The sequence below is a fragment of the Marmota monax genome, unplaced genomic scaffold, assembly GCF_021218885.2.
Source record: "Marmota monax isolate L192 unplaced genomic scaffold, Marmota_monax_Labrador192_F-V1.1 WCK01_AAM20220418_F8-fsc00011, whole genome shotgun sequence".
NCBI lineage: Eukaryota > Metazoa > Chordata > Mammalia > Rodentia > Sciuridae > Marmota > Marmota monax.
The window spans coordinates 22,316,951-22,440,880 of NW_026693082.1; the positions used below are offsets into that span (position 1 = coordinate 22,316,951).

Below are 123,930 nucleotides of genomic sequence, written 5' to 3' on the forward strand. Positions count from 1 at the left end.
TTATCAGGGGATTAATTCACTGATTAGGCTAAGGCTTTAACCCAATCATTTCTCCTCCAAACCTTCTTGCATTGACTCACACAATTTTTTGGGGGGGGACCCCTCACATCCAATCTGTAACAGGGCTGTGGTTCTTCTCACCATGTAAAGCTGTGGAGGGCACTGAGTCTACCCTCAGGCTCATCTTTCAGGACCCCTGTGTTGGCCAGTTCAAGTCCACTGTCCTGTCAGGCTGTCGGTCAACTGTTCCCGTTCAGCACTTCCCTCGCTTCTCTGCCAAGTCCACAACCTGGAGTGGGATGAGAGGAGGCCTGGCGGGGAAGGAAATTGAAATCCCCTGTGACTCCTTTTCTTGGTGTAGGTCAGGAGCTACCCTTTTATCACACCTAAGCTTCTTCCATGTCTTGCTATGTACAATCAGCTGAGAAAGGTTTGGGTCTTCATACATTACAATATTAGAAGAAGGAGGAGGAGGAGGAGGAGAAGAAATGGGAATCCTATCTAATTCTTCTTTCTTTTTAAAAATTAATTAATTAATTATTATTTATATATGACAGCGGAATGCATTACAATTCTTATTACATATATAGAGCACAGTTTTTCATATCTCTGGTTGTACATACAGTATATTCACAACAATTCATGTCTTTATACATGTACTTTGTATAATAATGAACATCACATTTCACCGTCATTAATAACCCCTTGCCCCCTCCCTTCCCCTCCAACCCCTCTGCCCTATCTAGAGTTTGTCTATTCCTCCCATTCTCCCTCTCCCTATCCCAAGGTCTGTTTGTTCTTTAGAGTGCAGTACATTTTGACATTCACAGCACAGGGACAGTGACTTTTCTCCAGCTAGCATATTCCCTTCGGGGGCTATAAGTCTCAGCAGCGTTGTCTAGTTTTAATGGAAGACAAGTTGTGGAGTAATGGCAATAAATGGTCCCTGGGAAAGCACCAAGGGCAATTGTGTGAAGCGTCCCTCAATATATGTGAACTTGAGTGTGTCCCATCTGTAAGTGACCACCATCTTCGCTGACCTTGGCCTGAGTGGCACTGTCTTCCACGTGATCTGGAGAAGTTGCCTTTCTCCTCCTACTGGGTCTTGAGTTAGGTGATTGCTTTGAAGATCAAAACTTAAACTTCTGAGCTGGGAATCCCTTCCTGTGGCCCCAAAATGAAAGTGCACAGGGCTGAACTCAACTGTCATACCTTATCATCTCTCTCCCACTGTCCCTGGGCAATTTAGCTTTCCATCCAGAGGCTCCAGGGTGTCACCATCTGTCAGGCCAGCAATCATTGGAAGCCTCTCCAGTGGGGGTCCTTCCACTTGCAATGCCAGGATTTTAACTGGTGTCCAGTGTAAGCCCCCTCTCCAGACTTAGGCACCTTGATGATTATTTGTGGCTAATCCTGCAGACAACCAGGCTGCCTCAAGGGAAATTTGGGTTGTGTCCCTGACTTGTAACTGAGACCTGTTTTTTGTGTCTGACATTATGGAACTCCTCTGAGCCATTTTGAAGGAAGAGACTAACCATGCCTTTATGGGAAGCACTTCCTAAGTATCTTGTCATTCCAGCCTGAGGTTTTAAACATTCCGTTCTTGCCTCTATGTTTTTGTATGCAGTCACCCATTGCTTAAACACAGGGTAACTTCTGAGAACTGAGCTGTTAGGCATTTTCATCTGCGCAAACGTCACAGAGTATACTTATCCAAACTAAGATGGCTGCAATGTCACTGGGCAATCCAATCATATGGGACCACCATATCTGGTCCCTTATTGACTGAAATGTTATGTGGCACACGAGTATACTTTATTTCTTCTTAATATCCATTCAACGCCCAGTCCTTAATGCCACAAGCATTCTGTGAACTAGCTGGGCACTTCTCTGGGTATTCAATCTAGTCTATGCCTACTTGTCATCCCTCCTCCGCCTTTTGACTAAGATCACGTGTAATCCTGCTTGTCCCCGGGGTCAGCATTCAGTTCTGTCTCTTGGCGTATTACCTTGATGACCTTCTCTCATTTTAATTCTTTCCCCTTTCCTCCCACCCCACCTTGGCTCACTTGGAACCTTCCATGAACCACAGTGTTTATCCTGACTATCCTGATGGCTTTCTTGGTCAGCTCCTTTCTGACCTAATAATTCCTGAAAGTGCAAAGCTGCCATCTCGTTGGTCTTTACATTCAGCACTAGGTACTCTATCTGCACATGGTAGGCCCTCAATAAAATGTACTAAATAAGAAGATAAATGTGTGGATTTTTTTTCTTTTTTCTTTTCTTTGTCTTTCTTTTTTTGTATTGCTGGGGATTGAACCCAGGCATGCTAGGCAAGTGCTGTCCCACTGAGCTATACCCCTAGACCCTGAATGATCACTGTTAAGGTATTTTGTAAATCCTGGTGAAGGATTGGTTAAGAAAATATTTCTGAGACCGAGAAGACAAACCAGAGCAGTTAAGTTTGATTTTCATTTGAACTTGACCTTGAGGGTCTAGACTGGATAAACAGAACATAAAAGAGAAAATATTGGATTTAGGAAATGGCAATTTTCTCAGTGTTTAAAATTTCAAAAATCCCATGCAATTTTACCCACACATAGAGAGAGGAGTGTGTGTGGGGGGGAAAGAACGTTGCTACGAGAGAGCTGTGCATTCTATCTTGTCTCCGGGGCAACAAAAGGAATAATTTTTTCAGAGGGAAGAAGAGAGAGAGTGAGACAGAGTATTACAGAGTGGATCTGGTGTTCCAACCAAAAGTCATTTAAAAAACAAAACAAACTTTCCAAAACAGGAGGGGAGGTAGCAAAACCAAAACAAAAGGAAATGAGGTGGATTCCCTGTGCATAATCTTCCTGGGTGGAGATCGGGAAGAAGATGGTGAAACCAAGAAAATTTTATGAGAGTCCACTGGATTGAGTGAGACCCAGCGGGGCAGTTTTTTCTGGTGTTTACAGCAAGGGAGGAACATCCAGGTGGAGTGGGATGTCATCTAGGCTGTCCCCAAGGCTGATTGTGAAGCAATCAGCCCTATGTGGGTGCATAAAGAAATGTGGTCTCAGGTGCTCCCGAAGGGCACTGGCAGGGAAGACCTGCCCCTTGCCTCTCACCTGTTGTCTGGCCTGGAGTCTTCTTGTTGCTGTTCCATTAAGAACACATTTCAGGTCTGCATTTTGGCATGGTTGTTTGCCTCCTAATTCTGGCATTCTTCAGATTGGTCCGTTGTCATGGGGACAACCGTGGGGACATCCAAATGGGGCCTTGTGAAGTGGGCAGAACAGGACTCAAGGAAGTCTCTATTTTAGTACATGAGAGCCTCCCATGGTGGATGGCATCAATTGTGAGATCTCTGGCTGCCTTGGGCCTTCTGAGTAGTCCCAGCTCAGAAGCACCCACAGTGCCAAGCCTAGCAGTTGGAGACCAGCACCCCAGGACATGGGGGTGGTGAACAGTTGCAAACCTTGAGTAGAAAGAGCCATTGGGGAAGAATAGATAACCCCAAAGGGCCTGTGTGCCCAAGTGATGTGAAGCCATTCTCAGGGCCTCACCCTCAACACTAATGTGCAATAAACATCACACAGCCCAGACAGCAACATCTAATAATAAGACAGCAGTCTGAGCTGTTTAGCAGCCCCCAAATGATACTGGAGGCCAAAAATACTGTATCCCTCAATGAACGACTTGCTCTGTTTCCTAGAGGTACAAATATTGATGTTGACGGTGACACCAACATGCTATCAAGAAAACCTAAATATGAGCACCATCATGAGCTCCATGGCTCATGATGGAGTTATGTCCCAATACACTCATCATAAATTGAAAATATTGTAAGTCAAACATGAATTTAAACCTCCTAACATACCCAACATCACAGCTTAGCTGCACAGTCCATGGTACAGGATCAGTGGGTGTCCCTCTAGGTCACGTGGCTGACTGGGAGCTGTGGCTCACTGCTGTTGCCCAGCATGGCAAGAGGGTGTGGTGCTGTGTGTCACTAACCCAGGAAAAGATCAAATTCAAAACTTGAAGTAGTGTTTCTGCTGAATGTGTCTCATTTTTGCACCACTGTAAGGTTGGAAAATGATAAGTTGAACCATCTAAGTCAGGGATCATCTATATACATATAAATACACACATGTACATATATGTATGTAGATATATATATGTACATATATATGTATATGTGTATATATATGTATACCTAATGTATCTATATCTTTTTCTTTTTTTTTTTTTTTTTGGCATTGGGATTGAACCCAGGAGTATTTAATCACTAAGCTACATCCTTAGCCCTTTTTATTTTTTTGTTTTGAGACAGGATCTTGCTAAGTAGCTTAGGGCCTCTCTAAATTCCTGAGGCTGGCTTTGAACTTGCCATCCTCCTGCCTCAACTCCTGAATCATTGGAATTACAGATGTGTTCCACTGCACCCGGCCACACATTTATTTTTTTAAAACCTTTAGTATATTTCAGGAAGATTTCCTACCAAATTGATGATATAAGAAAAGGGAAAATATCAGCTCTGTGGAAAATTAATTTATGTGGACCACTGCTTTCTCTTACAATGCCAGTTGAATCAGGAGTTCTTATACATGGATTTCACAGAAATTTCCTCCCCTAGTAGAGTGGGAGGAATCTTCTCAATTATCGATTACAATGATTTTTAATATTAGGAATTCATCCTGCAACGGAATCTTATGCAGGAACTCATCTTGTCATGTGGGGAGGAGCTGTAGGAACTGTGGTTTCAGTCTTGGGTGTGCATCCATCAGCTCAGCCTGCCACATCAAAATATCACAGACTGGGGGGCTCAAACAATAAACATGCATTTCTCACTGTTCTGGAGGCTGGAAGACCAACATAGAAGCACCACCATTCTGGTGAGGGCCTACGTCCTGGTTTGCAGATGGTCACCTTGTCCAGGGGAAGAGAAAGCGAGCTCTCTGGCATCATCTTATAAGAACACTAAGCCCATCATGAGGAACTCACCTGCTTGACCTCATCTAAATATAATTACCTTCCAAGTACCTCATATCCAGATACCATTCCATTGAGGACTCAAACTTCAACATATAAATGTGAGAGGGGCAGAATTCAGTGCATGGCAGATGTAGAAGCTGAGAACCAGGGAGGTCCTGTGGCATGTTCAGGTAGAAGGGGGATGTGCTCCCAGGTCTGATGACATCTAATCCGGTGCCCTTTCACCTTCAGAATCACCCGGGGTCTTGGCTCCTTCATCTCTCCTGTTCTTTCCAGAGCTGAGTGAGTTTCAGAAAGGACTGGCAAAGGAGGCTGCCTTTTCCAGAGTTCACCAGGAGTGATATTGACCATTCTATTAGAGATGGCTGTTTTACAGGGCCTTGATTTACGTCAGCATTAAGAAGTTGAATTGCAATGCAAAAAAAAAAAAAAAAAATCAATAAGGGAGCTTATGTATAATGGCATAATTTGGAGTGAACATACTTTACATACAGAGTTATGAAAAACTGTGCTGTGAATGGATAATTAAGAATGTAATGTATTCCACTATTGTCATGTATGAAATAAATAAATAGATAGATAGATAAATAAATAAAAGAAGTTCATTGTAGTGTCACATTTACCCCTTGCAGTGACCCTCAGGAAAGAAAGGTACTTTCTTTCCTTCTCTGCTTCACAGAGTGCAGAGATACTGTGCCAGGTCATGAAAAGTCGTGAGTGTGACTGGCAGATGGGTGTTCACCACCCTGAGGACAGGCACGGACTTGAGTCTTCTGCTTCTTCTGTGTCAAACAAAATAAACAACAATGTTCTTGGCACATTTCCAATTTCCTGCTTTCTAATTAGATGGAGATCACAAGTCCCTTGATTTAGGATCATAAGATCAAGGGACAAGGCCATGCCTCTTAAGCCACCTGAGACCTCCTGGTGCCATTGCATAGCACAACATGGAGTAGGATACCATTTCAGCATTAAATATCTGTGTGTGTGTAAGGGAGAGATAATCTCCCTTTCCTTTCTTTTTTCTTTTTGGTATTGGGGATTAAACTCAGGGGGCACGGACCACTGAGCCACATCCGCAGCCCTATTTTGTATTTTATTTAGAGACAGGATCTCACTGAATTGCTTAGCACCTTGCTTTTGCTGAGGCTGGCTTTGAACTTGCGATCCTCCTGCCTTGGCCTCCCGAGCTGCTGGGATTATAGGCTTGTGCCACTGCGCCCAGCACCTTTCCCTTCTTGATGAAAATGTAGTCAGTAGCCACCCAGGAGGCCTGGCATGCCAGGTGTCCTGCAGCCATCCTGTGCTATCGAGGTTTCTGTGAGTTGACTGAGGCCTGTCACACGTGGGGTCCTTCTCCACAGCTGTGGCTCTGGTTGGACGGCCTGCTCACTGTGCTCACACCACAGGAAGGGACAAGGGGTGTGGGCTGGTAGGGAATGTGCTTCACTGACTTACACCCATACAGGGCCAGACTGGGGGTCACATTGACAAGGGTGACTTGTCTTGGCTGATTGCTGGATGACTTCAGGGAAGTTGCTTCGCCTTCCCAAACTCTCACTTCCCCCTTTACAGAGCATAACAAGCACATCGGAACTCATCTTTGCTAATGTAAGGTGCCAGCCGTATAGTAGGGGTTCAACGGTGTGAGTTCTTTGTTTCTTCCTTAGATGCTGTGGGCTGTGTGCTCTTAAAGAGATGCTGCTTCTACTGGCATGAACTGATGTCGTCTTTCTTGGGGGTGGGCCTTTTATTTGCCTCTGATCATGAATCTTATTAAATCTGAGAGACTTTTATGTTTCTGGGTAAAGAGCAAAAGTGAGTCAAGAAGAGAGAATGTGGGGGTTTCAGGACATTCATGGAACAGTGAGGACCAGAGGTTGGCGGAGCAGACTACGTGGTTTAAAAGGAAAAAAAAAATGCACTTAGTTCATTCTATGGCCATGAGTACTGGGGGACTTTTCAAATTATAATTTTATGTTATATTCCTTAAAAACAATCACTGCTTCCTAGAAAGATTCTAACAATGAGAAGATCAACAGTAATAAATAATTACCTACTAGCAGAAGAACAAGGGAGAAAGAAGCATCTTTCAGAATCATAGTTCTGACCCGATTCTGCCTGTGGTCAATATTCCTTTAACACACCTGCCCTCGTTCACAAAGTCGCTCAGCAGGAGACGGACAGTTTTAGAGTTAAATAATGATCTGACTCTTCTTCCCTGCAGATCTCGGTCTTCAAAGACGATTTTCTTGGTAACTCTTTAGTGACAACGTGCAGCTGCCTTGAGTGCTGTTCCTCTCCCATGGGAACAAGACCGTGGTGGCAGGGCGACACGGGAAAAAAAAAACCAACCGATGAACAAAACAAGTCATCCGAGCGGAGCTGACAAGGGCGAAGGGATTGCAATTGGCTTAGGGAAGGTTGGGAAGTTACCCGTGGAGATGAAGCTCACCGATTTAATTTAATATTGATTTCAGTTTCAGAGGAAGAAATTGCCTTTGCCCCTGAGCGTGCTGTCTGTCATGCAGAGATCTCTGTTTTTCTATTCTGACCAGGACCCCACTCCCCTCCCGGAGGCCTCCCCGCTTGCCTGTGCCGTACACCGAGGGCACTTGAAGGGCTCATTCATTCCCAGGGCGATGGGGAGTAGCACAGTCTGTGCGTTCACTCAAAAGCCTCTCTGTGCAGCCATCAGGAAGTCCCAGACGGAGGGATCCCAGAATAAGATGCCTTTCTTTTTCTTGTAACCCAGGTTTGTTAAGAGGTTCTATAACCAGTGTGTGGCTCGTTCTTACAAATGACTTTTTTTTAAAAAAATACTTTTATTTATTTAGTTTTATGCGGTGCTGAGGATCAGACCCAGTGCCTCCCACCTGCCAGACGAGTGCGCTACCCCTGAGCCACAGCCCAGCCCCTACAAATGATTTTTAATAACACCCAAGAACTCTGATTTTTACCTCCTCCACACCAAGGGGTTGATTTATAAAGAACTCACGTCAGGGTCACTCATGAATCAGGGTGACTGTCATTCTGGGGCCTGTTTTCCTTTCAAGCTATGAAGAAGATGGTGTCATCCAGTGTCATGGCTATCTCCCGTGGCTTCTCCCTGGGTCTGTCAGTACAAACGCCTATTCTTCAGCCGACCACCCCAAACAATGTGACCTCCGTGCAAGGGACAGGTGGATCAGCAGAGGTTGGGCCCCTGCCAGCCCTCCCATCGAGGGACAAGAGAGCTCTCTAATAAACACCGTCTGACGTAATTGAATCTGAGCTGGGAGATGCGGCTTTGACAGAAACTAATCATGGCAGGCAGCTCGGCTATTCGTGCTGTGGATCTCTCCAGGCAAGCCCTGGAGCTGGGTGGGCTGCTCTGCCTCTGCCCCGCCTCTCTTCTTTCCTCGGTTCCTGTTTCTTCCTTCAGTCTCTTGCCACTTGCTCTCCCCTCCTCTCTTGCATGTGAAGAACTTGAAACATGGCCCACTGATTCCTATTTCAGGCCAAAAAAATGGATACAAAAAGCTCTGCCTTAAATAGCTTCATGTTGATGTTGCAGGTCAGGGGACTTATGGAAAGGGAAAGCAGAAAGTTATGTAAACAACTAGCTTTGGAGACACCAGGTTGTGTCATGAGACCAAGAATGGAGGAGATTTTGATTCTGACAAGAAGATCTAGATGCGCTAAGTGTATATTCTCTCCTTCAAGTTACCTTCTGTTTTACTTAGGTATAGAATGCTCTGGTAAATGTTATGGTAAATAAACTCACAGTTACATTTACTGTTTACTGAAAAAGATGCCTGGAGCAACATGGTTCCAGTTTGTTCGGTGACTGGTTATACTTCCATGCTCTGCAGCCTTCATTGTTATCCTTAGTTGCTGCCTCCTCCCAGTTTTTTTCCCCTTATGCTTTATGATCTTAAGATGGCTGCTGTAGTTCCAGTCATCACATGAGCATCCTCAACTTAAAAGGAAGGGACGAAGGTAAAGGAACTTGTCTTCATTATGCTCTAGATATTTATTTTTTTAAGAAAAAAAGTTCTTTCCTAAAGCCCCCAAGAAAGTTTTTCCTCTGTATTAGTCTATTCAGGTTGCTCTAATAAAATAGAATGGGTGATTTACAAATAACAGAAATTTATTGCTGAGGAGGAAGTCCAGGAAGTCCAGATCAAGTCGTTATCAAATGTAGTATCTGGCCAGGGGCAGTGGTGCAAGCCTATAATCCCAGAGACTCTGAAGTCTGAGGCAGGAGGATCCTGAGTTCAAAGCCAGCCTCCACAACTTAGTGAGGCCCTAAGCAACTCAATGAGACCCTTTCTCTAAATAAAACATTAAAAAAACCCATGTGGCTCAGTGGTTAAGCTCCCCTGGGTTCCATGCCTGGTACAAAAAGATTAAAAAAAAAATGGTGTTTGGTGAGGGCCCATCTCTTGGTTCATAGAAGGTCCCTTCTCACTGTGTCCTCACATAAGGTAAGGCCCCCACACTGGGGCCTCCTTTATAAGGGCACTGATTCCTTCCTTTCCTCGTGGTCTCAGCAGGTCCTAGGGACCCCCTCTCCTAATGGCATCCCCTTGGTGATTCGGTTGGAGTGATGCAGACCTTCATGACATGGCCGTGCATATCCAGCAGAGAGGAAGACCTCCATTCTCCTCCATTCCAGGGGTGGATGTCTTGTCCCCTCATCAAAAATGGAGACCCTATGACAGGGAAAGAGGACTGGGAATGGCAGTGGGTTGACCAGCCTGTGGTGTCTGTCACGCCTTCCTCGGCATTGGTGAGAAAGAGGAGATGTCTCACGTTGGCAGAGAGCTCCACTCCTGCGCCTGCTCCATGACACATGGGTCTTGCATAAGCTCCCTGCTCTGCTGAGGGCTTACAGCGGGTCCCCACTGAATTCTCCAACTACAGTTCCCTGAGCACAGAGGGCTTCTCCCTCTCAGAGTTCCAATCAGGCAGATCTGGGTTCAAATCCGACCCAGTTGTGCCTCTTGATGGCTTTGACGGCCCTGGGCAAGTTGCTCAACCTTCTCATTCAGTAAAAACGCACATCATAGTTTGTATCTCATTAAGTCACTGTGGGGACGAAATAATGACTTCAAAGTGCCTAACACTGCCTGGCCCAGAGGGGTGCTCAACAAATGCTACTTTAAAAAAATTTATTTATTTATTTGTTTGTTTGTTTGTGTATTAATTAATTAATTTATTTATTTGCAGTGCTAAGGTACCTGCTAAGCAAGTGCTCTCCACTGAGCTACCCAGCCCCAGCCCTAAGTGGTAGTTTTTAATAGCTGGCATTTATTAATGCTTAGAGGATACCTGTCACATAGTAAGGAAATTAATTTGATATTTCCTACAAATTAAACTTGTTTCATCTTCACGACTCAGCGAGACTGATATTAGCACAAGGTCCTTCAACAGCTCAGGGAATAAAAGAGAAAAGTAAATTTTGTCCAAGATCCCAGAGATAGTGAGAGGCAGAATTAAAGTGGAATCCAGTTGCTGGCCCAAAGCTGGACCACTTGGTCCCTGGGTGATTCTTCTTCCATACAACATTACTCTCCTGAAAATGGGCTCACACCCAGCTAGGACTAAAGCTTCCTGTCAGGCAACGGGACCCCAGACACAGGCAGCCTGGAGAGTCACTGTTGGGTGGCCTGGGGAGTGACTCCCCTGCCTCAACTGGGGAGGGCTGTGTGCTGATTGAGAAGGTGGCCCAGGAGGACTGGGTCACGTGAGGGAGTAAGGGTCAGTAGCTCAGCTCTCCCAGGTCTTACCATGCTAAGGGTTCTTCCCCGCCATTGTGAGTTGGGCTGCTCTTGGTGGTACCTTTTTAGCATCCTGTCCTGATGCCAGGGACTGCCCTCCCAACAAAGTCTTTGAGGAAAGTAAAATGTTTTCCAGGTGGGGACCACTGAGATTTTGAAAAGATCGATGTTCATGTTACTTTTTTATGTATTTATTTTTTATTTATATATAACAGCGGAATGTATTACAATTCTTATTACACATACAGAGCAGAATTTTTCATATCTCTGGTTGTATACAAAGTATATTCACACAATTCCGTGTCTTCATACATGTACTTTGGATAACAATGATCATCACATTCCACCACTAATGTTACTTTGATAGTCTCCCTTGGAATATAGCTTTTAAGATGGAGAAAAACAGCCACTTTTCCTATGGCTTCCAAATAGCCCATGCAAGGTTTGAATAATCCCAGCCAGTGGACATGGAAGTAGCATCAAAACTTCATGAGCCCCAGGGAATTCAGGGCAGAAGCATCTTTTGGTTTGAGATCCCAGAAAATCAGTGAGAGGAAGGAACAGGATGGAAAACTGAATCCTTGCTTTGGAGCTGTCCTTAGTTTAAGTAATTTCCATTTGATTTTTGGATGGTGATGTTTCTTTCCTAGGGGAACTATGGATCTGAACCTCCGTGCCTGCATTAATATGTGTTCTATGAAAACAAACAGATGAATCACAAACAATGCTAGAAAGGTCTTTTAGGACATAAAATTTTATTTACTTATTTTAATGGGTTACACCAGGGCCCAGGGAGTAGGATGGGAGGTTGTAATGTGCAGGTTTAACAATCGTACTCTTGGGAGATGGATTCTTCTGCATATCCCTCACCCTTTGTTTTTGTGTTGTTTGTTGCCTTTAGGTTTAATCAATGATATGAAATCGTGTATTACAGAAGGACTTGCTCCCCATTGAGGGAAAAATGAGCACCCATAAAGGTGGGCCAGAAAATGTTGTTAGATCACTGAGTGACATGGGCCTGCCTTGGAATGAGTCTCTGCATCGTATCTAAGGAATGACATGTGGATTTTTATGGGTCAGGTTTACAATCAGTTGCCTCCTCCACCCATCAGGGCGTTGCTGAATGATAATGATGAAGTTGCCTTTTAAAAACTGATTCCCTTGCACCTTCTTTCACATGATTCCACAACAACATTGGATGCAACTAGGATAAGGGGGATTTTATTGTTATCCCAATACAGAAGAAACAAACCTGGGCTCAGAGCAGCCTAAGAACGTATGGGGGAAGGACTGACTGCTGTCTTTGGAGTATAGATTTTGGAGGCCACAGGCCTTCCTGTTGGAGGCTGGAGGTCTCCTTAAGCCTCCTAAGGATGTGGCATTTTTGAGTTCCCAATGCATAAGGAAAGTGTTGTGCAGCAGGAAATGAAGATGGATTCACAAAGTTTGGATCACCAGCTTTCTGCCTCCCTAGGGCCTGGGTTTGCTGGACCCAGCTGGGTTTTGGTGGCTTATCAGGAGAGCTGGAGTATACCCATATCCTAGAATCATAACCATAGAATTTGAACACTGAAAGGCACTTCAGAGGTTTACCCAGCTAGTTATCATAAATTAGGAAAGTGAGAGTCAGAGAGGTTGATAACTGACCCAAAGTTACAGAGCTAATAGAGCAAGAATTTGAGCTCAAATCTATCTTTGGGTGCCCAGAACAATTCATTTTCCTCTATGGATTACTACCTAGCATTTTTGTTTCTTTCTGCTGCCTGTAGTTTGTGGGCCAAAGAAGTGATGAAAAGGAGGCCGTGGAATGAATGGTGGTTAGGGACAGGGGCTTTGGAGCTGGTGAGACCCAAGCTTGCCTTCTGCCCTGGTTGTAAGATAACTGGACATCAAAAGCATGAGCAACCCAGGAAGAGGTGGCAGCGGCTGCCAAAACTCTGTCTCTCGAGAAATGAAACTTGATTCTGGAAGCTTCATGCAGGAATCTCCCGCTGCCTTACACAGGCCAGCGCGGGGCAGTCTGCCCTTGATTAGCTGCAAGGGAAAGTGGACCATTAAGCTCTGGTCTCAGGAGTGGGAGGAGGTGAGGGCTGAGGGGATCAGGCCCAGCATTTTGGGGAGCAGGAGGACGGGACACAGGCCACACAGACTGGCATGTTGGAGCAGGTAGTCCAGAGACTCCACAAGCCGCAAGGGGACAAGGCTTGGGATTCTTTTCCACCTGGTAGTCCTGCCTTCGTTTCTCAGGATTCCCAGTGGAATAACAGTAATCATCTCTCCCTAGGAGCAATATAGGGCTTTGGGGAAGAGAAAAGGAGGTCATGGTGTTTGAAAGCACTTGATTGAAATATAAAATCTTTCCTAAAGTAAGAAATGGTTTTCTACTATCACCCAGATACCATCTGGGGGTTTCCTATGTCTTAAAAACTAGGCAAGCCAGGCACAGTGGCCCACATTTATAATCCCAGCAGTTCGGGAGGCTGAGGCAGGAGGATCCCAAGTTTAAAGCCAGTCTCACTAATTCAGTGAGACCCTATCTCAGAATAAAACATTAAAGGGCAAAGGGCTGGGGATGTGGCTTAGTGGTAGGGTTAAGCAAACTTGAGACCCTATCTCAGAATTAAACATTAAAGGGCAAAGGGCTGGGGATGTGGCTTAGTGGTAGGGTTAAGCAAACTTGAGACCCTATCTCAGAATAAAACATTAAAGGGCAAAGGGCTGGGGATGTGGCTTAGTGGTAGGGTTAAGCAAACTTGGGTTCAATGCCTGGTACCAAAAAAAAAAAAAAAAAAAAAAAAAAAACCCTTTCATCTCCATTTCTTGGTACTTCCTGGTGGTCTGCAGGATGCCTTCCCCTAAAGGGGACTTTGCACTTGTAGTAGTCACTGGCTGATGCTGTGTTTCAGCTGTACTGGTCTCACGTGAGGACCATGCCTTAGCCTGTGGAGGATGTTCCTGGTTTCCCCAGTGGACCCAGACATCAGTTTCAGGGTCCTTGTTTTCTTTCTACCAAGCTCTAGGCTCCAGGTAATTGCACTTCACTAAGAAGGGAGTCTAGGGCCAGGTCCCCTGACATCAAAGCCAGAGAAATTCAATGGAAGCAAACAAACCAGCCTGGCGTTGTCCTTACAATAGTTTAGTTACAGTTATTTCTTTCAATTGTGTTTTCCGCCTCTGGGCAGGCTGAGTTTAGTGTTTCAAAGACCCCGTCTGTGCCAGTGTCTGTGTAATGCTGGGTTCCCAGAGCAGGGTGGATGTTTAATAAATCTGTTAAATAAGAGCAGGAAGAGCAAACTTGAATCAGAAAGCAACCACTCAACTATGTGAGAACTTTTGAGAAAGTTTAGGGAACGGGGATGTAGAACCATCTCTTTTGCTTAATTAGGTTTAAAAAAACATTTTGACTCTGAATCTTTCACTTTCTCATGTGAGATTTTTTTCTTATCATTATTTGAATGTGAAAAAAAAGCGTTCTGTGTGGATGTCTAGTAACCTCCCATGGGGTGAGTGGGATTTGATTGAATTTATATAACACATATTTAAATCTTTGCCTGTAACCTGTATTATCTGTTTCTACCACTCTGCCTTCCCACCTACCAGGATTCTTTGCAGATAGCAAGGGCTACACTCCTGAGGTTGCCATGGAGAGAGACGCTCTGGGATCATGGACAACAAATAAGGACACGAATGTTTCTCTTTTCCTCTGGGGAACTTCTTTGGAACATACGGCTCAGTTTCCTTTTGTAAAAAAGTGGAATTTTTCAATATTCAGATTCCTCTGTGTCCTGAAGACTCTCCAAGGAGCAATTTTCAGGCAGCATGTGTAGGAAGCTCTGCTCGGCTGTGGCCTCAGGCTGTCTGGCTGTGATTTTGGAAGGAGCAGCCATAGCATTAAGCACTCAGGTAATTTCACTGCTAATAGAAAATATCTCTCTGGGAGGGAAAAAAAAAGTCACTTATATGTCAACCCACTCTTGTTGATGAGTCAAGTTACTTCGTAGATCTATCAGCTTCTCACTGAAGGCCCTGATAGATTTCAGCTGAATTTTCTTTCTCTCTTTCTTTTTTTCTTTTTTTAGGTGGGGGAAGGATGGGGGAGGATGAATGTAAGTACTTTAACTTATCTGAATGCTTCTTCCCTCTGAGCTGTAATGTGAGATCCCTTCTCAGAGGAATCAGAGGTGGAAGTGATAGTTCACATTTGATAGCTCATCGTCCTGTGGTGGGAGCAGAGGGCAATAAGAAGAAATTGAGCTAGGCCTTGAGGAAATTGGAAAAAATCCATTCCAGATGTTCCTTACCACGTGCAAAGTCAGTTCAGTTTCCAGAAAGTTGCTTTGTATGATTTTCTTGAAGAGGATGTTGAACAATCTCTGTTATGGTTTAGATATTAGGTGTCCCCCAAAAGCCCGTGTGTGAGAGAATGCAGGAAGGTTTAGAGGACAAATGATTGGGTTACAAGAGCCTTAACTCAGTCAATGAATTAATCCCCTGATGGGATTCATTGAGTGGTAACTGAAGGCGGGTAGGGTGTGGCTGGAGGAGGTGGGTCATGGCCCTTGTGCCTTTCCGGTATATACTTGGTATCAGTCAAGTGGAATTTATTTCTGCTTCCTGATCATCACGTGAGCCACTTCCCTCCACTACACTTTTCCGCCATGTTGTTCTGCCTCACCTCGATCCCTGAGGAATGGAGTTAGCTGCCTATGGATTGAGGCCTCTGAAACCATGAACACCCAAATGAACTTTTCCTCCTCTACAATTTTTCTGGTTAGGTCTTTTAGTCACAGCAGTGAAAAAGCTGACTACAACAGTCCCTCTTTTCAAATAATGCCACCAAAGAACTTCCACCAGTGGGTGATGTGACACTGAGACCTGCATGACATTCTTCCTTTAAAAGGAAGGACGGTCCCCCACCATCCCATCCTATGATGTCAATGATGAAAACAAACTTTAAGAAAACATTTGTTTATGCAGAAGAGCCGAGAGACCCATTTCAATCAACTCAAGGCTTGAATGTTGTCCCCCTTGCTGTTCTCCTGCCTCTGTGGCTGGGGTGGAAGGGATTGAGGGTGGGTGACGCAACCAGGCTGACCATTAATTGGTGTGTCATTGAGTGATCTGGGACAGACTGTTATAGTTGCAGAATGGATGCTCCTGCCTTCCATATTTCCAGAATATTCTACCTGCATTGAACTATTTGTCATTCTTGAACTATGACTTTTTCTTTGCTGTTTTTGTACCTTTGCACCATTCTCACTGTCTGGAATCCCCTCCCTCATCTCCTCTGGGTACTCCCACTCATTCATCCTTCTGAGCCATCACCCTGCTAGGAAGGCTTCACTAATGCCTTGGCCACCTCATGGTACCTCTGTCAAGACCCGACATGGTTTTCCATCCTGAGAACCATCAACATCCAATGGCATCCATCTCTCTAATCCCATGTGAGGACAGTGGCCCAGGCCCTTTTGTCTTCATGGACTTGTGCCTCAACAATGTTTGACTCTTAAAATAGGTGCGTCTAATTAATTATTTGATCAATCAATCCCACCACTGTCAAAGTTGAGAAAATATTAAAGGCTTAAAATCTCCCATAGAAACCCATATGACTTCCTCTTGAGGGAGTTGCCCACTGAAACAAACCCTGAGCTCCTGCGGGGGCTGGGGAGAACAGAGTGTGCCAGAATCGCTTCTAGGGATTCTACTCATTGTTGACAGCTAACATGCACCAGGCCCTTTCCACCCACCATCTCTGACTGTATTCACAACAGCAAATAGGTGTTGACATCCTCACTTTACATCTGAGGAACTGAGGCAGAGAGAGCTCATGGGCTTGGCTCAAGACCTCAGAGCTTCACAAAATGGTAAAGCCAGATTTGGACTGTGATCAGCCCACCAAAGGTGGGCTCTTATTTGGGCAGAGGGGGGTGGGCAGTACCAGGGATTGAACTCAGGTGCACTCGACCACTGAGACACATCCCCAGCCCTATTTTGTATTGGAGACAGGGTCTCACTGAATTGCTTAGTACCTCACTTTTGCTGAGTCTGGCTTTGAACTTGGGATCCTCCTGCTTCAGCCTCCAGAGCTGCTGGGATTACAGGCGTGTGCCCCAAAGGTGAGCTCTTGATCTTGAGTCATGTTGCCTTTTAATACATCTGCCATAGCACATGTTCAATAATAATGACTGGGAGGAGAGAGAGAGAGAGAGAGAGAGAGAGAGAGAGAGAGAGAGAGAGAGAGAGAAAGAGGAACGGATGGTCTGAACAGTTGTTTTTTTTTTCACTTCCAGGTTTAGAGCATAAGATTCCTAAATGGAGTTGGATCAAAAGCGCAGGTAATTTATTTATAAAGGTGCCATGGGCTTCCTGGAACATGGAGATCTGCAGTGTCCATAGCAAAAGCGTCACACTGGAAGACCAGGTACACACACACACACACACACACACACACGAGTCTATTCCCCAAAGTCCCCTAGTCCCCTGCTGGAGGCCACGTAATTCTCAAGCATGAAGAAGTCCTGTGTGGTGCCTGGAAGAGGCAGCACAGTAACTTCAAAACAGCTCCAGTCAGAGCTGGCACCAGGGGCCAAATGCTCTGCTCCTGCCCTGGGTTTGCTCAGACATCTGGGCAGGAGTCTGGGGTGGGAGGGGACAGGCTTCCAGCTGTTCTCCATCAGCCCTAGGCAATGGCCTGAGCCTGGGATTTGTCTGGGCTTTGCAACCCCGGACGTTTTTTGCTGCGTGCTGCAGACCAAAGAGCTGCCAGGAGGCCCCAGAAAATGCTTGAGAACAAAGAGGCAATAAACACACGCTGAAACCTTTTACCAACTGGCTCGGTCCCAAACCAAAATGAGAAATGAATTACTGGGGTAAACGTGTGTGTCTTAAGTTGCTGGGAAAGAAAACCCTGTTTTGGTTGGGAATGTTCAGTTTGGACCACTCAAAGTTGTGGTCAAATGAATATAGCAAATTTAATCTCCACTAATGGATCCTCTGAAAAAAAAATAGACCTGCTAGACTGTGAAATCTTGGCAGGTCAAGTTTTTAAATACTAGCATTGCTGGTGGAAGGCAGGGGACAAGTTCTTGGTCAACCTGAGAATGTGTGTTGTGATAGGAAGGTCAGGGTCATGGTTATGAGCAGCAACTGCAGCAGCTTTTCAGACTCATCACCATCAGTGTCCTTCATCAAGCATCGTTATGAACCAGGAGATCGGCTGAAAGCTTCAGATTATTACCTACAGTTTTCAAAGCAACTCTACTGGGTTGCTATTCTTGCCCCTGTTTTACTGAAGAAGAAAATGGTGTTCAAATTACATGAGTAACTCATTCATGATTGTACTGCTAGAATCTGAATTCAAATCTTCCAGACTCTAAAATCCATGCCATTTTTGCTGCTCTTCTTTGTGTGCAAAAATTTATTGTAACTAATGCAATGTCCCAGGCCTGAACAACATTCAGCAGTAGGATATGGGAAGAACAATATTTCCTCAGTGACTTTTTTTTCATTTACGTATATTTGGATTTGTTCTTATTAGTTACACATGATGGTAGAATGTATTTTGACACATTTTACATATATGGAGCATAGGTTCTCATTCTTCTGGTTGTACATGATGTAGAATTACATTGGTCATGTAATCATATTTGCACATAGGATAGTAATGCCCGATTCATTCTACTATCTTTCCTATTCCCATTCCTTCTCCCTTCCATTCATTCCTCTTTGTCTAATACAAAGTATTTCTGTTCTTTCCTACCCCTACCCTTTATTGTGAATTAGCATCTGCATATTCAAGAAAAGATTTGGCCTTTGGTTTTCTGGATTGGCTTATTTCACTTAGCACAATAGTCTCCAGTTCCATCCATTTAATGGCAAATGCCATAATTTCTTTCTTCTTTTTATGGATGATCAATATTCCATTGTGTATATATACCACAGTTTCTTTACCCATTCTTTTGTTGAAGGGCACCTAGGTTGGTTCCATAGTTTAACTATTATGAGTTGAGCTGCTATAAACATTGATGTGGCCGTGTCACTGTAGTACACTGATTTTAAGTCCTGATATGTCAAGGAGTGGTGCCGCAGTCTGGCTGGGCACGATTCAGGAGCCACTTGTCAAAAGAAACGAACTTTATTTTTAGAACCACACATGCCAAACAAAACAGCTCCTCAGGAAAAACCCTCAGAGCCCAACTGCCACCACCAGCTTCCCACAAGCCTCTCCACCTCCCACAACCCTCCTGCTCTTGAGGCTGATTGGCTGGGTTGCGTGGGCGGCGCCAAAAAAGTCCCCCAATGAGCAGCTCCGTGGTCTGAAAGGGCAGGGAAATAGCCCAATGAGCATCACCGCAGAGGAGCCAATCAGCTAGATGTTTCTGGGGCGCTGTGAGCCAATCATCAGCTGGCAGTCTGAAAGTTTGCTGGGGCCCCTTCGGCTGTGGCTCTCAACAAGTGGGATAACTGGGTCAAAAGTAGTTCCATTCCAAGTTTTCTGAGGAATTTCCGTACTGCTTTTCATAGCAATTGCACCAATTTGCAGTCCCACCAGCACGAGTGTGCCTTTCCCCCACATCCTCACCAGCATTTATTGTTAATGGAGATCTTCAGTTGATCATGTTGTTACCCAAGCAGGGGATCCAAGAGCCAGGGGCTGAGTCCCATTTCTGGTTCTCATTCACTTTTTCTGTTCTTTCCTTTCTTTGGTAAAATAAGTATGATGCCATGTACCCCTATTTATTATGATTGGACGAATTCATGCCCATAAATTGCCTCCAATATTTTAAACACAAGGTATTCACATATTTTTTCTAGTTGTTGGATTAAAGTCAGGCCATATATACTTCATTCTTAATTGAATTGAAGTTTTTGGAGGGGTCTGGGGGAGTGACCTTCCCTGGGATACAGTGTAAACTTTAGGGATATTGTGCTTCACAGCCTGAGGAGGTGGCATGGCCATCTCACCACTTGTAAAGCCCTTTGAGGCCTATTTTCACAAGGGGACTTGCTCTCAGAGAATCATTAGGATGTCTAGAGGTTGCAGGTCCCTGTCTTGGAGAAAATGGATCAACCAGGAAAAGCATCCAATGTAATACGGCTCTTTTGGTACCATAGGTGGTTCTGAACACCCAAGTCACACTTCTTAAAATAAAAGGATAAAACCCAAGTACTTTGCACAGATCTATCCTTTTGAGAACAGTTCAAGCCAAGCAACAAACAAATAACAATACCCACAGATCCTACTAAGACTTTTCTAATATGATCATTTAAGTGAGATAATGTTTAAGTGACTCTGTTAAGTTGCTGATTATCTGCTCATTCTCTATGAGGATGTGTGTGTGTGTGTGTGTGTGTATCATAGTAGACATGAACATTCACTATAATTCTTTTATTCTTTTTTGTTGTTGTTTTTTTTGGGGGGTTGTTCTGGGGATCTGAGGAGCCCTCGACCACTGAGCCACATCCCCAGCTCTATTTTATTTAGAGACACTGAGTTGCTTAGCACCTTGCTTTTGCTGAGGCTGACTTTGAACTCCTGCCTCAGCTTCCCAAGCCTCTGGGATTACAGGCATGCACCACTGTGCCTGGCAATTCTCTTATTCTTTCAGTAAATATTTCTTGGCTTTCATATTCGGGCACTTCAGCACAGCAAGGTGCAAACCCATGGCAGATCCCTAGCCCCAACAAGTTTGTGTTTGAGGGGGTTTGATTTCAAAACTGTAAATGTCATATTTAGCATGACGTCAATACTTCTGATGCTCTTGGCTGGAAAATTCACGCCTTGGAAGTGGTGGCAAAGGCTGGGTTTGTTTTAATAAATTGGTTTAGTACCGTGAGTTCCACAGAATCGGGTGCTGAAGTCTGTTGTTATACCCCATGCACATACGTGTTCGAGAATTGTGGGCTCCTTTTTTTAAAAACATTGAAACTATTGGTTTCTTCTTAATTAAGATTTTTTTTTCTTCTTTTTGCCTAGTGGAGCAAAAACTGTGCCTGTTTTGATGGGGCAGCAGAGCTCAGCGTGCACGTGGGGGGTCCGCTCCTCCTGCTGTGCTTCTCCCAGGTTTGTGCTGATTGAGTCTGAGCTGCAGCACTTAGAGGGAGGGAACTGCGGGGAGGCTCACCGGCACCCAAAGACCTCTCTCCCTTTGATGTCAGCTCCAGCACTTCTTGAAATCATAGCCACAAAGACTCTGCACAGCTTCTTTCTTCATTCTCACCTTTTCAAAGACTGGCTCATTTACATGCTTGCCGAATGTTGAGTGGATAAGGGAAAAGATCTCAAGACCAAGACTCACAATAATGAGTTTCTGATCTTGACTCTAAAAATAAATAGCTGGACTCTCCATCAGGGGATCAGAGTCTCTGAGCCTCTATATCCTTGTTTTTAAAATCAGAAGTTCATCTCTTAGGTCCCCTCAAATTCAGATCATTGCAGATGATCTTTTTTAGGAGTTCTTGGTAACAACAGATATCCATAGCATGTAACTTGCATTTTTCTTCTGCCTCATAATGAACCCTATGGAAACCTCCAAATGGAATCAGTGCTCCTGCAGAGTGCTGAGGGGCTGAAGGCTCCTTGTCAGGAAAAAGGAGAATTTTATTATTGCCATTATTATGACTATGGATCATTTTTGGGTCACTTAGGATATTCCAGGAAGTATGCCGAGTGCTTTATTATGCTTCATTTCCCTTAAGTCCTCAACAACACAATGATCGAGTCCTTTCATTTTTCTCATTTCATAAAAAAGCAAATCAAGGCTCAGAAAGTTTAGTTAACTCGGCCAGGCTCTCAAGCTAACAAGGACAGAGACAGATCTGTCTGGTTTCACAATTTGCCGTTCAGGAAAGATAAAATGTCAAATAAGTGCTGCTAGACAGTGTCACTGCAGACCACCTGCCCCACAGGTCTGCAGGTGTGTGTATGTATGTGTGTGTGCACATGTGCGTGTGCATGCATGCAGGGGTATGCAGGAGTTGCCATCTTGGAGCATCCCTGTCAACTCTGTAGTGAGAAGTTCTTTCCTTTCCCAGAGGTAACCAGAGTCAGCAAAGATCCTGGGCTGAAATAAAGTCCTTTCCCGTTAGTCCTGCCTCTGCCAGGACTAGTAAGAGCAATCGACACTTTGCCCAAAGGAAGGGGAATAGGAAGGGCAACTCAGAGTCCTAACCAACCCAATTTTCCAGCACAGAGTCTCAGTGACTAGGGCCTGAGTAACCTATGTGTGTGTGTGTGTGTGTGTGTGTGTGTGTGTGTATATATATATATATATATATATATATATATATATATATATATTTCTGTTCATGCCAACAAAGCTGCCATTGATGGACACAGGGGCATTAAAGCCCAGAGCACATCCCGGCATGGGAAGACTCGTGAGATGATGACAGCTGGTGGCTGGTAATGCAGACCTGGGCTCTGTGTGGGGACACATGGGCTGATCTTCTTGGTCCACTCCCAGGTCTGCATTACCAGCCACCAGCCCCTCCTCCTGCAGACTCCTTGGCATGACTCACACACACAAAATTGCTTTTGCTGGTGAACAGCCTTCTCCTCACAATGGATTTGCTGTACTATTCCACAGGGGAGAAAAAAAAAACAACACCATAAACCAAAGAATTAATGTACGTGTCATAGTCTGGTGGCTGGAACACTTTGGTGAAGAGGACCCAATAAATTCAGGGAGGTGCTGTGTTTGCGTTCAGCGTGGGCCCAAGGCCGCACACAGCTCACTTGCTGTTTACATCGAGTGCTGCTAGATAGACAGTGTTACTTCAGACCTTCTGACTAATTGAAAATGTACACTTTTTTTTTATATCAGGGATCAAACCCAGAAGTGCTTAATCATTAAACCACATCCTTAGTCCTTTTGTATAGTTAATTTAGAGACAAGTTCTTGCTGAGTTGCTTAGGGCCTCACTAGGTTGCTGAGGCTGGCATTGAACTTGAGATCCTCCTGCCTCAGCCTCCTGAACCACCGGGATTATAGGTGTGCACCACCATGCACAGTGAAAAATATACACTTTTTACTTGGTTTTTCAAAGTGCTATAGTTTAGTCCTGCTGCTGGGCATGTAGAACAACTGCAGATCCTTCAGATTCTTTGTACCACTCACCCCTTTCTTTGCTGAGCTGGGTGCAGGCCCCAAACTACCTCTGTAAGCCTCTCTGAACCTCATTCACAGTCTGATTTGAAAGGACTCAAGATCTTCCTTCTCCTGTTACAGATGAGGACCGAGAAGCCCTGAGCACCTGGCCAAGGTCTCAGTGATCAAGATCAGAAATCAGTTATCATGACCCTTGGTCTTGGGAGCTTTTTACTTACCCATTCAACATTTGGCAAAGTTTTAAATAAGCTGGTTCTTTGAGGAGCTGAGAGTTGGGAGACAAAAGCACTGCCTTGAGGAGCCCACGGTCTTTGTTTTGGGGATTGCAAGAAGCACAGGAGCCAGTATCAAAGGGTTAGAGGTCCTTGGGTGCTTAGAGAGTGATTCTCCCCCATGGCTCCCATCTTCCACTGAATGCAGCTCAAACCCAATGAGCACAAATCCTGGATTCACTAAAAAAAAAAAAACACCAAAAAACAAAACAACCCCCCCCAAAAGAAACAACCCCCAAAACTATTGGAAAATAAGGCCTGAAAGATGGAGGCCAAGGGACACACAGTGTCTTATCCTTCCTGAGAGCCGGGCTCAAGAGCGGCCCCAAGTGACAAAATGCGGGACTCAGGGCTGGCCCTCGCCCCCAACTCCAGCATGGCTTTGTATGAATCACACACCAGAGAACAAGGGACTGTTTCTCGGGAGTCATTTGTCAAGTTGACATCCCTGCCCAGAGTTATTTAGGGCTTTCTAAAGACACTTCTTTCCCTCCCTGTTGCTGCAGGAAGCACCTGCGCAGCTGTTGAGCTGTGGTTTTGCTCAATAGCACTTTGATATCCCCTGAGGCCATCAATTACACTTCTGTCCCTGCCCCGAGGACATGGGCTGAGGCCAAGATAGGGGAGCTTGGAGAGTATGATAAAGAAGAAGAGGATGGTGGATTTCTCTGGGATCTGAGGCCAGACATTGTCTGGAGATGGGCTTCTTTTTGATTTCTGGCAAGGACAGCCTGAGTCCTTGGCCGGCTGGTACTGCCTCTTAACTAGAATGTTCCCATGAGACTAGGTCTCCCTCCTGGAGCAGAGCTGTGCTCCTTGCCCACTGCTTAGAGGAAAAGCAGACGCAGCAGATGAGCGCTACTGGAGCAAATCTAGTCTTCGGATTCAGGTAAATGACTTAGGAGAGAGGGAACTTGGACAGGGATCAGAAGGAAAACATCGAAATAATTAGAAGACTTGGCAAATGAACCTTTGGAAGCAGTTAGGGGAAATTAGAGTTGTTGAGTCTAGGGAAGGGAAGGGTAAACGAAGAACCAGCTTTGATTACAGGGAGAATAATTGTGCGGAAATTAGCGGTCATTTCTATTGAAAATATGTGGGTTGTAGATGCTTTACATGGCTGCCTAAGGCTTTTGCTCAGAGAGTGTGGGCCTGACTGGGACACTGCCTTGTTCTTATTCCTTAGGTGGTGGGTCTCCTTCCTTAGAGATTTGCATGAATGAAAATTACATCCTCCCAGCTGGGATGGCTTAGGGAAAATCTTAATGGCACATGGGCATCTCCCCTTTGTTTCACACACTCCAACACGCCAGCTTGACTCTTGCTTTGGAAGCTTCTCAACTGGTTTTTGGACATTCCATCTCTGCTCCCTGGATCCACTCTGCATATTGAGGTCCCACTCATCTCCCTTAAGCTCATCGTGGGTTATTGTAATGTCTGCTCAAAAATCATTGGTGCCTGTGGTAGCTTACTGTGTCTATAACAAATACCTGAGGTAATCAAATTAGAAAGAGGCCAGTGCCTTAAGGATCTCCCACCAGGCCCCACCTCATAAATGTTCTACTGCCTTCCAAAAGTACCACCCTGGGGAACCAAGCCTTCAACACACAGTCTTTTGGGAGACACTTGAGATTCAAATTATAGCAGTGCCTACTCATTCAGTTGCTCAACAAATTTTGAGCACCTATTATATACATGCCACTATTCTAAGCCTTGTGCAAATATGGTACCAGGTACAGTAGGGCCTGAAGGAGTTCACTCAGTCTTCAGGTCCTTGTTCTGAATTCTTTCAAGGCCCCCATCATCGGGTTTTAATATGTCTCTGTGATCTCATGACCACCACAAAATCTTCTTTCTCCTCTATCAACCTAGTTCATTTACCATGCTCTAAGCATTCTGGGCCTTTCTTCTTTCCAGGCCTCTGCCTAGAATATCCTTACCCAGAGCTTATCTATCTTTTAAGGCCAATACAAGTCTCCTCTCCTCCAGGAGGATTTCAGTGACCTATTGGGGTTTAGAAGTCTCTAGCATTTAGCCCCACAGTGCTCCTTATTGGCACTAAGATGTTTCCTGAGAAGAGAGAGCACACAGCACAGCTTCTGTGCCTTCTCTCCGTACCTAAGGACAAGCCTGGATAGGGTTATGACCTGCTGGCCTTCTCTCCCTATCCAGAGCTCTGCTGCCCGTGGTCAGAGGACAGCTCAGTTGTCCCTGGGGCTGCCATCATTGATCAAAGGTAGGGGCTATTAAGGGAGCAGAGATGGAATGTCCAAATGCCAGTCCAGAACTTAAAGGATTGGAGGACCATTTATAAAATACCTTGTTTTGTAGATGGGGAAACCAAGGTCCAGAAAAACCGATTTTTTCCACAGCCCCAGGTAAGGAGGTAGCAGAGTCAAATCTGTTCTCTTTGTCTACTATGCTATCCTGTCTCTACCTAGTCCAGCAATTGGAATCCTCAAGGAACTAACATTTCAAAACACAAAAGGATAAACAGGAGTTGAATTCATTTCCTATTGTAGCTATAACGAACAACCACAAATGTACTGGTTTAAACAACAGAAATTATTATCTTATGGTTTATAGGTCAGCAGTCCAACATGGTTCTCACCAGGCAAAAATCAACGTGTTACCAGGGTGCGATTCTCTCTGAAGACTCCAGGAGAGTGACATTTTCCTGACTTTTCCAGACTCCAGGGGCTGCTGCATTCCTTGGTTTGAGGCCCTGTGTTCCCATCTTCAAAGTCAGGTGGAGTCCTTTTTACCTAATGTCACCCTGACTGGCCTCCTCATCTGCCTCCTTCTACTTTTAAGGACCCATATGTTTTCATTGGGCCCACCTGGGGAATCCATTTAAGTCATCTTAATCACAACCTTAATTTCCCTCTGCCACGTAACATAACATATTCAGAGGTCCTAGGGATTAGGATGTGAACATTTTTTTAGGGACACCATTGTTCTTCCTACCACAGCAAAGAAACAAAATGAGAACCCCTCTCACTATTTCTCTTAATTCTCTGTGGCCTGGAAAACTCACTCTGAAGATTTTCTAGACCTCTGTTTTCAACCTCATCCTTCTCTAAAGAGCTGTGAATTGGTGAATTTGGCCAAGACTCAAAGGAAAGGAACGAAAATGCCAAAATATACAGAAAAGGAGGCACACAAAGGTTGGGATGAAAACCAAAGGGAGACACATCATGTTCCTAAGGATTTGGGCTTTATCTAAACACAGGGAGTTAATATGTGAGACATCTAGAAGGAACCCAATGTGAAGGCCTGCTGGTCATTAAAACCATTAATAAGAGGGAATAAGGAGGGAAAACATCCTGGCCAATTTAAGGAGGGAAATCAATCAATTCTGCAGACTCATGATCTCATCGAATCCAAGGGACCTTATGAGATTCCCTATAGAGCCACACCTACTGCAAGATCCCCAGAGCACCTTTCATCACTCGTCAGGACCCTTTCTTATAAAGCTCTGACTAAGGGTAGGAAATTATCTAGATTCCCTTGGATCCTTTCTAATTCTTTTGAGTCTATGATATTCTGTGAACTCCAAATTTTATTTCTAGTTATTTTGTTGGTATTGGTGGTAATATCAGGCCAACTATCACTTTTCATCTTTTCCCTACCAAGATGATGGGATGCTAAATGTTATTAAATCTTTGTGGGCAGGGTCTGAGTTCCCTAGACCACATGTAGTATTTAACCCTCACTTGGGATCATGGGGAAAGGGAGGAAGACCCAAGGAAGGAGTCATCTTTCTGTCGCATTGGGACCTTCGAGAGCTCTTTTTTCCTTAGTGCTATGGTGGCCATTGTTTAATATGCCTACTGCCACTTTCCTACTCCTCCTGGTAGCAGACCCTGTTCCCTGGCCATGGAGAGAGACATGTGACTCAGGAGGTCAATTACATAGCTCCCATGCTTAGTCATAGTTAATGGGCCAATCAGCATCATTCTTCTAATCCATGGTGTGTGGTGTGGGGACTCCTCTCTGCTCAGTTCATAAGCTATGGAGAGATAAGCTTCATTGGAGGCCGTATCCTCACCTCATGGAGGAGCAGGTTTGCAAAATGGCAGCAGGTAGAAGCAAAAAGAAAAGTGTGAGAGAGTCTTAAGAGTTTCTCAAGGTCCCTCCATCCACCAACTTATTTTTTGCAGGGTTGGTGGGGGGTGGGGTGGGGTGGGGGGCAAGTTTGGTTACATGAACAAATACATTGCTCTTTTAGGCTTAACATTGGTTCAATATCTGTTTATTCCATTGGCAACTCATGGTTCCTGAATAATTTAGGACCTTGTGTTCTTGATTTTTTTCTATTTTCTAGAGAGTTTGAAAAACAAACTAAAGATCAGAAACAATTGGTCTTGGAGTTCAACCTGACCATGATGGTTTATGGAGGAATCAGCAGATGGAGAAAGTGCGAAATGACCCAGGTGAGAAATCACAAAGGTTTCAGCACATGGGGTCTGGCAGGTAAATCCAGGGTCCTGTTACCTTAGCTCCTTTTTGGACCACATCTTACTTAAAATAAATCATGGCCCACACTTACGAGTTTTAGGCCAACTTTGGAATCCTCAAGTAAGTGCCTTTTAGGTATAAATCAGAGGTTTAGAGAGTACTCAGTCAATTGGCTGGTAAGCCCAATGCTTTGGCAGCAGAGAGGAAAGAAAGAAAACTAGGGAAGAGGATGAAATTTAGAAAAGTGAAAGGAGAGAGAGAGAGATGATGACCCCATTATCAAAATAGTGAATAAATATCACCTCTGTGCAAGGCTGTGCTGGTTTCAACTTGTTGTGACAAAACATCAAGTAGAAACCTTATTTGTGATGACAGCGCTAAGAGTTAGGTGTGTCTGGAGTAAGAAAAATGCACACCCAGGCATGACTGGCAGAAAAGTCAATGGGCAATTACTCACGAAGGCTGTTGAGGAACAAACAAGAATGAATGGGCCCACATCTAAACTAGAAGTTAAGCTAAAACATATGGAGGAAAACCCCCCCTTTTTTTAAAATATTCACTTAAAGGCTGGAACAGTCTACACAAAGAGGCCTTGCATCTCCCTTAGAGGAAGATGTTGAGAACAGTTTAGACTGCTTCGCGGCTGCTTCACCAAGCTTGATCCTATGCCTCTGCCCATCACATCTGCTTTTCAGTAATGCTGTGGGGGAGGCAAGTTGTCCCCTTGGACCTTTAAACACAATCTGTCTACGGGTTTTGCATTTTTTTTTCCTAGCAGGGTGAGATTTTCATGTTTGTTTTGCAAAGAAAAGGTTTAGTATGTTTCTTTTCTTTCTTTCTCTTTTTCTTTTGCAATAAACTATTGAACAAAATGTACATAATTTCACCCCAGGTTTTAACCGCTCCCAGATTTGGATGCTGTGTGTCTTGATGTAGCCTTTAGCAAGTCAGGATGGATCTGAAAGGTCAGAATGTGCCTGAACTTTTGACTCGTCCCTTCAGCTCACTCACTGTTGTGTCTGCATTGTTTTAATCTTAAAAATGGAAAACCAGGAGCAATTCTTTCACCATATCTTGTGCAGAGAGACTTTTCCCCTCTTTATAGACCATGCCGCCATCCAAAAGCTTGAAAACACCCCAGGAAACCATCACGTCATTTGACAGGACTAATCACCACACACAACTTGCATTTCCTTCCTGGACGTCATGGGCCACAGTGCCGTAGTTCCCACGTTATTTCTGTCGTTGTCCCCAGAACTGTAACTCTTGATCCTGAGCCTGGGCAGGACAGCTTGTCTCAGCATGAACTCTTATGTAAGTGTCTGTGGGAAAAACTGGCAATCGACAAATATTTTTTCCAGCCCTAATTTTCTCTGCAGCCTTGGAAAAAAATATTTCTCTGAGGCGGCTGCTGCTGCAGTCCTGCAACAGGATGGCAGATTCCCAGCTTAGAAATGTCTTGTGCTGCATTTCTAGGCTCTAAAATCAGAACGAAGAGAACTAAACTAAACTAAAAAGATGCTGAATGATGGAGAGCCGGGACACGTAGTTGGGTTTCTCTACAGGGGCTTTGTGGCAGTGTTTCAAAAAACTGGCCCACACATCCTTGCTGTGGGTAACCACTGCAAAATGACATGGTCACTGCAGAGCTGTGGATGGGAGAATCAGCAGATGGTAGGCACTAACCTGGGAATGGAGAAGCGATTTCATGGCTACCAGCACCAAAGTCAGACTCACTGTGTGAAGAGAGTGCATTCCTACATGCAATGCACTGGGACCATATATTTATAGACTCCATTTCTCCTTGGGCCACTCCCTATCAGAAACTGAAAGGAGGAATACAGCCAGAAAACATTCTGTCTCTAACTCCTGTGACTGAATCCAGTAGAAAAGCAACCATAGTTCCTTCCACCGGAGCAGACAGTTCCTGTGGGTGTCTTGTAGGGATGTTCAGACAGACAGGACAGCCTCCTGGTTCACTGGGAGGAGGTGGGGGAGGGGTGGGAGAAACTCCTTGAAGCTAAAACCCTTCCTCCCATGGCAGTGGCCTGGGAAAGCTGCCTGGCAGCCATTGCTTTTCTGAAGTAGCTATCATCCCCCTTCCCTGCAGTGGTGGCCATCGTGAGGTCTCAGCTGGGATGATCTTGAGTTCTCAGTTTTCCTGCAACGGCTGCTGTTCTGGGGCCACTACCTGTGCTGAAGGCTAAGCTGATTCCTCTGAACCTCTGAGTAATTTAAATCATCTCCCAACGAATTACCGAGTGAGTTCCTTATTAGGGGAGGAGGGATTATAGGAATGGCAGACACATCCAGAGTCCTTTTAGTCTTCCATGAGTCCACCAAGACCCTTGAAAGAGGACTTATTGCCTGTAGCTTGGCAATGATGCTACACGTCCAGGAAGTCACCCCTCTGCTCAGTGTGCAAGGCTGGGTCTGTGGCTGTATTAATCCCACTTCTCTTGTCATTGTCTCCATAACATGAAACTAGGAAAGAACCACCTAGAAAGGAAATTGTTGTCCAAGTTCAATTGGCTAATCCTTGGGTCATGCGTAGCTAGGGTTGGCTATATAATTTGTGGAACTGTGCTAGTCAGGTATCCATTACTATAACAAATTTTGGCTTACAGTGATGGAGCTTTCAGTGCATGATTGGTTGGCCCCAACGATATGAGACTGTCACGAGGCAGAACATCATGGCAGGGAGCTCGTGGTGGAACAAGATGCTCTTCTCCTCGTGGCTGGCCAAAGGCAGAGAGGAAAAGCCCAGTGTTCCACACAGTTTCCTTCAAGAACATACTCTCAGTGTCCTAAGACTTTTTGACTAGTCCCCCACTCCCTAAAGACTTCACCAACTCCCAATAGTGCCACAGGCTGGGGACCAAGACTTTACCCACTTATCCAAACCATAGCAGAGGTGCAGTACAAAATAGAAATGAGGGATCTGTTGTTGAAAAATTATCGAGAATTTCAAAATTGGAATAGCTGAGCTTTAAACCAGTACAGGTCCCATGCAACAGCACAGATCATGTGTTCATGAACCCCCCGACTGTAGTTTTTATTTGAAGTCTAGTTTTCAGAGTGGAGTGCCAGAAAAGGTAATACTTTAAGAATTGTTCAAGAAAGCCAGGAAAGAGATCTGCCAGCTGGCTGCCAGCAGGGCATTCTTGTGAACAAGTAGTGCCTTGTGGGTCACTATGAATAACGGGCTCTCATCCAGTGACTTTCCATAGGTTAAATCATTTCATATACTTGCTTGCATATCATTGATTTATATCTATTAATCATTCATCCTCACAATGAACATATAAAGTAGGCACTGTTACCTCCTTCTGCTTTATAAGTGAGTAAACTGAGGCACAAACGAGCTCAAGGAAATATTTAGTTTGGTTCTTTGTGTTTTGATAATCTCTTCCAAAAGTACTTGGTGCTTGCTAGATGTTGAGGGACTGAATCATGTTAAATTTACAAATAGTTGATTTGGGGGCTATAAGAAATTTATTTCTGTATGCTGATAGGCTGTACCATTCCAGTAACTGAAGTATTTATTTCCAATAATCCAGGGGCACCTCTTTGGGTATTGAGGTGCCTGGAGAGAGCAAAATCAGGATGGAGAGGTTGGGCAGTGAGCACAGAATCAAAACAAAGCTAATTACAAAATCTCAGGGGAGATGCCGACTAGACTAATGCAAATTTGGGAAATCATTCTTGTGTTTCCTGGTTGTCTTCCTGGGGACAGGAGCGACCTGCTGCTGAACGCAGGGCCTCTCTCTGAAGATGCCACCTCACCTCCTCTCGCGGGGCCATCAGAGAGATTGTCACTTCCCCTCCATTACTACATCATGGTCTGAGATTGTTTTAGTCAGCTTTGTTGATGCTGCGACTAAAAGACCCAACCAGAACAATTGTAGAGGAGGAAAAGTTTATTGAGGGCTCACAGTTTCAGAGGTCTTAGTCCATAGAAGGCCAGCTCCATTCCTCGGGGTCGAGGTGAGGCTGAACATTATGGCAGAAGAGTTGGTGGAGGGAAGCAGCTCACATGGTGATCAGAAAGCAAAGTGAGATTCCAGTGGCTGGAAACAAATATATACCCCAAGCCACGACCCAATTCCCACTTCCTCTAGCCACACCCCACCACTTCAGTTACCACTCAGTTACTCCCTATCAGGGGATTAAGTCACAGATTGGGATAAGAGTCTCATAACACAATCATTTCTCCTCTGAACCTTCTTGCATTGTCTTATATGTGAGTTTTGGGGGACACCACATCTAAACCATACAGGGGTAGAATCCCAAACATCTTGATCCTAGCAATGTCTTATCTACAAATGAACCTTGAGGATGCCCCACCCACGGGCCTTTGAGAGCACACTGAATCCAGGCCACTATATGGTCCCTCAACCCAGCATCTAAGTAGCTCTAAAAGGAGTAGAAAGTTAACACCTTAAAATGAGATTACATTGGTTCCATCATGAATTTAGGATAAAGATGCCAGGTTACCCCCTTGGAGGTAAATTAACTGCCTACCTTTGAAAAAAATAATGAAACTGCACTTTGATTGGTTTCAAGTAGGGTTGAGGATATCAGCATAAAGTGAATGACCTTGGAATCTTCAAGGAATTTTTGTTTTGTTTTATTGTTTAATTTGTAATCCTCCTCTTGAAAGATACCTTCTTCCTACAGACAGGGTGCTTTGTAAAATCATTTTCTAAAGAGAAACTGCTGGAAGTGATTTTAAAGGGCCTTTTTTGGGGACCATCTTGAAGAGTAGCACAATAAAAGGAGGATGGTGAGGATGGTAATAATGGTGATAGTGATGATGAGGGTGAGGATGGTGATGGTGATGAAAGGAGCTAGCATAAACAAGTTTTACTATATAGGCATCAGGCATTGTGCTAACTGGATTAAAATACTATCTTTTAACAACCCTATGAGGTTATTCTCAGTTTGATGAGAGAAATAGATTTTCAACCTGTAATGTCTATAGAGGTAAAAGTGATGAGTTTTAAAGTCTGAAGTTCAAGCATTGAGAAGGGTTGGTTCTGCATGGCGGGACATGGACTGGATGCAGGTGAGGCAAAGGCAGGTGAACCAGGGGCCACAAGGAGCCAAGGAAGAGGGTCCTCAAAGAACCAGGGCAGAGGTGTTTAGGATGAGGCATACCTGGATAGGGCTTTCCAAAGATCCCTTACTGAGAAGGGATTGGGTAGAGCACCTGAATCATTTCTCTATTTATTTGCAAATATTAATTATAACTTATTATATTGTGTGTATATGTATATATATATATATATATATATATATATATATATATATATATATACATATACATATACATACATATACATACATATACACACACACATACATATTCAGGTTAACTGTAAGTTGGTCACATACATTCCCTGGTGTGGAGTTTGCCCACCTACCTCAATCTTTTGTTGCTCCATTGTAAACATTGTTACTAGAACCCTCTCAGATAGAGCAGGAGTCAGATGGTTTCCTCCTCCCTGGGAGGCGGTTTAATCATTTTCATTTGTGAAAGAAGAAACAGTGGCTCAGAGGTACTCATTAATTTTCACAGCTAGATAATGCACAGGTGCAGAGCCCATATCTGGGGCTCAGATCTTTCTGGCTCATTCCCTGGGGCATCCCCCATGGGCAGTACAGCCCAACAGCAACTCTCAGTCACAGGCATTCCATCGAGCTTGTCCCTGTTTTCATTTTCAGTGGGCTTCCCTTTGCCCTGCCACACACACAGCTGCCCCCAAGGGTGCAATAATCTCAACTACCCTGTCTCATTTAGCTTATTGCTCTGCACTGCTAATGGAAAGTAATGGGAAAAAAGCAAGATTATGGCTTGTGATTTCCTTACCTACTTCTTATGTTCAAATCAAGTCACAATAATAGTAATGATAACAATGATCATTTATAGTTGTGGCAGGAAATCAAAGAGTGCTATAGCATCCATTCTGGGCCAGGTGCTGTTTTAAGCATGTTTATTAGTTCAGTTTGTCCCATATCTTCATAAAACAAAGGATGAAGTGTGTAAGGAAGGGGATACTGGGGTTTTCGTTTCCCTTGACCCAGTCTTTAAACTTCTCCAAATGAATTTTAGCAAGGCTTGACCTAAATAGAATCTGATTCTTACTTGTGGCTCTGAAAATATTTCCACTCTAAAGCCTGAAAGTTTGGCAAAGGGAGGTTCCAGACAAGAAGCAAGGGTCTGAGGCCCACCCTGGATCCCCCAGGCCAGGGGGGATCTGTTTCTCAGAATCTGTGGCTCCTTCTCTCCTTCCTCCTCCCTTGCTTTCACACAAATCTTTTTCCAGGTGAAGAGCGCTTGCTAATTACTTTGTGTGACAACATCTCCTTTTCTCTTGCTCCCACTCTTTGGACCCTCCTACATGTTCCTGCATCCTGGGAGGATGGAGGCCGCTCTGCCTCCTTGTGCCAGCAGAACAGCTCAATGAGAGACACATGTGTGCAGAGAAGGGTGGAATTTGGCTTCTAGGGTCCACAGCACACTCAAAACCAAGGCTGCTGCGGTAACTCCCCTCATAAATCTTGACTTTTAACTACAAATTATTTAGACTATCAGGTTTCACTTCCTCCTCTTCTCCCGTCAGATTCAAAGAATCTTAGACGTAAGAGAAACATTGAGTCTGAATTAAACTCCATTATAAACTTGATCCTGGTTACGTCTCTTGTTTCACAGGGGAAGCTGGGCAGTAGGCAGAAGTGGGGGCAGGGGGACTTCAAGGCAGGGGCCAGAAGATATTTACAGACAAAAGGCATTTGCAAAGCAATGGAGTATGAAAGATGGAAAGGTCCAAATCGGGGAGGGCCTGAAGAGGCCAACCTACTTCACTGTGATATTATCAACCTTAATCATTGTCTCCGGGTGGTATACCTAACACAAGTTCTAAACAGGAAATAAATCATATTTCAGGGGTTCCAGTAAGAACATAATGACAGCTTTGGAGCAGAGTTGCCGCCACTTTCTGCCATTCAGCCTCTGCCCCTCCCCTTGGCCTTAGCCTGGGCCTAGGCTGCTCTTGGATCCCTACAGGGGGCCTTCCACCCAGTTCAAGTACCTGCTTGCAGCCTTCTCCTGGCCCAGCACACAAACAAACTTTGAGGGAGAAAGGAAAACACTGTCTTCTAACGTCCTGAGGCAGGCCTGAGGCAGGCCTGAGGCAGGGATTTCCCAGAATTTGTTATGACTGACAACCTGTTCTCTCCACCAGGTTGATAGGAGCCAGGAACGAGGTCGAAAAGCCATGAGTCAGGCCTGGAGAATTTCAGTTTCAACACCCTCTCTGCAAGAGGCTGTTTAATCATACCTGTTACCTTCAGGAGAAGGTCACTGACTCTGTAGTAAATGATTATATGCTGGCTGCTTCATTTAGTATTCTGACGTCTAGTCCCTTTACATTTTTTTGGCTTGTTTTTTGGGGGGAAATCATGATACACTTCATTTTGTTTTACGGGATGGGAACCAGTCACTGACCAGTTGGTTAGCTGGTTCCATGTGATGGAGTGCATGCAAACAACTCTGTGGAGGATTGAGGGACAGGGCTGGGCAGCATGGAATCAGTCTGTAGTTCAAATTCTGGGATAGGTTGTCTCACCGAAGTCAAGGGCTCACTGAATACTGCAAACCAGTTGAATAATCACTGTGGTCTGAGGAGGGAAGGAAGGAAGGACATAGGTACCAGGCTTCTAGAAAGAACATCCATTTATGCCACATGGTAACTGCACTCAGGGTCTCTAACTCCCAACTTCTGCCATCAGCCCTCAGACCAACTGACCCAGGAAGATCATACAGAGAACTCAGGACTTGTGAACCTGAATCCTGGAGAGATAACTTAGTCAAGAGCCACTCTTAGCCGAGTCATGCTTGCTGGATGTCTTCCTTAGTGTCATGGCAAAGGGCAAAGAAGAGAACTGCCAAATCGAACCTACAACCTATCACCTTAAGCCAGCCCCTTCATTTTCCTCAAGAGAATAAGTGTTCAGCATCCTATGGTTGGAGATTATTTATGGAAGGATGAGGAGTATGGCGGATCGGTTGATAGAAGGGTCAGATGCATTCCGATAATTTCTTCGCCCTTTTCCTGCACTTTTTCTCTCTAGGACTCATTTAATATTTATCATAAGCTTCTTAATAACCAGAAGTATTTGGGGCTAGTCACCCTTCCATCACTATAATGAAATACTTAGGGTAATTAATTTATAAAGAGAAAAAGTTTATTTGGGCTCACAGTTTGGGAAGTTTGAGTCCATGATCCATTGGCTCTGAGGCCTGTAGTTAGCAGGCCATGTGGGAGCACAGGGCAGAGTAAAAACCATGGCCAGGACGAAACACAGAGTGAAGGGGGGTTGGAGTCCCATGATCCCCTTTGCAGACTCATCCCCAATGACTAAAGTCCTTTCACTAGGTCCATCTTTAAAGGTTCCACCACCTTCCAATACACTGAGGATGCAAACTACAGCACACATCCTCCATGCCTATACCCAGGAGCTGGCCCAGTCTGCTCAGGCCTGAAGCTTTATAAGTGTGGGGGCCTCATTTAAGAAATTGAATATTTTTTAAAAATAAAAGAAATGAAAATAAATTTTAATTTAAAAATACTGATAAATACCATATACATCACAAAATTTCAGGAAAACTAACATATGATTTTTATTAACTGCCCATCATAGTGTTATTATACTGTTTTCCCCACATTTTTTGACTTCATACTCTTTGATGGTCTCTTCATATGACAACAACCTCAAAGAAAAAACAATAGGAAGATAATGCAGTCTTTCATCTAACATGAAACAGTTGGAATGCATAATCCTATGACCCGCAGGAGGACATATTTGCTATTTAGAATAATATTGTAAAATTTTGCCTTAAAGCAACAGAGAGAATTTCTTTTCTGACTAGATGGCCATGAGAATTGGATTTTCTGCTTGCAATTTTGCACGGTTGATGATTGCAAGAATTCCTTCAGAATTCCTACTGCCTCCATAATCTCAAACCTCAATGATGTTCCATTTCTCATATATTCGCAGGGCCAGATTCTGCACTGTACACTTACATAGGGATAGACTTCATGTACTGTAATAGTGCTTTCATATCACCATGCTGCATGAGTTGGCCCTTAGGTTATGGAAGTATTTTGTAGAAGTATTTCTAGAAGCAATTCCCACCCCACAATGAATAGCAATAAGTTAACTATGTATAGAGATGACTGTGAACCCCCTAAATATATCCTATTAAACCCAAACTAAGTATACCTTCAGCTCCACTTCACCTCAGCCAAGTTCCAAAAATACAATGGGACTCCAAAGCAACGCCACACAAGGTGTTCACAAGTGTGGCGAAAGAGATGTTAAGAGTAGAAGAGTCTTAACTCATTACAGTTGAAATATTTTGCTTTTGCAAAGTTCGTAAAACACATATGACCATGGGCTCTGCAGCTTATTCTTCATTCACATTGAGGCAAATCTGCCTCTGCTTATATACTCATCCTCAGTATCCTCAGTGGATTGGTTCCTAGACTCTTTGTAGATAACAAATCCACAGATGCTCAAGTCCCTTATATAAAATGGTGTGGTATTTTTTTGCATCTAACTATGCACACTACCTAGATTACTTCTAACTCTCATACCTAGCACACACCTGTACATTACTTCATTCGTGTGGATTCAGCATAGTACATTGCATGTATCAAATTCAAGTTTTGCTTTTTGGAACTTCATGACATTTTTTTAAATCCATGGATGTGGAAATTACACATAAGAGGGCCAATGTATCCATTTTGAAGCCCAGTTTGGTATTTGATCAATGACTGATAATTGAAGGAATCAAGAAATTAATCTGTAAAGACAATGAAGAAAAGGAAAGGCTCTGTGTGTGTGTGTGCCAGCCATGCATGTGTGCCAAGGGCTTCTCTGCCTGATGAGGGGTCTTAGGGAAGCACAGGGGGCTGATCGTAGAAAACTTTCAGGGATGTTGAGACAAAGGGGTCTGGTTTTCAGATCATGATTTTTTTTTTTCCTAAAGCACAGGGTAGTCTTGGTTGACATATGAGAAGGCAGGCTGGACATGGCAGAAAAAGAGGATGAGAGGTTAGGTAGGGAGTGGGGAGCGAAGAACAACACGTACAGAGCTTCCTAATCAGGACTCCCATCTTCCCCTAGCAGTAGTGATTCTGTGTGTAGCTCCTGGAAGAAGAGCGTGGCAGAGGGCACCTGTGGGTCTGAAACCAAACTTCCTGAAGTGACCTGCCAGGGATGATTTCCCACTGGTCCTGGGGAAAAGGCATTGCTGAGCCTGAGGATTTATCTGTTTGTTTCCAGGAGGCCTCTGTGATCAGCTCTTTTTCTGGTTGAGAAAGCAGGACAGGAACAGAGTGTGATCCCTGAGACCCATTTGTGCCCCTTGTGAGATCCAGTCCTGAGCTAAGTGAGGCTTCATAGTTTCCATTTCCTTGTCCTCTGGGGCTCCAATTCTCTCCATTCATTCATGGATTCCATGATTGTGTATTAACTGTGTGTTGATGGCTACCACATGCCACACTACTCTAGAGCTGGGGACACTGTGGGGAAATAGACTGGCAGAGCTCCTGCCCTCATAGAGCTTCTAATCTACAGGAGGACAAAGAGTGTATCAGCAAACAAATGCATCCTGCAGCTCCTGAGGGTGACAAGGGTCATGGATAAAATGAAAAAGGGGGACCCACTGGGGGCTTGGTGGGGACGGCAATTTCAGGAGCATGCTTCCTTTTGAGGAGAGGACATCTGGGATGGGAACTGTGAGAAGAGACAGTAAAGCAAGCATCCAGGAAAGAGTGTGTTAAAGGGAAAGGGAACCCTCTGACACCTGCCACCAAGAGGTGCTGGCCCATGGAAGGTCAGAGAGCACGTCAGTGTGTCCCACATGATGTGAAAAAGATGGAGACAGGGAAAAGAGGAGGCTGGAGGGAAATGGGCTCTATAGATTATGGTTTGGGGCATAATGGATTGGAGCAAATTACCTTATGTTTTTAGTAAACTAACTCTCCATTTTTGTGATTCCATCCATGCACCTAGAAGGGCACGTAGAAGGAGACCCTGGTGAATGGAAAGACCACCAGACCAGTGCCAGTAACAGCTTCAGGGAATTGTGATGATAATGGAAGGAGTCACAGGTCCCAGAGGAGCATCAGGGCACAGTAAATGGGTCTCACATGACCCACTCTGGGGCTTGTTCCAAACTGCTCAGACAGTGAGCTGGCACCAGCTATGAAGAAATAATCTTTATAATAATGAAGACCACTTTGGTTACTCTGAGTGAATAAGCTGGAGTGGGATAAGTGAGGTAGGAGAGAGGCCAATTAAAGGATGATTACAATAGTTCAGCCTGGAGATGGCAGTTCATGGTCATGCCTGCAGAGACATATGTTGGAGACAGAGTTGGGAAGATTTACTGACATTTGGTGAAGGAGAGTGAGGAGGGGGATGGTGTTATCATTTGCTGAGATAACAAGGACAAAGAGGGAAATAGAATTTTGGTAGGAACATTAAAAGTTCCATCATGGTATATTGAAAAGGACACTGGCCAGAAGAAATCTGAAGCCCAAGGGGGTGGTCAGGGCTGCATTTATATATTATCAGTTTTTTTAGCTTCACCGGTGCTTCAACCATGCTGTGAGCAACCAGGAACATGTACAGTTCAATTGTTGCTAGTGGTACTGTGACAAGACACCTAGCTGTTCATCAGAACTTCTCGCTTGTCCAAAGAAGTGTTGTTGCAGGGAGCAGCTGCCCATGGCTCCCACTCAGTTTTCTGCCCCTGTTCCTTTTAGGTGGAAGTTCCTTGAACACTGATGCCAGGCCAAGACAGTGACCAAGTGATGATATCTTATCGATTCCCTCTCTTTCTTGTTTAACTGGCTAGATGCAGGTGATAACAAGTCCCCTGGGCACTACTGACACATATGGGCCAGAAAATTCTTTGCTGTGTGTAGTAGAATGTTTAGCAATGTCTCTGGCCTCCACCTACCAGATGCCAAGAGTATGCCCAATACTGAAAATAAATATCTCCAGACGTTGCCAAATGTCTCTTGGAGGCCAAAGTACTCCTGGTTGAGAGTCTCTACCCTAAGATGGTGAAGCCACAAAATGGAAAACTCTGGATCTCTGAATCACTGCATGGATGACAGCCATCACTCTCTGATAAGAAAACTCACCTTGTACTTTCACATGAGTGTCTATTATATAAAATCATTAACATTTAAGGTCTTATTTGTTATTGCAACTGTGTTATTCTAAGCAGTCCAGCACCCTAGTGATGCCATAAGCAAAACATAGCAAAGCCTAAAAACTACCACATTCCTGCCTGTTCAGTCTGTGTAGATAAATCATCCAACTTCTCTGAGCCTTAGTTTTTATTCTCATCTGAAAAATAAAGAAATGTTAGACTAGATGTGTAGCTTCCAAACATTTAACACTATAATTCACTGGAAGAAATGCTCTGTGACCAAGGACACACATGAACTTCACAGAACAATGCTCACCATTATTGTGAGTGTGTAATTCCAATGCCAACAGGATGCTACACTGCTGTTGCAATTATGGGCATAAAGAACGTGTAAGAAAATAGGAAAATGATGATTTTATTGGGTTGAAAAGCAAGCAGTCCTGAGTTCTTTTCTCATGGCAATTATCTTGAACATATATGCATAAAACCCCATTTTTGCTTAGAATGTTTTTTTAATGGAAAGGAAACCTAATACTACATTTCCAATCCAAAGAAAACCTGGGTTCTGGCCCCTGCAATGCTTCTGACAGACTGTATAATCTATAAAAGTGGTGAAAGGAAAATATGTGGCTTCCATTAGGAATTCTGGAGGGAGAGAGAGTGGCATTATTCAAAGCACATTCTAAGGACCAGTTCTATATAAATATAAGGTGTTATTCTGTTTGCCTTTCATAATGAGAAAGAATGAAATATTATGAAACTAAAAAAAAAAAAAAAAAAAAAAAAAACAAGACTGAGTAATTGCTGCCATAGACATTCACCAGAGCACCGAGGACAAACTCAAAAGGTAGTCTATTTTCCTGTCCCAACCCTTTTTCCTTACTTTAAAAAAGTCTGTCTTGAATCCACAGGCTATAGGGCCCCTGGCAGCTGTAGTAGAAGCGAAGGAACCAGCTTCTGTGGAGACACTCTCCTCCCTGCCAACCCTTTCTGGACCTTCAATGGAAAGTTTTATGAAAAGATACAATAGAGTCAAAAAGAAGAGAGAGGTGCAGTTTTTTTGAAAATTCTAATTTTCCCAACACATTCCTCAATGGTTGCTTCCTTTGTGACATAGTCTGTGGGGGGATTATACATTACTTTGTCATTTGGTTCCAGAAGTGGGTAAACTGTTTAATAGCTCTCTGAAGAGTTATATTTTGTTGCTCACAACATAAACACCTCCTATGACTGCAATTTTCTGGACTTCAATTGCTAGTGAAATGTCTTTTGGAAACGCTAAGAAAGTATCAAGGGCACCGTTATCTTTCTTTTTCTACCCAGGTACATTAGTGTTTCATGCCTCAGTGGATAAGAAGAGAAATTATGGAAGGCAGAAGAGGGAGATCTGAAACAGATCTCAGGTGAAAGACAGAGTTACATATCAGTACCGAGAATGTATAGTAGGATGTTTCTTGTTCCAGAAAGATGGTATAATGGAATGTCATCATATCACCCTTCCCAGAATACTCCAGTCTTGAAATTCCTGGGCACTGTGGTTCGTATGAATAATTATGATGATGCTAACGAAAATAGTAATAGTGGGTAGTACTGATTTAATGATCTTTAAGTGATGGATACTATAGTAAGAAATGTATGTATATTGTTTCATTTAATCCTCATAATAACCCAAGAGGCAAATTCTATTGTTACACTCATTTTGTAAACGAAAAGACTGATGCTTCAAGAGGGTTCATAACTTGCATGAGTATCAAACTTAACACATGACACAGGTAGCATTTGAACTTGAGTCAGTTAGAATCGCGTTCATGCTCTCAATCATTACGCTGTGCTGCCTTCTTGATGTTCATAAAGTGTTCACAGAGGATGTGCCTATGACATTCTGAAGGGGTCTCATGGGTATTTACACCACTGACGGTGATGATATCCTCTTTTGTTGACACCTTCCTCTTTTTTTCTTTTACTTAGAAATAGTGCTTTCCCTAAAATCCAATTGTGTTAGCTCTAAAGCACCATGAGAACATTTCTTTGCTTCTTCACAATTTGTCAGTTTATAATATTCCCTAATTGACAATCTTGAATCCCTCTTTCTTTTGTAAATAAATCCCCTTTGCCTCATCACATGCCACATGGAATATGCCCTGGGTCCAGTCATACTGATTGGCCCAGGATGGGAGACATGATTCAGCTGGGCCAATCAGCGTTCTTCTCTTTTGCCCCTGAGGTGATAGAGAAGTCTCTTTAGTTCAATAAACTGATAAATCATGTTTTTGTTTGTTTGTTTGTTTGTTTTCTATTTGACTTCAGTTATTTCAGGTTGGGTTTCTGAAAGAATCCTGGTTCATACAAACTTGTCCTCTGTTCTCAATTTTTGTTTTACTGTGGGCCCTGTATACTTCAGCTATTGAAGAATTTGTTTCTATATCAATAAAGACCAAGAAGTACATTTGAGAATAAATAAAAAGTGAAGTAAAGATGGAAATGGGACCAATTAGGAAACATCTTCAATGTAGGTGTTGGAGGACATAGGTCCGAGGGAAGTTATAATATTCCTTCTCAAAATATTAATTTAAATATGGGAAGAAGTTTTTGCAAGAAGGAGGTGTTACAGGAGATACCATCCTGCTTGCCTGTAGGAGAGTCATGAGGATTTTGTAGATCCAACCTTTGTCGTTTTATGCCAAGTTTGAGGACCCATGATACTTTAGGCTTTATGAAATATTTCTCCTCTGAGCACTTGTGTTTGCATAAGTTTTCTATATTGGGTATGTATGTTTTTCTAGTAGAAGCTTTCTCCATTGTGTACATCTTTCTTCCCCCTAAGGGACCTATAAAGAAAAAAAATATCAGCTTGTTTTTCTAAATAGAGGTTTGTGCTAAACACAAAAATTGAGCTACAAGTAAATTCTGCTCTGATCTTGAGGGATAAAATAAACACAAAGCAATGCAGAGCTATGTTTTGCCAGAGCCAAATAGAACATGACGTTCAGAAGTTTCCAATTGAGTTCCGAAATTAGAATAAATCTTGGCAAAATGCGTACTCACGTCCCATTAGGAATCTTATCACTTGGACTCAGTTCTGGCTATTTCCACTCCTTACTCATTCCAGTAGCTCCCAGGAGGCCTGAGGACCTTTCTCCATGTGTTTTGGAGCTGCCCCAGGACTGCTGATTTTTTCTTTCTTGTTGGCAAGACTGTGCCCCAGTTAGGATGGAAATAGAGCATCAAGAAACCAGTCAGTGATCTAAGTTTTGAAGGCCCACTTCCAGCTCCACTGCTTCTAGAAAGCCCAGCTATTGCTACTGACTGCCTGGTTTTACAACTGCAACCCTTCTAGAAGCATTTGGTTATAGATGTTGGGTTTAACCTTTTGATTGGTCCTTGAGTCCTGGCTCACAGTGAAAGTTTCCCTGGATTATACATTCTTTAAGAATGTAGTTTATTTCCAGATTTGTAGCCTTCTTGGATAGGTCCTCTGGTTCAAGTGTGAGTTTGGGAGTTTCTATGAGTTCCTATCAGGAAGTTGTTGAAAGCATCCATATGGTTGAAAATAAGTGTCAAGCAAGGACAGGTAAGTATGTGCTGAGTTTTACCTTCCAGGAGCCAGGATACCACACTTCACCACCAGTGTGGACTTTTAAGTGCCTCTAAGTCCAAGACTTTATCTCATCTCCCCCTGTTCATGAATCAGAGCATAGACACTTGAGTTCACCAGTGTCATCTTTGACATTTAACATGCCATATTCATTCTAACCTCAAATCTTTGGCTCATCCCAGATTTTCCTCTTGAGATACTTCCCTCTATTCTCCAAATGCCCTTCATCCCTCAAACCCATCTCTGGCCTTACATGCTCTGCAAAGCATCCCTGTCAACAATTTCAACCCACATTGATTTCTTGCTTCTCTTTTTCCTCTGTCTCTACTATCATACAAAGACTTTGTGTCTTACAGTTTTCCGGAAACATCTTGAAGTCAGGGCATGTATTTCAGGCTTCCTTTTATTTTGTATCTCTTGCAGTTTGAAAAATAGGTACTTGATATTTGCTCAAAGTACTTGGTATTTGCTCAAATCCAACAACATTCATAATCTGATTTTAAAAATGTGAAAAATCTGAACACTAAAAATTAGAGGTTGTAACTGAGATTAAACTGAAGGAGATCTAAATGGATCCTGAATGTTCTTATCACCCACAAAAAGTAACTGTGTGAGGTGATGGCTATATTAATTAGCTTGATTAATTAGCTGATGGTGATGATATCCTCTTTTGTTGACAAAATTTATATGTACATTAAAACATCACATCGTATACCTTGGACATGTACAGTTTTACCTCAATAAAGCTGATGAAAAAGAAGCCCTAAATAGATGAAAGTATAGCTTCTGCTCATAGATTGGACCACTCAACATTATGCTGCAAAAATTATCTTCCTAACAGTGAAAAAGGCAAAAATTTTCAGAAATAGCACATAAAGTATATTAAACATAAAATTGAAAAATTAGACTACCTTAAAAATAAGAATTTGTTTTTTATCAAAAGACACCATTAAGATGAGAAAACATTATGTCACATATCTGAAAAGGACTTATAATCAACTATAGAAAGATCTCCTATAAATTATTAAGAAAATATGGAAACCTCAGTAGAAAAATATGCAAAAGACTTGTGGAGACAGTTTATAAAAGAAGAAATCTGAATGGCCAATAAACACATGGAAAGATGCTTCTGTGAACACTTTATGAACATCAAGAAGGCAGCACAGCGTAATGATTGAGAGCATGAACGCGATTCTAACTGACTCAAGTTCAAATGCTACCTGTGTCATGTGTTAAGTTTGATACTCATGCAAGTTATGAACCCTCTTGAAGCATCAGTCTTTTCGTTTACAAAATGAGTGTAACAATAGAATTTGCCTCTTGGGTTATTATGAGGATTAAATGAAACAATATACAAGAAAATTAAAATTAAAATCCTGATCTCTTAAAACACAGCCACTGGAATGGTTAAAATAAAAATATTCAAAACTAAGCAATGATGATAATTTGGAACGTCTGGGCCTCTGCACATGCTTAGTATATGATGCAAGTATGCAGTCGGTACAATCACCTTTCAAATCTATCTCATTGAACCCACTAAAGCAGAACATATGTATATCATATGAAATAGCACTTCCACTCCTAGGTAAATATGAGCACATATGCTTATCAGAAGACATGTGAGCAGAATATTTATAGCAACACTATGCACAATAACCAAAAGGCAGAAACAGCCCAAATATTTGACAACCAAATGGGGAAAGCAAGATGGTATAGCCATACAATGAAATTTGTACAACAATGATAATGAGCAAAGTATTGAAACATGAGAAAAACTTGGATGCATCTCACAAACACATCATATATTTAGCAAAGGGAGTCAAACACAAAGAGTATCTACTATATCATTCCATTTTTTTTTTTAAGTTCAAAATGAAGCAAAACTAGAGGGGCCACAGGAGGACTGTGGAGATGCAGAACTGTTCTTCATCTGGGTGGTGGTTACAAGGGTTTGTTCTTTTTGTAAAAATTCATTGAATTTTACATGTATGGTTAATGAGCTTTTTATGTCTATCTGAAGTATTTATACTCAAAAGCAAAATGCTATGACCTAGAATGAACTGCCACTCAGCGGGGATTTTTCCCAGTGCGTCACTTCTGCTCGTAAGCTCTGGAGTAGAAAATGAGGAAAGTTTGATTTAACAAACATACTCATAAATCAAATTTCAAACCTCATCTTGACCTTGCAAAGAATAAAGCATGGCTCTGAGCTACTCAACTCCTCCTGCTTCAACAAATTGACCCATAAAACCATTTTATAGATGTCACTTTGCTTTGCTTTCAACAAGGAAAGCATTTTTACTAATAACATTCTCATCCTCATTATCTCCCCATTGTAACTCATCTCCTGGCTTAGAATTTCGTATGTCTCATGACGATGATGAACTTGTTGAAACGTGAATTATAATTATATATATTATTTTATTATTCCACTATCCCACCTTTGCAGGGCAAAGTAGCCCTGTGCTGTTCATTTGAGTACACAAGAAAGGCTCAAAGCTAGATTTTTTTTAAAAAAATAATTTAATTAGATTAACTTCAAAATTTGGAGTGAGAAGCTAAGTGGGTAGCTCTAGCTGCATCTGAGTAAGCCTTAGATTCTCCCTTTTGCAAGTGGAGTAGAAGGTCATCATTCCCACTAAAAGTCCATTATAGTGTTGTAGAGCTACATTCTTCAACATAGTAGCCATTGACCACATACAGGTATTTAATTTAAATTAACTAAAACTACGATTTAAAGTTCAGCTGCTCAGATGCACTATCCATGTTAAGAATGTGATCCCAAATTTGATTCGTGAAGCTTGTTCTTAGATATTCCAATTGACTTAGGATAGTCCAGCCAGAACATTCTTTGTTGAAGGCAAATTGCAAAATATAGTCTCCTGTTTTTGTGTAAATTCTATCAAGTCTACCAAAATAAAGTGAGCAAGTATTAGATATGAAGCCTAATGTCTTGAATTTAAAATGTTTATACTTAAGCACTAATTAACTGGAACTTTGATGGTGTAATTAGTCATTTAATACCTGTTTCCTTATCTTTCCCCATGGACAGTAATACCACCCCTCAGAATTATTGGGAGAATTCATTGATGCCTGCTTTCATTCAACTTTCTTTTTTTTTTTTTTAATTTTTTAGTTGTAGATGAACATAATGCCTTTATTTTATTTATTTATTTTTATGTGGTGCTGAGGATTGAACCTAGTGCCTCACACATGCTAGGCACACGCTTTACCACTAAGCTACAACCCCACCTTCATTCAACTTTCAACATTTAACATTTATTCAAAACTACTCTGTGTGTCAGAACCTCCATTGGTGGGGATTTTCACAAAGAACTCACAGTCCAGCTGGTGATTTGCTGCATATTTCTCAGCCTTTTAAAAATTATTTGCCTCTGATATTTTTAAAAACAATCTCCCTCATCCACCCATGAAATTTTAATACCACAGACACTATGTTAGTCAGTTTTTCATCACTATGACCAAAATACCTGACAAGAACAACTTAGAAGAGGAAACATTTATTCCAGAGGTTTAGTCCATTGTTGGCCAACTCCATTGCTCTGGGCCCAATAAGAGGCAAAACATCATGATGGAAGGGCATGGTGGAGGAGTGTTGTTCTACTCATGGTGGCCAGGATGCAGAGAGGGCAAGTGGATGGGGATACAGGGAAGATGAACCCTTCCAGGACATGTCCCCAGTTACCTGCCATCTCCAGTCATGCCCCATCTACCTACAGTTACCACCCGGTCAGTCTATCCAAACTAGGATAAACAAACTACCTTATAACTCTCACAATGCATCATTTCATTTCTGAATATTCCTGCATTAACACAGGGGATTTTGGGGAACACTGCATATCCAAACCACAACACACTATTTGTTTATGTATCTTGTGCATATCTGTGCTTTATAATAAAAAGCAAAAATTTCCAGTCTCTCCCCTGCCAAGAACCACTTCTGGCTCCCTTAGGGAGACACCTCCCCATTGAGAATGAGGAATGTAAATGATGACAGGAGTGTAGCAGATGCACCAAGATAAAGAGGCACAAACTGCTCAGTTTGTCTCACTGGGGGTGCAGCTGTTATGGGTGAAGCCAGGAAAAACTTGAGGGAGAAAAGCAGGGTGCTGGTGGCCTTCTGATTCCTTCTACAAAGAAGGAATCAGAACTACAGGGCAGCCCCAGGGAGGGTGCAAGGTGAAGCAGTGTGCCTTCTCCTGATTGGGTGTATGAGGGGTGCTGATGTGGAGGGGGGTCAGCCTCACAGGGCCTTGAATGCTGAGAGTAACCCTTGTCACAGAGACATTAGGAACATATAAAAGTTTTAAGAAGGGGAATGACTTGCTCACTGATACATTTGCAAGTTCATTTGGGTTTTGTGTGGATGAACAGGAAAATCTGCTCAGAGATAGAGGCAGAAATCTTGACTTGCATGAGCAGTTACCTCTGACATTAAGAGAGGCAGATGGAGAGAGTTTGGAATACAATTAAGTGACACAGTTTATGTGCAAGCAGCTGGAATGCTGCAGGTAATTTTTTTAATAGTGTTTCTTATTAGGATTTGGGCTTTGGAAAACATTTGGTGGCTTAGCATTAAAGATGCATCCCAGAGGTCAAAAACCAGATTTCTGAAAAGTTTGATATTTGTGTTTTTTAAAAAATATTTTTAGTTGTAGATGGACACAATACCTTTATTTTATTTATTTTCATGTGATGCTGATAATTGAACCCAGTGTCTCACACATACTAAGCAAGTGCTCTACCACTGAGCCACAACCCCAGTCCAAGGTTTGATATCTGTTAAATCCATGTTTTGTTTTGTTTTTGAGGTGAAACTGCAGAGTAAATCTGGACAGTGAGTTCCAGGGGACTGCACAGGCTGTTCTTCATTGGTACCTGGATCACTGAGCTGGCAGATACCACAAACACTGCAGAAATATGACAGGTCAGTACAGGCTTGGGCATTCTCAGACCTGTGCAGGGTTTTATTCATTAACTTCAAGTGCTCCCTTGTCTCATCTTTAGCCACATGTGAATCCACTGGCTATATCAGTTGTGGTACTTGCCATCTCCTCTACCCAGGTCTGTTCTCTTCTTTTGTTATTTTATTTTATTTTTTGGCAGTACTAGGGATGGAGCCCAGGGCCTCACACTTGCTAGGCAAGCATCCTACCACTGAGCTACATACCCAGCTCCCTGCCTGTCTTCTAGTGATTGCCCAATCTGTCACCAACAACCCTGAGAAGTGACCATACTCTCGTGTTTGCAATTGTAAATTAGGCCACTTTTGGTTGATCCAACACCAAGTTACTTGTTTCTTGTCTGTCAGTAGCTTTTAGGATTATGAAAGATTCAAGAAAGCAGCAGCGATGTAACAGGCAGGAAAAGTGAGGAAAGTTCTCCTGTGAATGGCCCTTCCATGAAGTGGAGGGGCAGGGTCAGTGGCTTTTTTGGCAATAGGAGGACTGTTTGCCATTCCTGGAGTGGGCAAGGCTTCAGAAGGTGGAGCCCAGGGGTGGGGCTGCTGATGCTGTTACTTCTTTCCATGATGGGAAGCAGGCAGCAGCTGTCCGTAGAAGCTTGTCTGACATGGGCCTGAGGAGGACAGGAAGGCATCTGTCCACTGTCTTGGACCCTGGGATATATACTAAAGCCTTTGTCCTTTAGCTTTATGAGAGCATGCTCCTCTTGTTTGACTTGGAATTAAAGACTAGTGCTTCTTTTGCCTCTTCTGAATCAAATCCATGCCCAGGTGGCCTCTTCCTCCCTCTCATCTTTATCATAATTTTTTTCTTTCCAGCTTCCAGAACCCACCACAATGAGCAGATAGTAAGAACTGATAGACTTTTCCCCACCATCCCTTTGAACATCCTGCTCATTAGCTTCCCCAGCTCCATTTGGGTTCCCACAATGACTGTCAGACTTACCTGACCTTAATTGAACTGCCAACTGGGTTTTACAATGTTGGTCTTTGCTCTCACATGGAGACAGTTTAGAACCCTGCTTGTTGATTTGCAATGAAACTTAGGCACAGGACCCTGGTGTTATGCTGGCCCAGGGTGTAGGAGATGGATTCATCCAGGCCCACAGTTTCCACTTAGCTTTCCTTATCTAAGAAGAGGCTGGAGCCAAAGATAGTTAAGGAACTTTGCAAGAGATCCCCTGAATGTTCCAGTAAGCCCAGAGCTTCTGACGGGCTGGAGTTCCATCCTGGGTGAGGGCTACTTAGCTATTAAAAGAACATAGCCAAAGAGTGCTGACTTGCTTCTGGAGAGAGATCTTTAGTGCTGGGTCATGGTTCCTGACATAGCCAATGTTTAAAAATTAACTGGAGGAAGAGCTTTGGGAATATGTAAAATAAACACCAAAAGAATGCAAAGCAGGAACTGGAGACCAATACACTGTTACAGACTCAGGATTTTCAGCAACTTCAAGAGGATGAACAGTGATGTCAGATTCAGGGAAGAGTGAAAACTGCTAATGAGAAATGTGAATGATTTTACTACTAACTTCATAGGACAAGAGAGATGTAGTGGGCCATCATGAATCAGAAGAGCCTTCAGGTCTGCGGTGGATGATAAGGTCAGAGCACAAGATCCAACACCACAAATTTCACATGGCCCAAATTGAGCAGGTCTGTCTGGCCTAATTTCTATTGACTGGAGCTAGTTATCTATTGTATGATTACAGAATTATCTATTATATGGTTACAAGCCTTGGCTATAATTGAATGAAGATATATTTGGTGCATAATCCAATGAAATATTTTAACAATTTATTTGATCATTCACTCTTTTAGTAAATATTAACTGAGCACAAAGTACATACCATACACTGAGCTAGGTGCTAAAAACACAATAGTAACCGAGATTGACGTGGCCAGAGCCCAGTCTATCAGGGGAGATTGACTAGTAAAATCACAAAATTATTAAACCAGTAAAAACACAAAATTATTCCAAATGATAATCCTCATTAGCAAATGAAAGTACAAGGTTCTGGACAGCACAGAGCAGGAAGATCAGGCCTGATTTGGGGAGAGGGATTCAGGGAATGTTCCTTGAGAAAGTGAGTTCTGAATTCATGGACGGTTGTAGAGCTATGTTCTTCAACACAGTAGCCATTGACCACATATAGATATTTAATTTAAGTTAACTAAAACTACAATGAAAAGTTCAGCTGCTTAGGTGCACTATCCATGTTCAAGTGATCAATAGTCATCCGCAGCAAGTAACTGCCATATTTTTATTATACAGTTATAGACATTTCCATTATTGCAGGATGTTATGCATACTGAATGGTGATTCTATATAGGATTTAACTAGCTGGAAAGGAGCACATGGTGGGGGGGGGATATAAACACCTTGAGCAAAATCAAACAAACAAAAAGATGCTATTTATTTTGGAGAAGCTTGATTGTAAGGGAAGAAGGAAAGAAGTACATAGAATGTACTTCTTTGATATTTGTGTTTTTTAAAAAATATTTTTATTTTTTAAATAAAAACATTGGGCCATAGGTTTCGGTGAGGGATCAGAGGACACAGGAAATTTTCCCTCCTCCTATTTTCTAACACAGACACTGAACAATTAATCCCTAGGCATTTATTCAGTTCTAATTCCCAGATGGGCCCCCGTTCTGAGTCCTTGCTCCGGTTCCCACGTATACAAAATAAAGACCAAAAAAGCAGAACAGAGAAATAATATTGTGCTTGAATTGTTCAGTAAAATATAAAATGAGTGACAGAGAATTGACAATAAGTTTCCAATTGTGTGGTAAAAATCACACATAACTAAATACAGTTGGGCCTCTGTATCCATGGAATCCAACCAACCACGGATGGAAAATATTCAGGAAAAAAAATTGTGTCTGTACTGAACATATGTAGACATTTTTTCTCTTGTCATTATTTCTCAAACAATATAGTATAACAACTATTTACATAGCATTTATATTAGGTATTATAAGTAACTTAGAGATGATTTAAAGTATATGGGCAGATGTACATAAGTTATATGCAAATACTATACCTTTTTATATAAGGAACTTGAGCATCCGTAGACTTGGGGGTCCTGGAACCAATCCCTCATGGATACAAAGGATGACTGTATCAGCTATTGCCCTGTTTTCTGCCTTTTGCCACAGTGCCCTGCCCTCTGCCCTTCACATAAATGCAATTGTTCCCAAGCATTCTTTCCTGGGCCCTGATCTGTTTTCACTCGATTCTCTTTTCATTCTGCCCTTCTAAGTGTGGTTGTCTACTACGTGACTTAGCATATGATCCATGTACTGACCATTTCCAAGCCTCTGATTCCAGCCCTGGCCCTCCCTTCTGAGCCTCAGACTTGAATTCAAGTGTCCACTAAGAGCCTCCAACTGTCTGTCCTCAGGATAGTGCAAACTCATTCCTGTGGTGCCCACCCAAGCTGCGCCTTGGTTCCCAACTCAGCAGTGGCAATGCTATGCCACCAGAAACCAGGAGACTGGGCCTCATTCTGACTTCCCACTGACAGCCCATCAGTCACCAGCCCTGTGGATTCTGTCCTCAATAATCTCTTAAATTTATTGACCCTCTCCCCTTCCCTTCCACATTATCCTAATTTAAAATGCACAGCCTGGATGATATAACTGGGTCCTATCCAGTTTCCTTAGTTCCAGTCTCAGCCCTCCCCAATCCATTCCCTGCACTCCAACTATGCAATCCTCTCAAATCTGATAATGCCTTTCCATTTTGTAATACCTTTTAGTGCCCGCATTACAGTGGTCCAAGTGATTGATTATCTGTGGTTACGCTCCTCTTGATTTCGCCCTGATTACTTCTCTAGATGCTTTTCTTATCCTTTGTACTTTGTATGTTATTCTCCAGACACACTTAGCTTCATTTAGTTCCAGGAATCCGGCATGCTTAACTTTGTATTGGGATCTTTACACATGTTGTTTCCAGAAACATTTTCACGTCCCCACCCTCTTTGCCTGATTTGCACAGTTTAGATGTTGTTTTATCCAAAAAGACTTCCTCAAATTCCCTTGTGCAAAGTTAGCTGTCCCTCCCACAAAGGAGTAGGTAAGTGGGTCAAATAGTGGGCCCCCAAAGAGATGTCCCTATCCTAATTCCTGGGACATGCAAATGTTACCTTAGTTGGAAAAGGCATCTTCATAGATATAAACAAGTTAAAAAATCTTGTTGCATCATCTGAAATATCCAAGTAGACCTTAAACACAATGACAAGAGTCTTTATAAGAGACATACAGAAGAGAAACAGAGAGAAGTGGAAAAAGACGTATGAAGGAGATAAAGATTGGAGTAATCTCTCACAAGTCAAGAAACCAGGAGTCACCAGAAGTTTCAAGAGTCAAGGAAGGATTCATCCCTGGTGCCAGAGGGCATGTGGTCCTGTTGACACCTTGAATTTGGACTAGAATTCTCCAGAACTGTAAGAAAATATATTTCTGTTATTATAAGCCACCAAGCTTGTGGTAATTTGCTACAGAAACCCTCAGAATCAAAAACATTCTCTCTTTACTTCTGATCACACTGCACTAAAGTGGCCTTGTATGTGTGCCTAACTTCAGTGAGCTTTTCATGAGGGCAGGAGAATGCATATGTTGCTTCCAATTGTATCCTCCACCGTGGCCCAGTACCTGCTACTGACAAAGCAATCCATTGTCCTTTGATACAAGAATGAAATGCTATTGGCTGATACACACAGGATGAGCTTTGGGAGGAGTTGGACTTGAGCTGCTGTGACAAAATGGGCAGGATTTGGGTAACATCAAGAAGGGAGTGATCATTCCCAGCAACTGGAGCCACATTAGTGAGGGCCTGAAAATGAGAATGGACATAACATGAGATTAGCCTGACTATAGGAGAAAGTTCTGAAATAAAGCTGGACGAGCACTAAGGTGAACTCTTGGGACTTTCTCCTGCAAGACAGAACTTCCTCACAGGTGTACTCAGCAGCTCCTATGATGCTCAACAGTCATAGTATGCCATGGCATCTTTCTCTAGCATGGCTGGCCTTAGGGCTTCAGGTCAATCTACAGTCATAGTTTGCCATGGCGTCTGTTTTCTCCAGTATAGGGATTCAGGGCAATCTACTATAGCATAGAAATATTGTTTCTTTGTGTGTCATGGTTTAACATAGACTGGGAAAAACTGATAAGGTTAGGAGTCATTAAAACTTCTTGAATTAAAAGATGAGTAAGATCAGCTATGTACTTGCTAGCCTGAGTACAAAATAAAAACGTGGGCCCTTGGTACAGAAATCATTAGGAATTTCAAGATGCAATAGCGGAGCATTCAACCAAGTGAGGTGACTTCTAAGCAGGGATTTTATGTAATTGCACAGGTCTCGCACTCAAGAAACTGCCCCTGACTATGAAGGAAGATTTGCTAAAGATGGATAGGAGATTGTTGTGAGATATGTTGAATGGATCGGGAGTTGGGGTGAGAGGGTTACATCAGGGGGACAAGGTGGGAGGTAATTCAGGAAGACAGAATGAGGAGACCTTGGTCTAAGACAGTTTCCTGGGAATGCAAAAAGGAGGATAAAGGTAAACCCAACTGATGGTATGCTCCCAGAGTCAGGGGTATTTCTGGATCTTTCCAGACTTTTCAGTGCAGGGGGGAGCATCAGGGGAGCCCTCTCAGAATGCAGTTGCATGGTGTGTGTCATTGACGTTGCACTGGAAACTGCATCAAACAGGAATAACTAGAATTCAACAGAGATGGGAGTGAACATGGGCATTTTTACTCCACAAAGGAACCCCGTGGGTATTGGATTGTTTGCTCAACAACTCTACGACTTTGGTGAGGGAGGTGGATGGAAAGGCAATGGAAGACAGGCCACCCTCAGGTGCCTCTGGAGGCCCAGTGAAGACGTGAACGTGTGAGGTTGAGGAGTGACCAGGACCTTCATGAACACCTAATTGCCCAAAGGCGATGGTCACTGTACAACTTTAGCCCATCATGGCCCTGTAAGGACACAAACAAGGACTGGAGACCATAGCTGCAGACTCTTAGAAGGAGAGGATCCAAAATTGTGAGATCTTCCCCAATTTTTAAGTTTTGAAAATTAAGTTAAAATTATGCATATACATGTATATGTATATAGTTTCCCTCCAGAATGGGAAACAAGGGCATGAGGCAGAGCAGACTCCATATATACTAAAGAAAACACAGCCCCCCTAAGCCTCACTTTTACCACCATGGGGATAATTTTATTACCTACATTTTGGATTAAATAATGTCATTTAGGTAAAGTACAGAAGCCAGCCTTTGCCATATAAAAGCTAAATAGATGCTGGCCTTTATAGTTCTTAAGCCTCTACTACATATCAGGTTCTTTGCTGTGCACTTTATATATTCTCGTTTATTTTATGCTCACATCTATTCTGTCAAGTAGGCTTTATTACAGTTTCTAACCCATTCCCTAAAGGTGGGTTAGAAATGAGCGTTCAAAGATATAAAGTCACTTGCTTCAAATCACAGTCTGTAAGAGTGAGCAAGAATTCAAATTTCATTATTTCTGCCTCCCAAGTTATTGCTTTTTCAATGATGTCGCTTACCTGGTACTGACTTTAGTATTTTCTTCTGGCAGTTTCTTGGAAGAATGTTCTAGCAAATGGTATTTTTTTTTAAAGTTAAAACAAATTTCAAAAAGAGAAAATATAGTCTCTTTCCTCTTACATACTCAAATACATACACCTATGTACACACCTGCTCAAAACGAATGTCATAAAAGTGCCAGTACATTTTCCCCCATCCAATGGACTGTTAAATAACATTGTTTACACGAATTAGCTTCTGTGTTTTTTCAATTCTATGGGACAATTATCGCATTCCTATTCTGCCTCAAAGGTGAAGAAATTGACAGTATAATGAATATGAGACTTGGTACAGGCCCTAAGGCAAGAGATTAACAGGGAGGACCCTAATGCCTTTATTGAGGAGACTTACTCCCTTGGGTCCACTCAGGAATGGTGACAGGTGTCAGAGCCAAGTCTGGGGCCCCAGGGCCTCTGTGCCCTGAGAGGCAATTAGCTATCTGCTCAGTGGCCTACAATTCATGTATATATCCTCCAGTCCTGCAAATTGATCAGCCCATTTCCCTCTTTTCCTGGGGGCTTTCAACTCTGGACTTGTCTACCTAAAATCTTCCAGCAACCAGAATTTCTTTTCTGAAAAAATTGAAAAGAGGAGGAAAAAAGAAAGAAAGAAAGAAAGAAAGAAAGAAAGGACTTGCAGTGCTGATGTCTGAAATTAGCAAGAATTTTAACTTGTTCCTGGAACAAATTCTAGGGCATTGGAATTGCGAATGTCATTGGGTAGGGTGGGGGGAGGACCCAGCTGGGCAATCCAGAATGATGAGATTCATGGCAAACAGCTTTGTTTGATTCTTTTGACTGTGGCCAAGCCAGTAGGGCTGACAGCATGATGTTCTCAGTAACAGCCTCGACAACAACATGATTTGTTTTTCTTCCAAAGCTGAAAACGGCATCTCAGCCTGCTTTCTTCTGAACCTGTGGGATGCGAGGGCTGATTTCAACCTCCAGAATGGGAAACCAGGGCATGAGGAAGAGCAGACTCCAGTGCCAATGTCATCTGGCAATCCCTTTTACTTAAACAACATACATTTTTAATTTGGAAGAACTTGTTTCATCTTTTAATAAGTAAGATTTCAGATTAAGATGTTCCTCTTTCTAACCACCAGATTGAAACTCAAGATTGTCTTCGGCCAAGGGCCACGATATCTGTGCTATTTCTATAATTTACAGCAGAAACTGAGTCTTGAAGCTTGGCCTTGGGTTCATGTCTGCTTAAATGGGTTATCTTCTGGATTCTTTCAGGGAATTGGGAAGATGTAAAGTAAGCCTCAGTTTCCCCCAAAAGGAAAGCTGAAAGCTGATAAGGTATGTAGACCACTAATAAAAATGATGGTAGCGGTTAGCTAGTGGTTAATAATGATTGCAAGTGATTTCAAATCTCATGCACTACAAGAAATGCCAGAGAAGTAAGTGAGAGTTCTCTTGCTTTCTTTGCCACTAAAAGAAAGCCTCTAGCCAGATCTGTGCTCTAATACTGCAGGGAAATCGTGAGTCACCAAAAGAAATGATCCCTGCCCCTACTGTCCTTGCCATCTAGTGCAAGAGCAAGGTGCGCATGGTTGCACTCATGGGTTCACGGTGAAAGAGAGGCACAGGCTCCAATGTGTGCTTTGTGCAAGTTCATTTCCAAGTCAGTGATTTGAACTCAAATTGCATCTGCCAATATAAATTATATTACAGAGGCTGAGAGAATTCTTGGGCTGGCAAACCACAACACATTTTTGCTTTTTCTGACAGTGTAGGATTTGTCCACCTTTTATACTTTTGTCTCTACCCATAGATGTCATCCCTAGCAAATTCCAGAGGCTCCACGGCACCATCCTGCTGGAGAGAATGATTTCCTCTCTCTTTCCATATGGACTCTGCTTTCTTAAGAGTTCCAGTGGGAGTGAGAATATGGTACATGACCGTTGGCAGGAGGAACAAGTGGCAGGTGAGGCTTCCAAGACATTCAAGGCATGGTTTGTCTTCAGAAAGGGACTTAAACTTAGCCAGTATAAGCCAAGGGGTTTTAGGGAACACCTTCTTGGTGAGTCCCTTAGCCTTTAGGGACTCTTGGAAACTCAGTTTCCTCATCAGGAAGATAGGAACAACAACAATAATAAATGACGCTTCCCATAGGGACTTGTTGTAAAGAAAGGAGAGAGGGCACGAGATAATGCAAAGTGATTCTGTCACATAGTTGGCATGTAGGAAATATGGACTACGGGTCTAGTCGTGAAAGAGACAAGATGTACAAATGTTTTGATAAGTTCAAGTACACAGAATGCAGACTGTGTATATACAGGCTGAGAGACAGGACTGAAATTGTCTGGGTTTCAGGTGATTTGGGAGCAGCAGATAAAGCTATCTAGGTCAGCACCAGGAAACTTTCATGTGGGTGACCCTTCATAGGGCATTGAAATGTAACTGTCCTGTATTATGTTTGACTACCCTCTTCCTGCCATCCTAGCATCTAAGGGACAAAGAATAGTACCCAGCAACATGCTCCACACTGGCATCTTGAAAAAGAGGAACTAATTGTGACTAGATTGACTCATGCAAATTGATGAGGAGAGCTCCTCTGGGGAATCAGGAACCCTCCCAGCACAAACACCAAGACTGATGTCCTGGACTGTAGTAGCTTTGGGACTTTGGCCAGAGAGAGACAGATGTTGCCTACCTGGCTAAGGATTCAAATTAGATTACATGTGACCCTAGGTGAGGTGTTTTTCTTTGTTCCAGTGGTTCTTCATGTCCTAGAAATCCAACAACATTGAATCCGTTCCCCGCATTTCCCTGATGGACACTCTTGGTCTACACACAGGAACCGTTCATTCATCCTGCTCTCTGGAGATGGTGCTTCTTAGATTCTTAACAACAACAGGCTTAAAGATAAAGAAAATAGAACTTTGAAAATATAAAATAATGGTAACATTGACAGACATCTGGAGGAGGAGGATGTAAGATAAGTGTTAAAACACTGTTCCTTGGGGCTGGGGTTGTAGCTCAGCAGTAGAGCATTTGCCTAGTACGTGTGAGGCCCTGGGTTCAGTCCTCAGCACCATATAAAAATAAATAAATAAAATAAAGATATTGTGTCCAACCACAACTAAAAAGTAAATAAATATTTTTTTAAAAAATACTGTTCCTTGAAGTTATTGACTGGAGAGTAAATCAGTGCTATCTAAAGATGTTGAAAGAGTCTCCAAATGCATAATTGAGCATTCTACATATAGCTGATAGAAAAACCTTAAAATAAAACTAACCAAACTCAAGACAAGGCCAGTAGTACAAGAAAGCCAGAGAATATAAAGGGGATTTTTCATCTTTTGGAGAAGTGAGTCAAAAACAATAAAAAGCCTGCTAAAAAGTTTATTAAAAAAACATATAGGTATATCAGTTAGCTTATGTTAGACTATAATGAGGCAATAAACAATGTCCAAACAATAGCTTTAATATTTAATTTTCTTGTTCAGTTCCCATTTCTGTGGCTTTGGTAGCTAGCCCTGCAAAAGACCCCAGTGATCCTTGCCTCTGGAAATGCAAGGGTACCTTGCATTGTACCTTCCCAAGTGATGCCACAGTTGGTCCACGTGACTCTATAATACAGCAGAAATGTGATGAACTATCACTTCTGAGATGAGATACTCTCCATTATGGGTATGTACTATCTCTCTCTTGGGTGGATCCACCTGCCATGTTGAGCAGCCTGGTCCACAGAGCTATACCACAGGAGAATATCTTCAGGATCCAGAGCGAAGAGTTATTAGACTTGACCAAAAGTCACAATCCATAGAAGGCAAAATTGATAAATTACAAATGTAAAAATCTTTACTCTCTGAAAGATCCTCTTAAGAGAAGCAGAAGTCAAACCACATAATGAGAACATACTTTTAAATAGCCAGGCATGGTGGAGCACACTGTAATCTCAGCAGCTTGGGAGATGAGGCAGGAGGGTCACAAGTCTTAAAATAAAAAAATAAAAAGGACTGAGTGCTGAGAGCCACAGCCGAGTCTGTATGGCCCCTGGCATTTTGCCAACAGTATTGATTGACAGGCGAGGCATTACTATCCGCCTCTGCCGCAACTTTTGAGTTCTCGCACTATTTTGGAGTTCTCGTGGGGATACTGAGGATGTAGCTCAGTAGTAAACTAGTAAGGGTTCAATCACTGCCATAAACTAAATAAATAAATAAGAAAAGAAAAAAGAAAGAAAGAAAATATTTGTAAATTGCACATCTGACAAAGGGTTATTATCTGAACAAAGAATTCTCAAAACTGAACAGTACAAAAAACGAACAATTCAATGAGAAAATGGGCAAAACATATAAGGGGACATTTCATCAAGAATATACAAATGACAATGGGTATATTAAAAGATGTCCAACATCAAAACCCATTAGGGAAGTGAAAATTAAAACTGCAACAAAATATCCCCACACACCTATCTGAGTGACTAAAAAGAAGTGACAACACCAAGGGTGAATGGTTCAGCAACTAGGATACATCCAAAGCAGCCATAAAGAGGAACAAACTCTTGGCACAAGCAACACTCTGATGGAGTCTTCAGAGCATCATGCTGAGTCAAAACAAAATGAAACATAAAACCACATAGAAGGAAACCAGAAGACTACACACCATATGATTCCATTCATGTAGCATTCTTGAAATGACAAAGTTGTAGAAATGGGGAACAGATAATGTTGCTGAGGTCACAGGCTGGGGGAAAGGTGAGAAGAAGAGAGGCGAGTGTTGCTTCAAAAGGGCAAGAAGAATCTCATGAAAATCCAAGACCATTTAGTAAAATAGAGGAAAGGGCGGGGGGGGGATGGGTAGGAAGAGGAGAGGGAGGGGGGAAGTGCTGAGGACTGATATTGGCCAAATTACAGTTGCTACATTGAGTACATGTACAAATATGTAACAACAAATCCCACCATTGTGTACAACTGTAAGGCACCAATAAAATAATGTAGGGGGAAAAGACAGGGAGCAACGGGAGGAAGTAGGCCCAGGGCCTGGCTGTGGTGTACTATTGTGGTGTACCATTGGAGGAAACTAGGTAGAGTATAAAGTGAATCTGCCTACATTATTTTCTGTAATTGCATGTGAATCTACAGTTGTATCAAAGAAGCTTAAGACATCTGAAACAAACTTTAAAAAATCTTATTTTATTACTTTTAAAATTAAAATAACCTATATATAAAACCTTTACATTTATGATAGGTAGAGAGACGTATATTTAACACACATTACAAAGAGTTAATATTATTGTAACATAATCTTTTGTACTATTAAGAAAAGAACAAACAACCCACTAGGAAAAAGTAAGTAAAAGCTACAAACAAGTAATGCCCAAACTAATAAATGCAAATGGCCAGGAAGTAGCACAACCATGAGCCTGTTGACTTATCCGCCATTTAATGTCCCCTTTCATTCTTGAAATACCCTAGATTGGACAATGAATTAAATATAATCATCTTACTAATAAACTGATACAAAGATGTTCCTCTTCAGAAGTGGTAAAAAAACCAAGTTATTCGGGCTGGGGCTCAGTGGTAGCATCCTTGTCTGGCATGTATGAGGTACTGGGTTGGATTTTCAGCACCACATAGAAATAAATTAAAAAGGTCTATCAACAATTAAAAAAATTAAAATAAAACAAGTTATTCTTCTATTATCTGGTTAAAGAATAAAGGTTTGTTAATTCTCAGTGTTGGCAAAGATATGGGGATGTTCTTGTTTTCTGCTTGTGAGAGTATAAGTTGACTCACGTTTTTTACAGGCTAATTTATCAATGCACATACAAAAAACCATTAAAAAAGTGTATCTCTGTGAGCAGCAATTCCACTTCTAGAAAGTTAGGCAAATATACAAAGATGAACCATCAATGATTTTCACTGAACTGTTTTATAAATGTCGAAGATATACCAAACAGCAAATGTCTATCAATCAGAATTAATTAGGATAGGAATGCAGACATAAATAATGGTACATGTATACATGTACATTTGATAAAATATTATGAAACCATTATATATGTATACATAGGTCCTAGGAAGTACATACTATGAGATACTAATATTATCAGAACTTAGTAAATAGGATACTTAATAATATTTATTTTCTTCTTTATATCATCCCGTGTTCTCTAGACTATTTTCAAAATGCATATGTAATTGGTATAATCATAATAGAGCAACTACATTTTAAAAGAACATGGAGAAAATTATACCTAGAAGATCAAGGTGATGAGGTAAAGCAAGGGAATGCAGAGTGTCACTTAGGAAAGTAACCTGGACAGAATGTGGGCTTGATCCTAGCATAGGAATATTGTGTGGGCTGTGTCTAGCCCGTCTGAAAAATTCAGTCACCTTGCTACTCTGTTTATACAGTAGCCACACTCTAATTAGGACATACGAGATAGATATTTTGTAAACCATAAAATATGAAAATATGGTTTAATGCTTATTTAAAGTGGCCTCTGGCCAAAGCAATTAGGCAAGAGAAGGAAATAAAAGGGACAAAAATAGAAAAGGAAGAGTCAAATTGTCACTATTTGCAGATGATATGATCCTATATTTAGAAGATCCAATAAACTCCACCCAGGACTGTTTGAGCTAATAAACAATTTGGTGAAATAGCAGATTACAAAATCAACATCAAAAAATCAGTAGATTTCCTATATACCAATAATAAATTTGCTGAGAATAAAGTCAGGAAAACAATACCATTCACAATAGTTTAAACAAAACAAAATTAAAAAAAAAAAAACAAGAACCTAGGGATAAATCTAACCAAGAAGGTGAAAGACCTCTTCAATGAAAATTATGCAACATTGAAGAAATAAATTGAAGAAGACACGGGAAGATGGAAAGACCTCTTATGTTCATGAACTCATGTATGGCAGAACTAATATTGTTAAAAGGGCCATTCTACCCAAAGCAATATACGGATTCAATGCAATTCCCATCGAAATACCAATGGCATTCTTCATAGAACAGGGAAAAAAAAAACAGTTCTACAATTTATTTGAAAGAATGAAAGACCCAGAATAGGCAAAGCAATTCTAAGCTAAAAAGCAATGCTGGAGGCATCGCTAAGACTTACTTCCAATTATACTACTGAACTATAGTAACAAAGCTATATGGTACTGGCATAAAAACAGATACTTAGACCAAAGGTACAGAGACTAATACAGGAAGATATAGTGATCTGATCTTTGACAAAGTTGTCAAAAATGTAACATTAGAGAAAAGATAGTTTTTTAAACAAATGGTGCTAGGGAAACCTGGATATCCATGGGTAAAAGAATGAGACTCAGCTATTTATCTTACCCTGCTCAAAAACAAACAAACAAACTACTAAAATGGATCAAGGACCTAAGAACTAGACCAGAAACTATGCAACTCTTAGAAGAAAACATAGGGTCAACATTCTAGCACATGGGCACAAGCAATAACTTTCTCAATAGGACCCCTAAAGCTCAGGAAATAATGCCAAGAGCTAATAAATGGAATGACATCAAATTAAAAAGTTTCTGCAAAGCAAAGGAAACAATTAAGTGTGAAAGAATGTGAAGAGAGAACTTTCAGAATGAGAGAATACATATATTCTAGATAGGTAAATACTCTCCTGACAGAGGATTAATATCTAGGATATATTAAAAACTAAAAAAACTTAACACCAATAAACAATAAATGGGCAAATGAACTAAACAGACATTTCTTAAAAGAAGAAATACAAGTGGTCAAAAATATATGAAAAAATGTGCAATATTGTAGCGATTAGGAAAATGCAAATTAAAACTGCCCTGAGACTTCTCCTCACTCCAGTCAGAATGGCAGCCATCAAGAATACAAATAATAATAAATGCTAGAGAGGACGGGAAGAAAAAGGACACTTTTACATTTTTGGCAGAATTGCAAATTAGTACAACCACTATAGAAATCAGTATGGAAGTTTCTCAAAAGAATAGGCATGGAACCACCATATGGCCCAGCTATACCACTCCTGTGTATCTATCCTACAGAATTAAAGTCAGTATACTATATGCATACCCATGTTTATAGCAGCACAATTCACAATAGCCAAACTATGGTACTGGCCTAGGTGTCCATCAATGGATGAATGGATAAAGAAAATATCGTATGTACTCACAATGGAGTCTTTTTTAGCCATAAAGGAAAATGAAATTATGTCACTTGCAGGAAAGCAGATGGAGCTAAAGACCACTGTATTAAGTGAAACAAGCCAAATTCAGAAAGTCAAGGGTCATATGTTTGCTCTCATATGTGGAAGCTAGAGAGACAAAAAGGGGGAAAAAGGTGAGGGGGGAATCTCATGAAAATGGAAGGGAGAGCAGTAGAGTAGAGGAAAGGGGATAGGGGAGAGAAAGGGGAAAACACTGGGGAATGATGTTGATGGAATGGTATTGGCCAATTATATTGTTATATTGTGTGCATGTGTAAATATGTAACAACAAATTCCACTATTATATATGACTATAATGTACCAATTAAAAATAAAGAAAAGAGTAATATAAAAATGGTTTCTGCATGCTGCTGAGGTGGGATTTAAGGTCAGCTCTGGAGCACCAATGGGACAATGGATCCTAGCTGCCCAACTCTGGCCTCAGTTCACATTCACATTCACATTCATTTGCCCTTCTTTGGGATCCCTGCTGAGATGTCATGTGGTGAGGTACCAAGAGCAAGGATCTGAGCACATAAAACATGGGTTCAGAAGGGTCCATTTTCTACCTTGGATAAATTGCTAAAATCATATGAGTGGCTTCAACCACTTAAAATTGAACAAAATAATAATCCTCTTAGATTAGGAGTGTTCTGAAGATTTGGTGATATGGTGACTGTGGAAGGACTTTGTAAATGAAATTTTCTACAAAGCTCAGTTGTGATGATCTCAGAGGCAATGTTCATGCTAGGAAGAGGGTGGGCATTCCAGTTTGAACCCAGAGTGGATGCCTTATAGTCACAGGAATGAACAAACTACTTAAACTCTAAACTTTTGTTTCCTCATCTATAGTGTAAACATCATGATTTCCTTATAGTGTTTTTATGAGAATTAAATGTGATAGAGGTAAGGAAGGAAACTCACATTTATTGAGCATCTGCTATGTACAAATAACAACCAAATGTTCTTATATGACAGCAAATGAACAAACATAAGGCTTATTTTCCTTCAAATTACCCTTTGATATAGAAATCTTAGCGTTACATTTAGGTCCTTATAATCCTTTTCATAAGATGGGGTGTTCTCTCAGTTATTTTATTTTTGAACAACAAAATACCATTTGGGAAAAACACACTAGGTCAAACAACAACAACAACAACAACAACAACAAAAAAAAAAAACACCAAAACTCTACAGAGATTGATTTTGGATGCCTAGAGGTCTCTGATGGAATTCCTGAGGTGGGAGATCTGGGCACTGAATCAAGAAGCAACACTCCAGCTTGTTAGCCGCAGTTGCCCAGGGGGTTATCCAGCACTCTCTTTAGCTTTAATGAAATCATTTCTTTGGAAAGTGAATAGTGTCAAGACTGTTGATTGGTTAGGAATGTTGTACAGGCTCCACTCTCTCCTCTGTGGACAAAGCTTTAGAAGGCAGCAGGTGGAGGCCCACCACCAGCCCTTGATAATTCTGTCCATTCCTTCACAGAGGACCCTATTGCCTGGTCTGACCCAGAACTGCCCAGCACTCTCCTAGGAATATTATGACATCTGCTTTAGCTCAAGTCCTTCATGCACATGATCTTTGCCAGACTGCCTGACTTAGGTAGCTCTTCACTGAACTGCCAAACAAGTTGAAGGAGTGTTTTGGTGCTTCCTTGCCAAAACACATCACCTTGTGGGGGGATTCAGTTCAACAGTTTTCAGGACGTAGGGGCAAGGGGATTTATAGTTTCCCATGTGCATTCAACCTCAAGAGGCCACAAAACGAATATCTATTTTCTAAATGGCCAAATTTGTTTAAGTCAGAAGGCAGCATTTGACTAGATGTGTAGCTCAATGGTGGAACACTTTTCTAGCATGTGTGAAGCCCTGGCTTTGATCCCCAGCACTGCAAACAAAAAGGAAGAAAGGAAGGAAAGAAGGAAAAAAGCATTATCCTCTGTTTCTAAGACTATGAACTCCTTTAAGTGTAGGGGTTGTGGTATTTTTGTTAGCTTCTTTTGAATGCCTAATATAGTGCTTCACACAAAAGTCAGTATAGAGGTAGGAGGATTGCAAGCTTGAGGCCAGCCTCAGCAACTTAGCAAGGCCCTGTCTCAAAATGAAAAAATAAAAATGGATGTGGATGTAGCTCAGTGGTTAAGTGCCCCTGAGTTCAATCCCTGGAACAAAAAACAAAAACAAAACAAAACAAAACAAAACAAAACAAAAAAACCAATAACAAAACAATATAGGAAGCATATACATTCAGTGATTTACATGTGGGATTTGAAATAAGATTGCCTGTGTTCAAATCCAGATCCTTGAATATAGTAAGAAATTTCATGCAAGTCCACTGTATCTCAGTTTTCTCCTCTGTAAAATGGGAATGGTAACAACAGGACTCACTTCAAAGGGTTCTTGTGCAGATTAAGTTAATAGATATGAAGAACTCAGAACTGTACTTGACCTTCAATAAATGTTAGCTATTCTCACTAAGTAGGTGTAAAATGTTTGTTATGTAAATTAATAGGAGTAGTACAGGATTCTGGTAATTGCACAAGAGCTCTGTTCAGGCCAGATATTATTGTGCAAGTGGTTGGCATAAATCTGCTCCCATTTCCAAGAAATGTATCTCTGTCAGTGAATCCTCCTGCACCTCACACTAAGCCTTGCCTGGCAGGGGTAGAGTCTGTCCACACAGCCAGCCTCGCTATTTCTGGTTTCTGTTTCTCAGCACAAGCCAGTAGAATGCTTTTCTGAGAAGTCCTCTGGGATACGGTCCCAACTCGTTTCTAATGGGTCCTACTATTTTCCACACTAAGTGGCCTCCCCATCAGGATGTCGGTTATGATAACTAGTAGACATTCTCCATTGTTCCATTGCACCTCATTATTTTACCCTCTTCTTCCCTACTAGCTCTGCTAAGAGATTCCCAGAGGGTAAAGTGGAATGAGAACAGGGTACTTGGAAAATAATGGGCTTTTCCCATCAGAGTTGGGTTTGGCAATACTTCTGTGGTTAAGCTAACATGTGTAGTACTTGTATTGTTTGCGCCAGTGTATGGGTTTCCACATGCATGCCCAGGGGCACTAGCTCATGCCTACAGAATGTTCTTGAGGGGTGGTGCACATGCCCCATGTGCACCCACACATGTTCACAAGCACCTTCTATATTTCACACAATTTCTAAATTTATCCAGAAAAGATAAGGATAAGGATTGGGGTGGTGGTGGTGGGGAAGTGATCTGCTTTAATTTTCTTATGTTTGCTTCACACTTGTTTTAAAGAACTGGGGGCCCTGCATGGATGTTCATTCTCTTTCTCTCACCCCACTTGACCCTGGGAAGGAGTGGACCAGGGTGTGTGACTGTGGGTTTAGAGTGATGACTTGCTCTAAATGCAACCTTGCAGACCCTTTGTCCTCTCACATTTGTGGTCCATTCTGCCAGCTATGAGCTGTGGTGGTGAGGATAGTCATAAGGAAAAGAACGTTCTAGAAGGACGGCTGAGATTCTATCTTCCCAGGATTGGATTCTTTATTTTGGTGACTGATTGACTCAGGTGATGTACCTCTGGGAGCCCTAAGTATTTAGAGGCTGCTGCCTCCCATTATCCATGCAGTGGTCCAACTTATTAGGCAATTCCCCGAACTCAGCTCATATCCAACACCATAACTGAGCAGCTGTCTTGCATGCCAAGAAAGCAGATAGGAGCATGGAGTTCCCCATTAGGTAACAACATGGCTCTTGTCCTCACACAAGGATGTTATTTATAGTTTGTGTCTATAGCCGTGTAGATGTATCTCTATAAATATAACTTTCCAGATATACCTTCCTAGAAAATTTTCTTATTGGTCCCCTGAATGGTCTTTACTGACAGGGAGAGGTAAGACTCTATTAGCTTTCTACCAGGAAGACAAGGGCTGGTAAATGAGACAAGTGAGATGTTAATGAGGTTGAGGAGATAAAGACCCCCACCAGAGAGCAATGAGGGAAAAGTACTGTTTAAGAGATGTGGACTTTTTCACCTGGTGCCTACATCCTCCTGTGCTTGCTGATTATGCACTGGCTTTGGTGAAGAATGTGGATAATGCAGGTAAGATAAACATGTTTACAGACGTGTTTGTATTCTGGTTGTCAAGGAGACAGGAGATCTGTTTGCTTAGCTCAAAGCCTGGGCAAACTTGGTAAGCATATCCAGCATTTAGATTTCTGGACTTTTACCAAATCTCTGGATCTCTACCCCCAAACTATGTTGAGTTTATTGATTTGTGGCATGTTCTCTTCCCTCCATATTCTTCTTATCTCTGCCATACCCTCTGCCAGTGAAACTGTGAACATGCAATGAAATCCCTCAAGAGTTTGCACTCCCCTCGAGCCCCTGTCCAGTGTGGGCTGTGCTCCAGGATGACACCAACCAGGACCCCAGCATCTTGGAAATGCTAGGAAAGCAGAGACTTCCTCAGCCTAGAGGATTGGCTGGTTCAAAGGACAGGTGACCTCAGTGGAGAAAAGGGGTTTTGGAAGTGTAGAGTGAAAGGGGCTTGGAGCCGGAGAGGAACGTGGTGGGCCTGAGAATAAGAGAATAAGAAAGCTGAAGGCTAACAGAACACTGGTTCTGTTAGAGCCCTGTAGGGGGTTGTCACTCAGGTCAGAGATTGGCAATGCAGAATTTGAGCCAAGGAGGTGTAGAAGATATAAGGAAACATGTGCCTTAGAGTCTGGTGCAGGGATGACAGTTGGTCTCAAAGGATGGAGGGGAGGGGAAGCCTATGGGATCATCTAGGTGAGTCTTGCCAGCTGTTCATTTTTTTTTCTGGGGACTATCTTGTGCGGAAGCTGTTTCCCCTTAGCTAATAGGTAAATCATTACAGAGCTACTATTGGACGATGTGCAAATGTTCCCGAGGCTTTGTTAGCCCAAGACACAAATGAGGTTGGCAACACTTACGGGCAACTTTGCTTACTCAGCTGTCTCCTTGGAGGGGCCCTCAGTCCTTTCAGCCTGAGTCCTGTCTGAGTTTTTTGAGGGTGAGTCTCCTAATGCTCTGTGGCAGCTTAGTTATCTGGAATCAGCCTCCTGCCTTAATGATCTGTTCTTGTTTGGAGTTCCACACAAAATTGTTTGGACGGTGCAAGTCTAGTAGCTGAAGCTTGAGCTAAGTATAATCCTTTTTCTTCAGGACACACCCACCCACCACCAAAATGGATAGTTAGGGTGGACTGTAACAAAAGCAACACCTTTCCTCCACATTGTCGTCTTTCTCCGGGCTACAAGCTCTAGGAGCAGGCACATCATCCTTCTTTACCATCTGCCTTCTCTTATCCTCTCCCCAATTACAGTTCTCCAGGCAAGAAGGAAAAGTTCAAGGAAACCATTTTTTTTTTCAGATGAATGGATCAGTTAAGTACAGATCTATCTAGAACAATCTGATTGCATGAAGGATCAGGCGTAGAAAGACCCCTAGGAAAAGAGAATCAAGCCAGGCATGGATAGAGCTAAGATTATTAGAGATAAGGGAGGTGAACTTCCTATGTGTTTCCATGACAACGAGGCGGTTCCTCTGAATTGCTCACACAATTACAGCACCTTGTAATTGCTCTTTCAGCCATCTCTCACTAATCTCTGAGCTTCGTAGACCAAAGCTGTAATCTCTGTATCCCAGAGCTGAGAGAACCCAGCTCAGTTCCTGATTTACGACAGGTATTCAAAACACAGAAGAATGGCTTGGGTCAAATCTGGAAACAACACAGGCCAATTGTGAACCAGGAGCAGTCAACAAAATCACTTGGTTTAAACTGATGGTTAAATGAAGGGAAACGATTCTTGCAAGGGACAGTGGTGCCTAGAGGGTCAGCCTTGTGTGCTTTAGATTTTACTTAACAGTGAGTCAGAAGCCCAGACCAATCCTTGAGTGTGGCTCCAATAGCACAGCCCTGAGAATCAGCCTTGAGAAGTTGTGGGTAGGCAAGGACAGGGAGAGGAGCAAAGAGGCTGTGGGCTGAGGGGCTCCTTAAGAAGCTGTCACAGGTGGTCAGCAGGAGACAAGGGAAGTAGAGACTGAAGGAGCATTTATAAGAAAAAAGTGGAGTTGAGGAGGAGGGCGAATGAGCAGAAATTAAGGCTGGGATCTATGAAAGCGTTATAGAGCCCAGTCATCACTGGATTTCCTGATCTTGCATCCATACAGTCAGGCATGCTTTCTTTAACGTTGGCTTATACAAGTGCCAGGCTACATGTTTTTCTCTGTTAGCTGTCAGGTGGCAGCTGCAGGGGACACCATTGAAAGAATTCCCCACGCAAAGACACTTCGCCGGGAGAATTCCAATTTTATTGCAAAAAGCAGTGTGCTTATATAGAACTAAGGGGGAGATGGTAGGGTTTAGATAAATGGCAGGCAACCCGTTTATTGGCAAGTTCTTTCAGATATCAGCTCTGGAGCCCAGGAATTAGTTCTCATTGGGGCTGAGGTTCCCCACCAGCGAGATTTGAAATTGGCGCCGGCGGGAGAGTTCACACGGGTGGGAACTTTTCGCGCCACTGAAGAAAAGAAGAAGGTAGGAAGAAGAGGTGCTTAGGCGCCATGTTGGGGTTTTTTCTCTGGGGTATGGCTGCCGTTTATACTTTTCCCAACAACCATAGTCAGAGTGACCATGCTGTAGTGTGTGGCCTCCAGACTTCATCTGTACTGGTTCATGTCCCCATTCTGCCTGTGTGGTTCTTGGTCATTTATTCAACTTCTCTAAACCTCACTCTTCTCATGGAATAATGACTGACCTCCAAAGGTTATTTTGAGGACTGCCTGAGAAAATGCACCAAGCTAACAACAGCTGGCTATTACATGACAAACAAGTATTTCTTAAGCACCTGTCTATGCAGGAAGTCAAGCAAGTAAGACCTCGTGTCCTAAGACAACTTTGAGGGTCAGGGGGACTTGTCAGCCGTGCCATGTAATCTAATGTGGTAAATGTGCTAATGGAAAGATGATGTCAGCGCCACAAAATTCAAAGGAACTAGCGGGGCTTGGAGAGTGGAGGGAGATGCTGCAAAGGAAATGACAACTGAACTGGAGTTTGAAAAGAAGTCAAAATTTGGAAGGTGGGAGGAAGGAGGAAGAAAATAGACTTTGAGACAAAAGGAATGATATGGGTAGAAGGACCAAGGATAGTGACACACTTCCCTTGCAGGGCACGGTGGGGATGATCTGAGGCCCCATGGGCACAGCAAGAGGCACATGAGGGTTCCAGCTCTTTAGGGTGTACGTAACTCAAACCAAGAAAATGGAGAAATGTCTCAGAAGAGATGAGGAGAGGAGAGCAGGCTTCTAAGACCCAGGTTTTCATAACCAGGGTTAATGAGTAAATGAGCAGAGAGTAAAGTAAGTGGCTGCACAGGAAGCTGACAAAGGTCACTCAGGGTGACGGGGGCAGAAACAAGAGGGCTCATGTCACGGGCTCTGAGAAAGGAAAAGCCTCAAGAATTAGTTTGGTCAGCTAAGTCAAAAGCAACCAGAGGGCAAAAAGAGAAGAAGGTTGCCAGGATTGCTTCCGGCAGCTGGCCTTCTCCCCAGGGCTGGCCTCAGGGCAGGGCCTGGCTCTCTGTTGCAGCTCTGGTAACATTTCTTCTCCCCCAGGCATCCCCACTTGCCCTCTGCCCTCCCAACCCAACAGGTGACAGCAGATCCCAGAGAGGGCAGAGGAAGAAGGCACCCACCTACACCCTGACCTGCCCCACAAAGCTCCCCAGACACCCCACCCCAATCTGCACTTTCTGATGGGACATAGCCTCACACAGGAGAAGGACAGTCACCCACAGTCATGAAGGAAAGCTACAGATTCAACCTCAGGGAGGAATTTGGTGAGACAGAAGTAAAGTAAAACACAGTCCAGGGCTGGAGTTGTCTTCCCACTACCTGTGGCGCAATTCTCCTAGGAGATGACCTTAAAGCTTCCAGACTTCAAATATTTAATGACAAATACACTCAGTTGTCAGGATAAAGTCCTGTGAGACCAAGCTGTTCACAATCACATGGGGAAGTATGGAGAACACACCAAACCCCTGCACTATCCATCTATTCCAGTGCCTGTGATCAAAATCCAGGGGTTTACAGTTCTTGCACATGGAAGGGACATGGTCCACCTCTGCTTGAATCTAGAGCCCTGTGTCAGCATATGGGCTACCTCCATTTTGTAACTGAGACCCCGAAGACAGATGCACACTGAAAGAACGGTGATCCAGTGGAGGAGACAATCCTCATTGATGCTCCCCCAAATTGCCTCATATTTCCTAAAATTGAAACAGCGAATCAAATCTGAAGAACCACTCTAGAGAGCAATGTCGACAAACATGTTAATGTTCAATTCACTTTTGGTTTATCTGTGCTTTGAGACTTGGAACAAAATGGGCTTAAGTAAAAATGAAAGATAGATAGAGTCCTTAATATAATGGGTAGAGACACCATTAATATAATGTTGGTGGGGAAAGAAAGACAAAAACCAGTGATGAAGAAAGAAGTTGTCTGGAGGGGAAAACAAGTCCTAGTGAAAACCTAGCAAACAGCCAGGAAAAGTTGAACCCTGTGCTGTGTGAGAGAAGCTCTGGCCTTTCCAGCAGGGATTGGGCTGTGTTCTCACTCTGCCAGACCTTCCTTGATCCACTACAATAAAGAATTGCTGGCTGTTCACCAAATACTAATTGCAAAGCAAAAATATTTAGCCTGTGGTTGTACAACAGAGAAGAACGATACCTTCCCCAACTTCTCAGATCCCCAGGCTAAGCGAGGGTTCCATCCTGTGCTTGTGCAACCTCCTATGTGTGTCTTTTTCACAACTGTGTTTACCCGGTCAATATCTGTCTCCTCACAAATTGTAAGTGCCAAGAGGTGAATGGGTCCCATGGGCACCTGGAGCATCTTGTTTAAGTGCCTGACATGAAGAGTAGATCTTAAATACATAATGAAAGAATGAATGAATGAATGAATGAATGAATGAGTAAACATTGGAAGGAAAAAAAACTTCTCCAGGTCATTAGATTATTAACTTATCCCTCTTCCGGAACAGCAATGGAAGGTAGGTCATTCAAATATAAGCTCGTTTCCCCATTCATCCTTCTTTTTTGCTTCTCCTATTACTGCCACATGCCTCACTCTCCACCCCTCCCATTAGTCCCTCAACTACTAAAATAACATCGTCAACAGCAGCAAAATGCACTCCGAGTGTGTGCATCCTGGAGGAGGTAGCAGTGTCTCCATGGGCTGCACAAACACAGCCCACGTCCTCTGCTGTGCTGTGAGAGGTTTTTATGTAACCGGAACATGTCGCTTGGCATGTTCTTAGTTTGGAAAGAGAAACCATGCCTTGTTGTGGCTTTGGGTTCAGACCAATTTTTCTTCATCTTTGAAGATGTCAAACCTTATAAGCAAAGCAAGTCAAAAGGAGCCTGAATGCTTCAAGATCTCTGCAAGGCAGGAAGAATGCTGTGCAGTGATATTGTTTAGAAGAGACATGGTAATTGCTGTACTGGAGAGCCGACATTTGCAGAACTCAATTGTGTGGCGTCCGACTGAGTAAGTTAGCAAAATAAAGACAGATGGCTATGGATTAACTCCAACACGCCCACCAGACAATGGCAGCCAAAGTGGAGAACTGTGGTGTGCTCTAAAAAGCACTTTTTCTGGGATAGTTCACCCGGTGCCTCAATTAGATGCCACCTAGCGACTCGCCAAAACATTGCATCTTGCACAACTGTGTACAATTAGGACACAGCTTGAGAGGTCCCTTTTGTTTGAAAAGGCAAGGGAGAGAGATCAGATAATGGAAAAGTTGACAATTTATAGTTTAATATTTAGTTCTGAGAAATAATGGTTGAATTCAATATTTATTGTATGTTTTAGAGGAAAACGTGAGAGAAAGAGGGAAGGAAGAGAGGGAGGGAGGGAGGAATGAAGGAAGGAAGGAAGGAAGGAAGGAAGGAAGGAAGGAAGGAAGGAAGGAAGGCAAATTCAGTAAAAAAAGGCAGACATGTTTCAATCTAAAATACATGACCCAGAGATAAATAAAAGATTTGGAATAGTTAATGCATTTTGGTCCTGGTTTTATACAACCTAAAACCTAGGATGGTAAATAATTTCAAGTGGTAGCTCCAGTGAACTATAAGAGACTCTGGTCCATGAGGGATTGTGAGGTGGGCGCCAAGGCTCAGATTGAGACCCTGTGGTCACTGATGGAGGTCTGCCATGGCTGCAGGAAAGAAGTGGTACCCAGGTCTGTATTGGAGAATCCTACATTCAGCTATGAAATTTCCCAATTTGTTTAATAGTGAGTGTTCATCCAAAGAGATTCTATAGGGCTAAGAGTTCTAAGTTGAAATGTACATAGAATATATAGACAAAGCAATGCTTTTCTATCGAAAGCAGAGGTGAGGAAGTAATGGGAGCAGTTTTGTTATGATCTACCAAACCAGGCTTTCCTTATGTTTGTGCCTCCCTTGAGGAAGGCACTGCTTGCTTGGTGATTTGCATCACGATCATATATAATTTAGTATTTAGATGTATAGTCCTGGAATAGTTGCTAATAACTCAGTGATAAGACTCTATTTCTAACTACGGGGATTATTTTATAAGTGAGGGTCTAGACAGTTTCGGGAATTGTCCCAGAATGCAAAGCTGGGGTGTGAATGGGCTTGAGCCTGTCCATCACTACATACCACACTAAAGTGACGTGGTCCTCCTGCTTTTCCCTAGCAGTCACCTGGTCAGTACTGCTGGTCAAAGAAGAGGCTCTTTTTTTTCTTTCAGCTCTTAATACCTTTAGGTAACTGGCCAACAGTGCCAGCTGTCTGGAGGGTCAAGTGTTGTGTGGTAAGTGGATCTGACTTCAACCAACAGAGTCAATGTGTTGAGGTGAGAACCTGGATCCCCAGGTGCTACACTTCTCTTTTCTCAGGTGACTCATTTGAGAAGTCCATGTGTTTCAAGTCCAGTTTATGTCAGGACAGAAAGCTGCACACACGGCCACCAAGCTCTGTTTGGACATCCCTCGTTTTAATTCAACATGATACTCACTGATAAACGGAAAGCTCACCGCATGAAAGGCACTGCACTAGGTATCAAGACCAGGGGTCACACTGGCTTTCAGCCTCTGCGAGGGGTCCAGTCTTCCTCGAGGAGCGTGTTGTGTCTCATCACGTGAGAGAGAGCTCTGTCTCTGCTTGGGTGGAATGAGAATATGGGTTTTCATTTTTGATGGCTTAAACTAGGATAATTTTATTATTTCTTCATTGGGAAATATTTTTTGAATATTCACCAATATGTCAGAAACTGGTCTTGTACATCAAACAGGACAAAATCCCCAGCCCTATTTTGTATTTTATTTAGAAACAGGATCTCACTGAGTTGCTTAGTGTCTCACTTTGGCTGAGGCTGGCTTTGAACTCATGATCCTCCTGCCTCAGCCTTTGGAGCCACTGGGATTACAGGTGTGTAATTTGTCCGGCTTTGCCTCTGGATTTTTAGAGAACCCCTAGTTAGAACATTCCTCTGGCATTAGAAGGCAAAGGAGTGACACGTATGGTTTATCTCTCAGGGAGATCACTCAGTTGATAGCTGAGAATGGACTGTAGTGGGTAGACTGAAGTCAGGGAGGCCAGCTGGGAGGTTCCAACGGGTCCCGAAAGAGGACAATGGCCTGATCCAAAGCATGTACCCAGGGCTGGAACTGGAAATGGGTTCTGAAAACAATCTGGGTCTAAAGTCCTTTGGAGTTGAGCACCAGATCTGAAGTGTGAAGGGGTTGGAGGTGTCGGGGTTTGTTCTTGGGTTTCTAGGCTAGGTGAATCAGAGGCACTATGACAGCAAGTGCTTGGATTCACGCAAGGGCGTGAGTGAGAGAGGCAGGGCCAGGCAGGCTGGCAGGAGCCTCTTTCCTGGGGCTGTGGGTATAATAGTTGCCAGTCATCCTTCCTTTCCCTTCTGACCTAATCACTTGCCCTGTCCCCTCCTTACCAGAGAAAACACCAGGTCTGAGTCATAGCTGTGGGAACTCCAAAGCTGAGGCACCAAAGGTAGGGCAGGCCTGGCTGGAAGTTGTGGACTCTGGCCCAGGAATCCCAGGCCATCTTTGCTGCACCTGTCTGGACCTATGTGCTCGGTGCCAGGATCACAAAACACTCGACACGGCCACAGTGGCCATTGCTGGGTGCTCCTCCTTCTTTTCCTAGTTGTTCCTACTGACCTTGCCAATTTGTACTAAGCAATAGAGTAACCCCCTAATCACTCTGTTGATATTATAATCAAATATATTCATGTACTTCTTGTTCTAAAGCTCTACCTGCCCCATCTCCCACAGGACAGTAATCTCGTCTGCATAGAGACCACACTGTCTCCACTGCTGATAACTAAGCAGAAGTAGATCCCATCCCACGCCTCTTAATAGAGAACTCCAGTCCTCAGTAAAGCCAGCCCACTGTGAACCACAGAACCTAGAATGCAAAACTCAACAGTGTTCCCCTGCTGGAAGCATCTCTCTCTTAGCAGGATGTGCATGATAGGTTTATTTTTATTTTTTATTTTTGAGCTTTGGAAAGGCAATTAAAAATAAATAACTTGGAACAACTGAAACCACACTTAGAAACAAAGTGTGTTTGATTTACTCAAAGTCCATTTAGTTTGCTTCATATGATGAAATATAAAAACATTCGCTATAACCTCAGTGTGGGACCATTATAATAGTGAAAGAGAACAGGCTTGGTTATCAGGTGAAACTCTGTGCTTGGATTCTAACTGCCATCTACTGCATCTTATCGAGCTTCTCTATTCTCATCGGCAAACCAGGGATTACTATGGTTTAAATACTAGACCTCCCCCCAAAGCTCAAGTGTGAAACAATGCAAGCAAGTTTAGAGGTGAAATGTTTGGGTTATAATCCCCTCCTAAGGATTAACTCAGTAGTGACTGTAGGCAGTTAGGGTGACACGGGAGGAGGTAGGTTATGGAGGTAGGTTATTGGGATTTATATTTTGTCCCTGAGGGGATCTCTCTCTCTCTCTCTCTCTCTCTCTCTCTCTCTCTCTCTCTCTCTCTCTCTCTCTCTCTTTCTCTCTCTCCTTCCTGGTGCCATGATCTCAGCTGCTTTCCTCCACACACTCTCTGCCATGATGTTCTGCCTTGCCTCCGTCCATGAGGAATGGAGTCAACCATCTATGGACAGAGGTCTCTGAAATTTTGAGCCCCCAATACACTTTTTCACCTCTAATTGTCCAGGTCTTTTGGTCACAGCAGTAAAAAAAGATGATTAAAACATGGATCATAAAACGCAAATGGCAATGCTGTTTGAGGGTTGGGCCCATGATCTGCAGAGCCAGAGGTACTCAGTACAGGGTGGCCAGCATTGACTGGGATTGTGAGTCTGTTCCCTTCCTTTCTATGTGTAGTGCCCTAACCTGAAATGGTCTTCTCCTGCTCCTCTAGATCCTTCACTTGTTACCATTGCAATCTTCCAGTCGTGGATCCTCATCCATGCCTCCCTTGCAAAATTGACCTTCATTTCCTAGGCCTAGTATCCATTACAAGGAGTTCTCTGCATTTTGCTAAGTTGAACATAAGTTGACTGCTTTTGTGCATACAGTCTGAGCTCTTTATGTTTCCATTTGCTGCTCTGAGAGACCATGCAAATACTGGAGGAGAGACTTGCTTCTGATTCTTCCAGCACTCCCTGGGAATGCTATCTTGTGGTAGAGGATGCAGAGCCAACCCATGCTTCCTCTGCCAGAAGTTCAATAAACCCACTGCCTTTCAGCAGGAAGGCACATATTTTCAGCTTGAAATGATTATGTTGCACAGAGATAAATTATTGTAAGGATCTGACTTACCATTGATTATTCATGCTGGCTACAGAAGCTCAGGTAAAATTTGGATAATTGTTGCCTTGCTGTATTTTGTTATACAACTATTCCTTACCCACCCGTTAATGTGGTAGCGGAGAGTACAAGGCTATGTGTGCTGTGGGTAGCACTTACGTTTCAATTGACTTTTTTTTTTTTTTTTGGTTCTGAAGATTTAACCCAGGGGTGCTTAACTACTGAGCCACATCCCCAGTCCTTTTTTTGTATTTTATTTACAGACAGGGTCTCTCTGAGTTTCTTAGGGCCTCACTAAATTGCTGAGGCTGGCTTTGAACTCATGATCCTCCTGCCTCAGCCTCCCAAGTCCCTTGGATTATGAATATATACTGCCAAGCCTGGCTGATCTAATATTTATCCCTGGTGGGTTTTACTTTTTTCTGAATATAAGTGAACTCCGACAGTATGTAGCTCTTTGTGTCTGGCTTATTTCATCCTTTTTGAAGTTTGTGTTTTTATTCTGAAAATTATTTGAATTTTATATTCATTGTTGACCTATATGCTGTATATATCAAATGCTGAACAATATATACATATTTATTTTAATTTTTTTTAGATGTTGATGAACCTTTATTTTATTCATTTATTTATATGCGGTGCTGAGAATCGAACTCAGTGCCTCACACATGCTAGGCAAACACTCTGCCACTGAGCCACAACTCCAGCACTACATATTTGTTTAAATATTGGGACATATTTAAACCTTACATGTAAACCTCATCCAGTTCAATTACTTAAATACAATCTAGAAATAGGTAAAATTCATACTAGATGAAGATACACTATTTTCAAATTTAAACCCATTACTACTAATTATAAAGGTGTTGGTTTGGAGGACACCTTCAAAAAAGGTCAAAGAGATATTCTTTGAGAACTGGAAAGTTTGGAACAGGGAATAAGGAGCAGAAGAACTCTTACCTCTACCATGGTTTGAAATCATGCATGTCTTCTTTGGGTTTGAGATATATTATTTGTAATATAAATGGAAAAAAATTTTAATAATAAACATATCCAAATTGGTCACATGCTATGCTCAGTGTGATTCATCCCATGCAGCTCTTACCACCAAACCAGTTTCTTACAAATGGAGTCATTTTTAGTTGGTTTTCCCTGGGTCACGACCCATCTGTCCGAATTGTTTAATGTCTATCTCTACACTGCTGATCCAGAAAAAGACTCTCCACAAATGTGCTTTTCATCTAAGTTCTTGGCTATGGATGATATACATGCAGAGAGAGAGAGAGAGAGAGAGAGAGAGAGAGAGAGAGAGAGAGAGCAGAGGCACCCAAAAACCAGCTGAACAATACCACACTGAACTGCTCTTCCCACCTTCCCTTACTGAGTTCTTAAGATTCAGCTCAAACGTTACCTTTTCTGGTTGCCCATTGGGTACTATTCTCTAGCCCAAGGCAGAATGAGTTATTCTCTTATTGGACATCCTCGTATGCTGTGCACATGTAACTATTCCACTTATGACATTTACTTCTTTATATGCACATCTCCCTTGCTATATGTCCATCTACTCCAAGAGAAGCATTGTTTTATCTCTATCTCTGGATCCTGGTGTACAGCAAATCTTCAATAAACATCTGCTGGACATAGTTGGCCCTTGCAATCCATGCTATACGGTCACAAATTCACCTCAGTCAGAGTTGGAGGAACCAAGAACTGGCCTGTGCAGAGGCAAAGCTGGTCTCCATTTTCCTTTGTGCATCAGGTCTCATGTTCCCTCCAGGCTGCCACGCTTTTGACCCAGATTCCTTCCCTGAGCCTATTTGCCTGGCCTAACTGTAAACATAATTCCTGCTCTGACCCAGATCCACTCTGCTGCTTCCAGCTTACCAGGGTCTCCTGTTTTGGCTCCATTGTGAAACTTGATGTGTGCCCAAAGCAACTGTGGTAAAGAGCCAGGCAAGGCAAGCTGACACTGCCAGCCAGGCTCCAGTGTGACATCCAATTCTCCTGGCTGCTGGCAAGGCAACTGGGAGGGCCAAGCAAAATAAGAATTCAGAGGAGTGTAAGGTCAAGTGTCCAACATGCTGCCCACAGCAAGTCCTGAGGCTGGAAGCAGGTGCAGATGTGGGCCCGAGTGGAACCTGCAAAGAAACAGATTTATTGGTCATGAAGTCTTGCTGTCCCTTGGACTCTGACCATCCCATCTCAGGAGCATAGACAAGACTGGAACAAGTATTCAAGGCAAAGGAGGCATAGGTAAAGGTATACACCCCATTAGGGAGGGTCCCATTATCCCTTAAAGCAAGTTGAATATTTGACTCTGAATGGTTCCACTATGTATTATTATCTGCTACCTATGTCATCCTTTTTGGAAATAGCATCTTTACAGGTGCAACTAAGCTAAGAATCTTGAAGTAGGAGTATCCAGAATTTACAGTGGATTTTTTTTTTTAAAAAATTATTTGTTCTTTTTAGATATACATGATGGTAGAGTGTATTTTGGCATATTATAAACACATGAAGTATACTTTATTCTAATTAGGATCTAATTCTTTTGGTTGTACATAATGCAGAGTGAACCTGGTTGCGTATTCAAATACAAGGATAGGAAAGTTATGTCAGATTAATTCTACTGTCCTTCCTCTTCCCTTCCCCCTCCCTTCCCTTCATTCCTCTTTTCCAATACAGTGGATTCTAAATCTAGTGACAGGTGTTCTTATGAGAAAAAGGCAGAGGGAGATTTGGGACAGAGACACATAGAGGGAAAGAAAAGGCCAAGTTAAGACAAAAATGGAGACTGGAGTTATGCTACTCAAAGTCAAACAATGTCTGAGCCACCAGAAACTGAAAGAGATAAGCAAAGATGCTCCTTAGTGCATCCAGAGGGAGTGTGGTCCTGCAGCACCTTGATTTCAGACATCTGTGTCCAGAACTGTGAAATAAAACATTTCTGCTATTTCAAACCAGCAAGTTGGCGGGACTTTGCCACGGTGGTCTGAGGAAACTAATGCACCCCTCCTCCGCATGTCCGCTAGAGAAATGGGAACACATTGGAATGTTTGGGTCTGCAAAAAAAGGTTTCTGAAAAGGCAAGGTACAAGGGAAGTGGCTAGGAGATAGCCACCCAGAAATAGCTCCTGTTCTTCCAAAATTGCCAGTAGAAACCAGAAGTATCCACAGGAAGGTCTCTATTACCCCCTAAAAGTATCTTTCACTTACCAGAGAAGTAACAATAATAGAAAATAATAATAACAACAATTATGGACAGTGTTTCATGTGTGAAATATTGTACCAAGAGATTTTACGTATTTTCTCTAATAAGAAAATTAAGATTCAGAATGATTCAGTAAACCTATATATAGTACTTACTATATGCCAAGCTTTGTTCTAAGAACTTTGCTATTTTTAACTTGTTAATCCTCATAAGAGCCCTGTGGAACAGAAATTATTATCTCTGCAGATGAGAAAATTGAGGCACAGAGAGGTTACATAATACACCCAAAGTCTCACAGCCAGGAAGTAGGAAAGCTGGGATGAGAGTCCAGGAAGTCTTGCCTGAAAGATTCTGCCCTTAACCTCCACCCCATAGCTTTTGCTTAAAGAAGAAGAATTTGAATACTGGTATGTCTGACCCAAAATTCATGCTCATTCCATAAGCCACAGTCAAATACACAAAAGGGAGGATGACATTGTGAATCGGAGTTCTGTCCACAGGACTGTCTCTGTCAGTCCCAGTTCCTCTCAGTTATTGGCTTTGAGAGTCTTCTGCCAGCAGGTTTGATTCTTCCCTGTTATTTGAGCCATATTGGGCACACCAGCCTATACAAGCAGAGGCTTAGCGCTTGCTTCTTACAGAGGCTGGGGTTGGTTTTATGGGTCTGTCTCAGGAATATTGCAAGTAAACCCGGGCCACCCTCTTCTCCTGCCCCTGCCCCTTCTACTGGCTGACCCACCATGTTTACCAAGTAGTGTAACTGAGTTGTTGTGGTTTTTTTGTTTTGTTTCGTTTTTTTAAATGTGGTGCTGAGGATTGAACCCAGTGCCTCACACCTATAAGCAAGTGCTCTACCACTGAGCCACAACCCCAGGCCTAACTAAGGTTTTTATTACGTCAACAAATGTTTATCAGGCATCTAGGGTTTCCTCTTCAATGTGCCAGAAAAGGTCCAGGTGAGCAGGCATGGTGTCTGCTCTCAAGGAGGAGGAATATTAATGGTAGCCACAGTTCTTAGAGTGTTTATTACGTGCTGTCATTGTGTAATCTGCCCAACACCTGCTGCGCTGCCAGAAGACAGAAAAGTCACCACTAGGCTTTGTGTGTGTTTTACCCCCACCAAAACTCATGCTGAAATTTGATTCCTGGTATAACAGTGTTGGGAGGTGGCGGACCGGTAAGGTCATGGGGGCACCACCTTGAGAACAGATTGTCTTTCTTGAGAGTCTGAGTCAGGTCTCTTGAGAATGGATCACATCTCTCAGGAGTGAGTTAGGTTTCCTGGGACTTGCGCAGTTTGTCATAGAGCAAGGTAACCCTGGCCTTTCCACTTCTGGCATGCACCCCCATTCCCCTTCTGCTTCCCGCTATGCTGTGTCACAATGCGAGGCCCCCAACTGTGAGCTAAAATACACAACAGTAGCCTCTGTTTTTCTCCTGCAGAGTTTTCCTTGCAGTAGTGCAGTGGCCAAGTGCAAGGGCTTTACAAAGATATGTAGTTTGGGTCTGAATACAGATTGTACTACAAAGTAGTACTTAGCTTTCCCAAGCCTCAGTTTTCCCTACTTTAAAATAGGGGTTTTGCGTTCTCCCTCTCTCCCCCCCCCCCCCCCCTCCTTCCTAGTTCCATGTCCTGTGTTGCTTTCTTCGTCTGCCTTGATGTTCTGGGTCACTTTGGGCCCAGAACAATGGAGCTGACCATATGTGGATTGAGACCTTGGAAACCGTGAACCTCAAGTAAACTTTTCCTTCTCTTAAAAGCAAAAGAAAACAGTTAAAAGTGGGGATGGTTGCGGGGGTGTAAAAATATTCTTTCCTCATAATATTCCAGCAAGAATTTGAAAATGTGTGTAAAGAACTTGGCAGCTGGGTGCAGGTGACACACATCTGTATTCCCAGGGACTTGGGAGGCTGAGGCAGGAAGACCACAAGTTCAAAGCCAACCTCAGCAAAGGCAAGGTGCTAAGCAACTCAGACCCTGTCTCTAAATGAAATACAAAGTAGGGCTGGGAATAAGGCTCAGTGATTGAGTGCCCCTGAGTTCAATCTTCAGTATTAAAATAAAAAAAAAAAGAACTTGGCAAATGACCAGGCATTGAGTAAAGACCCAATCAGTATGAGGAAAATAGTAGCAAATGTTGGGGTTCAACAATAAACTCCCCTTCTGGTCTGAGACATTCATTCTCCTGGCTTCAATGGTTCCCTTTTCCAAGGCTGCTCACGTTAAAGCTGAGTTGATGTAAAAATACAAAGTCTGGTTCCTGAGTGGGTTAGACCATTGCTGCCACTCCTAGGAGTTTCATTCTCTGGAGCAATCATCAATAAACATCCTGTATGCAAATCTCAAGGACTCAAGCTATAATCATGATGAGGAAGATGGTATGGTGATTACACCTCACCATCTTTAAAGATCAGCCTGAACTAATATTGGCAAGAATATTGAACCAGTGACAAATCAATCAATTGGATTATATTTACCGCCTATTTTCAAATATGTTAATTCTTTGCTTATTTGAGTTTACTCTTAGGAAGAGGATGCACAAACTTGGATTTCACAGGTATGTGTGAATTACAAAAGCCTGTTATTTCTTAAGTAAAGGACTCAGCTTTTGGGTACTTTCAGACACTGTTCTTAATAAGGCATAAAGTCTGGGTCCAGAGATATTCAATTTTTATGCCACAACTGCAAAACAATTAATTCATAAATTCAGTATTAACTGTAGCCTGTTTCTTCTCAAAGTCTAAATCATATACATCATAAACTCTCTTATTAGGTTTAGTAAGAATACGGGATTATTTGGGCAAACCAATATTATGCTAGAGCTGGCACATTTCAATAATGCTTTACCAATTTTTTAATAAATCTGAAAATAGTAAAATGTATTTAACGCTGAAAATCTGATGCACACAATTTGATTTTATTTTTGGTAATTTCGAAGACATTTGGCATTTGAGTAATTATTCATGCATTATAAATGTGCAGAGAGAAGAGTTACTAGAGATTGACAGATAAAGTCAGTTTGAATCTGGCTGTATCTGTGATTATGATGTAATGAATATCCATATTTGCATACATTAATCTTATTGAGTATAAATATGAGAACTGTTATAAGAATTGGTAATTGGAGTGTAGCTGCTCATGAGCACAGCAGGGAACACATTGATTTGAATGGGATTAGATGGAGAAAAAGATAATTAAATTAAGATAAAATTTACATACACTAACTACATTAGGCATACAAAATACTGGATTGAATATTGTATACACCCCTGTAACTAATATATTGTTCAAGACAGAACATTCCCAAAGCGGGGATGCGTGGGAAAGCTCTTTTGAATTTCTGACTTTCCCATAATGCTCAGCTCCCTATGAGGACTCCTTGGCTGCAGGGTTTGGGGGCAGGCACCATTGCTTGAGACTTTCATTTGCTGGTCATTGCTCCCTTGTTCTGCAGATCCCACCACACAGTTTTTGCCAGAATGGAGGCGATTTCTTTCATTGTCCCAGACAGAGGGCATTTCCACGTTTTCCTTGTTGGCTTACCAAGTTCAAATGGTTCTTTCTCACAATGGACACACACAGCGCTCAGACCCCTCTACATCTGCTAGGAGCTCTCAGGAAACCTTTGCCAATATCTTCTTCGCCCAATCCTGAGCAGAGAACAAGGCATGTGCTTTGCTTTTAGGGATGGAAACCTTGAGGCAAAGTGGTTTCCTGGACAATGACTTTGACACCAACACAAATTATATGATGCAGTCTGTCTTATGGGTTTGAGGAATTTCTCTCTCCCTGTAGCAGGAGGAGAACGTGGTGGAGCTGGGGAGGCACTTACCTTGTGTTTTAAAGCTTCTCAATGTTCTCATCCTACTTGAGAGTCTAGTTCATGGTTCAGACACAAGGAAGTGAAGATGAGAGCAAGACAGTGAATGCACTAGGGAGAGACACTGGCAGATTTGACACGAGACACCGTGGATCTTGATGTTTTGGGACACAGGAGCAAGAGGAGAGAGCAAAGGGCCAAAGGTGACCAAAACATTGTCACAACAGCAATACTTCCTACTTCTTACAGTTTTGCCTTCACACTTCTTGCAGTTTTAGCTTCAGCAACTTAGGAGTTTGATTTAAATATAGGTCAACATTTTAAATTCAACCCTTTTTAGCATTCAAAGGATAGTGATGAAAAGTTTGAATAAAGACATTAAATGTTCTGCGAACCCCCCTTCCACTCTCCAAAGGTTGCTCTTTAATGTCTCATAGTGGCTTGGTAGAAATAGCCACGTTTATTTACTATGGGAATTATATATTTAGAGGTTTATGAAATTATGCCAAAGGATTTTCCATGTTTCAGCAATGGGAGGCTCAGTCCAGGGTGTTCAACTTGGTGAGTGGAACTGTGGGGTTGGCTTCACCCTGCCCCACCTCTGCAGACAGAGTCAGGAGACAAGGGTGACCGGAAATGGCCCCACTCTCCAGCTGTTCTCATTGGCTGGCTGACAGCTCACCTCATCTCCTTAACATAATGACTATGCTGTGGGATTGGACAGTTGCGACATCTAATCTGCCTCAAAAGCTCTTTCTCGCTTTCAGGGAATTCCACTGTACCTCCTCAGTTCTGTGTAAGATCTAACCACAACTTAATTACTAGTCTTCTGGAGAGAGCCGGGGAGACAGTCTCCCACACCGTGACTCCATCCACTCAGCGATGAATGAACAATCCAGCTCTTTACAGCTGGTTCCCAAACAAGTGTCACAACCAAAGCATGAATAAATACTATGTGCATCACAACACAACCTGGGTTTGCCTCCCTGTTTTGCTCCTTTTGCAATAGTTAACACTCACCTAAGCCTGAGGAAAACTTTCTCTGGTGTCTTCTGACTCACGAGAGCATCCCCTTAATCCCCTGTAGATAAGCAAGGGTTCTATCTGGCTGTAATTATGGAAGAGGCATCATTAGGGTTGCTTGGCAGTGAAAATTGGTTTATTGCAAACAACCTTCTGTGGGGCAACTACCCTTATTTTGCTAAGTTGTGTGTCTTCTGGTTGATTGACTTGCTGTCTGAATTATACAAAAGATTTTCTCTCTATACCCGTGGGAGGACAGAGTCAGCAAAGCAACAGGGAAGGCTTGATTCTAGAAAGTGGATAAGGCACTCACTCTTAAGCTACAGGGGAACCATGTTCCATGGTTCTTCTGTCTAGAAACTTCTAATTAGAAAATTGGAGGCTCAGTGTCCTTTGCCCTGTTTCAGGTTTCCTGAAAAGCTTCAGCAGGACAAGGGAGAAGCTCTGGAAGTAGGGACCTGTGTCCTGCTACAGATGGGTGCCACTCAACTCAGGAAAGGATGTAAGCCATTACCTACTGGTTGTCATATCACAATGGTCCAAATCATTAAGTTGAACAATTTGGATCAGCAGTTATGTTCACGGGACCATGAAGGTAAGCAAACAGTGAAGCTATCTGTGTAAGGGGTAGGCAGCCATTGCCATTTATTAAATAACTATTATGGACTAGTCACTGTGTCAAAGTATTTTTTTTGTGTGTGTGTGTGTGTACACAAAAATAAATACTGCTAGTTTAACACTGTCTTCGAAGATGAGAAGCCAAGCTTCTGAGAGGTTAAGTTCATGAATACTATGACTTGTAAGTAACAGGGGTGAGATTTGAAGCTTGACAGCCAACATACCATCCATGTCCCATCCATGACCCAGTGTAGCTAAAATTTTTAATGGGAAATTTCTGAAACTTTAAATTGTTAGCAATATCTTTTAAAATTTTTGTTTAAAATTCCATTTCAGGTCAATAATTAATTGCATGTGTAGTCAAGAATTATTTCCTTTAAAAAAATTTTTAGTTGTAGATGGACACAATACCTTTATTTTATTTATTTATGTGGTCCTGAGGATGGAACCCAGTGCTCCACACATGTGAGACAAGCACTCTGCCATTGAGCCACAACCCCAGCCCAGATTATTTCTGCCATGATCAAAATCATTAAGTCATTGCTCAACCTGCAAATCTGTGCATATGTGGAGGTAAACCTGGACCAAGGAAGTAGAAATGTAGTCAGGATTCCATACCAGTTTTGGGGGATGCGCTTTGAAGACATTTTGCAATATTGGTTCCTAGGCTTTGTTCGTTTTATCAGAAACCAAGAGATAACGTGGAACATGATTTCAGATGTGTGAATTCAGGTCAGAGTGCTGCAATGCTGTAGTTCAAAGATTCTCAACCAATCACATAGTGGGGTATGTGGTCACTGAACTGAGAGTTGACCCTCTCAGTCCTCAGGAGACTGGGTGGTTTTCTGGCCATAAGTAGCTTCTCCCTTTAGTTTAATCTGTGTTGCAGGTGTGTGTGTGTGTGTGTGTGTGTGTGTGTGTGTGTGTGTGTGATGGAGTTAAAATAGTTGGGAAACACTACTGTGCTTATGTTTCTTATGTAATACAGACTGCCCCAACTTCCCATAAAGCTTTCCTTTTTTATTTTTCATGAATGGGATCTACATCTTCCCATGAATCCTGTACTGTAGCTTTTCTGCTTTTCTGCTGATCTGATAATAGGATATCCTTTCCCTGGATTTTCCCACCTTATTCATGAATCTTTTCATTAAAGACAAAACTACCACCCTCCATTCATTTATCCATTCCAGTTCTCTTCCTGTCCTCCAATTTCACAGAGCAATCTTGTACTATTTTGGTTTTGATTCATCCAATCATGATTTGTTTGGAAAAATCCCTCTGGACAGGTCATGGGGCCTACTAGGGTGTCCAATTTGTCTCAGGGGGTTTGGCACTTGAATTCCTGCCTCCTGAGCAAGTCAGGATAGTTGGTCACCCTAGGCTTAGCACAGCAGGATTGTCACAAGCAGAATGACTCTTCTTCCTATAGGTAGAAGTGTGGGGATGGTAAGGGGGAAGGTTTCACATAAAATTACCTCAGTGTTTTTATTAGATAAAAATAATGGGAGGTGAGTGGCTGGTGAAAGAACTGTGTCACTCAAAGAATCTTGTTTCCTTCTTAGCATATTCTTTGAAAACAAGTTGACAACAACTTTCCCTAGGTGCATTCAAGCTGCAACTGAATGAAATCTGTCATTTCTCAAAGAATGCAAATTAATAGAAATAACTACAAAAAATTAAGTAGTTATGTATTTATTTTTCAAAAATAAAAAGCAAGTTTCAATGTTATAATCTACTAAATTGAGGCATCTTGATCACTTGGGGCACCTGCTCTTCTTTAACAGCAATTTGCCCTCAATCGTCTACTATCTTCCTGTTCCCTATCTGCTACATCCTAAATAACATACCTAGCTTAAGCAATGGTTACTGTTCAAAAGTGGGGAAATATGGTTATTATAGAGGGAGAAAGCACCCAAATCTGAATTAGTCAGGGTTGTCCAGACAAAGAAAACCAATAGGGTATTATCCATCCATCCATCCATCCATCCATTTACCTACCTACCAACAGATGGATTGATCAACCGATTGACTGATATATAAATATATAGATCTATGAAGGAATCATTATGGGAATTGGCTTGTGCAATTATAAAGGCTGAGACATCACACAGTAAGCTGTCTGCAAGCTGGAGAATCAGGAGGCTGATATATAATTCAGTCTGAGACCAAAGGCTGAGAAGCTGGGGGCTGCTGGTCTAGTCCTTAGAGTCCAAAGACCTGAGGACCTGGAGCTTTGATGTCTAGCAGAAGATGAATATCGCAGATCCAGAAGAGTAGAATTTGAACTGTGGCCTAGAGAACAAACACTGCCAGGCTATAAGGGGAAGAGAGGACACAGGGAGAGTGAAACTCAGCAGGTGACCTTGGGCAAGTGCTTAACATTTCTTGTCTCTGTGCCTCCATCTGCCAAGAGAATTGGGGGGCTGTATGAGTTTGAAGTTCTCATGCATTCTAAAATTCTAGCCCTTTTTGCGGAAGTATAAGAGAAGACAATTATAGAAATACTATCAATAAATGTTTGAAAGTTTTGGCATGTCAAACCAAGGAATTAGCCAGGAGTCTTTGCAAAAAAAAAAAAAAAAATATATATATATATAATGACCAGGATAGAACAAACCCTATAAGACCAAAGAGACTAGAAAGCCTTTAAAAGTCTGCAGCAAAAGAAGTCTTACTCCTCACATCGTATGTCAACTTCTACTGCATACATACCTTTATAATGTGCAAAATATCATCACACAGACTTACAGACTGAGAAGCCCTTGAACATACTATTGCTGCTTTTGATCTTGACACAATCTCGAGAGACAGAATTCAGAGTTTCTACTGTTCTCATGTTACAGATAGGTGAACTGGTTTTCCAAGTAAGATCACAATTAAGGTCACAGAGCCAAGCCTTGGACTCTGCGTCTATGGATTTCTGTAACTTCTAAACAGAATAGAGGTCAGTGAGATCTTATCACTGAGCAGCCATGTCAGAAGTAGGAACCCTGGAGAGGAGGTGTCAAGGACCCACATAATACACCATGCCCTCACCAGCTTGGAGCAGAGGCCTACAGTTGTGGACTTCATGGTTGGCCTCTAAAAGGGTCTTACCAAAGAGATTTATTATAGATTTGGAGGTAGCCTCTCCAGTCTGGGTGCTGACTATCTGCTGGGGCAAGGTTCTAATCAGGTCTCTTTCTAAATGTTTCAGTGCCAGACTTTGGTGTTCTGGAAGGCTGTGGGATGGAGGTGATCAAGGTGTCTTTAAGGACTCACACTTCCCTGCTGTGTGATGTTGTAAGGCTGGTTGATATTGTATCATTTGTTTTTACTGCTGTTTAGAGTTTTTGTCCCATACACATTATTCCAAAAATAGATTGTACTATATTTTAGGCCATTTGAATTTAATCAACAAGCATCTTCTCACTGACATGTCTGTAGTTTTATTGTTTCTGGCCAGGACAAGGATGCCTGAAGACAGTTTTCTGAAGACCAATTTCTCTGATCTTTTTGATGTTAAACCAAGGGACTCTGCTCCCAGATGGTAATTTATAACTTTAATGAGATGTTCTTGACCACTTTGTGGTTACAAGGGAACACATAGAACCTCAGAGAAGCAATCGTTCCTAGTAGTCAAGGTGGAGTCATACTATTCCCTCTAACCTCGCTAGGATCCTAATAGGATTCAGAATGGTCACATATTCTGTGCTGTCTCAGGATTACCCAACATGACATAATCATTTCATAACTTGGTAGGACTGGTGGCAGGATTAAATCTTCCATACTATGGCCCATTTCCGATTATTTGACCTGTTGAAACTCCAAGGACATTGTAGGCTCTCCTTCTTGTGTCCCAACAGGACTAAGATCAAAAGCATGTATGTTATTTTTTCCTAGAGTGTTTGTTTAGCAATGCCTTATATTGAGATGCTGCTGTCTAAAGAACAAGAGGAGGTTCAGGAACACTAACAACTGTTACTCATAGTTGTATATCCCATGCTCTCTGTCCTCCCCATTGTGAAAGCCATGCCACCTATCCCTGGGCAATAAGAGCCCGTTCTTTCTAACTTCTTGTGGGTGCTCACCCAAGCTTTGGGCTCAGATTTAAACATGCCCAGGGGACACTGCCTTTTTAGGTACATGCCATAATTAGGAAAAGAGTATCACTTTTTGGATTCTGGAGCTCACCCCATTTGGTGGTGAGTTTGGGGAGCATTGACAGTGCTCATTGTTCATTCATTGATCATTCATTCATTCATTCACACTTCCATCCAGTCTTCCCTCACATAGTTATTGAGTGCCCAGTGTGTGCCATGTGCTAAGCTGGGTACTAGGCATTCAGTGGTGAAGGCATGGTCTCAAGGAGGGGCTTCTGTCTCAATATAGAAGCTCAAGGAATTCCAGGGTGTTAGTTACTGCTAAGAGTCTGTAGGGGTTCAAGGGGCCCCATTAAGTTTGAAAAACTCTGGACCTTCATTGGCCTCCAATGAAGAGCCAGGTCCTCAAAGGCCACTGTCAGTGCTCTCTAGATGAGTACTACGCACGAGGAGGGGCCAAGGGTGGGGCCCTCTGAAGGCTGTGTCATCCTGGGCTCCAGCCACAGAGGTTTCATCACAGAGGGAAGCTGAGCTCTGAGCACGTTGCTAGGCTGTGGCTATTTATTTTTATAAACAAGCCTTGAGCTTAATATAGAAATCTGATTTTGCTTTTTCTTTCTTCTTTCCAGCATCATCTGGCTGTCTGGCACCATCAAAGAACTGCATTTCTGACCCAACAGGAGCTCGTGGCTAGATGGGGGCAGGAAGAAAGTTGGGGAAGAGACCTGTCAGCTGGGCTGCCTCACGGGGAGGGGGAAGCACGTGGCTATACCACTAGCATCCTGTTCAGCTTCAGCATGAGTGTCATCTGTGACACCTACATGGTCCTTGCTTGAAACAGGAGGAGGAAAAAAAGCAGCTCTGGTGCTAGCATCTCTTCTGATGAGCCCACACCAGAATACAACAGAAGAGAAGGCAAGGCCACACCAAAGAGGACCCAAGTCAGGTGCCATAAGCAGGTGACGTCTCAACTCTCTGTCCTTTGGAGGAAGCTATTTTAATAGAGCCACTTTACTGCAGCTATTTTGACATGTGGATATTTTGATTTGTCCCCAAAACTTAGCCAATAAATGTTCAGCTTTTAAAAAACTGATTTAGTAACATGGATATTTAAAAAACCCATCTGTGAGTTTCACCCATCCCTGATCTTTCACCCATTGTCAAACCCCATGTCCAGGCATCAAGGGTGTATGGTTTGCAGATACATGAAAGAAAGGGTTGTAGAGGCTCAAAGTGGAGAACCATCAGAAGCCAGGCAATGCTCAAGAATAAAGCGTCAGGAACAGGTGATGTCAGAACTGGGAGTGAGTTGGGGCTACACGAGGGTTGGGAGGCCCCTAAAGTCAAAAGAATGGGTCAAATTCACAGGCAAGCCAAGAGCTAGATACAGAATGAGGCAGAAAACCAGTCTCTCTCTTTCTCTCTCTCTCTCTCACACACACACACACACAAATACATTGAGTGTGCATTTGTTCTCACCTGTGTATCAAAATGGCTGTGTCAGAACAACTACATAGAAATGAAGGACTAGAGAATAGTCCACCTGGGATTCAGGAGATCTCAGGTTAGCTCTTCCATGGGCCGTGTCTGACTCATGAATGTCTGTACATTTCACTTCAGGGCCTGGCTGAGCCTCAGTTTCCCTATATAAAATGCAGATGATTATGTCTGCCCTTCCTCTTTCCACACCTTTTCATGAGGGATGAGGCAGCAGCTCGTAAACTGCTCTGGGCCACCAGGAGAAAGGTGTTGCGTAAATAGTGGGTTAGTATGGATGAGTCTTCTGTGAGTCAAGGATTTCAGAGTTGGGCAAGTGTAGCCCTCTCGGGCTGATGACTAATGTGGTCACCATGATGCCTTTGGCTGGAACATATGGTGTGGGTAATGACTCTGTTCCTGCCACGGCAGAGAACTCTGTCTTCTTCATGCAAGTGCTGTAAATTGAGGCGCTTGCACTAGGGGTTTAGATTTGAAGAGTGAAAAGGAACCTGACATTTCAGCCTGTATTCTGGAGTAGTTTCACTGTACAAAGAACAGTGGCAATGCGTTTGTGCCCAATCATCAGCGCCCCTTGGCCAGTGAAGAATTTCTTCCAAATTCTGCCATTTGTCAAAATTGCTAAAGTCCCCTAGAGGCAGTTTCAGAGTAATGAAAGGTAGAGAGAGGAGTCCAGTCCTTTCTGTTCTGGCCCTTCACAAGGGGAGAGCTTTTGCATCCCAAGATGAAGTCTTGCTGATTCAGACAGGGTGTCATTTTGGGATTCATGGAAGGAGACAATAGGGCTGGGGCCTCAGCTTCTAGAAGCCCATCCTAAGGCCACCACACCAGCTCAGAGCAGAGGTGAAGGACACACATATCTCCGCAGCTGACTGACCCACCCCCACTTCCAGCTTCCACTCATCCCTATTTTAAGAGCCAAAGTGCCACCTCCTCTGGTACAGTTAATCTTTGTTCCTGCCACTGATCCATTTCTCTTTGTTGTTTCTCACCATGTACCAGCCTCCAGATTTCGTGTGGATTCCTTTCCCAGGCATCGTGTTTGGTTCCCTCCTCGCATTGACTTCCAAGTGCCAAGAACAACTCTGTTCCGCAGGAGGATAGTATTTGGCTTAAAAAGGACCAAGGGAGCAGTGGCTTCTCTGCATTAGAGTTCTTTGGGATAACGTGGGAATTTATTCTGGGAATTGTTCAGCATCTCCCTCAGGCCGCTCCCCCACCTACTACGTGTTCCTGTCCCAGAGTCATTGTATTTAACTGGATGGTGATAAGAGCTTTTCTTGCTGAGCCCATGTAGAAGAGCTTAGCACCCCTCCCCCAATCATCACTCTCCAAGGGCCTCCGCTGGGCCCACGTGAATATTGCAATGGGCACTGTTACCATCATTACGGTCTTGAGCACCCCCCAGGGTCAGATTGTGCGATAAACCTTGAATTCTAGGGGAGAACAGATGATTTTTTTTTTCAACCTGTGGGCACTGTGGTCGCTCTAGTCACTGACAAGCACGGTTGGGTAGAGCTCCAGCCAATGCTTGCTTCTCTGTGGACATCACATGGGGCTTATTGACACATATTAAGCACAGAGCTGGTGCCCCCACGATCCCTATTAATTTGGGGAAGAGGTTGTGTCATCCCACCTGCCACCATGTGTAGTGATTTAGGAATCTGCAGTGTGACATAGAGCAAACAGAGAAGAGGGGAGAGGGGCCAGCACACCCTCAGGCAGCAAGCCCAGTTCTGTTGTCCCAGGAGGACTTCCTATCTGCCTCTAGGAGTGGCCTTGTCCCAGACTTGGTCTGTTGGAAATACTGCAAACAAAGGCCTAGTTTCCTCTAGCCCAGAGGACATTGTATGCTCCCAGGACAGAATGGAGAGGAGAAGGGAGGCTTTAAGATGCCTAAGGCCAATGTAATTAGGGCAAGGCTGAGCTGGATAAGGCTTTGCAGGAAGCATCCCTTATATGTGAAGGTGCCTCTGGGTACATGAATTGGCTTCTTTGAATCTTTCTACAACTCTTTGAGGTAAATAGAGCAGCTGTTGTTATTCTAGTTTTATCAAGGGGGGAGCTAAGTCCCAGAAAGTTGAGTTGATTTTCTTAGGGTCAACTATGGGGGGGTGGACAGAGACAAGAAACCTCAAATTCCTAACATCTCTCCCAGTTTTTCCATTAGCCCATGTGGCTCATCAGTGGGGCTTAAGCAAAACAGCTAAAGCAAGTCCCACTCTTCCAGCTGAGCACAAGTCTGGAGCTGGCATGGACTTACAGTGGAGGAGCCGGGCACTGGGAGGCTGCAGGGGCTGTTTCCATGTGCTGGTGTGATAAGGCAGGGCTGTGTGGCTCCGTAAGTTTGGAGCCACCGGGGCTCACCATTTATAAGGCCATGGTGAGAGAAGTGCAGAGCCCAAAGGCAGATGCTATGTGCACAGACATGCCTAGGCATGCAGGCAAGGAGCTGTTATGGTCACTATGGCTGTCATGGATAGATGGAGCTGATCCCCTTGCAAGTCATCTGCAGCTTCATGTGTGCATGGTAGCTTCTTACACTTCTGCACCTCAGCTGTAGCTCTTGGGCCACAGGAAGAAACCCCAGTTAAAGATTCCTGGAGCAATTGCTAACCAGTGAAGGTTGGAGCTTGTGGAAAAAGGTCTCAGCTTCTTCAGGCCAACAGGACCCTTGAGGTGTATTCACCAGTGTCTTTAAGAGGGTCTCCCTTGGGAGTGAGCCTCAATTGCTCTCAGCAGGATTCTGCTTTATTGTCTTTCTTCTTTCTAGCTTCCCGAATCCCTCACTGTTTCCAGGGATCATATCCCCAAGAAACACATGCTTCTAGATCACCATTTTAGGAACCAAAACCAAGACAGTGATCCCATTGCTACCTCCCCAAGCACCTCTTGGGTGGTAGGCTTTCAAAACAGCCAGGTTCCTGCTAAGATTGGCATGTGTGCCTTTCCTTGTTGGGCATTGTCCCTTTATGGCCATTGTCCAGGAAGACTGTGGATTGGTAGAAATAATTATAGAGTCCTTCGGGATGCAGGAATCTACCTCCTGTAAATCCAGGAAGTCCCCTGTAGCAGGGCGCATGGATAAGGAATGGTGAATGGGACTCAGTGTCTTTCTAAACGGTTGAAGCAAGCTTGGTGTTTTCATGCTGTGCACCACCTGGGCTCCTGAGCCCCTGCAACTCCTTGTCACCTTTCAGTCGGAGGAGCTGTGCCTTTGAGAACTCTTGCATGGGGCATGCCTGGACTGACTCGTTCTCTAAATTTCTCTTGGTGCCACAGTAGGACAAAGAGCACAGGAAGGTGGAGGTCAGAAGTTCCCGGGGTGGGACCAGGCTCCTGGATGCTGCATTCTCATCTGTTCTCCTGGGTCCCAGAAGGCTGCCAATTGGACTGGCAACGAGCAGACACATGAAAGCAAACGTGCGCTTCTAACATTTCATAACCTACCTCCCACAAACCAGAAGGCACTCTTCCCCTCGCCTTCTCCCCTGCCTTGTTCTTGACATTTTTAACGTGGTGCTGCGTATACAGCCGGCTTTGCATTTCAGACACCTCCCACTTGAGCTGGCTCCTGGTCCCTGTAGGCCTGAGAATCCCAGTTATGTGCCCTACCCGGAGAATCTCTCAGCTCCCCTTCTGGCCGGGCCACACTTCTTCTGGGCAGGATTGGGGGAAGCTGATGCTGGGCTGAAGAGGTTTTACCGTGTGTACTGGTGAGAAGCAGGCACCATCTTTGTGTTCCAGCTCCCTGGCTCTGCAGTGAGGTGAGGGAAACCCTAGCAGGAGCCCAGCCTCCATTCCTGGGCTTCTTGTGGGGCCTTCACAAAACTCAGTGCATCGTTGGTTTTTCTGCTTCAAACAGAAAACGCGATGATGTCTCTTTTCAGGGTTCTTCCTTGTTTGTGGCCCAGGCCTGAGCTGCTGGTCCAGCTCCCTCATCTCAGAGAGTCTGGTGTGATATAGAGAGGAACACAGGCTGGGCCAGTTCTGTCCCTTCCTTTCCTTCCCCATACCTCATGGTGGAGTCTGGGTGAATGATGGGGAAGCAAATCTCTGCAGGGCCCAAAAGCAGAGGCCAAGCAATACCCGAGGCTATGTTTTTGCAGGGGAGGATAAAGTCAGCAGCAAGAAGGGGAAAGGGAGGGAAAGTTAGCAAAGGAAGAGAGGAAAAAAGGACACAAAAAGGATAGTTAGACAAGGAAATGGCTGACTGACTCCTAAGACTCTTTGAGAAGCACTGATGCCATTTGTCACCCATCCCTGTTTCAAAATGGGGTTAGGAGCTGCCGAATGCATGCATTTGCGCAGAGAAGACACAGAGCTCAGCTTGTAGAACTGTCTTGCCTCTCATGCCTCCCCAGACTAGAAACAAGTAAAACCCTACTTACTCAACAAAAGGGCCTTTTAGCCTTTTTAAAATGCTTTATTTAAACACACACACACACACACACACACACACACACACACGATGGTGTCTTTTCTTTCCTCCTGTTCACTCCAAGATATAAATACACAGAACCCCCAAGGGCAATTTTAGGACGCAGGTTTAGAAGATTCTGAAGGGCAGACAAATCACAGTTGGGTTGAGCTTAATGCCTGACACATCATGGTTGCTCAATAAATGTCTGAAATGGATGGAGTGAATGAATGAATGAATATGAGAGATATAAAGAATATGGTAACGAGAAGATTCTAGAGCATTCAATACTGATAACTTTTCGTGACATCTCATTGCTTTTGCTCTGGGTGCTGACAATGCAGAGATGAGTGAGCTCTCAAAGCGTGTCTCAATGGTTGATTGGTGACCATGGGCATACATCAGGGTCCTCAGTATAAGGAAGGCGTGGACAAGGCACAGTGACAGAGAGGGTCTAAGCTGCCCAGAGGTCTCCAGAAAAGTGGGTTCTGACTGTTGAGGAGGTCTTCCTAGGCAGAACAGGCCCCAGAAGACAGAGCTTGAGGACAAGGGAGGGATGAAATCATTGCCTGTTGTATCTGGGAACTGCGATGCCTGTGGCATGGCTGGGGCACGTGGAAGGAGCTGGGTTCTTTGTGTTGAACAGTGGAGCTGGAAGGAAGTCAGGGACTTTGGTAGCCCCAGCCCCTGCTAGTTACCACAGGTTTTGTTTTTGTTTTAGTTTTGTACTAGGGATTGAACACAGGGTGCTTAACAACTGAGCCACATCCCCACCCCTTTTTAAAAATGTTTTACTTTGAGACAGGGTCTCACTAAATTGCTTAGAGTCTTGCTAAGTTGCTGAGGCTGGCTCTGAACTTACCATCTTCCTGCCTCAGCCCCTCAAGCTGCTGGATTACAGGCATGCGCCACTACACTGGGCCGCCATAGGTTTTTGAATGCCTTCCATATGACCAAACATAGGCAGAAGAAGGTTTGACATTTTAAAACCTTCCTAGGAAACCAAATTCCCACATATAGCTGTTGCTTTGTCACCGGGGAGTGTGTGGGTATCTCCTGTCTTCTTAGGGCTCCTGGCTGATGGGGGAGGGGATTGATCTTCTACCTTCTAAGCACCTTGCTGGGTTTCTATTCTGTATTCCTCTCTGCTGTGAGCTGCCTCAGGGCAAAACCTTCCTGTTTGAGCAGAGGGGGCACTTAGATTGATGGATGGATGTTCTGAGTCCTACAAAAGCCCATAAGCCCCATTGTTCTCTCTTAAGAGGGAAAAAAAATCATTTGAACCAGGAATAGTCCTTGTTTATCTTATCTTGCAAGTCTCCCCCAAGAGCACAGCCCCACCCCCACCCCACCCCTCCAAAAAAGAAATCAGCACGGAATGTAAAGAGATTAGGTTGGAGCTCAGAGAGAATTTAGGGAGGATGCCAATCAGGGCTGCAGGGGAGGAGCTGCCGGTGCAGCCTCTGAGGCTTGGAGGGGGGCAGGCGGAGAGCTGGGAGGCCTTGCACATCTTCAGGCTCTGGGCCAAGGAGTGCCACAGAAATGAGCCCCAGTGCTGGAACATCATGCACACTCCTGCTGCAAAAATGCCTTGGGAGCAAAAGATTTGATAAAGTTTGAATCAGAAGAGAAAAAAGGCAATTATGTTTCCTGCATCCTGGGTTCCTGCCACCCTGTGGCTCTCCAGGGATGTACTTGTAGCATTTCCATGTTTTTCTCACAAAAGCCTGGAGAGAGAAAAACAGCCGATCAACGTGTAATAAATTATCCACCAGGTCACAGCTTCTGCTGGCCTCATTCTGACACTTCTCTCCTTCTGATTGCAGACAATAATTATCCTCTAATTGTGTAGAGGATCTCGCTTATGGAGCTAGAGCACAAGGAAAAGCTGTCGTCTGTTACTGTTTTGTTCTGAATGCTGAACGAGCTGAATTCTGCCTCAGTTGCATGCACGTGTCTCTTCTGAGGAGCGGCCCCCCTCCACTTGCCTTTCCTTCAATGAGGCAATCTTTGGAGGCCTGGGAGGGAGAGTCACAGAATATTTCTTGTTTCTCTCTGGGCCTGACAGGTCATCACTAATCAGTCTCCCCCCAAACAGAGTACCATAGTGGAGTCCTGGTGCAATGAAAGGCCACCCGCCAGCAGTGGACGGAGAGATTCTACAAAGGAGTGAGTGGATCCAAGATCCCACCATGCTAAAAAGTGGATTTCCTTGGAAATCATACCAGCCTTTGACCCTGGGTGCCACTGTTTGTTTTTTTTTTTCAAAGCACAGACTTGAATGGCAGGTAAGTACCCATAAGTCATTACCATGATTAAATAGCGTTTATTAGATGCCCTGTATTCATTGCTTGGTACTTGGTGCTTGGTGCAGTCTTTGAGAAGCTTATTTCCTGCAACACGAGGACTGATTTCCTGTGCAAGGTACAGCGTCTGTATGGAGCTGGGAAGCATTGATGTGGGGCATCCTAATGAGCGTGGATCTTCAGGTGGCATCAAATGGAGAACGCAAGAGCAATACTTGAGTGTGACCACTCCAAGGTCAGGCGTGGAGATGCAAAGCTGGACTGATGACCTGGATCCTTTATTTATGGAGGACCTACCAAGTGGCAAGTACCAAGTCAGGCACTGAGAGTTTTAAAAAGTAATAAGCCCTTGTGCGGGTTTCGAGGAGTGCACACTCTGGTGAGAATCCGAGTGTAACTGGATTACACCATCCATGAGAATACAAGGTCCATCAGGTCCATCAAGGGTAAGGAACACTGGGAAAGCATCAGGAGACTGATGGACTCAGCCCAAGGAGATGGGACCCGGATGAACCAGGCCTGGAAGGGTTGTCATGTGATCTTTGAAAGATTTGCTGAAGGCATTTCAAGTCTGGAGACTGGAAGCATATGGAGCAGTTAAAAGAATATAAAATAGTTCCATTTGATCAAAGAATATGGGGAGGGAGACATAGTGAGAGGCTGGGGCTATTTCTGGATGCTTCTGAGCATCCTGTGAAGGATGTGAGCTTTTACGTCAATGGTTTAAGGCAGAGAGAGGGTGTCAAGAGACTTGCTCTGGCAACATGGAGGGTAATGAGGGTGGGGGGCATGGGGCTGTGTTAGTGGGGCTGGAAGAAGACCTGGAAGGTGTGGGAGACAGAGTCTACTTCACTCTCGTGTTTCTTGTCTCTGATGCTATTAATTTTCTACCATACAGAGTGTTTTTATAATTTGATTCTATTAATCTTATTGTGGATGGCTCTGCATGCATTTCTCTCCTGAATTCTATCCTTCATCTCTGAGGTGTCAGATTGCACAGCCTTTTGTGTCCTTGGTTGGGAATGAGGGACACCAGATAGACTCAGGTTAATGAATGTTTCACACAGCAGGCTGCACTCAACCCCAAAGTCCCTGCTCTAGGACCTGAACAATCCACTTATGGCTTCCCTTTGCAAGTTGATAGATCTTACCTGAAGCTGATGTTGTTTGCTTGGGCACCTGAACAACTCCCCACTCTCTTCATTAAGGATCTTGATAATCCAGGGGTAGAAGGTCAGCCTCCCTATGAGCACAAATTTATCAGACATCGGTTCTTTTTTTTATTATTTATTTTTTGGTACCAGGGATTGAACCTAGGGTACTTACCGACTGAGCCATATCCCCAGCCCCGCCTCCCCTTTTCTTGTATTTTATTTAAAGACAGGATCTCACTGAGTTACTTAGGTCCTCGCTGAGTTACTTGAAGCCTCGCTAAGTTGCTAAGGCTGATTCTGAACTTGTGATCCTCCTGCCTCCGCTTCCAGAACCACCGAGATTACAGGCATGCACCATTGCACCCGGCTAGACAACTGTTCTTTACATATCGCTGTTTTACATATCATATGACTGTTTCAGGTTATGTTTAAGAAAGAATCTGGATTCTGAGTCTCAGCGAGGGTCCTCTTTAGCCCCTCCCATGGTCTACAATGCGGTTGTGAAAATGAACCTCTCTTAAAATGTTTGCAAAGTGTGATGCTCATCATTCATCTGGACTCCCGGCAACCTACCAGTGAACACAAACAAGAGAAGGGCTAGTCTCAAGAATGCTTTCCAGATAATAAATCTCCAGCCACCACGAGGAAGCTACCTCTTCCTTGGAGACAGTAAGTTCACTTGCCTAAAAGCATGCAAACCGACATTTCTCCAGAGTCTGTTTCCCATTTGTGAAAGGTAGCATATTCTGGAGCATAAATGAAGGAAAGTAATAGATTGATTCAGCACCACCTGTACATTCCTGTTAAGCATCGTACTAGGCACTGGAGAGCCACAAAGAAACCAAGATTTCCTTGACCTCATGGAGCTTACGTTCTCTTGGGGGATGCACAGGACTGGATTTACTCCTTTATAGGCCCTAACCTGAGAAGATGAAAGCCCTTCCCACCCAGACACAATAAAAAGCACAGAACTTATGTGTGTGAGAATCATACACACACACACACACACACACACATACATATATGTATAAATATATCTCAAAGCCATAGATATTCAGACTGCAAAATTCCAGATAAGTTAATTGAAGTTGAACTTTTATTTTATTAGGGCTTTAATCATGGGCTTCATCCACTTATTAGTAGGCCAGATGAGACATAACTAAACATGCCAGAAGATATAATAAGAAGAAAGGTACATGGCGGATGCCTGTGTCATTCAGGGTTTCCCAGAAAAACAAAATTAGCCAGAGATGGTAGGAGGTAAACACACACACACACACACACACAGAATCATATATATATATATATATATATATATATATAGAGAGAGAGAGAGAGAGAGAGAGAGTCATATATGTAGTCATATACTTTTTTAAGTATACTTTTTTTTTAAAAGAGAGATTTATTTATTTTAAGAAACAGGCTTAAGTGATTGTGGAGGTGGCTAGCAAGTCTGAAATGAGAAGGGGCAGCCTGGCATGCTAAAACCTCCAAGGCTGAAGCTGAAGCTGCATGCCAGAGGTAGAATTTCTTCTTCCTCAGAGAAACCTTAGTCTTGCTCCTAAGACTTTTCACTAATTGAACGAGGTCAACCCAAATGATTGAGGACAATCGCTTTTCAAGTCAAGTGATCTATAAAATATCTCAGCAGCATCACCTGGGTTGGTATTTTGATTGAATAACTAGCTCTAACCTAGCCAAGCTGACATATACAACTGGTCATCATAGCACCTGATAAAGGTGGACGATGAGAAGCAGGTATCTTGCATGTGATCACTGGAAGGAATTTAGAGATTGCCAAGTTCAATCTCCTCCATGCATAGGGAAGGGGCCTGTAGTGCTTGGTTTGTACAAGACCTCAAAAAACAGATTTTCCCAGCCCAGGGGCACATTTTATGTGAAGAATTCAAGAGTATTTTACAGAGGTATGGAATCTGGAGTATTTCCTGGTGAAGGCTTGATGTATCTGAATGTACATCACAGGTAAACAACCAGTATTTTTCAGTTGGGTCACATGGATATTAGATCAAGCCCTGAGACTTGGTCTGTTCTTTGAGGGAAGAGTCCAAGACTGTAAGTTCACTAATATGGTCCCAGGGTCTAACCTAATCATGACCTATCACAGGTGTTCAAAAGCATTGGTGACCTTTGCAAATTGAATGAATGCAATGAATTCAGGCCAGATGGATGTGCAATCTCTTGATTCTATCATAGGAAGGTGGACATGGAAAGAAAACACCATAAGATGAAATATGGAGTTTTATGAGTTTCTTCACCTGTCCAATGGAAATGATGGTATATTACCTCTCTAATAGGTGTATCCTAAGGAGTATATGAGCAAACACACACACATTCACAATTTAGCATATAAAGTGGGTGTTCAATAAATGGTAGCGATTTCTATAATACACATTATCTCACACTATCCAAATCTATAGATGCTGTTGATGTTATGCTTGAAGCACTATTACCAGCCATGTACCTTCCCCAGCTCAAATACCAACTGATTTCAGCAGCCCACTTCTCTGGAGATTGCCCCATGGAAATAAGACATGTGTTCACTAGGAGGTTAGGATTCCAGGACTGGCCTCCTTGCTTCAAGTTGGTATCAGCTTTAGGGCTCAGGCCGGTCAGGTTGCAGCAAGTCTCCAGCTGAGCTCCCTTCTGGCTTCTCCCCCTGCCTGTTCAGGCCCTCTCACTCTCTCCTGAGAGCACACCCTCAGTAAGTCACTTGAACAAGAGTCCTCCTTTCAGGCCCTGCTTCTGAGGAACTAACTTAGACACAAACAGTTACTTGGAGAGAGAGCTCTTCTTTTTCGCCCATGCAGTAATGAGCCACTTTTCCTTAGTGTGACTGACATTCAGACCACTGAGGGAGTCTCTGCCACATCATGTCCCTAGCTAGCAGAGGAAAGTGCTCTTGATCTACAGCTGGCACCAGGCAGCTGGCTCATCCACAGCAGACCTCCTCCTGCAGAGAGGCGGGGACGCGGGTCTTCATCTGCCATGTTGCCTTTCTGCCTGGCCAAGTCTATTCAAGTTGCCTGGCCTGTTCTCTAAACCAAAACAATCACACTTTCAACCACTATGACTTGAATTTCAGGGGAAAAAAATCACTCCTCATTCATTTATTCATGTCTCCAGCCAGGTTAGAGTACTGCCCTTACAGCCAAGTACTGTGCTAGGTGCTTGGGATGTGGCTACAAACGTAGATAAAACACAGCACCTGCCCTCCCAGGAACTCACTGTCTGAAGGGAGAAGGGGACAGCATAGACAATTGCAATGGAGTTTGAGATCTATGCCATGATATGAGGCTATGAGAACACAGAAGAGAGGCCCCTAAACCAGTCTGGAGGTCAAAGCAACTTGTTCTTTATTGTGTTTGACCTAAACAGAAATAAATAGAAAAGACATCCCCTAGCATACTGCAAACCGGAGCTGTTACTTCAAAGAATAAGGTGTTTCAATGTACAATGATGTGTAGGTTTAGCACAAAGAATGGTTGCCTAGCAATAGGCAGAATAAAGAGAGATAAATGCAAGGGACTGCGCCTGCTGTGTTATTACAGTTGTAGCTTTTCTCCCACTCAAATGAACACTTCCTGGGGACCCGAAGAAAGAACAGCTGAATTAGGTGGTGTTTGGCTGCAGACTGGCTAGCTCAATGGTAACCTAAACCAAGTTCTCCCAGGGCCTTCCCCTCCCCCTCCCCCACCCCCAGCATGGCTGATGGCCCAGACAGGTAGTCAGGATGCAGCAGGCTCACTGTGCATTGCTTTATTGGTGCACATTCCTCCCATGTCATGCATCAATATACTTCTGCAAGACGTGCAGAGGCTATAGCCTAACCATGAATGCAGGAATGTTAATTGTTCTGTGTTGATATTAGTGTAGCTGGTGCTAATGGAAAAATAATTACTACCCTGTGCCTTTATGGCCATTTTCATTGCCCTCTTGTGGTTATGTAGTTACTTGGCTATAGATGGTAATGACTTAATACATGGCAGCTAATATTGCTCCGACTACACCATTGGGAAGAGTCAGAAAGGAGGAGGTGTTTGAGAGAGGCTGGGGCCTGATAAACACTTTATTTTTCTTGAGATTTATTTTTTCCTTGCAGAGACTTCTCTTGGGATATAAGAATGCAACATCGCAGAAGTACCGTGATCTGGTGATTCAAGAAACCCAAGGTCTTATTCCCAAGTCAACTCTATTGGTGATGATGTGTTGGGGTCTGAATAATAAGGAGCATGTTCCTGCTCTGAAAATGCCAACTGCCACCCACTTCCAGAGTTGTAGGCCTTGGTGTCAATTCATAATAGCTAAGCTATGGAACCAGCCTAGGTGCCTTTTAACAGATGAATGCATTTTTAAAAATGTGGTATATATACATGATGGAATATTACTCAGCCATAAAGAATGAAATTATGGCATTTGCTGGTAAATGGATGGAACTGGAGACTATTGTGCTCAGTAAAAAAGCCAATCCCCCAAAACCAAAGGCCAAATGTTCTGGATGCTAATAGACAATAAAGGGGGAAATAGAAACTCATTGGATTAGACAAAGGGGAATGAAAGGAAGGGCTGAGGATAGGAATAGGAAAGACAGTAGAATGAATTGGACATAACTTTCCTATGTTCTTATATGAATACACGACTAGTGTAACTCCACAACACATACAACCACAAGAATGGGATCCTAATTAGAATTATACCAATAATATGTCCAAGTCCACTCTACTGTCATGTATATCTAAAAAACCATAATAATAATAATAATAATAATAATACCTCTCTATCTCACTTCATCTCATTTACTCTCCTGGGCTCTACCTCAAAGCTCCTAGCCATGGCATCTCTTGTGTGTCACCTGCTCTCTGGTCCTGGTCGTGCACGGCTCTGTGCAGGCTTCGCTTCTCTTGGACTACTGATTTTCAACCACCACCTTACTATTCTCCACGCCTCTATTTTCACACTGCTCCAATCCATCAATCATGTCCTTTCCTTATTCCATACCCTCCAGTGACTACATTGACTAGAATAAATATAAGCTTCTTTCAAGACACTTGGATATCTAACCCTTTCCCACCTTTTTAACTCCATCTTTTTCTGAATTTCCTTCTTGTTCCTCCCTGTGGATTTGCTCTTCCACAAACACATGGTGCCCTCTCCTTAGGCCTCCAAGCCTTTGCCTACACCATGCTTCCTTCTGGAAATGCCCTCACCTTTCAGAGACCACGTCATTTGCGTGACCATGTTCCTCCTGTGCACAGCCTGTTCCACCTCCAGAGTAAAAGCAGCCACACTCTAGGATAATGTTATGTTGCCTCATCTGCTTGCTCACAAGACTAACTCTGAGGAGTTCATGAAGTTCTTCTCTCTCTAATTTCCAGGACCTGGCAAAGTGTCAGGTATGTGGCAATTGCTTAACATGTGTTGAAAAAAATAGATGAAGTGGTTACCGCCTCGTGGGGTAGGATCTTCTGGAATACAATGACAGATAAGTCAATTATACTTTATGAGAATCATAAGGAATGTCTTTTAAGAACTTATGGTCACAGTCACACAGTCATTCCTGTTGCAGCCCAGCTTCCTTTTCTCAAGATCCTGGCATGTGCTCTCCCCTCTTCTTGGAACCCCCTTCTCTTCTCTTCCACAATTTCAGCTTACATGTAAATCCTTAAAGATGCTCTTATGGAGCTCCCTGACCACCCCCAACAGATGGGCAAAGCCCTCTCCCCATGGAAGTTCCAATGGTAACTGCACTGTTTTAACACCTTATTTATCCCAGTTACACTTAGAAAACATTTGTCTAATTGTACGCTATATATAACAAATTAACAGATAATAACTGAAGGCAGGTGTTATACATGAAGTCAGGGGCTGTATATATCTTATTCATCACTGCATGCCAGGCCTGTTATATCACCTGGCCTACAGGGAATACAAAATAAATATTCAAAATAAATAACGGAAAAATTCACCAAGGCAAGGCACACTTTCGACCTCTACTTAGACACACATGACTGCATCTCTTCCAGGGATAGGTTGGAAGCCTTGTTTTCTAGCCCAATATTTCAAGCAATATGTTGAACCCTCATAACCCTAATAGGAGTAGGAGAGAAAAAGGGTTCTTTGAATTTTACAGTGTATTTCAATTTCAGGCTTCCTCATCCCAGATCAGTTTAATTCAACATCTACTGAGTACCTACTATGTGCCAGGCAGGACACTGGTTCCATGATCACGAGCCATGTTCATGGTCTCTGACTTTAAGACGTTTTAAAGCACTTTGAGAAATGCCTTTCTGCAGACTAATAAACCTACATCGACACTAAACACAAGTTGTTTCTTTAAATCATAAGGTCATCTCTTCCTGGTTCTATCTAGAACTTTCCTCTGGCCTTGACCATGTGGTTAATTATTACCTATCTTTCCCCACATCAAAACCTTCTTTGACTAAGACCACACCCCTCCCTCCCTCCCAGTCTTCTTCCCTACCTCCCCCTCTCCTACCCTCAGAGCCACGTCTCTGTACTCCTTCTCTGTTCTCCCTGTGACCCTGCCCTCTGCACCCTCTCACTCTCTTTCCCCTCTTCTGTGTGCTTGCTCAGTTGGCAACCATGATTTTCTCTGTCCTCAACAGCCACTGACATGCAGGAGACACTCAATGATTTTTTAAATTTAATTGTTATTTTTGCTGTTACAATGAATAAATAAAGAAATTAAGCTAGAATTTTTTTAATGTCTTTATTTATTTACTTATTTATTTTTATGTGGTGCTGAGGATCGAACCCAGGGTCTCACACCTGCAAGGCAAGTGCTCTACCACTTAGCTACAGCCCCAGCCTTTAAGCTAGAATTTTTAACTGGGGGTCCTGTAAGATTTTTTAATGGATTGTTTGCATTTGCAACCCACACTGCTAGCAACCTCGGCCCCCAAAGTTAGTCAGTTCTCTTCCACCAGTCAACCAAGTTAAACATCCCCTTCTCTATCTTTGTTATCTTAGGGTTCCATTAAACGTAGCCATATGAAATTGCCATTTTTGTGCATGAAAATGGTTGAAGATAAGCACATATAGTTTAATGTAATACTCAAAAAATCTGCTATTGATAACAGTGCTAAGGTGAGCATCAGAGAGTCTGTATTCAAGTGTTCAGATTCCAAAAGAGAAGGTTGGTTTCCTGATCTCATTCTGGATCTCCCTGTCTTGGGTCTCCAGAGCAATTCAAAAGAGTCTGTCAACTGCTTTTCTCATTTTTCCTGGCTGGACCCACAAATGCCTGAAGTGTTCTACAGAAATCATCCTTTTTAGGGTCACTCTGAAAGGCTGACATTTATAGCCTATTAGTAAAGGCCCAGCACAAAGTACATGTACAATAAATGTCTTTGAATACCAAGCAGCACCTTAGCTATTGTTTACACCACGAAGAGAATATCAATTGGTGAGATGGAGGGGCTTGAGTCGTTGGGTGAAATTCCATACTCTATAGACAAAGAAGTTCAAATTTTTTTGACTGGTTGTCCCTGTACCTTAACTCTGCCACCCTGCTCGTATCCCATGGAGTCAACACCCAAGGACCAGGATTTTATGAATTGCCTATACCAGCAACTTTGCCCCATTTCCAAAGCAAACTGTACCACTGACTGCCAGCCTCTTGCCCCATCTCCTGTCTAAATCTGTACTTTCACCCCTTAAATCACACAACCAACAGCTGTCTGCAGGAATCACCCTAGACTTCCCACCTGACTAGAGGCTGCATTTTCTCCTGTCACTGAAAATATCATCTCAGCATACTCACAGAGCACTTGGGACATGCTTGCTGGCACTGCTTCTTCTCGTCTTGTGTTGTCTGCTGTCTCTCTTGGCTCTTTCCCAGCCCCAGAGTCAGGGATTGACTCCCTCCACCTCCAAAGGGCTAACTGAATCAAAAGAGCAGAAAAAGGGGTGGGAACGCAGGACTGCTCCCCAAAGCTGCTCCTTTTGCCACCAGTCACATTCAAATGTCATGTAACATTGGTCAAAACTCAGCCTCACTCTTCCTCACACATCTTATTTTCCAAGTCTACCTGGAAAGGCGGAGAAGGAGAAGGCAGAAGGGAGAAGCAAAGCCCAAGAACCCAGGCATTTTTCTTAGGCAATGGTCAGGACTGTTCTTGGCAAACAGAAACTGTGTGGAGGCGACCACTGCTGCAGAGGCCAAGGGCACCTTAGCAGGAATTCTAACCCCGCTCTGAGGTGACACTGCTTCCAGTTTTCACCTGTGGGTATTATCCCCTTTCACCCTCCAGGCATATAAGTCCTTGTGTGCATTTCTTCAGTTGAAGTCCTTGGTCACCTCTGGTCTATGGGACCCCACCACTCTCCCCACCTCTCTTTTTCCTTGTCCTGTGACACCTGTTGCATGAAGCACACAGAGTTTGCAGTCACTGTGCTCCTTGTGATTGTGAGGTAATTGGATAGTATTATCACTTTCCCAGAAAGTCGTTGAACTTATCATGAGGAGGTGAGTCTCCTGGGAGGTGTCTGTGTGGTCAGATAAGAGCACAGTTACATTCCACACCAGTTCTGTCATTCTTTCAGTGTGGGCAGCTTCATGGAGTCCCAGGAGTGACAGTTCAAAGCACTCAGCTCAAATGGAATTCCAAACACAGCACCCACAAGTTGGGTTTCTAATAATCAGTTTGTATAGAGCCTGTCTACGATTTAGGGCTTCAGTTTTGCTGCCCTTTGGGACTTGAATAATATCAGAGGCATCATGTAGAACATGATACAAGCATCATAATCAAAGAGAACTTTTATACAAAGCACATTTTTTTTTCTATAGGATACAACATAAATTTTAATGCTTGCAGCTTTATCAGCTAGATTGCTTGGGTATAAATCCCAGTTTTTACATTTTTTAGCTGTTTAAAATTGGTTAGGTTATTTAACCTCTCCATGCCTCAGTTTCTCCATCTGAAAATGAGAATTTTATAATTGGATGCACTTCACAGGTCACTGTGAAGAATAAATGACTTATTATATATAAAGCACTTAAATTCAGCAAAGAGTTGACAAAAAACAAACAAACAAACAACAACAAAAAAAAACACCATCCTATCCATAGTAGCCAGAGTAGAAGGAATGTCTACAATTGCCATAGAGGAGGAGGTTTTCCTTCAGTGTTCGCCTTTGTGACAAGTCTGACTATGTCACTGGCTTCTTAGAAGTCTATGGACCTCTGAGGATCATGACTTTCATGAAGAGTCTTATATTAGCTGTTGCAGCTACGCACACTGTCCCCATTTCACAGATGAGGAAGTAAGTTCAGATGGTGTAACCGAATTAATACTATGGAGCAAGAGAAAACACGAGTCTCTTTGGAGCCACTATTTAAATCCCAGCACATTTAAATCTGTGGAAAACCATCCAACCTCTCTCATTTCTCCCTCCTATAAAACTGGCAGATCCCTGCCCTGCCTGCTCCAAGGGTGAGACTCCAGGGAGAAAGGGGGTTAATTCAAGTCCTTTGCAGGGTGCGAAATGGCAGCTGGAACCGGATTGCAAGCTTTGAGAAGCACCTGAAAAGCCCTGGTCCGGCAGACGTGGGGCGGAGCTCGGGATCTCGCCTATTTGCCCCACCCTTGGGGCGGGCGCTTGGCCGAGTGGCAGGCACATTGGCCAATAGGTTTGCGGAAGATGGTGGGGCGGGCTCCGCGCCGGCCAGTGGGAGAGCCAGCGGCCACCAGCCTGGCCCGCCCCTCTCCGCCCCGCCACGCCCGGTCAAGTTCCACAGCGCTGGCGGCGGCCCCCAGACACCTGGCCTTGGTCCAAGGAGCCTGGTGAAATCTCGTTAGCGAGGACAGCAGGCTGCTGGCGAAGTCACGACGCGGTGCCAGTGACCTCGGTTCTCTCTGGCCCCAGTGGGCCCGCAGGCTCAGGAATCCAGGCGTGGGGACGATCACTCGCTTCAAATAGGCCCCCTGGGACGTGCCTTCTGCTTCCTCCCAGATTCCCGCCCGAATGGAACGGGCGCAGGGCCGGACCAAGAGCAAGAGAAGTTTAGGGAAGGGCTTTCCTACCGAAAACAGACACAGAAAGAATGGCACTGCGGTTGTCACATCCTGATAGGATCCTTGACCTTGCTTCTCGTGGCTGCTGCCATCTCTCACCTGCTCTGTGGCTGTGTTCCTCTGATTGGAGCCTTGCTCCAGGATTTGCCCATTCTTGTCGGGCCCACCGCAGCCCAGAGCGGTTGTTGTGACGTGCAAGTCTAGCCACATTGTCCTACTTTAAACCGCTTAGGGGGTTTCCTCAGGATAAAGAAAGGCCTGACTCTGGACTTGGCTTTCAAGGCCACAGAAAAGAGACTCCGGTCTCCTGATACCTGTTTCAGTCTGATCTCTGGGTCTTTTCCATTTTCTTTCTCCAGGGTTTGTGAGAGAAACACAATAGGGATGAGTTTTTTTCTAGAATTACCAGCGAGAGTATATATATAGAAGAAACCCTTCATAATGACAGTGAAAACTTGTGTGCTCAGCAGTCTCTACATGGAGAAGACAAGTTTACCCGGAATTCAGGAAATGTGGAGTCTCTTCTTTGCTCAATTGCTGATTTTACTGTGTAAACCATCACATATTGCTTTCACTTTGCATTTGTATAGTGCTTTTCTCTACCCCTCTATGTCTCCATTTAGCTAATTCTTAAAAGATCCATGTTAAATTAATTAATGAATGATGATGAGTGATGATAGGTGGATGGGCAGATGGCTACCATGGTGGTGAAGCCAAAAAAATCTGGGTTCTTATAGAATCAGCATATCCACCTTGTGAAGGAAGTAGGGCAGCAATTAATGATCCCATTTTACAATGATGAGACTGAGATTCAGAAAGTTAAGCCACTTAGTTGAAGACACTGTTTACAAAATGGCAAAATTGGCCCTTAACACTTAGGATGCTTTTCTTCCCATGACGTCATAGTTCCTGAACGAAAGAGAGACATAATCACTGTATTTTAGGTTGAGAACAAGTCTTCCTTAGAGAAAAGAACATTTACACGCCTCTTTCCTACACTTTCTCCTCCCTAGGTGAATGGTTTCAGAGGCAAGCTGTTCTCAGAGGGTAATTTTCCAGACAGGTCTGGAACATGACACCTGTTAGAAACATGGTCAAGAAGAAGTACACATTGTAAGGTTTCAACTCAGTTTTGTGGAGTCTTCTAATGGAAGAGTCAGTACAGTTCTCTGCTTAGGAAAGGGGAAAAACTGAGGGAGGTAATTTCCAGACAGATAATAAAGCATATTTTCTCGGAATCATTTCTCCAGGCACTGGAGAAATTAAAAGGGCAAGGGTAATTCAGAGACCAGGAGTGTACATGGGTGATCTCTGAGAAATAGGACAACTTTTTAGATCCCTTCCAAGGGACAGGATAAATGAGAAACTTGGGCATGTAAATGTTTTCTTGAGCTCTTGGACCTAATCTGTATTGCTAGCTGACTCATATCTCTCCATATGGATCATAAAGGTAGACTTCCTAGGTCTTGAACCCTGGATTAAACACTAACTAGCTCTGTAATGGTTCTTAACCTTGACTCAGTTCATTACCATCTCATGAAATGGTAATAGTAATAACACATCTCTTGTGGGTTGTTGTAAAGATTAAATGAATTAGTTTATGTGAATACCTTAGATCAGTGTTTGGTGTTATAGCATTGTAAATGCTACAGTAGCTGCCTTCTGTTAATTGGACATATACAGTAGGACATATACTTTTAAGACAGTTACTTTTCTTTTTTTAAAATATTTTTTAGTTGTAAATGGATCTTTTATTTATTTATTTATTTATATGTGGTGCTGAGGATTTATTTACTTATTTATATGTGTTGCTGAGGATGGAACCCAGGGCCTCACATATGCCAAGCAAGAGCCCTACTACTGAGCCACAACTCCAACCCCAAGACAGTTATTTTTCAATTGATTTTTTAAAAAGGAAGACAGTGTGGCCAGTTCTCTGAGGTGCTTTTATATGTTCTGACTTTCCTCCTCATCTTCCATCCCCAGGCTTTTGGAAATTAAGATTTTGTATATCTAGAGTGAGACATAGACATATGTATTTTGAAAAGGCAAATCTAAAATGTTTTCCTTCATCCTGTCCCTCAACCTAACACCCCACAGGAACCTCAACTTTCAGGGATTTTTCTCAAGACTAAAAAGTATTTTTACCATTAGTAATAGTTTCTATTATTAGGGTAGTAGAAGGTTGGGCAGGGCATGTACATCTTATGAAGTTCATCCCCTGTCTCCAAGAAGATCTCATTGAAGCCAGCCCAGTTTATGGTCCAAACTTCCCCTTGCATTGTAGACATGCTGATGAGCCACCTCAAACTTACTGATGATGTTATAATGACAGTGCTCTTTCTGAGAACACTAAGCCCTATTAATTTAAAATTTGATCTTATGGTATTGCATGCATTACTCTGAAACTGACTTTTTTCACCTAATAATCTATGTGGTCATCCTTCCAGGTTCATGACTCGAACTCATTCTTTTTTATAACTGCATAATATTTCATAGTATATTTTTTCATGCTTCCAATATTAGTCAACTTTTCAGTGTTGTGACAAAATATCTGGAAAGAACAACAATAACCTAAAGGAAAATTTATTTGGGATCACAGTTTTAGAAGTTTTAGTACATGGTTGGGCAGCAACATTGCTTTGGGCCTGAGGTGAGGCAGAACATCATAGTGGTAGGGCCTGGTGAAGGAAAGCTGCTCTACTCATGGCAGCTGGGAAGGAAAAAGGGGGCTGCGGGGACAAGATACAGTCCCCAAGGGTATACTCCCGAGGTCCTATTCCCTTCAATTACATCTCATGTTCTACAGTTTCCACCACCTTCCAATAGTCCATTCTACTATAAATCCATCCATGGAGTTATCCATTATTAGAATCAGAGCCCTCATGATCCAATCACTTCCCAAAGTCCCACCCTTAGACATTGCTGCATTAGTGACCGAATCTTCAACACACGAGCCTTTCAGGGACATTCCAGATCTAAACCATTACATTTTACACTCTTGATGGCTGAAAATGCAGATTGTTTCCTGCTCAATTTTTTTTTAAACCATGGGGCACCATGTTTATTGTGTTGCTATTAACACCCTGGCATATATTTTCCTAAACACTCACTAGAATACTTTTTCTTTCTTCTCAGGCTAGAATCATCCAAGTGTAATGGGTAGATCACAGGTGTGCACCTCGGTTATTTTAGAAAAGATTGCTAAAGACGTTGAACAACCCCTCACTGCCCCTCCACTGTTTTTCTCTGGGCATATTAGGCGTGCTGTAGAAAGGGGCAGGCTGACTTAGAACATCTTCAAGTGGATGCACCTGTGAGCACGATAAGCTTATGATTCGTGGTTTAGGAAGCATTTTGGATTTTATGGGTCTGGTAAAACCTTGTTAGATAACACGCTGTCTGCCCTTTATTTAACGTAACTGTGTCTATCATGTGGCTGAATGAACCACCCACGACTGCACAGCCACAAGCACCCATCCACTTTCCACCCCTGCTCCCAGTTTTGTGTGATACCTACTGGAAGGAGGGAGAGAGATCGGGTGAGTAGATGCTAAAAACCTATAGGGGTAGGCAAATGAGACCATGAAAGACAGGTCAGGCTCTCTCTTTCCTGCTCTCTCTGCTCACAGACATTTTCAGCATAATAGCTGCTGGTTTTTGTATAGCCTCCTATAATCTCCTGCAAATCCAATGGTCTCTGTGTTGTCACACTTTATCAGCTGTGTTATAATTCCCAGTAACTGGCACACAATGGATGTCCTATCCCTGAAAAGCTGCCCCCAAATAAGTGGATTCTGAGGGCTTAATGACAAATCAGAGGCATTCTGAATGGATGCTGAAAGGATTCTAAGTCAGGACAAATCCTCACTGGAATCCAATTTGGCTGCTTCATTACTAGTTCCATCTCCTGCATACAGAAAGATGATAAACAACATTGTAAAGATGCAGATGAGATTGGCTTTTGTGACCTAATGTTTCTGATGCAGAGAGGAGTACGTGTTGTTAAAATAGGAAGAGGCACCCAACCCACTGGCAACAGAATATAATAAATTTCGCCTTGAACAGGAATCATTTATGTTTTATTACCTCAGAAATAAAGCCCTGGCTGTCTCTGCATTTTGAAGTGGCTTAATTAACCTTTGTGCATAGAAAAAAATGGTACACCTACTTCCATGAACTAAAAGCCACTTAAAAAAATAAAGTTGCTGGCTATTTCTTTCTGATCCGGAGGACCAAGATTTTGCAAAGATTCAGAGAATGGTGCAAGTGCACTTTCCAGAGCCAGGTTCTGCAGGATGGCAAGGGATTTCACTTCTCTATGCCTCAGTTTCTTCAATTAGAGAATGGGCACCATCTGAAATCAAAGTGTCAACACGGCCATGCTCTGCAGAGGCTCTGGGGGAGAGTGGGTTCTGTACCTCTTCTAGCTTCTGGAGGTGACCAGCATCCCTTGGTGTGCCTGGCTTATGGCTGCGCCCATTCAGTCTTGGCCTCTGTCTTCACACTGCCTTCTTCCCTGTGTGCATCTAAGCTCCCCCGCCCTTCTCTTATAAGAATGCATTTGATGGTGTTTAAAATTCATCCAGATAATCTAGGATGACCTCCTTACCTCAGATCCTTAATTTAGTCCAATCTTTGAAATGTTTACCATATAAAATAATAGTCATAGAGTTTAGGGATTTGAAACTGGTATCTTTGAGGGCACCACTCAGCTCCCCACCACCCCTTATGATATGACAGACTCTCCTGGGTTTTCAGGGTCATATCTCATTTCTACTTTAAGGAAGAAATTGAAGGAAAAGTGACCATGATTTTATTTAATCAGAATGCTGAAAGTCATGGGTAGTATTTGGCAATACAGAACAAAGTAAATATCGATTTCTGTGCTACCAGATCATCACTGAAAGCATTAACAATGATCTTACACAGGTGATACAGCATAGAGGTGGAGGTGTTGATCCAGATGGTCTGGGTCAACAACCAGCTATACCTTTGTAATAGGTATAACCTAATTTCCTTATTCCTCATTTAAAAAAAATCTGTAAAATGAATTATGTACCTAGCTCAACAGCTGCCTGTGAAGAGTAAACAAGGTGGAGATCACAAACAACTGTGAGAATGTGTTAGCTATTATCATACATTTCTATGCATATGGCCAGAGAAAAGACTGGGGACCAGGTAAAACACTACATTTCTGAACTAAAAGTTCCCACTCTTTGTGTTCTTTCTTCTAATTTAATTACTTGCATCTGAAAGCATTATGCAGAGAACATTCAGGTTAATTAAGAATCGTGGGTATGAGGACACCCGTGAAATGACATTTTTCAACATAATTATGCACACATCTCTCTCCTGTTCTTGAGTTTTCAGGTGTTTTGAGGCTGGGAGAGAAAGAACATGTGGATCTAACTTTGTGGGAATAAAATTGTATAACATGGGGCCCTCTTGATGAAATGGAGCACAAAATCACAAATGCAAAATTAGATAGTGTATTATCCCATTTTTTTGTTGCTATCACAAAATACAGGGTGCTGGGAAATTTGTAAAGAAAAGAGGTTTATTTAGCTTAGAGTCCTGGAGTTCCAAGAGCATTGTGATAGCCTTTGGTTGGCTGTGGTGAGGGACACACTGTGGATGGCCTCACAATAGTGGGAACATATCATGAGACAGGAAGCCAGAGAGCAGGGAGGGATCAGTGTTGCTCATGTATTACAACCCACTCTCTAGAGACTGAACTGGGGGTCCCATGAGAATTTAATCCCTTCCAAGGGCAATGCCCCCAATAGCCTAACTACCTTCCAGTAGTCTCCACCTCTTAAAGATTCCACTGCCTCCCAACATCACCCCACTGAGGATATGCAGGTTTCTGGGGCCAGTCTGTACATATGACCAGGGTGTAGGTGGTTAGGAGCAGCAACTCTGGGAGGGATCTTGACAGCCGTCTCCTAAACTAGGAGTCAGTACAGTCATATCCATGAATCAGTAAATATTTACTGCATCTGAACTAGAGCAATTTAATTGTTTTTTTTTAAGACTTTACAAATACAGAAATTTATAGATCTGTCTGAGCCTGTATTGTAATTTGGGGTTAGGAAAATACAATTTGAACTTTTCTTTTAAGTTCTTAGCCTTCTCGGACTATTCCCTGAGGATCTTAAAAGAGCGTACTATAGGGATACTGCCACATCAATGATCATAGCGGCACAATTCACAATAGCTAGACTGTGGAACCAACCTAGATGCCCTTCAATAGATGAATGGATAAAAAAAATGTGGCATTTATACACAATGGAGTATTACGCAGCAATAAAAAATGACAAAATCATGGAATTTGCAGGGAAATGGATGGCATTAGAGCAGATTATGCTAAGTGAAGCTAGCCAATCCTTAAAAAACAAATGCCAAATGTCTTCTTTGATATAAAGAGAGCAACTAAGAACAGAACAGGGAGGAAGAGCATGAGGAAAAGATTAACATTAAACAGAGACGAGTGGGGGTAGAGAAAGGGAGAGAGAAGGGAAATCATATGGAAATGGTAGGAGACCCTCAATGTTACACAAAATTACATATAAGAGGTTGTGAGGGGAAAGTGGGGGGGGGAAACAAGGGAGAGAATTGAACAACAGCAGATGAGGTAGAGAGGGAAGATGGGAGGGGAGGGTAGGGGGGATAGTAGGGGATAGGAAAGGTAGCAGAATACAACAGTCACTAATACGCCATTATGTAAAAATGTGAGTGTGTAACTGATGTGATTCTGCAATTTGTATTTGGGGTAAAAATGGGAGTTCATAACCCACTTGAGTCAAATGTATGAAAGATGATATATCATGAGCTTTGTAATGTTTTGAACAACCAATAAAAAAAAAAGTTCTTAGCCTTCCTCTAGAGATGGATGACTCTCAGATCCTGAATGGAGAAGGGAGCCTGGTAGTGTGGCCCAGGACTTTGGGTCAAGGTAGCAGTACCTACACAGCACAGCACATTGGGGTTGATCTTCTCTCTTGTCTCTCTTGTGTTCTTGGGCTCTTGCGGGTGTCGTGTGGCTGGGAGAGAAGGTATGCATTTAAGGATACATGTGCTGGGGCTGGGGTTGTGGCTCAGTGGTGGAGCGCTCGCCTCACATGTGTGAGTTGCTGGGTAAGATCCTCAGCACCACATATAAAATAAATAAATAAAATAAAGGTGTGTGTCCAACTACTTCTAATAAATAAATAAATAAATAAATAAAGGTTTTTTTTTTTTTAAAAAAAGAATACATGTGGTGGCAAAACCAAAAAGAAATGTGTAACTACATAATTGACATGTTAGTTTGCTTCACTATGGTAACCCTTTCAGTGTCTCCCACAACCCTTGAAGGAAGGAAATATGTACTGTCAGTCCTGACCCTGGAGCTTCTCAGTGCTGTCTGGGAAGCTTTGGAAGCACTAAAGAAAAGTTTTCTAGAAAGTACTGTCTTGTACAAGGAACCACAGAAGGGGAGAAGCTGGCCTGTATCTCCCTCCTATTTCTTTTTCTCTTTGTCCTCCTCTATCTCCAGTCCCCATGTCAGAAGCCTACAGATACCAAATTCAGAAATTACTCTTGAGTTGGGATCTCTGAAAGACCCAAGAGCACGAATAGCTAATGATGGTGGAATTTTGGACACAGTGACAGGAAAAGGGAAGCTTAATGTAGTGGGCTCCAGGGATGTCGAGCTTCTGGGCACTCACTCAATGACTCAGAGGCCACACCTGCCCACTCAGCTTACTCATAGAGTCACTGCCGCTCTCGGGGATAATTGACCCCTTACATCAGGCAGTGCAGCTGAGCTTAGAGGCCCAGGGACGTTGACATGCCTACGCCAGCCTGTTCATACTTCCTCCTCAGCCAGAAGTGCATGCAGCCCATGGGTGTGTGTTGTATACGGCAGCGTGGGACATCACAGGACTAATGGTCCCAACTGAAGCCCAGGCATTGTCTGAATGGGTCAGGGGGGTGCAGAAAGGTAGGAACTAACCTGGCAGCCACACCATGACAAGGATGGGACCTGATTCTGCTGAGTCAGAGTTCCATCTTGTTATCAAATCGTGAAGTCGTCTTTTAATCAAAGATTCATTCAATCAACAGCTCTGAACACATGCCAGGCATTTCACTGGTACAAGGATAGAAATAAAATGTTCTCAAGTATATTTATAAAAACATATGAGATAATTTAGTATCAAGTGATAATGCTAAATGGAAGATGAATAGAACTTGCAGGAGCCAAGAAATGGTGATGATTAGTTGTGTGTGAGAGTGTACCTAGAGTTGGAGCCACCTTTGGGGCATCAAAGTAGAAATAGATTTAAAGGGTTTATGATGAAATTTTGGGGGCCTGTGAATTTAGATGGGAAAAGGGGGCCACATCTAAGTTTTACTAACCTCTGGTGGAAATTCTCAATCTCTTTCAATAATGAATTTAGGGAGCAAACCACAGAAGTATCATCAGCATCTAGGATTGTTACCAATAGAAATGAAAATATGTTAATATCACATAACATTTTTGCCGATATCCTCAATTATCATGAATACTTATCATTACTTTGAAATTACATTCACCCTTGACCCACCTTTAGATAGAGTTATGGACTGTGTCAGTAAAGAAGCACACAGATTGCTACCGTGACACAAATGTACTTTTGTTTTTGCAATTTGGATAAATTTGTATGTGACATGATTAATTTCCTTTCTAATCCTATGTATTTTATTTGACCTGTTTTAAAATAGTAAACTCTAAACTTTACCAAGTTCAGAATTTGAACTCTTAGACATTTCATAGACCTTCTATGCTTCTGGCCGTGAGTTTACATCTGCAGAAGGTAGAAAATGAAGCAAACCCCTGATTTATGTATGTACAAAGCAATGAGACCAACTCTAAGTGGACTCTAAGAAGGAGTCCATAGCCTTCACCAGATGGCCAAAGAAATCCATGGCACAAAAGGGAAAGAGTCCCTGGGGTGGAGGGAACCTGTTGGGAGATGCCAGAAAACTTCATAGCTGGAACTCAGTGATCGAGAAAAGAGGATTACGCCTGACTGTTCATCAGTTTCTTGAACATAATGACCAGAGAGCAGAAATCAGCCCCTATAAGGAACCCCGGAAGTCGCAAGAGCCATGTGAAAGCCCGTTTTCTCCAAAATGACATTTCTCTGCATGCCAGCATATGAATCACCAACTTTGGCTGGCTCTTCCGAAAGGATGCTCAAAGTACTCTAGAGACAGAGTACTTTAAAAATTGAAGCTATTAATAGAATTCCTCCCACCTCAAGGCTGCAGTTCCTCCCACTGCCTTCCTGGTCACATGTTGGGCATTCTGCGGAGCTGTGTGAGCAGGACAGTTGGAGACAGTCCCAGCTCACAGTCAGGAGCCCCACGTGTTCTGTAGTTGTGGTACCACCCCCACGCCCTGTCCTGCACCCCGCAAGAGGAAGGGAAAGAAATTTGCCTGAATTCTCTTTTCTGGAAAAGGAGAGCCATGCTACTTGCCACCTACATCACAGTTTGAAGTCAATCAGTTAAATTCTAAGAGTATTCCTTGTCGTGTCAAAAAAAAAAAAAAGTTACTAAGCTTTGCTGAAGGCAGAGCATAAAATTAACCAGCTGTTGTTGGAATCACATAAACTCATATTCTTCACCAATGAATCAATCATGTTTGCTTTTCATCGGCTAGTGACTATTGGCAGCATAGAGTGAATTGTATATAATTGCCTTATATAGTATGTAATTGTCTTGTACAGTATATTTAGTTTCCCAAACAAGAACAAGTAACCCTTTACAGTTATTTTTTTCTTCCTCTAGCCACAACAATTTATTGGTCCTTGAATTTCTCATTCTCATTTGGTATGGCTTTTGGCAGACATCTATCAATAATCATTAAGCAGGTTGGAAACTACTCACATCAGTCCCAAACTGGAAATGGGCCAAAGGTCCATCAACATAATTTGTAGTGTATTCCTACAAAGATCTACTACACATCAAGGAGAATGATGAGCTATTGCTACTAATCAGAACATGGGCCAGTCTTACAAATAGAGGTTGAGGGGAGAAAGTATCCACTAAATGATTCCATTTCTGTAGAGTTCACACACAAGCAACAGTGACACCCTACTGTTAGAAATTTGATTAGTCTATCCATGGATAAAATGCAGTGGCTGGAAGAAGATGCAGAGCTTCTAGGCTGCAGTAATAAAACAGTTTCTCACTTGGGTATTGGTTGCTTGGGTATTTTCATTTGGGAAAAATTTATAAAACTGTACACTTGAAATTCGTGTACTTTTCTATGTGTATGCTATACTTCAACAAAATATAAAGTAATAATAATGATAAACACAAAGAGAATATCGAAATGTTATGTGTGGCTTTTGTTTTCACTCTTGTTTTTTAACACACCCTTCTCCAGAGTACATACGTTCTTAGAGAACTGTTGGTATTTGGAAACAATGTCAAGAAATCTAAATTCTTAATTGGGGTTTCTGGTAATAGGCAAGTCACCAGAAAATAACCTATCCTACCTCCCTTCCCTCCTAGGACTATAATCCTTTTGATTGACATATTTGTTAATCTCAAGAGGCAGATGTCCTAAAACCAACCAGGATCTGTTCTAATGACTTGTTAAAGTGACCTTAAAGAATGGGAGCTCTTCTGAGAGTTTTCCTAGGGGGAGCTTCTGCCCAGGAGGCAGGATGATGTGTGGGTTTGTTCTGGCAAGAATACCCAGCCAAGCTGGTGCAATGGGGCCTGTACTGTGCTCTTGATCTGCTCCTGCAGTGCACAAAGCACGGAGTCAAGTCAGTTGGAAGAAGGGACTCTAATCCATCAGCCCAGGCAGGACCTTTTTTGAAATTGGTAGGCCCTAAGTGGGTGCTGTTTTCCAAGCTGGGCTAAGCAGGGCTGCTTCTGTCACTACAGGTCCTCCTCCTATTCATCACTTCCACTGCTAAGTCTCTGTTAAAGTGAAGTACTGTCCCTCCTTCCTCCACTGTCCCTTCCTGTCTTCTCTTTTCCTGCCTTGGCACAGGAAGCTTCTGGAAACCATCCTCCCTTCCTTTCCATTCCACACTCCAGAGCAAAGCAGACCACAAAGGCCTTTTGTTTGTATCCTTAGGGTAAAAGCCAGGAGCCTTGTTAGGAATCATTGAAACCCAGTTCCTACTGCCCTGCATGGTGTCTAGGAGGTGTTTAATAAATGTTCCATTGTGCTGGGATATTTGTTCAGGTTATTGTTTATTCAGATTATTATGGCTCAGGATCCAGCAGGTTGCTCTTCAGGCCCTGGGCAAGTTATTTACCTCCTATTTCAGTTTCCTCCACTGTAAACATAGAGATGATACTAAGGGACAGTGGAAGCTTATATAAGTAAAATGTATGCAGCTTGTGTTAGTCAATTTTTTATCACTGTGACCAAAATATCTCCCAGGAACAACTTAGAGGAGGAAAAGTTCACTTTGGGTTCACAGTTTCAGAGGTTCAGTCCATATTCGGCTGGTTTTATTCCTCTGGGCCCAAGATGGGACAGAACATGGTGGCAAAAGGGTGGTGGGGGAGGAAAGCTGCTCAGTTCCTGATGGCCCAGGAGCAGAAAGGGAAAGAGAGAGCAGAGAAGGGGCTGCAGAGAGGATAAACCCTCCGGGCGCACTCCCTGTGACTATCCCCTACAGCCACCTGAGTTTTGCCTCTAAAAATGTGCAATGATAGGAGCTTTTGGGGGAGCATCTCATATCCAACTTAAGCTAGCTCCCGGAACTATGTTTGCATATAGTACCACATAGTCATTCATTTAATCACCCCTCAGAAAACATCCTATTAGCTCAAAATAACTGCCAGAAACCAGTCATCCTGCAGTGACACATACAACAGGGTCCCACTCTCAGAATTCTATGAGGGATGTACTTATAATCATTAAATGCAAAAAATAAATTGCTATGGATATTATAAAAGACTTATATTCAGCATTATTTGTCTATCACTGAACTATTGGAGCAGTCATTCTTTTACTATATATGTATTTAATTCTTAAATTAGTATCATTACACAAGTACATGCTTGCTATTAATCTACAAAGATGCCTGGTATAAAAATCATATTGGTATACATCTATACAAATATTTACATTATGACTATTTCTGGGACATATGATTTGGAGAAGTTTTTAAATTTTTCTTTGAAGTTTTCTGTGTTTGAATTCTCTAGGAACAAGCATCATTTTCAAAAGATTTAAAATATTAAAAAAGTTTTATGAAATAAATTTTTTTTCCTACTGGAGATTGAAACCAGGGTGCTTTTACCCTAGGGTGAGTCATATTCCCAGCCTTTCTAATTTTTATATTTTTTATTTTAGCTGAGGGTCTTGCTAAGTTGCTGAGTCTGGCCTTGAACTTGTGATCTTCCTGCCTCAGCTTCTCAAGTCATTGGTATTATAGGCGTGCACCACCACATGCACAAAAAATTTTGAAATGTTAGGCAAAGTGGAAAAACACTAAATATCAAAATTGGCACCAAAATTAGGGAGTTCAACCAGGCCAATTTTTGAAGACATTATATCAGTCATTTTGGCTCTCCAAAAATTGTTGGCTCAAATGATTTTCCAGGTGAGTTGCATCAAAACATTGAGGAACAACATATTCCTATCTGTGTTCTAGGTTATAAAAATGATGAAGAGCAAAAGCTGCCAAGCTCATTTTATGATACTGATGCAATCAGATGAACATAATATTTTAAAAAGAATAAAAATTATAGCCCTCTTTCTCTTACATAAGTAGATGTAATTGAATCCAACAGTATGATATAAAATAATACAGCTTGATTAATGAAAGATTCATCATTAAAGTTTCTGCCAACATAATTCAGAATATTAGTAAACTAATTTTTTAAATCTTAAATTGATGCAGAAAAAGAATGTGATATATATTCTTCGCTTATTTGTGATTTAAAAAAAATCTTTGCAAACTGAGTAGAAAAGAATTTCTTTTAATTCCCTTGAATGGATGAGGGTTATATTTCAAACCCCTGAGCAAACATTATACTTAATGGAGAAACTTTAAGTGCATTTCTGTTAAGATGAGAAGTGAGGCAAGTATGCTGACTGTCATTAGCCACTGGATAGTATAACCATTACTGTAGTGCTGGAAATCTTGGCCTACATTGAAGGCAAGAAAGGGAATTGAGACGATCAGGCAGGAAGAAATAGGCCATCAGTTTTTGTAGATAATATGTCCATCTATGCAGAAGAAACAATTCAAGGGATAAACTGAAAGCACTTTATAGATATAAGATAAAATTATAAGGTCTCTTCTAATAGTCAACAACTATAAAGTGTTATGAGAAAGCAAGATACCATTCATAATAGCAATAACAAGTAAAAGCATCTATAATTTAACAAAATAAGTAAAATATCTGGTAATTAACAAAAACTAAGTAAAAATATCTGGTAATTAACTTTAACATAAATACATAAGGCCCCCTTGAAAAGCCCAAAGCTTCTAAGAAAGGACACAGAAAAAAGCCTCAATGGATGAGAAACATTCCTTGCTCTTGTCTGGCAAGATTTAATATTGCAAAGATATTAATGTCCCACATTCATAAGTATGTAGAATGTAATCCTATCACTCCACATTGAGATTCATGATAAATTTATCCTAAAATATATGTAATATTGGGGCAGTAAAGGTTTCTTAAACAAAAACTTCAAATAAATACATGTGGTATATTAACCTTTCCCCCATCAAATAAGTTCCCCTTTCCTCCTAAGTTTGGGAAACTAAGTCTTAATTTGTTGGTTTTTCCAATTAATTACTGCGGCTTATTAGAATCAAGGATTTCTGTTATAAGAAGGACCATGGACAAAGTTAGATATCTATTTAAAAATGGGAGAGGAGATTTACAAAGCTTCAAACAGACAAGGGAGAATATACAAGAAGAAATCAAACAGACAAGAGAAAACCAGGAACTTTAATAGAAAAATGGGCAAAATATGTGAATAGGCAATTTACAAGGCAATAAACCTAAAAAGCTAACAAATCATAAGTAATTCAATGGATCAACATAGCAAGAGGATATAATTTTGTACCTTTTGATTAGGAAAAAAGCAGTAAGCCAAATATCATATTGGCAGACTATGGGGATGTGGGTTCAAGTGCATGGAGTACTGCATACATGGCTTACAGGTGTCTGAGTAGCAGGCCACTCTCCTCCTGCTAGGCGCAGGAACGCAAGGCAAGGCCACTTACCTTGTAGGCACAGCCCTGGGCGTGAGGCCATGTGTTGTGGTCCCTGTGCTTGCTCCACCACCCACTCCTTGATTGGTTGCTGCAAGGACAGTTAGCAGAAATTGCATTGGTGGCCGCCTGTGATCTGCTTAGCTACTGCCTGAGTGTGTGTGTGTGTGTGTGTGTATATATATATATATATATATATATATATATATATATATATATATATACACACACAGTAACTGTGCAATAAAATCAGACTTGCCTCCCTCTTGATCTCCAGAGGTCTGGATTAGAGACTCTGCAGCCACACTATCCTGTACCCTGTTCCGTGGACCTCCTCACTGGATGAGAGAGAGCCCACACATGGGGATATGCCCTGTGGTAAAGATAAGAACTGGCTGGACCACTGGGAAACACCACTCTAGTTAAACAGACCTCTGTTCTATAAGCTGGGAAGATGGAGAGAAAAGTAAGGAAACAA

The 123,930-nt window shown here is 42.8% G+C and overlaps 1 protein-coding gene across 4 annotated transcripts; it reads left to right on the forward strand.

Annotated features, from left to right (window-relative positions):
- The first annotated feature begins 23,786 nt into the window (after positions 1-23,786).
- On the forward strand, positions 23,787-90,836 carry LOC124099022 (uncharacterized). 4 transcript variants are annotated; one of them, XR_009227781.1, is made up of 7 exons: positions 23,787-24,016; positions 25,714-25,876; positions 27,455-27,563; positions 48,251-48,366; positions 56,266-56,328; positions 56,804-56,956; positions 57,748-58,100. XR_009227781.1 is itself a non-coding variant. In XM_058582596.1 (4 exons), the coding sequence occupies exons 1-4, from the start codon at positions 49,996-49,998 to the stop codon at positions 90,620-90,622; spliced, it is 489 nt and encodes a 162-aa protein (XP_058438579.1). In that variant the 5' UTR covers positions 49,806-49,995; the 3' UTR covers positions 90,623-90,836. The 4 variants fall into 4 exon arrangements, 1 of the variants encoding a protein (XP_058438579.1); XR_009227782.1 differs by lacking the exons at positions 23,787-24,016; positions 25,714-25,876; positions 27,455-27,563; positions 48,251-48,366 and adding an exon at positions 49,806-50,055; XR_009227783.1 differs by lacking the exons at positions 23,787-24,016; positions 25,714-25,876; positions 27,455-27,563; positions 48,251-48,366 and adding an exon at positions 49,806-50,003.
- The last annotated feature ends 33,094 nt before the right edge of the window (positions 90,837-123,930 follow it).

Excerpts from the sequence above, each read along its gene's own strand:
- LOC124099022 (XM_058582596.1), top strand. Across the intron at positions 85,682-88,900 it reads ATGTTCACGGGACCATGAAG|TGCCAGACTTTGGTGTTCTG; the intron begins GTAAGCAAACAG and ends TAAATGTTTCAG. Across the intron at positions 88,987-90,415 it reads CTTCCCTGCTGTGTGATGTT|CATCATCTGGCTGTCTGGCA; the intron begins GTAAGGCTGGTT and ends TCTTCTTTCCAG.